Source organism: Mus musculus, chromosome 8, assembly GCF_000001635.26.
Source record: "Mus musculus strain C57BL/6J chromosome 8, GRCm38.p6 C57BL/6J".
Lineage (NCBI taxonomy): Eukaryota > Metazoa > Chordata > Mammalia > Rodentia > Muridae > Mus > Mus musculus.
Window position 1 is genome coordinate 119,692,629 of NC_000074.6, and position 113,724 is coordinate 119,806,352.

The following is a 113,724-nucleotide window of genomic DNA, read 5'->3' on the forward strand; positions in this document are numbered from 1 at the left end:
CCAGCCACAGACCATAAGCACCTACTGTGTGCCAGACACTCTTCCAGAGGCTGGGATTAAGACCAGCCACAGACCATAAGCACCTACTGTGTGCCAGACACTCTTCCAGAGGCTGCGGATTAAGACCAGCCACAGACCATAAGCACCTACTGTGTGCCAGACACTCTTCCAGAGGCTGGGATTAAGACCAGCCACAGACCATAAGCACCTACTGTGTGCCAGACACTCTTCCAGAGGCTGGGATTAAGACCAGCCACAGACCATAAGCACCTACTGTGTGCCAGACACTCTTCCAGAGGCTGCGGATGCCTTTGGGAAGAGGCAGGTTCCGCCTGACTCTCGTGAGGATGACAGGCCATAGGGGACAGACAGTTGGCACTGCTCTAGGTCAGGTATGTGGGCAGAAGCATTCTGGAGGAGCCACAGAGGAACTTGAGAGGGAGGGATGGGGACCCGTGATATTTCTCCCATGTGTTTATTTTGGAATAAGTGTAGGCTTACCAGGGGGTGCCAAGATGGCCCCCAGGTCTCCAGAGAGAATGCCCAGGCGTGGCGAATAATGGCAGGAACTGCTTCCTCGACATTTACGTCTGACATGGCTGAACTGTGACATCAGAACCGGGGACATGGGCTGGCTACAGGGCAAGCGTGTGGTTTCCGTGCCACTGGGTAACTCACAAGGCTGTATGTGACTATTACCTCCCTCAGAATAGAATGGCCCCTTACCATGTAGATATTCTCACCATGCTGTCTCTAGCCTGGGTTCCCGGTGACTGTGCTGAAACTTCACATCACTCTCTGGACAATATGTAAGAGGAATTCCACAGCACTGACCTTCCGGGCCACAAGTACCCTCTATTGGCTCCCCCTACTCTGCTCTCTCTCCCCTTTTCCCCTCTCTCCCTTCCTCTTGCTTCTTCCCTCCTTTCTCTCTTCTTTACCTCCTACAAGCTTCAGTGTGCATGCCCAAATTCTCTCTCACACAAATAACTGGAGTACAATAAAAGCTGGGAGACCAGATTGTTGCAAGTCCATTGTCACCTACCTGTCCCCATGATGCACCCTGTGACAGAGGGTGAACCATTTTCTGAGTCCAGAGCCATGCGCTGTTATTTGGTTGAGATGCATCTTCCGTCACCTTCCTTCTGGAATGTTCTGCAATCTCTTCCTGATGCCTGCTAGCTATAGCTTTTGACGAAATGAGCCAGTGACTTCCTGGAACACTTTCCCTTGTGACTGGAGTCCCCTGCTGTATAACACTGTGAGGGAGGTGGCCACTGCTATGTCAGACTCGGAGCAGCTGTGGTCACCCAGGCTCCTGAGAGCCTCAGCAGGTCAGGTAGAATGGTGGGGGAGGGCATCAGATCCTCAGCTGAGGTCACAGCCCCAGCTGTAACCCTCTTGGAGATGCTAGAGAAGCCAGGAGAAGAGTGCTGACTGGGGACGGACACTCCATCTGTGTATCACCCACGCTGGGGTGGGATTGTTGGTGACATAGCTGCCTTTGAGCCCCCATGTTTCTGGAAAGGATTCCAATATACTTGCTGGCTCACCACACTGGACACTGCTTTTGCTTCTTTCCCTCCTCCTCCTCCTCTTTCCCCCTCCTCCCCTTCTTCCTCCTCCTTCATCTTTGTGTGTGTGAGTGGGATGCATATGTGCCAGTGTGTGTGTAGGTCAAAGATAATACTGGGTATCACTCCTCCTCTTTGACTCTGTTTGAGACAGGATCTTTTGTTTACCACTGTGCAGAGCAAGCAAGCTAACCCAGAAGCTTCCAGGGGCTCCCCTTTCCCCTATTTCTGCATCCTATCTTTCTGTAGGGGTGCTGGGACCACAGATGCATGCTATTGTGGCATGCTTGGCCTCAGCTGTGGGGATCCACATCTGAGTCCTCAGTGTTCCACAGAAAGGCACAATCCTCTGAGCCATCTCTCCAGCCTGGGGGAGCCATTTATCCGGAACCACAAATTCCTACTGCACCATGACGTTAATTTGGGAAGCAAAGGCCTGTGACTTGGAGATCTCCGTCTGTATATCTACCTTCTAGAAGGTTTCTGGATGTCCTCCTAGCCAAGCTTGGGCTTCTCTCCCTGTGAAAACCCTTCGGTCCATAGGGAACAGTCGTATGTCAGGTGTGGACAATTATAGTGGCTTCTATGAATGGTAAGAGAAGGATTCCCAGGCCTGCCACGGCCCAGGGAAAATGACCCGTTGCTGTGACCTGGTGACCAAATAGAGATGCCTGTGGTTGGGGGAGGAGGGGGAGGCACAAGGCATTTGAGGTATGTGTTTACCCCTTGGGCTGCAGTGAATCCTGGGGCACCTTCGCCGGGTCGCTGCTGTTCCCAGGCACAGGTTGGAGCTTGTCCTGTCTGGTGGAATGAAAACCCTGCAAGACCATTGATGTCACCAGGAGGTGACAGCAGGACAGTTGTGGAGAAGACTCTGAGAGCCCAGTGGCCATGACTTGAGAGCGAGCATTGGAAGTGTCTGACATTGGCTGTACGCTTTGCTCCTTGGAGCCTACTGTCCCCCAGAGTCCCTTTCCTACTCTCAGTTCCATGCCTTCACGTCACCTCCTGGCCACTTTCACCAAAGGACCCCTCCCAAGGCATCCTGCTTATTTAGTTTTTGTTTAAAAAAAAAAACTTATTTACTTAATCTTATACCATGTGCATAAGAGCTTTGCCTGCATGTGTGCGTGTGTATCGTGTACAAGCCTAAGGCTGTGGAGGTCAGAAAAGGGTGTCCCAGGAGATGGAGTTACATGCAGTCGTGAGCTCCCTGATATGGGAGCCAGGAACTGATCGGAGTCCTCTGGAAGAACAAGTGCCCTTAACTGCTGAGCCACCTCTCCAGCCCTGGCCCCATTGGAGTCCCAGTCTCTCTCTCTCTCTCTCTCTCTCTCTCTCTCTCTCTCTCTCTCTCTCTGTGTGTGTGTGTGTGTGTGTGGTCTGTCTCTCTGTCTCTGTCTCTATCTCTGTGTGTCTCTGTCTCTTTCTGCCCCCCCCCCATGAGTATACAGATTTTATTATGGGGTTTCCTACACACACTTGGTTTAGGTTGATTCCCCCACCTCCCCGCCCCCCCTGCCCCCCCATACCTTACTCTCTCTTCCACTTTGACACAACAAGCACTCTCCTGCTCTCCACACCACACCCCTGCTCCCCCTCCTCATGAACCCCTGGCCTCGGCTCTCACCCACAGACGTGTGTATGTGTGTGTGTGTGTGTGTGTGTGCGTGTGTGCATGAACATGCACTGTTTGTTTTTCTGTGCCGGGTCACCTCTTTTAATATAATACTGTCTTCAAGGCATTACTGCTTGTCCCCAGCTCTGGGCCGTGACAGTGAACAGCACCTATCCTCAGGGCCCCAAACCTCGAGTATTTGTTCTCTTAGATCCAAAAGTCTGAAGTCTAGGACTGGCATGGCAGGACTGCACTCCCTCTGCAGGATCTGGGGCAGGAGCCTTCTCACTCCTTCCAGGGTTGGGTGGTCCCGGGCCCTCTTTGGTGACACTTCAGCTTCTGAGTGACGCTCACCCATCTATCACCAGTCCTGTCACTCTGATGACATCCCCAGTGCGGGAGTCAGAACTGTTACAGGGGCTGAGATCTTAGCACAGCTGATGCCATGGTGGAACTCCATTCAGAACCTAGAGAGCACCGTGTGCCGACCCTAAAACAAAGGCCCAATCCATCAATGTCCATAGTTCTGGGAAAGTCTCTAAATGTGCTAACTTTGTTTTGGGGCTTCCGTGGTTCCATTTCTGGCTAACTGTTCTTGCTAACTGTATGTCAACCCAGAACATGGTTTTTGTGCTTAAAATCTCACCCCGAGGGGCTGGAGAGATGGCTCAGCAGTTAAGAGCACTGACTGCTTTTCCGGAGGTCCTGAGTTCAAATTCCAGCAACCACATGGTGGCTCACAACCATCTGTAATGGGATCTGATACCCTCTTCTGGTGTGTCTGAAGACAGCTACAGTGTACTTACATATAATAATAAATAAATCTTTCTTTTTTTTTAAAGAAAAAAAAATCTCGCCCCGAGAAAGGCTCAATGTTACATTGGGTAGCCATCAGCCAGCTAATAGACTTTCTATTGGCTTAAGCCCTTCTCTAGTGAACACATCACAGCAAGGACCCCGTCACCCGGGCTGAATTTACTCCTGGAGGCTTACAGACAGTGCAGCTATGAAGATCTTCACTGCAGATAAGGACCCACCCTCTGATGTGATGTTTAATATGCTAGGGTTTACAGTCACCATGGAAACAAAGTTTTGGGCCTCTCTATGAGGGATTATCTAGGTTAACTGAAGTAGGGAAGAATCAGGGTCTCACACTGTAGCTCAAGACTGGCCTCTAACTCTCCAGTGCTACCACACCTACTCCCGTGGTTGTACTATTTTGTGTGTGTTGCTAACACGCAACTGTTTGTACAAGAATGTGTCACTTCCTGCTTGTTTCTACCACTTAAAAATGTGTCTCCAGAATTCCTCTTCAAAGAGGGTACCTGTGTGCAATGCGCCTTCTTTGAGAAGGACACCTCCTGGGAGTGCAGTTTATGACCAAATAAATTGCAGGTGCCTTGAGACTGTGTGAAGCCTGCTTTTTAAGATGCATTCTTTGGGGGCGAATTCACAGAGAATGAAAGGACTCCACTTTCAAGGAGAGAGTGAAGGGAGTTGACCAGGGTGACCTCACTGGTTGCTCAAGGTGTCCAGAGCAGACATTTCAAGAAAGGCTACATGCTTCTGACTAGGCCCCGCCCTTGGCTCAGCTGTCAGGGCCAGCTCCAAACTGCACACCCCAGGGGCTCCCAGGTGGGGTGGCTGTTTTGTCTGAGGACATTCCTTAAAGTGAGTTCTAGAGTCTTCCAAGATGAAGAAAGACATGAAATAGAACCTGTCAAAGGAAGAATCAACACCCTTGGAGTCTGTAGGGGTGACTGTGGTATGTCAGATGACAAGACAAGAAGAGATGCTGAGGACATCTGCACAGGAGCCCAGCTTACTCCAGATCAAGGTAAAGATGAAAGGCAGAGAGTATTCGCCTCAAAAAGCCAGCATCAAGCAGGAGAGAGGTGGGGAGAGGCCAGCAGGGCACACTAATGTGGGGAGAGTGGACTCAGAGGGGCAGAAAGGAAGGAATGTCAAAGCCCCTCTCTCCATGTCCAATCAAATGGCTGCCAATAGAAAGCCCGGGACCAGAAAGTCCAAACTTAGAGTTAGCTTACAAACAGCACACTTCGCACGCAGCTCACAGTGCTATGCATGGAGAAGGCCTGGGAACGTGGCCTGCAGGGCAGCGATCAGGGTTCAGAAATAAAAATCTAGCAGAAGCGTGTCCGCCAGCTACGTTTTCTCATCACAATGCAAACCTTAGTCTCCCAAGCCTGAGTGTGCCCACCCAGTCACCTCCAGTCGCCGTGCTGATCTTTCCATGATCTGCTTCATTTGGGGGAGTGTCCCGTGACATCTACCACACAGTGTCCCCTCTCACATTCTGCTCATTCTCATGCCTGCCCACAAATTCCAACTTCCACACATCCAGCAGGAGCACGGCTGTGGTGATGGAATCCAGGAGCCTGAGCTGCGCAGGGGAGGTGTTAGCTAACCAGCCCGTTGCTGCTGCAGCCGGAATCTGGTGCCATCAACAATGCCCCGGGAAGGTGAGAGGCTCCTCCTCACCAGAGCATCCTTTCTTAGAATCACAGGAGGCAAACTGCAGAAGACCCAGGAGAAAACGGAGCCAAGTTCCCACGTGTTCTCCACAAGAACCACAGACTCTCCTGAGAGCTCAGGTGCCCGTGCCAGGCAGTGGCAGAGACTTCTCTCTGCACAAGCACGCACCAGCAAAAACAGCAAGCAGGTCCTGGCATTTGTTCTGGAAGTTTCTCTTCTGCGCCCACAGAATATGTTTTTACCCTTCTCTCAGAGACTCAGCCCATGAGGGGACACCAGTGGGCTTATACTCAGCCCACAAGGGGACACCTGGCTTATACTCAGAGCTATTTCTGCTCCTGAAGCTCCCCCCACTTGCACACAGTGGGTCTCTACTCTCTCAGTGTCTACCCTGCAGGCCCTCCACGCACAGTAGGCAGTTCATCCTATTGCTCTCTCAGGTCCTGTCTTCCTGCCATGTCCACATCTTTGGAGGCAGTCTCTCAAACCAGCTCTCTGGTGCTGTTTTCCTCTGGGATGCCAACTCACCTCACGGAGGAGTAAACTGAGGTGGAGAGAGGAGGGTAAAGTCACCCAAGGTCACACATGTCTGGAAGGACGTGGCCTGGACTGCAAAGCTGAGGAAGTCCAGTTTCCCTCCTTTTTTTTAGGATTGGGTGGGGGGCGGGGTGAAGTCTCCTGCTGGGGGAGGGGCCTCACAGCGGGAGCAGGCATCGTGGTGGGGGATGGGCGGCAGGATGATGGAAGTGCTTTGGCTTTGTTAAGAGAGAAAGATGCAGGGGGGACATGAAGCCCACTAAAGCGTCCAGTCAGGTTGACTAGGACGGCAGTGGCCACCGCCTGGGGGAGCCAGTGAGGCACGTGGTAACTATTTGCGCAAAGGGGACAGGTTAGTCGAACAAACAAATATGCAGTCAGTTGATCAACTGCCAGAGGTCAAAAGTAAACCCAGGATGGGGCATGACCCAGCCTTCTCCAGGGCCACCTCTGCTCCGTGGAGCTAGGGACCCTGGTCCACCTAAAAAGCCATAAAAAATCCCGCTCAAGTTTAAGAGTGAAATTGAAAATTGAAGCGGCTTAGTAGGGCTCCCGTAGAGGGTTTTCCTTGTAGCTTTCCAGAGCACGCACTGGGCAGCCCGAAGTGTAGGACACCCCTCTCCGCGTTACAGGGTACCAGTGTGCTGCCGATGCAAACACGCTCTGTGCTGAGCCCTTCCGGATCACACTGTTTTCCTGGATCCCCAGTTTTCCTGGGACAGGGGGTGCTGTTCTGATCATTAGAAAGAGAGGAGTGTGCTCTACAGGTAAACATATCTTCCACAAGTGGCTGTGGCACCCCCAGTTTCCGTACTCCCAAAGGCGCATCTACATAGGTGTAGGTAAGGCTGTCTCAGCTTTCTGCTCTTATTTCAGTTACAGATGCGACCAGGTGGCTCAGAGAGGCCAGATGATTTGACTGGCCCCGAGCTGCTCTATCCCAGGTAAGGCTTTTAACTCAGGACTTTCTCCCTTTCAGGCGATTCTTATGCTCTGGCAGGTTTGGACAAGAATCAGAGCTCTGAGACCACACAGAGGCTTCCTGATCCTTCCTGAGCCGCTGCGGCTGACCCTTGGAGTTTGGGGTCCTGGCGCCAGCGGGGCGGGCCAGGCGTGCAGAGGGCGGAGCTGCTGGGCCCTGCCCAGGGGCGGAGCTCACCTGGGGACCAGGTAGACAGCTCCCCGGCAACCTGGCCGCCCGGGAAGCCTGGGCGCGCAGCAGCCGCGGCCTCGCTAGGGCCCCAGGGACGCGGGCAGGGACTGCGACCAGCCCCACGGCCGGCTGTGGAGCAGCCTGGACACCAGTTCACCATGGGGAGACGCCTCAAGTTTCTGCAGAAACTGGCCTTCTTGGGCCAGAACCACCGGTACAAGGCGCTGGAGAGGGACGAGGTGGAGACCCTGGTGAGTCTGGGCGATTTGGTATGAAGCGTGGAATTAGATCCCACATTTGTCCCCTGGGACTCTGTATCTGACCCCTGGGAACCCGTGGATCACTGGACTCTGAGATTCTTCTCAGCACCTCAGTTGACTCTGAAAAGAACCTAGCTTCGAAGTAAGCAGCTCCACCAGGCTCAAGGCGCAGAACTCAGCAATTAACTTGGTTAGGCCAGCCCATTTTGGGACCGAGAAACTAAGGCCGGTGCTCTTTAAGGGCATGGAGTTAGCAGGCCACCTAGCCAGAAGTTAACTTCGTTTTCTCCGATTCAGGGGAGTTTAAACTCCTCTACCCAGAGAGACAGCTGCGTGAACTTTTACAGAAAGGCTGCCGGGATTGAAAGGGATGTGGACCCAAAACAAAAACAAACAAACAAAAAAGCCACACAAAATCCCGCTCAAGTTTAAGAGTGAAAATTGAAATTTGAAGCTGTTTAGTAGGGCTCCTGTAGAGGGCTTTCCTCCACATCAATGTGGTTTTTAAAAAGCTGCTCTGAGCCAACGCATGGTAGCACATGCCTCTTATCCCAGCACTTGGGAGGCAGGGACAGATAGATCTTTGAGATAGAGACCAGTCTAATCTGTATAGTGAGTTTCAGTCCAGCCAGAGCTACACAGAGAAACCCTTTCTTAAAAAGCAAACCAGAACCCCACTCTGAATGGTATAATGTCTTTGAACCTTAAGGTAGCTTCTGGGCTAACCTTACAGAGCTTCAGTGCAAGAAGTTTCTCTACAGGACCAACAGCCATAACGTTGTTTCTGTGACTCTGATGGTGCCGTTGGGGTCCAGCCAGCACAGCTCCCCACCCCTGCCAGCTTTGTAAAGGCTGAGAGTGGAAACTCACAGCACACCCAGAACTCCATGCTTGTCCATGGGGAGCTGAGACCTGTGCTCTTTAAGGGCATGGAGTTCTCAGGCCACCTAGCCAGGGAGTCTTGTCTTGCCGAGGGGGAAGAGGGTCTAGGTTAAATTTGTAACAACAGAAGATGTTTTGTAATATTTCAATTTTATTTTCTCCCAAGGAATGCCATGGTCAAAACACTTGATGGTGTGGTTTTTAGATAACTATACATTTGTTTACAAAGGTTATTGTATGTGTCCGCGTTGGTGTTGATGTAAGAATTCTGGTCTTAGGGCTGTGAACCGCAGGACCCAAAACTATCCGTGTTTCTCTGCCACCTCATGTGTTAGTGGTGTACCATAATCCTTTGCTAATGCCAAGTGTGTCCTTACACGGTTTGTACTGTGTGGTTAGAAGGAGTTGGAATTGTATTTGTTGACACTGACAGCTTCCTTCCACCTTTTTCTGTCCTTCCCCCCCCCACCTTTTTTTTTTGCCTCTGTCTTTTGATGTTTTGGGCAAGGCTAGGGGCTCCTGATGTGTAGCCAGTTGTCATTAGAGAGAGAGATTCTAAAAGTGTGCAGGTGTGGGCTTGGTGAAGTCCACCTGGAGATGCTCTGAGCCAGGTGGACTTCATTCCCCTGAGCTGTTCAAAGGTCCCCCAAGCTGTTCAAAGGCAACCTGTCTGCAGGTGTATTTCCCACCTGGCCATACACTCTGTAGCACACTGAAAGTGAGGGAGCCTTGGGCTGTGATGACCAGTAGAGCAGACTTATGGGGAGGTCAGAGATATGGGCAGTCTTCAGAAAAAGGCCAGCTGCGTGGTGTACTGTCTCCAAAGCTGGCCTTACAAACACGAGGCATGCAATAAGGGTGCACAGTCAGGGTCTGGGGAGAGTGGAACTCAACGGTGGATCAATGCATACATCCCTGGCTTCCATCCTCAGTACCACAAGAAACCAAGCAACCACACTAAAAGCCAGTCTCCAGGAATGAGATGAAGAAAGAAGGCTGGGGAGACACTGCATCCTGCTGGGGCTGGATCGCTGTGGCCCCCACGAGGCTTTGGGGGAGGAACCCAATTCACTCTGGGATCGCTTCTGCAACCGTCGTGACTTGGCTTTACGATCATTTGGTCTGTGCTGTGTCCTAGGTGCTGGTTGGTTTCACAGCACGCGCAGCTGTCCTGAGACTGGCTGGGTCCCCTCCGAGGCCTTTGGCCTCCAGATGAACTTTACGACAGCTTTGGCACGGAGACGAGTGCCAAGGTTCCAACAGGCATCATTTGGTTCTTGCCGAGTATTGATTGGACAATCTTGGGCAGCGAAGAGGATAATACAACACGCAGTATTCACAAATTAGTTCGTGGGGAGGGGAGGAGAGTGACAGGTGAAAGAGGAAGAGATGCCTCATCAATGATCTTATTGATTCAGATGTGCAGAGGAAGAAAGCCAAGGAGCCTAGAAGGGGCTGAGAGAGAGAGATGGGGAAATCCCCAAGTTACAGGGGTCAAACAGATTTGAGGTTCAGCACCCAGCTGGTGAGGTAGCTCCCTTTTCCTGTGTTTCCAGAGTGACGAATGGACAGGTGTCTGCAAGACTCTTTGGTTTTGATGCTGGACAAAGCTCTCTCTGATGTCCTGCACAGTGGGAGAACACAAGACTAGAAATTCCTGCTCCTGAGAAGGCTGGGTGCCAGCTCCAGGGATCTTGGCTCTGCCCTCGAGGTTGCTCCCGAGGTGGGTGCGACTCCCACCTGTCCTGCTATCCTGACTATTGACCTTGTCACCCTTCTGGGCTCTCCAGATCTGAGATGGCATGTGTAGTGGGCACCGTGTCATTCGACCCAGGCACCAGCAACTGTCCTGTGATGGCTTGGGCTGAGGACAATGCTCACACTCTCTGCTCTTAGGCATCCATCCGGGTGGGTGGAAGCAGGTCACAGTTGACCTTGACTGTGGAGTGTAGAGTTTGGAGAGAGAGCAGAATCTGAGATTAACAGGAGTAGAAAGATGGGTGAGCCTGGCAGAGTGCCAGACAGGAGGAGGGACATACAGGGGCTGGTCTAAGAAGGTCAGGCTACACGGGGGACCCCACGAGCCTCGGCAGAAAGAATCTGTCCTTTCTATTTACAGTCATGGGGACCTTTGACTGGTTTTAAATCAGGACTTGGCAGTAGTTCACACATTCATAAACGTGCCAGACTTCAGAGACTTAGTAAAGAAAACAATCACAGATTTGTATGTTCAAGACCGGACGCTCAGGCTGGAGAAATGGCTTCTCTGTTAAAGTACTGGTTGCTCTTCCAGAGGACCCAGGTTCGATTCCCAGACCCACATGGCAGCTCTTAGCCATCTGTAATTCCAGTTCTAGGGGATCTATGTGCTCTTCCAACGTATAGGAACACTGCATACATGAGGTCACAGACACACACCCATATACATTAAAAAAATAAATACTAGTTAAAAATAAAAACAGGCAGTGGTGGCACACGCCTTTAATCCCAGCACTTGGGAGGTAGAGGCAGGTGGATTTCTGAGTTCGAGGCCAGCCTGGTCTACAGTGTGAGTTCCAGGACAGCTAAGACTACACAGAGAAACCCTGTCTCGAAAAACAAAATAAATAAATAAATAACAATGACCTAACCCTTGTCTAGCATGTGCAAGACCCTGGGTTCTATAACACACACACACATATATGTAGTATGTGTGTGTGTATATATATACACACATATCTATGTATATAACATATATGTATATATGTTAGTATATACTGAGCAGCTGTATGTGTGTGCACATGCATGTGCATGCATGTGTATGTATGTATGTGTGCTCATATGTGCATATGTGTGTAGCCTTTTTGATATGAATCATGTCATTTAAAGAAATCAGCAGTGAGAGCGGGCATTGTCCTCAGCCAAACCCAGCATACAACAGTTGCTGGAGCTGGAGCCAAATGAGAAGATGTCCATGGTACATAAAGAAATGAAATGTATAGACCACATATATGTATGTATATATGCTATATATCACAGAATTTATACATATTCTTAGCCTGAGGCTGACTCACACCCATCAGAATAGAACTCACCGATACACAGGGATCTTAGAGAAAAGGTTTGTACCCTCTTCCCCTTGTCATCTTAACAACTTACACTGGGGTGTGACTTCAGTTCACATTAACATTCAACTTGCCAATCAAAGGAGCCACAGGCTCCTGTGACGAGACCGAGACCCAATCCATGACGTGCGATGGCTGGTTCGTTCTCCACCCCTGGCTGAAGAACACCTTGCCCCCGAGCCTGGAGAAGATACTTGTGCTTGTACAACTGAGTGTTCCTGGCTCAGGGTCGCTCTCAAGGTGGCGGTCACACTGTGTGCAGAGCTGTGGTCTCACCTGGAGCCATGCAACTCTAAGCACTATGGCTGTGGCAGGCCTGTTTGCTGACCATGTGATCCTCTCTGCGGGACTCACTGTGGCCCAGCAGACAGACGGCTCAGTGGGGATTAGTAAAGGTAGCCTTAGAATACTCACGACGAACGCCACGTATGAGAACTTAAAACTTCTGCTGTACCTCTTCAGTTCCAGGAAGGAGCGCCAGGCTTAGTCTCCTCCATAGGGAAGGGATAAGGGGTGGCACACTGCTTGAGGGGACACTAGAGAGCAGGGCGGCAATTAGGGGCTCCCTTAGGCTGCCCTCCCACAGTAGTGGAAAGACTTCCAGCCAGATGTGCACATCTGTCATCCCAGCATTCTAGAAGTGGAGACAGGAGGATCTACCTTCAGTCACCCCCTGACTCCGTAGATAAATAGTTCAGGGAAAGCCTGGGCTACATGAGATCCTGCCAAAAATGAGCAGACCTGACATGATTCATATAAAAAATGCTACACATGCATGCACATGCATACACACAGATACACATGGACACACACATATACTTATACACACAGAGATACACATATACACAGAGATACACATACATACAGAGATACACATATGCACACACACATACACACATGCACACACAGATACACATGGACGCACATGTACACACATACAAACATGTTCATGTACACACAGAAATATACACATATGCACACATGCACACACATGGATACATACATGCAAACACATATACACATGCACACATGCATATGCACACATGCATATATACACATGCACACACACATACACACATGGACACACACAGCCTGCTCGGGAGTCCCTAGTTTTGTAATGTTTCCTTTGATGCTATTTTTTCCCCCTGGGCTCAGAGTTTGGAGTTGTGAGCTTGCTCACACCAAGAATGGCCATGTTCACACGTGTGTGTCGAATGGGATGTCACTATCTAGGAGCTTGCTAGTTTAAAGTGATCAGTCTCAGGCCTGTGACACCTGGCGGCAAGCTGACTGTGACCAATCGCTACAGAACTGGCTTGGCCACTTGCAGATAAGGAACATCTGGATTACAGGATGATGTTGCTTCACTTAGTTCTGTTGTATATAATAACTCGCTCCGGGGCTCCCTGGTGGTGGCAGGCAAGGAGCTGTGAACAAAGACAGGATTCATGTCAGGCACCTGCCTGTGGCTGGCTGCCTCTTTCTGCCCCTCTAACCTCTGTAGCTTACACAGCTGAGATCTGTGGTGTCTACATTCTCTTGTGTGTTGAGAATCTTGTCACTAGTGCTACCAGGTCTGTGCTAAGAGACTTAATTTAGTAAATTCTCAGGCAGCCTGAAGGTCCTGGAGAATGTATGACCATGACACCATGGTGTCTGTTTAGTCCTAACGCCACAAACCTTGTCCTGAAAGGTAAAGAAACCTAGAGTAATCGCTGAAGCCAGGATCGACACAGCTGAAGTGTTTGGTGTGTGTCTATGCATGGCCGGGGATGGGACTAGAGCTGGGATTTGGGTTTCCCAAGTATGAGTGAGCACAAGGCTATCTACCAAATGGATAGGTAGATCCTTAATAACTCCTTAATAAGTCAGCTACTCCCATCAGGCTAGGAACTTACCTGTCTCATGCTCAAAGCAGTCTGGCTTATAAAGGAAGAACCTCAATGTTGGAACTCCCCTCCTGCCCTGCTGATGACCAGTTGAAATGAGAGCTGGCAGAAAGTGCATCTGGAAACCTCCTAACTGGGACACACTGGGCCTTAGCCAGGGACCCTGGCTGAGTGAAGAGCTAGCTAGGGCTTTGCAGGAGCTGGGAGAGGTGGCTGTGAGTCTGAGCAGCTCTATCAGGACAGACCCCAGCCTGTCACATGAGGAGCCAGTGGGAAGCGGGAGGGGGGGACAACACAGGCTGTCATTCTTGGGCATCCCCACTCCCACTAGTTCCTGGCAGAGTTGCTTTGGTTCAGTACCATAGAGTGAGGGGCTCAGGAAAGGGGCTCGGCTCAAAGTGGTTAGGGCTGGTATGAGGGCAGAGCTGGCTGTCTTGTTCCTGGGATTGGGTGTGAAAGGAAAATAGATCCTTGTGCAAAAAAAGGAAGAGAGTGTTTCTGTCTCCCATTGTCATGGCTTTTACAAAATTTATTTTATTGGTTACTGCGTATATGTGTATCAGGTGCACGTTGGGCACAGCACACATGTGGGGGTCCTAGGACAACTTTGTGATGTTGGTTCCATTTTTTATATGGGTTCCGAGCTTGCAAAGCAGATGTCTTTGCCCACTGGTGAGCCATCTCACCAGCCTTGGGGGTCTTAAAAAGCCATGGTTAGTGGACAGGGGACGAGGGTGCCACAGCACATATAGGAAGGTCAGAGCACAACTCTGGGAGTTGGTTCTCTTGTTTCACCATGCAGGTTAGTGACAAGGCTCCTTTACCCACTGAGCTATCTCAATAGCCTTGTCTTGGGTTTGACTCTTCCTTAGGATTGCACTTTATGGATAATTACTAGACATGTGCAGAGACTCCAGAGAGAGGAAGGTCAAAGCTACTGGAATAGTGGGTGATGGGAAGTGGAACCCTGGATGAGCTGAGCCATCCAGCCCCACACTGAGCATCTATTTTTGTTCCCTTGAACTTCTTCCTTAGGTGGGATGGGATGGCTTACACCCAGGAAGCCTCAAAGTGGACATGTCTTGGGTTCTCATTGAAAAGGAAGGGGAAGATTAACACTGAAGCACAGTCATTGTCTGTCCAGAGGGGAAGGGGAAGATTAACAGTGAAGCACAGTCCTGGTCTGTCCGGAGGGGAAGGGGAAGTTTAACACTGAAGCACAGTCACTGTGCAGAGAGGAAGGGGAAGATTAACACTGACGAACGATTGTGTCTGTGCTGCCTCAGGCTATTCTGAGCAGTTTCTGTAGTGGTTTAAACTACGCGTTAAAAAATTATTTCGTGCATGCGGAGGTCAGAGGACAACTTACGAGAATCAGGTCTCTCCTCCGACCATATGGGTCACAGGACCTTGGTTTGACACCAAGGATCTTTCTTTCCTCGCTGAGCCATCCCACCCATCTCCTTAGAGGGCTTTGGACCTGTGGAACTTTGAGAATGACAGCAGGCAGGGAGCTCAGTACCATTCAGTGGGGCCTGCGGTCACTATGGCTTCCAGGGCTAGAGGGCTGGGGTCTTTCTCAGCTTCCTGCCGATGTCCTGTCTACAGGACCTAGCTGGGGGTGGAGGTTCAACAGTGTCGCTGATGGGTACAGAGGCCCCAGATGAGCCAGCCCATCCTTGGAGGAAGTTCTGTGTGTCTTACTGGGAGCCTGGGATGGAGGAACCAGCTCCTGGCTCCTCCTGAGCTGGAGAACACCATCTCTCTTGTCCCATCCTGGTCATTCTCTGAGGGCATCTTGTGTCCTGAGCTACTAAGAACTCCAACTGACGGACCACCCTCAGTGACCTTGCTTCACCCCAGTGCCTTCTCTTAAAGTCCTGACTGCAGAGAAGCCATATCCTGAGGCTGGAGTGGTGGTGGTCATGGGAGGAGAGGCCGTAAGTTCCTTACGGAAACATCTCCTGAGGAGTCCTTGTCCCCCCAGGAGCTGCAGCCACCGAGGGAAACCCATGGAGGATGTACAGTACTTGAAGTTAGGCCACGCCCCCAACTGTCCCCACATCTAGGCAGAAACTGCTCTACTGCAAGGCATCTTCCAGAACTTTCTGTTGACCTACTGGAGGGAAGAGAAAAGCAAAGCATGATCAAGTGTAGACAGGGGAGACATGCCCACGACTTGTGACTCTGGAAACTTCCAGAACCAAGGTCATCATTGCATCCATGATCTCTCTGAACAGCCACGTGTATGAGGCCTGGTTAGTTTGTGTGTCACCCACAAGACCACTCATGTATTCCCAGGGCTGATAAGTCTTTGCTTCTAGGCAGGTCAAATGTGTGTGTGTTGGGGAGTCTTGTGGGTATTGGGGGGTGGGGGTCTGACCTGAGACCACCCCCTGGCCCAGAGTTCCAGTTGCAGTGCCTGGCAGACCCATCCCTTCCTGGTGTATGAGGGAGGCTGAGGTGACTCATTTGGTATCTCCCTGGGTTCTGCTGTGTAAGGAGACACTTGGTCATAAGAATCAGTAAGAGTCGGATTCATTGCCAGGCTTCTGGGTTCTTCCTTTGCCCTGTCCACAGGCTCCTCATAGCTTTTAGGCCGCGTTAGCGGAGTCTTCATGGTCCTTGCACGTCCGCAGGCCACCCCTCAGCACCTGTGGAGAGCGATTTTGGAATGACCAGGAAGTTGTACTGACTAGCAGCCCCAGGGAGCGTGTGAGAAGTGCAGAGGCTTGGGCCTGCTTCACACCTCAGACACTGACACGGGAGGGTGACTCTGACACTCCAGGCCTCAGCTGGCCTCGGTTGCTCTGGTGCGCCCCGAGACCCAGCTCAGGTGCTCCCTGGACCGTGAGACCCACTTGACAGATTAGCAGCTTCTCATTGGTTAGACATCCTCTTCCTACCGCTCCCTCTCTGGAGTAAGTGAGCAGAGCGCCTGCCCTACTATAGAGTATCTGGAGGTAGGCCCGATGAGGGAGGGTGGAGCAGGACAGACAGACAAAGCCTGTGCTTCTGCTGTGCTATGGATGCTTTCTGGAGGAGGGGGTGGGGCTCGAGGAACCGGAGACTTGCACTTGGCCAGCCGCTCCTGAGTCACACACCCCACACACAGGCCATGGAGCCAAATGCATGGTCATGGTGGCGGATCCCAGGGGAAATGAAGTCTCTCTCTTCCTCCTCTGTGATCTGGGAGGTGGCTGTGCTCCAGGAAGCCCTGAGGGCAGGTGTCTCTGACTCACACACACACACACACACACACACACACATTCTCTCTCTCTCTCTCTCTCTCTCTCTCTCTCTCTCTCTCTCTCTCTCTCTGGTTTCTGCAGACTTCCCTCACAGCTGCTCCTTCCCAACCCCTCCCCCAAGCATGGAGGCAGTGAAATGTCCCGTGCACCCTGCCTTCTCTTCTCATTACATTCTGCCTGAGCCTCTTGTTCTTAAGTGTGGTCTCTGGAGTACCTGGGACTGGACGTGACCCTTCCTGCTTTGTCTTCCCATTTCCCCCCCTTTCTATACCTGTCCTATTTTTTCTCCTCATGAACCCACAGAAAATCTCAATGGCCACAATTCCACAGCTTCATTCCCACCACACACTTTGGCCCCATTTTCCTCCTGGGGCACTGTTAGCGTCCGTGTCGCTGTGTGACAGCCGGGCTATGGTGTGCAAGGGCGTTCTGGTTCTTCGCTATGAAGACTGTGGGATATGTTGCAAGAGTCTCTGGCCCAGGCTGCTTTCCTGTAGACTGCATTGCTCCACCCAGCCCTGTGAGAGCTTGTGTAATGCCTTCACATCCCCACACCTGAACCTACCCTCTGTGCAGTGGGGTAAATGGTGCACATCTGAGGCGCCTCCTGGGGAAGCGTGATTAAATAGAAGATTAAATATTTAGATCATTAAGTCGCGATTAAGTATTAAGTAGGGGGTGGAGCATTGAGGGCGCCACCTGAGGGCTGTTCATGTGTATGTCCCCACACACACCTGCATGGAGGTCAGGCCAGAACCTGAGTTGTGTTTGTCCCTCAGGACATCATATTTTGTCTCCCACTGGCCTGAAAATTGCCAAGGCTTCTAGGCTGGCTGGCCAGAGAGGGATTCATCTGTCTCTGCCTCGAACCTGCCTCCTTCCCAGGACTGCTTGGTGTTTTGTTTTGTTTAATTTAGCGAGGTTTATGGAAATTTAACTCGGATCCTTATGCTTATAAGACTCAGTCCCCGTTGTTAGTCTTTAATTATAGGTAGGTGTTATTACATGTCTCTGTCTACCTTCAGTGAGACATCTCAATTCCCCTGCCCCTCAGCTCCCCCAATGTTCTCCTCCCCCAAATCCTGCACCATTGCTAGGCAGGCATATTCACCTTGGATGGTGTCTATACCTAGCTAGGTTCCTTTCCCATTTTGATCTCTTAGAGGGGGTCCCAGAGGTCCCGAAATTTCAAGAGCTTGTCTATAGTTAGACAACTTGCCTGGGGATTTGAAGGCTGATCCTCTAACATGTAAGTTTTACTTCTCTGTGCTGGATATTTTTCTCTTAGGCTCCTCAGCCTCTTTTCGAACTGTTTTATGCAACTGGCCCCGTGGACACGGACTGTGTGTGAGTGAGTGAGTGAGTAAGCCAGTCACTCTTCCTGTCTCTTCCTGGCCAGATGAATCCCAGCCCTCAACACTGCTCCAGCCAGGGACCTGGGACCAAAGGCTCCCAAGACCAGGGATCAGAGATGGAACCTCACTGAAGTTAGGGGTCTGATGCTGCCCACAGGGAGGCCCTAGGCATTGAATGGAAGAGGCAGGCAAGTTTTTCCCAGGGCTGGAGGAAAGCCACCTTTATCTATTGGTCTCCAGAAGAGGTGGCCTCACGACCAGCCGGTAGAGCCTGAAGCTGAAACCAGGGTGGGACTCTGCTTCCAGGAACACAGGCTTGGTGCTTCCTGGAGTTGCCTTCCCTGTCATCCTGGACCCAGCTCAGGCCTTGTTACTTCCTGCTGTGCAGGTCACAGCAGGTCTTAAGGAAACCCACCTTGTATAGCTGATCCCAGAAGGAGTGGATGACCTGGAGCTTCCGGCTCTGTCTGTGAGGCAGGGCGGTGGACAGGTGGCACCACTGCCCAACAGGAGGTAGGCTCAGTGCTCAGGCCTCCTGATCCTGGGACACCACTTGCCCCCTTCAACAAAGTGGTCACTGCGAATCACCAACCTTTCGGACAGACTTGGAAGCCGGTACTCGCCGGCTTGGCAGCTGTGCTGGACCAGATGTGCTCAGTAAATATGCAAACTGGGTCTGCAGCCGTAAGGGGGACATGTTTGGAGACCAATAGACAGACACTGAATGTTCTTCATCCAGATACTTATAGTTAGTACATGTCTATGCTGACCACCTCACCTTCACCCTTGCCACCCCTATTTGGGCACAAATTACATGATGATCCATTACCCTAAACACTTGAAGATGTTTATTCTTAATTGCAATAAAGATTGTATGGTCCTCTCTGTATCTCCACTCAGCCTCGGGCACATTCATGTGGCCTCACTGGGGTCTGGAACTTCCTTGTCACCTGCTATATGCAATGGTTCCTTGGTTTTCCTGATCTTTCAGGTCCCTGGCTGTCTTCCAAGCTCAGTAGAACTTTTTAGTTTTTCAAGTCAAGGTTTCTCTGTGTAGCCCTGGCTGTCCTGGACTTTCTTTGTAGACCAGGCTGGCCTCCAATTCACAGACATCCACCTGCCTCTGCCTCCCAAGTGCTGGTATTAACAGTGTGTGCTACCATGCTCATCTGAGGTCCCTGAAGATCTTAAAGATTCCAAGCTTATAACTTTGTGGAATATTCCCCCCATTTGGGCTGGTCTGGTGTTTCCTCAGATACACATTAGGTCTACTCTCTAAAGGGCCTTGTGGAGGGTGTGTGTGTGCTCACTGTGTGCTGAGGTCAGCCTTGAGTTGGGCGTTTCCTCTATTCCACTTTCTGAAACTGAGTTTCTCACTGAACTTGGAGCTCGCTGTTTCTGCTGCATCGTCTGCCTCTGCGCCCCCAGCACTGGGACTACAGACATGTACCGCTGTGTGTGGCTTTTACATGCATGCTGGTGGGCACTGAACTCTGATCCTCATGGCTGTGCTCCAAGTCCTTTACCAGGTCCCCAGTGTCCTTGTGATGCTGAGTGTCCCATTGCTGGTGGTGGCAGCTCCTAGCCTGAACCAGGACTGATGTGTCCCTCTCTGGCCTGCATGGGTGATGCTTGCCCGAGGAAAAGCGTGATGAGTGATGTCCCAATCCCACTGTTCAGCCACTTCCTGTGCCGCCTCTTCTCCCCGCCCCTTGAGTCATCCCCACATGTGTGAGCACATGCATTCTGGTTTGACTCTGTTCGTGTCTGCTGCTGTCAGTATTCACTGCGGCTTGCTCTAGGTGCCCAGTTTTGGCTTGTGAGAGACCCTTCATAAGGTCCCCTTGTCCTTCTAGCCTTCCCCAGAAGCAGGTGAGCCCGTTGAAATGGGAAGAAATACTAAGCTGGACTCACGAGAAGCAGCCTTGTCTCTTAGATCCTGGTGTGCATTTTGCTTAGGCCTCTGGGTTGAGAAACAAACAAAAAAATCTCTCTGTCTTTGCTAATGGGATGAAGGGGGTGTGTGTATGCACACACTGTTTGTCTATACTCAGCCTTGTGTCTGTGCATATATACACCCGTACATTTCAATCCCATAAATCCCAAACAGCCCGTGTCCACTCCCTGAGCACTTCTTGGTTACAGGGCTATTTCTGAATCACATGGTTTACCTGTGTGTGAGCGGTCTCCTTCCCTTGACAGCTATGTGTTGGTTTCCAATTACTTTGGCTGCCACTCAGCCCAGCTGTGTCCCCTGGTCCCTGGCAATGCTGTCCCTCTTGAACAGCACACATGGTGGGTCATGATGTGTCTTACTGAGAGCTGAATTCTCCTTTAGGCCTTGCCTCATACACACACACACACACACACACACACACACATGCACACACGCACACGCACCCCTCCACATGCTTACAGGTGCATACACATCCACATACATACACTCACACACACACACGCATAAGTGCACACATACCTGCATGCATGCAAATACATGCATGCACATGCATACTCTAGACACCACTGCAGCCCAGGCAGGAGCTCGTTGTCCGCCTTGACCTTAGGCTGCAGCTGGGGCTGTCTCTCGGCAGTCTCGGCTGTATGCTCTTACTGAGTTCATACCACAGGGTGGCTCACCAGGATTTAAGAAAGCCATGGGCTTTGCTGAAGGAGGCCCAGTGGGCAGGTGGGGAACCAGAATTTGAATCCTGAGCAAGCAGCCTCCAGTCTAGCCACAGCTCCCTGGGTTGTTGCCTTGAGGAATTTTTCCCACTTGATACTAAAAAGCACCGGGCCCTACTGGACTCGCTTGCAAAATCTGTCCCTTTCCTTTCTCTACCACACGTACACTATGTCAGGAGACCTGCCTGCTAGGAGACCTGCCTCTCAGGAGACCTGCCTCTCAGGAGACCTGCCTCTCAGGAGACCTGCCTCTCAGGGTGCGTAGGACCTGAGGCTCTTCAAGAACTGCTCTCTGCCCTGCAGCATACCCTCGGGGCTGGCTGGGGAAGAATGGGAGCTTTTTCTCATAAGCCCCTTTCCCTAGAGAGCTGGGTCTTATGGTCTCTCAGCCTTTCTTTCTGGGGAAGCAGCTGCCCCTCTGTCTATTCCCGCCCCCAGGCAAGGCAAGACTGCCTCCCACTTTGAATCAGTAACTCTTACACGTAGTTCAGGACTCACAAAAGCACAAAACCACTCCACATTGTCCCTGCCTTTAGCTACCAGGTTCCCAAATTCAAAGGCCACTAGAGTCCCCACTGACTGGTGGATTCTGGCAGAAGCATTTTCCTTCCACCTTCTTTTCCTCCGTGTTTTGTATGGGTCACCTTCTTGACAGCAGCCCACACGTCTTTTTCCCTTCTTTATCTCTCATTAACGGCACCACTGTTTGGGGAAGACTCTGTGGAAATGTCCATTATAGCTAAACACCTGCTGTGGGAACTCATAGTTTTGTGTGCCTATGACATAACAGCCCAAACTGGGCGCAGCCTACATGCCCACCCCTCCAGTCAACTAATAAATCGCCAAACCAGACTGCTATATACTATATACTGATGGAATGAAACACCCGTGGTCCCACAAAGCGACAGAGAGTAACCTGCAGTCGCTGGTAGATAAACAGCCACTCTCACAAAGACAACAGGAGGGCTGGGGTCCCTGGGTGTGACAGTTCTCTGGGTTTCTGGAGCAGGCAGAGCAGATTCATGTATAAAGCAGAATTTAATATTTCTGGAAGGCAGTGTGTGAGAGATGCCCAGTGCCAGGGGGATTCTGGGACCTGTACGTTCCATCCTGGTTCTGGGCAGTGCTCACTCAGGCGCATACACATGTGAGGGTCCAGACAGCTGCTTGTGATTTGCACGCCTGGCTGTGGCAGGTATTCTTCAATGTACAGTTAACTTTTTCAATCGGGGAACTCGGAGAGGTCTTCTTTCAGGGTCAGCATTGGGCCATGCGTCCTGGTGGTCTCCTGGTTGGCCAGTCAGCCCATCAGTGGGTGTGTGGGTTGGTGCTAACCCGGAACTGTTATAAACAGCGAGGCTCTGCAAAAACCCTTCTGAGAGAAGGTCTGTCTGAACAAGACATGAGCAGAGCATTTCCAACATAAATGGCATCCCATACCCTGCAATGGGGACTGTCCTGGTTCATGCCCCACAGCTGTGTGTGAGAGTTAAGCTCTCCCTGGCACCAGAGCTAGTGTGTGGATATCCTCGGCTTTATCATGGGATTGGCAGCCTTAGTCCACATCCTTTTTCCAGTTTTCGTTTAAAAAAGAGCCGAATGGACGGTTGCTTTCCGCTTTCACAGGCCAGAGACTCACATTTCTCCTGCAGCAGTTTTATCTCCAGATGCTGCATAGCATACAGTGCTCACCCTGTGTGTTAGGAAGCCCATTCTCCTTTATATCCAGGATTTGAATGCGTTTCTTAATCTGAGTTTTATCTTGTACATAGAAAGTCCTTTCTCACTCGGAGATGCTAAGAAAAAGGCGGGCCCCGCTTCCTCTTGCTCTTGGATGACTTATCTTTGTCCTTGTGTTTTTCCTTGTTGATTTAAGCGGAGGTGCTTGCGTAATTTCTTGGCATAGCACAGGAACTGTGGTCTCCCAGGCAGCGGGCAGGGTTCTCTGCATTCAGGAGGAAGCCGGGAAGCCGGGAAATAAGGGAAGAAGCCAACGAAACATGGTTAGGGTAGAATCACGTTGGCTGCAGAGGCCGCTGCACAGGCACTGGCCTCTGTAGGGAGGAGGGTGGTGCCACCGTAAGGGACATCCTGTGCTGTGACTGCCACTCCCTGCCTGCTCCTGTGCCTATACCTTCTGACTGCCTCCTTGTGCACAGCTGTGCAAGCAGCTACCATGGTCACTGGCGTTCATGTTATAGCACCTTCCATTTTGCGTGTACGATGCTGACATTCCTGCATTAAGTGAGACTGTGGCCGCCCCCTCTCCCAGGAGGCCAGTGGAGCGGTGTGGGAGACCTGTGTATTGGTCAGCAGGACTGAGTGTCTGAGTACAGGGAGGTGCTGGAGCATGGAGCTCAGCAATACCATTGTTGCTTTGACCTAACACAAACTTCCACCACTCCAAGCTACACCCATGTGTTCCTTAGTGCCTGGAGGACAGAGGCCAACCTGGGTCTCACATGCAAAAGTCAGTCTGACCAGGGTGGCTTCTTGTGCTGGTTTGGGGGGTTGGGGGGACTATTTCCCTGCCTCTCCCAGTTCCGGGAGGCCACCTGCTGTTCTTAGCTTGTGACCCCTCCATTTTATCATAGAGTTCAATGGCTCCATCAAGACAGTACCACACATCTTTCAGTGTCTCTCAAATTCTTCACACCTAGTGTCATTGCAAGATATACACACACACACACACACACACACACACACACACAAGACTTATGGCTTTAAAAAAAATCACTGTATTTTTTTTTTAAAATAGGACTTTGCTATGTAACTCACACTGGCCTTGAATTCTTAGCAATCCTCCTGCCTCAGCTTCCCAAGTGCTGAGAATGCACATATAAGCTCAGTTTGAGTAAATTTTTTTTGCAGTAGATGTGTATCTCAGTTTTAATATGCACAAAGGAATTCCTGACTGTTTATCTAGATGTCAGAGGTGACAGGGCCCCTGTACTCTTTGTTTATTAAGCCTGGTGCTTTCTCTAGGACCTTAGTTTCTGAAAGGAATCCTGCTGTCCCCTCATCACCTAGATTTGGGACTTCTTGGGTCTTCCCTTTCCTTTTGTCCAATAGCCCACTGCAGTTCTGTGATGCCTCTGCTGTGATGGGCCTTATTACTCAGAGAAAGAAACTGAGGCAGGGGTCAGTTTCTCACAAATATGTTGGAGGAACCCACGTGATATCAGTCCCAGAACAGGACAGAGATTCCTGGGGTCTAAGTGAAATGAATGGGGCCTCTGTGCTGGACAGACGGGGAGGCAGAGAGAACGGGACAGAGCTGTTGAGCCTGTGTCTTCCATGGGAGACCATATTTGTCCTTTGTAGGTTCCAGCCTGAGCCTGCTGCTGGAGGAAGCTTCTCTGAGAAGTCTCTGTGTCTTGGGCTGTTGCCTCAGGGTTCCACATGGGAACAGCAGGCTGTTTGCTGCAGGCAAACATCACTCTGGGGTCACAGAGGAGGCATGGGGCAGGGAAGGTCAGGTAGTATGGGATTCTATTGTACCAAACCCACAGAGGTCAAACCTCAGAGAAAATAAGGCTATGTTTGAGAAGACTGGGGAGGAGGGGTCAAGGGGAGCAGACAGGGGTGGGGTGGGGGTGGGGTGGAACAGGACACAGAATGGGGACAGACATCTGAGGGAGTGTCAGTTACCATAGCCAGGTCATGAGACATGGGTGTGTCTGATAGCAGCCAGGATCTAAGTGTCACCAAGCCTGTGTGTGAGGTATGTGTATGTATTTGTGTGTGCACATGTATATATGTCTGTGTATGCCTTTGATTGTATGGGAGTATTTGTATATATGTGTATTTGTGTGTGTATGTATGTATATATGTATGTCTGTCTATATGTATGTATATGTGTGTGTGTGTATGTATGTGTGTGAACACACATGATGTTTCAAGGTCACAGGATACTGCATTTGGAAAGTGAGTGTGGCTTAGCCAGAGGGAGAGGCACGGGTGTGCTCACACCAGGGCTGTCTTCCCATGCGACAGGAGCAAGTGTAAGGAGCTTGGATGGGCACTGCAGGACTAGAGCCAACAGTCCAGTGGCACATATTTCTCTGTAGAGGGAATCTGCACCAAGCTCATTATTGGCATGGAGGCATTCCGGGGACCACAGAGCCTGGCGAGGAGCTGTGTCCTTACCGCCAGGCTCTGGTTTCTGATACCAGACGCAGAATCCCAGAGGTGAATGTGGTTGCTGGTCCCTATAACAAATGGGCTGTCAGGTGCTAACTCTTGCTTGGGGTGCTGCCTTGGAGAGAAAGGACGAGGAACTTGGATTCCACCTCAGCTGAAGGAAGATGCCACCACCTCTTCCCTTCCTCCTTCCCAGTTCCCAGTGACGGCCTGAGAAGGAAGAGATGATATCATGTCCCCGTGTCAGCATTCTGGGAAGAGCGCTGTAAACATCTTGATGTGCCCTGGCGCTGAGGTCTGTCTGTTGTCGCAGTGTCCCGGGCCTCTGGGCATTTGATGTGCCTTGGGGTCTGGGCACAGATCTCAGCCCTGGAGAACCTAACAGGTGGCCTCTACCCGTTTCCTGGAATTATTTAGAAAAGCTTGTAGAACTAGGGTGTGATACCACATATTGCCACAGGGGGCACTCTCTACAGTTTATGCTTAACCTGGATTCCCACCGTGAGGTCATGTCAAATGTCACCCTAACCCTGCTAAAGAGGTTGTTTCATGCAGCTGGTCAGATCATTGAGACGGCAAAGTGCTCTGATGCACAGACATGAGGATCTGAGCATGGTCCCCAGGCCCACACAGACATGAGTATGGTAGTACACATGTGGAATACATCTGTAACCTAACCCGGGCACCAGTGTGCAGAGCCAGGTGGAGTCTCAGGGTTCAGGGGCCAGCTAGTTTTGCCAACAGGTGAATCCTTGGTTCAGTGAGAGACCCTGTCTCTTAAAAAAAACCTGAACACAATGATGAAAATCCCACATGTTAACTACATATATGCACATACTATACACATACATGTTGACCATATGTATGTGCACAGAACACATACATAACACCACCCACATACCATACACACCCTAAAATATAACAACCCGCCATACATATACCATACACACATACAACAACATACATAGTCATACAATGCTACCACATACATACCATACACACACTAGAATATAATAATGAAAACATACCATACACACACCATACACACAAACAACAACACGCGTACTCATACACCACCACCACACACATACCATACACACACTAGAATATAATAACATACCATCCGCATACTGCGCATACATACAACACCACACGTACTCATACAACACTATCACACACATACCATACACACAGAAACATGATAATAACAACAGACAAAGGTTATTTCCAGACAGACGTGCCAGTAATAGCCAATGACTATAAAGAAACCCCGCCTGCCCCTAGCAGAATGGCTGGGAGCTGAATCTATCCGTGCTGAGGAGATCTGAGCACCTGTAGAAAGAGCAGTCATCCTGCACACTGTCACCAATGTGGAGAGAAAGCACGGGCAGAAGATGCTGGGCACACGGCTGTCTCTGTAGAGCTCACGTTGGAAAAACTACTTTGGGTGGTTGGAGAGGGAGATTGGGGACTGAAGCTGCCTGTCTCCTGATGTAGAAGCAGACGTGGGTTGGCGGCTGTATTGGATGAATACTCACTTTGCATATGTGTGCCCTGCTTTACCAGAGCCCTCCTAGCAAGATGTCCTGTGCTCACCCGCCACGCTGTTCTCTCCACAGATTGATGAACAGTGCGAGCTGAAAGCTATCGAGAGAGAAAAGACCGTCGCTGCTCTGCCGCCCGGGGAAGCTTGCAAATGCAGCAGAGAGGAGCTGGCCAGAGCCTTCCATGTAAGAATTTCGTAACTGTATCTATTCCTTTTATCATTGTCCTTACCAAAACACCTTCCAAGAGCAGCTTACAGGAGGGGCTATGCTGACTCACAGTTCCAGATAAAGTATAGACACAGAGACAGAGCGTGAGGCATCTGGTCACACTGCATCTGCAGCCAGGAGTCCTTCCACCCACTGCTCCTTTGGCAATGACACAGAGACCAACGCTGTTAGGAAACTGCTCAGCCTTGCTTCCTCCAGCCTCTTGTCATCGGGGCTCAAGCTCTCCGCCACACCTGCCTCTCACTCTTTATCTTTTTTGGCTCGGAGATGCCAACTACAGACATCAAATTCTCACGAGTGTCTGAGGGATGCAGAATTTGTGAGCAGTGTAGGAGAGGTACCAACTCTGGCCTAGGAGTCCAACCTCTGGGACATCCGGATGGAGCCAACATCATATCTTTAGCTTATGTTACTTGGAACACCAGGCAGACTGGTGACACTCGTGTGTGCACACATGTGCACGCATGTTTGTGTGTATACGTGTGTGTGTGTTGGTATGTTGTGTGCATGCACATATGTATGAACTGCATGTGTGTACAGAAGTGTATGTGCATGCATATATGTATTACATGGGCAGATATGATCCTATGCATGGGTATTGGGATGTATGTAAGTGTACATGTATGGGGATTTGTACATACATGCATAGGTGCCCAGTGTCTGCTTCCCTTTTGGGGTAGACAGGCCATGGCACACCAAGCTGGACTGGAGGGAGGGAAGCCTAGCCAGGTGTGGGTGAGCGCAGGGCAGGATTACAGTAAGCAGTGTGTGGGGGGAGGGGTAATGAACAACACCTGGGAACAGCTTCGGAGAACTGGCTCCACTTATTGAGGGATATGGTATTATTTATGCCCGTGAAGAGGTGGTCGGGGTCTCTGGGGCCAGGTCTGTGTGGCTGTGTACCGCTGGCAGGGGTGTTTGAAGATGCTTCATCTACATTCTCAGGGGCTTGTAGGTGGTGGGGAGGGGAACCTTTTAAGGTTAAACAAGGTAGTGAAGCCAGGTAACTGGCAGGGTAATAAATTCTTACAAGAGTTGATGGTCAGGGAGCCGGGTTTATGGTGTCAGGTTGGGAGGAGGCAGATGGCCAACTCCTGGCAGCCTCATGTTTGAGATATCCATTGTTGAAGTTCTCTCGACCCTTCCTCTGTAACCCTAGGCCATTAGGGTCTCACAGCCCCTCCTGTTTGTTTTATAAAGGAGCAGTATCGTCATAGTCAACGCCTGTGTTAGGAATGGTTTGATACTGAACCAGAGCCTGACTGGCAGTGACATTTCATACTGGCCTGTAGCCTGTATGAAATGAAAGTTTGTGTCAACAGTGATGAAGATGTATTTTTTGGCAGCCCAATTGGGGAACGTGGGTGACATCCATTTGCCAGAGGGCATCGGATTTGGTGGGTCTGTAACGCAGGGGGAGTGATATGATATGCAGAAGAGGGATATGCTTTTAGCATCCTTTGAAGCTGAGCAAGAGGAAGGTGGGGGAAATGGGTGTGAAGCCCTTGTGTGTGTGTGTGTGTGTGTGTGTGTGTGTGTGTGTGTGTGTGAATAGAATCAGCCTGATTGTTTAGGAGAGACCTGGTCAATGAGGACATTTCCCTTAGAGTTGAGACCTGGCAGAGAGCCATGAGATCTTATGTGCTGGATGTGCAGGGGAGATGCCCTTCCTTCAAGTGTCTTCTCCTGCAGGGACAAGCCCATTTTCCTACTCCCCCTCCCAGCCCCCCAGAAGATGCCGGCTCTCACCAGGCACCTGTGACTTCGCTCTTTGGTCCTCTCTGGGTCTGACTGTGTGTTCACCCTACATTCCTATCTCCTTTTAGGTGGACCTGGACAGCGGCCTGTCAGAATTTGCAGTGGCCCAGCGCAGGCTGGTCCATGGGTGGAACGAGTTTGTCACAGATAACGCTGAGCCCGTGTGGAAGAAATACCTGGATCAGGTAGGGGCAGGACATCCTTCTCTGTGGTCACTAGGGGCCCTGGCCAGGAAGGGCGGGTCAAGTATTCATTCTTTAAATATTGATCCTGGGTGTCCTTGGACAGGTTGCATCTGGGGTGAGGGGTGAATACATTTTAAGATAAACAGTTCTGTGCTCCTGGATGCTCTGAGACTCCAGAAGGAACTCTACATAGGTGACTAAAGATCTAGGTGTCCATAACCCTTACTAGCAATCATGGGCACTAGGGACAATTGCCACACACCAGGCATCATACCGATGTAAGTAAATAAGTACTGTCGATTTATTTTATTATCCCCCCTAAAGCCATTTGCGGTGGGGGAGTGTGACAGAGGAACAGGAAACCTTTTCCCATGGCACACAGATTTGCCAGAGGAAGCAAAGAGAGACATGGGGTATCCTGGCAAACCAGCATATCAGAAGGCCAAGAAAGAATTAAGAAAGAGTGTGCCTCAAGAGGCTATAGAAGTGAAGGTTATTGTCAGGCTGGAGAGACGGCTCAGCCAGGAAAGTGGTTTTGCTATATGAGTACAAGGACAACCTGAGTTTGGCTTCTAGAATCTACTCAGTTTAAAGCTGAGTTTGGTGCTGTGCGGTTGAAATCCTAGTACCAGGGAGGTGGGGACAGGTGGATCCAGCCAGCCTAGCTTATTTAGCCAGTTCCAGCCTAGTAAAAGATAACACACACGCGCACACGAATACGCATGCACACAGGGCAGGAGGGAGGGCAGGGGCGGGGGGGGGGGCAGGCAAAGACAGAGAGTGACACAGACACACCCCTGTGGTTCTGAACTTCAAGTTTACCCGCTCATCTTGGGTACAGGAGCCCAAACTCACCCAGCAGAAGGCTGTGATGCTGAGGTCATTCATACCCCTGCAGCCTGTCCCTGGGTACCAGCCCATCTTAGCTGATGAGCTCCGTGCTGGCCTGGTGCTGACCAATCTACATGCCAAATTCGTAGCTACCATTAGGGAAAGGGGAATGACTACAGAGGCCCGTTCTGGTCTAGAAGTTTGTATTTTTACCCCAACCCAGTGCTAATCCCAGTGACCAAGCTGAGATCTCCAACATCTCAGGCTTCCAGGTAGTTGCTCTCCCTTCCTCCTCCCCCCATTTCTCATTCCAGCCCAGGCCTTCCCTCTTCGCGTTTGTAGACTCCAGGGCTGGCCTAGGCTGCAGCCACCCTCTGATTGGTTCTATGTTTAAAGCTTTCTTGATTGGTTGGTCCAAGGACCAATCATAGTTCAGGAAGCGTCCTCTTCTAGTGGGTTTCACCCAGATCACCACCACTGCGTTGACTTGACGCTTTTGGAACCAAAACTGGGTTATAGGCACTGGGGTGGATCTGGCCAAACCCAGAAGAGTCAATGTCCAGGCAGTGGACGCTACTGGAAATTAGAGCCTAAGGATGGAGGCTCAGAGCAGCCAGGGCTTAGGCAGCTCTGCCCCGTTGGCTTTTGCCTAGATGCTCAGCCTGTCTTTTCCTCTGGAGCCCTCTGCTTGCACACTGAAAGCTCCCTGCAACACTTCTCAGGAAACCCCATAACAAAGCCTCTCTCTCTCTCTCTCTCTCTCTCTCTCTCTCTCTCTTTTCGTGGGCTAAAGGCCGGCTCACCTATCTCTTTCCTCTTACGTTCAAGGACACACCTACCGAAAGTGGCTGGAGTCTATGGCCCTATGGGCATACAGATTCTTTCTGTACACCCTGCATCCCTTTCTTACATCCACTAAACTTTGATGAGGCAGCCATGGGGGAACCCTCCTTTATGTCTTCTTCTGTGGCCAGTGGATTGGCTGCTGAGTATCAGGAAGGGTATGAACGAGACCCACTCACAGCTTTGGGTGTCTGGTCCCCTTAAATGGCTTGCGACGATCTCTGGAACATGGTGGGGTCTGGAGAGAAGTCGTCTGTATCCTATGACATTGCTCTTATGGAGCACACTGCACCCTTCTGGATGAATCGATTTGTGTATTTTGGAGGGAGGTCTTGGGCTTTGTGGGGATCAGTCCCTTCTCCTTGTCGGTAGACCCCACCCCATGTGTCTCAGACCCAATTCCAGAGCTTGAAAGCATCCCACTGTGTGGTGGGATTCTCTCTGAAGGACCGGTTTATCCCCATCCCTTCCCATTCGTCCTCATCCCTCCTCCATGCAGCCAGGAGGGGAAGGAGAAACTTCTGCTGGGCTGGGAGCCATCCCTGAAACCGCACAGCCAGTGTTTCTCCAGCCCACCAATACCAAATACTATCGCATCAGCCTGGTTCCACTGGCAGGGGCCACTTATTGGGCACTGGGCTGGCTACTCTCATGCCATGATTCCAAAGATCCAGAGGCAACTGGACATGGAGACTCTTAATTCCAACACTCAGAAGGACTGCTGTGAGTTCTGCATCAGCCTGTGCAAGAGAGTGAGATGCTGACCCAGAGATCTTAAAATAGCCAGGCACGGCATGGATGCCTGTGGCCCCAGGCACTTGAACATGAAAAGGACCAAGAATCCAAACTCATTCTTGACTGTGTGGCAAGTCGAGGGGAGAGTGAGCTAAGGAGACTCTATCTCAAAAATGAAAGTGAAAGAGAAAATGGGGAGGGGGAGGGAAGGGGAGAGGAGAAAGAGACAGACAGACAACATTCCTGTGCACTAGGAACTAGAGGCTGGGAGAAGTCGGAGGTGTTTCCAGATTGTGAGTCGGTGGTGGAGACAGGCAGGGGAAAAAACCAAGATTCCTGAGTTCTTGTCCACACCACTGGAGCCTGTGCTGGGTCATGAAGACACTCACTGTGTGTGACATCCAGGGTAGGTGAGGCCTGTGATCGCAGGACTGTCACCTCCCAGCTGTCAAGTACAGATGAGCTGGTAGGATCAAAGTGTCTTTGTGCCTCTGGTGTGGAAGAGGTGTTTGCTAGGGCCAACTCGGGGCTGCTGCTTGAGCTGCCTCAACCCAGCAGGTCCTCCCACAGAGGCTAAACATGACAGCTCCAGGGGTGATGGCGGGGCTCAGCCCCTTCACGTGTCACACCAAAACACACTGCCATGCTTCTCACAGGCTGTGGGACCCATGCACTGGGCTATATCTCCTTTTGTGCTTTGGCCACTAGGAAGCTCAGAGGCAGCTATATATTTAAGCTCTCCCTGGTCTCCTTGGCTCTGCCCTCTGATCGGTGGTGTTTGTATCTCCTTTCCATCCTCTGCAACACAAGCCGTCATGGCGTGAAGGTTCAGCAGACAAAGCACTAATGGAAAGTTCTTTGGAGAGATCTTTGGGACTTCAATGCCTAAGTGACATGGGGTGACACATGTGGGGGCTAAGAGGAACATCTCTAGAGTCCCCAGATGTTATCACAGGACCAAGGTAGTTGCGGTACACAGCGTTGGGGGTCTATTGTAGCAGGAGAAGAGTGCTTGCAGATGGTAGCCAGGATGGGTATTCACCATGGATCCCACAGAAGTCCTTGATGGATGACGTGTGGCCAGGCGAGATAAAGAACTCAAAGTCAGGGCCAGGTCTGGGTGAGGATAATGTCAGGATTAGCCCACAAGTCTGTCAATGGTGGACTTAGCTACAGAGGGGGAATAATGGATTGAGCAGTCCCCTGTGTCCGGAGGACTGGAAGCCTGGTCTCACGTGAAGGTCTGAGCTGCCCAGGAGCTGCAGAGTGGAACCTCTCCTAGCTTTTGTGACACTGAGATTCTGTTGTTCACCTTTCAGTTCAGGAACCCCCTAATTCTGCTGCTGCTGGGCTCATCCGTGGTGAGCGTCCTCACCAAAGAATATGAGGATGCTGTCAGCATCGCCCTGGTGAGTGACTGGCGGCCTCCACTCCTGGACTGGGATGCTCAGGACTGGCCATGTCTGTTGCAGCTGTCTTTCAAAACACTTGATCATGATCATGGTTTGCATATGTATGTATGCATGCATGTGGGAGCACACGTGTGCACCTGTACAGAGGCTACAGGACAACCTCATTTTCAGGCACCATTTTGGGTAGGCTGTTTGCTGTCTTCTCCCCTCCCCGTGAGGTCTGAGTGTTTGTGTTATATCATGCAGTTGGTACCTCTTAGCTAATTTTCTCTCTGCTGCAACCAAATACTGAAAAGAAGCATCTCAGAAGAGGTCATTTTGGCTTCAGCTTTAAGAGGGGACAGTCCAGGTGTGTGTGTGTATGTGTATTTATATGTGTGTGTGTGTGTGTGTGTGTATGGTTGATATATATTCTATAATAGATATAGTCAGTCTTAGGGTTTCTATTCCTGCACAATCATCATGACCAAGGAGCAAGTTGGGGAGGAAAGGGTTTATTCAGCTTACACTTCCACATTGCTGTTCATCACCAAAGGAAGTCAGGACAGGAACTCACACAGGGCAGGTACTTGGAGGCAGGAGCTGATGCAGAGGCCATAGAGGGATGCTGCTTACTGGCTTGCTTCCCCTGCCTTGCTCAGCCTGCTTTCTTATAGAACTCAGGATTACCAGCCCAGGGATGGCATTACCCACCATGGGCTGGGCCCTCCCCTACTGATCACTAATTGAGAAAATGCCTTACAGCTGAATCTCATCGAGGCATCGATCTCAAGGGAGGCTCCTTTCTCTGTGATAACCCAGCTTGTGTCAAGTTGATACACAAAACCAACATATATACCCACATACATACACACACATATGTATATATACATATATGGTTTATATAAATTATATATATATATATATATATATATATATATATTCTATATACAGTATATATAGGCCTTGGATGACAGGTCTGCACCACCAGGCTTAGAGTGCAGGGTGTGCTCAGAGCCCCTGAGCCCCAGCAGTGAAGCCAGAACCCCACTGTAAGTAGGGCTCACATCCCCCCTCCTGGCACCCTGTCTTCCAGGCAGTTCTCATCGTGGTGACCGTTGGCTTCATCCAGGTGCGTACATCCTGAGTCCCATCGGGGTGGAGTAACTGGGACGTGGTGGGAATTTGTCGGGGTTCCCACCCTTGAACAGCACATTTGATGTGCTTCCTGCCAGGAATACAGGTCGGAGAAGTCTCTGGAAGAGCTCACCAAGCTGGTACCCCCAGAGTGCAACTGGTAAGTCAGGACCTCCACAAGCCTGTGGTCCACAGAAGGAGCTGATGGGTCTGACAAGGAGTCAGGACAGGAATTCACACAGGACGGGAACTTGGAGGCAGAAGCCAGTGCTTGGCCTGTGCTGTCACCTTCATGGTGTGACATGGGGAGAGCAGTCTTGGTCTCACTGCAGGTGGGGAGACCTGGTATCTGCCCTGGCAATGGCTTGCTGTGTGACCATAGACAGGAGGCTCCACCTTTCTGGGCATCTGCTCTGGCATCGAGGACTAACTTGTCTTGGCAGGGGGTGAGGGGAAGAGCCTGAAAAATAAAGCAGAAACCTGAGTTTTGCCTGAAGAGAAAGCCCAGAGTGCCAAGATAAAGTTAACCTGGGGCAGTAACAGGCCCGGCTGCAGAGCAGAGCGCTGTGTGGCTCTGGCATGGGTATATGTGAAGGGCGGTCCCAGGCACTGTTGTATTGTTGTCAAGAGACACCATGGCCAAGGCAGCTTATAAAGGAGGAGATTGTTGGGGCTCACCGTTTCATAAGCGGGGTTCATAATCGTCGTGGCAGGCAGGTAGGCGTGGCACCAGAGTAGTACCTGAGAGCTTACATTTGAGACACTGAGAAGACAACCACGAGGGGGTGGAGAGGGAGAAGGGGAGAGGAAGAAAGGAAGAGGGGGAGGGGGAGAGGGAGAATGCATGCGTGTGCGTACAAGAGTTGGATGGTGTGGGCTTTTTGGAAACACCCCAGCCACACACCTCCTCCAACAGACCACACCTCCTCCAAAAAGACCACACCTCCTAATCTTTCCCAAACACATCCAGAAACTGGGACCAAGCATTCAATCATATGAAGCTATGGGGTCCGTTCTCATTCGAACTCCCACAGGGTGTTCTCTTTCTGATTAGATAAGCAGCTCTGGGCAGGTGGCGGCCTCTTGCCAACCCACAATGGTGTTAGAAAGGAAAATAACAAAGGCAACAAGAACACTATCTGTCCTTCACGGCCCTTCAACCTCACGCAGCACACATCCGTAGAAACTTCTGGAAGTACTGTCTAACCTGCTCTGTACAGCGTGGTGTCGCTAGCCATGTTTTCTAAGAACTCCAAATGTGGCTGACTAAGGAGGTGGGGTCCTCATTTTCTGTCCTTTGATTTGATTTGATTGAAGTGAGCATGTCAGCGAGATGAGATGCTTAGAGAGGAGTCTGGATGCATTAGGGGCCAACTACATTTTTTTAAAACATGTACTTATTTGTGTGTATTTGTATCAATGTAGCATGCTGTGGTATGTGTAAGGTCAGAAGACAACTTGGGGGGAGCCAATTCTTTCCTGCCATGGGCTTCTAGGGGTCAAACTCAGGTAGTCAGGGTTGAGCCTGCTGAGCCGTCTTCCAGCTCTGGGGCCAGCTTTTAAGGGCACCATGTAGAACTAACTTACAAGCTACCTCCCAGAACTGAAGGGGCTCAGGAAAGACCTATCCTTCGCCCACCCACGAACCTGGCTGAGGGCCTTGGGGACATGTGGCTGGGTCCCTTGGTACCTGTGCTGATCATAATGAGGACCAGAGATTCCATGTGGCCTGAGATGTTAGGAGACTCAGACACTCAGCTCGGCTCGGAGCCTGCCTAGAGGTTCTCAGGAACACTCACAGCATGATTTGGGGCTTTAGGTGGGAAGAAAGCCCCATAGATCATGGGTCTGGCTGGTCTCCCAAAGTGCCAGCAGTTATGGGATGTGTGTAACAGACAGACACAGAGAGACAGATGCAAGACAGAGGAAGAGGGGCATAGTCAGGATGGAGAGGGAGATATAGACCCATAAGCAGGATGAACATTCCAGAAGCTGCAAGGGACAATGGAGTCTGGGTTCACTGGCTGGAGAAGGAGGCTGTTGGAAACCCAGACAAATGACATTATCAGCTAAACACCCAGAAATGAGTGATCTGCGATGATGACTGGACTTTAAGCTTAAATACCAAGTCTCGACCTTTCCATAGTTGGGTACATTACCGACAGCCCCGGGGGCCAATTCAGAGACAGTTTCCCTTTCAAAGCAGGGCCAAGGACCTGATGAGGTGCTCAGCAATGACATCATCCTGCTGGGAGGAATGGGGGGGGGGCCTGTGGGCCTCCAAGGGCTCGGGGTCTTCTCATGATAGAGACAGGGAGGTGAGCCAAGAGACAGGATAACTGGGAAGCAGCAGAGGCTCACCCCTTCCCAAAGCCCAAACCAAGAAAACCCACAGGGGTGTGGCAGGGGGAGATGGGAAGCAAGGACAGCTCTGAGTATCACCAGGTGGCCCTGACAGGACACTGAAGGCAGGGAGGACACTGAAGGACGAGCCTGTGGGGCAGCAGGAGTGAGCCTGGTGTCCTTGGCCACAAAGAATGGAAAACTGATTTGCGCAGGGCACAAGGAAATGATATGTCATAGCAAGGGATCAGAGTGAGGGTGGATTGACATGGTGCTATGGGCTTGGGCTTGCCGCCTTGCTCTGACTGCCTTCCCTAGAGACGCCAAGATGGCTGCCAGAGCTCTGGCCATCACAGTCACAAACACTGAAGAGACTGTGTACAGGGGAAGGAAACCTTTCCCACAGGTTCCAGCCAACACCTCATGTCCCATAAGCCTGTCAAAGGCAAAGATGGAATCACTCTGATGATTATACCCAGGTACGGCCCACTAGCTAAATAAACAGGCAGCTGTAGAGAAGGAAGGGGGCCTAAGCTAAATCAAGTCTCCTGCCAGGAGGAAGGGGGTTCCTAGGCCATCTGTCAAGGTCTACAAAGACCCAAGACCATGAAAGGGGGTGTGTTTAAGGCCTGAGTGGAACCAGGAATGGTAGGAGGTAGACCAGATGGCAGATTTTTGTGGGGGTTGCCTCCAAGGCCATGAGAAGCCACTGGAGGGTTCGGGACAGGAAGGAGCTTGTCCTAGTTCTCCCTAGCTGCTGAGCTAGGGAACTAGAGGAGAGGACATCTGCAGTAGAAGCTTGTGTCCAGACAGTTATAGGTGACCAGGCACTGAGGAGGGACAGGCTTCCTAGGCACTGAAGCTGTCCCCTTGATGGCATCCTTCCCTCCCGGCCTCCAAGGCAGGGCAGTATGTTCTCTCAGTGTCAAAGTGGGTTTTCCCAGGTGCCATTTGGAGGCCACTGACTAGATGGCTTCCTTCCGCCTACTGAACCTTCCAGAGGCAGTAGCCTCGTTTCTCAGGAGACCCAGGGTCTTTCAGTAGCTGTCTTAGTCAGGGTTTCTATTCCTACACAAACATGACCAAGAAGCAAGTTGGGGAGGAAAGGGTTTATTCAGCTTACACTTCCACATTGCAGTTCATCACCAAAGGAAGTCAGGACCAGAACTCAAGCAGGTCAGGAAGCAGGAGCTGATGCAGAGGCCATGGAGGGATGTTTCTTACTGGCTTGCTTCCCCTGGTTTGCTCAGCTTGCTTTCTTATAGAACCCAAGACTGCCAGCCCAGGGATGGCACCACCCACAATGGGCCCTCCCTGCTTGATCACTAATTGAGAAAATGCCTTACAGCTAGATCTCATGGAGGCATTTCTTCAAGGGAGGCTCCTTTCTTTGTGATAACTCTAGCTCATGTCAAGTTGACACAGAGAACCAGCCAGTACAGTAGCCATGCCTTCTCAAAGCATTTTGAGATCAAGACTTTACAAAGTAGGGCTGTAAAGTCTGGAGAGTCTGCCTGCAATAAAAATGCCAAGTGATCTTTTCATCTAGTTGTCAGAGGGTGAAATGGGGGTCACCATGCTGTCCCCTTTTCCATGCAGCCTGAGAGACGGCAAACTCCGGCACATGCTCGCACGAGACCTGGTTCCAGGAGACATTGTGTCCTTGTCCATGGGAGATCGGATCCCTGCTGACATCCGACTCACCGAGGTGAGCTTGCTTGACACTGTAGCCTGCATACAGTAGTTTGTCCTGACGAGCAGGCAGTGCGGGCATAAGACCCCACATCTACCATTACCAAGCAGCTTACTCTTCTAAGAACAGAGCTTCTCCCGGCTGTGTGGCTCCCATTCCAGATTGTTACCCATGGTCAACAATGGTCCAAAATATTAGTAATCGTCTTCTCTCTTGAGAGAGAGTGACACAGAAAGACAGAAGAGACAGACAGAGACAAAGAGACCATTTATTATAATCTTTTAGTTGAGTATCCTCTAGGGAGCTGGGAACATGGCCCCATGGCTGAGGGGGGATGGGAGCAGCCAGCACAAGCCTAACATGGAATTTTGGAATTTTGTGTATTTTATGTGCAAGCTCATGTGTGTGTGTATGTGTGTGCGCGTACACATGTGTATGTGCATGTGAGCATGGAAGCTGCTGAACCACCTTGGCTGTTATTTCTCAGACACTGTGTTCCTTTTGCCCAGAGCTTGCCAAGTAGCCTCAACTGCCTGAACAGTTAGTCCCACAGACCTGCCTGTCTGTCTCCCTAGCTCTGGGATTTCCATTGCACACTGCTGCCATGGCAGCAACTGCCTGCCGCCACCACTCCCTCCTCCTCCTCCTCCTCCCCCCTTCTTCTTCCTCCCTCCTCTTCTTCCTCCTCTCTTTTTCCTCCTCCCCTTTTCCTCCTCCTCCCTTCTTCCTTCTTCCTCTGCCTCTTCTCCTTCCTTCCTCCCCCTCCTCCCCTCCCGCCTCCTCTCCTCCTCTTCCCCCTCCCCCTCCTTCTCTTCTTCCTTCCTTCCCCCTCCCTCCTCCTCTTCTCCTTCCTTCCCCCTCCCTCCTCCTCTTCATCATTGTCTTCTCTCTTTTCTTCCCACATGGGTCTGGGACTCAGATCAGGTCTTTGTGCTAGCAAGGCAAGCATTTTACCAACTAAATTATCTCCTCACTCAGGGTATGTGATTTACAGAGCAGATTGCAATGGCAAAATCATCCAGGGCAGGACTGGGGCAGGCTATGGGCTGCTTCATAGTAGAGAGGGAAACTGAGGCAGAGAACCATCAAGTGCAGCAGAGGTCTGGCTTGGTGACCCTGGTGGAGCTGTGTTCCCTCACACCTTGAAGGTTCAGAGTTACCATCTAGTAGAAGCATACTGTGTGAGATGATGCTGTATTGTGGAGAAAGAACTGGGTGGCAGTCACTTGAGTGACAGCTTCTCCCAAGTACAGTGAGTACTGCTTGGGCTTTTAGTGAGATGAATGGCAAGTGACTGAGAGTTCCAGGGTTGCAGAGCTCTTTCTGCTGCAAGTGTTCTGGGGAGGTAAAGGAGGCGGAGCCACAAGAGAGGCTACACTTGAGCCTGATTTCTAACTCAACACCTAAAATGCCAAGTATGTAAGTAACCTGGAGCTCTCTGCTTACCCGCTTCGTGCCTCAGTTTCTTTAAATGCAACACAGCAGGTGATGACAGCCTGGGTCAGCAGGATTAAGTAGCTTCTAGGATCCAGAACCAAGGAAACACTGGCTGGCTTGGTCTGTGCGAGGAGCGGGAGAGCCTTGCGCTTTAAGTTCTGGCCCAGTGTCTCACTGCATAGCAGACGTTTGTCCAGACTGCGCAGAGAACTGAGAACCAGATAATCCACCACCTGTAATAGCCCCGACATTGGCTGGTGATGGAAGCTTATGTAGCCCTGAGTGGACCTCAGGCTTCTAGGTCAGTTTAAGCATCACCCTGACTGCTGCGACTGGCTCACGCAGCCTCGTATTCATTTCCGTAACACCTGTACATATCGGTAATGCAAAGATGTCACCACTGTGCCCTGAACATCTCCCCATTGGCATTTTGCAGCTCCCTGGGACAATCAATAGCTTTGTTTATTCGTAGCAGAAAACCTTTATCAGCAATTAAGCTCCAAGATTTGGGAGTGGCCGACCCTGACCAATGAGTTCCGGGAACAGAAGGTTCAGAAACCTCAGGACAGGGCCCACAATAGCCCGCGCACAGCTGCATGGTGCCACGAAGCCTTACCGTCTGTACCCGGGTGGGGACAAAGGCAGGAGTTCTTGACTATTCTTTCCTTGCCGTGGAGTCTAAAGTGAGGACAATCGAACCGAGTTGTCAGAACTCCAAGTAAGCTTTAGAAAGAGGTCCCAGTGAGCACCAGGGGCAGGACTGTAGCCGAGTGAGCAGAAGTACCCAGGTGGCATGGGAAAGGAGGGAACATTTGTGGGCCCCTCCCTCCAGCACAGTCACCTTGGTCACGCTGGGGCTGTATGGGCTATGTCCCCAGCTCTCTCTTGGACTCTCCCATGTCTCTCCCCACCCAACCCCTGCCTCATCCCCTGAGATTGAGTCCTCCTCACTGCAACTCCTTACTCCTCCTCATTTGGACGCTCTGTGGGAGGCCCCTGGGAAGAGACCAGTGTTTGTCTATGATCGTAGACTGCAAACTGCACTCTAGGCCACCAGAGCCATGTGTGCGGTGGTGTAGCCCTCCGAGCTTGGCCCTCAAGTGATGTGACTGCCATCTTGGCTTTGTCTGCGCACTCTGTGATGTCCGCTCAAATTGAAACTGCACAGAGACACTTGTTAGAGCGTATACCCAGCGTTAACACGTACAGCTATGTTTCTACTTAAGGAGCCTATCTCTATAAGGCTATAGGGCTGTGCAGCCTCCTGAGAGATGGCTTGCAGGGTAGCTTTGAACCTGAGCTGTCCTTCTTGCCCCACTCTTGTCCAGCTGTCTTTCTGTGTCCCTTCTGTCTGCCAGGCACCAGCAGCTACTGTAACAGCCCCAGGGTCCAAGTATAGGCAAGGCATGCTCCTCCCTCCTCCTTCCTCCCTCCCCCCCCCCTGCTCCCCTCCCTCCCAGCTCTTGAGACCAGGAGCTTCCCAGTGACGGGAGGTGCCAGTCCCCTGCATTTCTTGTGGCTCCTTCTAACCCTTAACCCCTCTCTCATCACCTTTCCTCCCTAAGGGTCTTAGGGGACCCAGGGCCTCGTGCATGCCCACACCAAGCGCTGAGCAGTACAACTGTGGAGTGACATCTCTAGCCCTCGATTCGCATTTTAGTTTGAGACAGGTTTCACTAAGTCATCCAGGCTAGCTTTGAACTTTTGGTCCTCTTGCCTCAGCCACCTAAGTTCTGGATGGCATACAGGCACTACCAAGGCCCAGCTGACCTAGGCTTCTATGTGCAGGGCTCTGTGCTGGGTGTGAAGAATATAGCAGAGAACAGACATGGCCTGGTCTCCTGGGTTTACAGCCCAGAGGAACAGGCTTAAGCCTGTCCTTGGGGGTAGTTGTTCAGTGGCTGTTGGGAGAGTCCGGTTGAAAGGCTTGGGACCCAAGAACCCAGCCCCTGCCTGCTGAGGAAGGTTAAATGGGCAGTAAGTAACTGTTATGAACAGGAAAGGCCCAAGCTAGAAGCCAGGCCTGGCTCCACCCAGAGACACTGCTGTCTCCTCCCAGGGGCCCTAGGTGCTGCTGGGACTGTTTTCCATCGGCCCTTCCCATCCTGAAGTTTCGGCTCAGGTCTGTCTTTCTGCCCTGCCTCTTCCTCCTCCTGGGAGCATTTCTCCCTGCCCTGTGTCCTCACTGGGCCTGTTCCACGTTATTAACAGCTCAGTGGCAACATGCACACCCCTGGTGAAGCTCACTCCGCATCCAGAGCGGAGCCTTCGGTTACCGCAAGACTCCCATAGTGGTGAAAGATGCCAGGTAGGAGGCAGGCCCAGGAGCTTAGACAAAGAAGTGTTCCAGGGAGCGGTTGAGCCATGTTTTCTGCTGATTCTGACACTGCAAAGAGCATTAAACAGGGCGTGAGACTTGCCTGTCTTCCTGGAGAAGCCCAGAGTTCCAAGCTTTTCTGAGTCTGGTTTTCCAAGGCTCCTTCCCTGCCTGACATCTGTCAAAGCTTTTGGTACTGTTCCAATCCCCATGGCCTCTGTAGGGCAAGAGGGGATCTGAGAGCCTCACCTTTGCCCCCTACCCACCCAGGTCACAGATCTCCTGGTGGATGAATCCAGCTTCACAGGCGAAGTGGAGCCATGCGGCAAAACAGACAGCCCACTGGCTGACGGTGGGGATCTCAGCACCCTGAGCAACGTGGTCTTCATGGGGACGCTGGTGCAGTGCGGGAAGGGTCAGGTAAACAGAGCCCCAGGGTCCTGCCAGTTATAGCCCCAGGCCCTGCCTTACCGCCCTTTCTCCTCCACACAGGGAGTTGTGATCGGAACCGGGGAACAGTCTCAGTTTGGAGAAGTTTTCAAGATGATGCGGGCAGAAGAGGTGAAGGCTGCGGGCCTGTGGGAGGGTCGGGGGGGCTTCAGAGCTGCAGGGGCTGTGAGGCTTCGGGGCTGCAGGGGGGTCTTCGGGGAGGCAGAAGAGGAGGGCAGCAGGGCAGAGGGTGGCCAGCCACAGCTTCCACCAGACTTGTTCTAAGTCGGAGTCAGCCCTGCTCCCCTACAGAAAGTTGGAGGACACGGGATTTGGGATCATACTTTTTGGGGTTTTTTTTTTTTTTTTGGTTTTTTCTTTTTTTTTTTTTCTTTTTCTTGCGAGACAGGGTTTCTCTGTATAACCCTGGCTGTCCTGGAACTCACTTTGTAGACCAGGCTGTCCTCGAACTCAGAAATCCGCCTGCCTCTGCCTCCCGAGTGCTGGGATTAAAGGTGTGTGCCACCACGCCCGGCCTATACTTTTTGTTTTTTAATTTTAAAACTTAGCATGTGTGCTGACGAGACGCCAATCTTGGTGACTCTCATGCGGGAGACTCCCGAAGGTTATCCTCAGAATTCCATGTGTGCCTTGACACCCCCACCCCCTGCAAAAAAATAAAATAAAAATAAAAACTTACCATGTTTATCAAATATATGGGCATGGTACCCAAGGTCACTGATGGTCCCTCCACCCCTCCCTCTCCCCCTCAACCTGCAGACACCTAAAACGCCGCTGCAGAAGAGCATGGACAAGCTGGGCAAGCAGCTAACAATCTTTTCCTTTGGCATCATCGGTAAGTGAAGTCGGTTCTTGATGGGTTCTGCAGACCCATCAGGGCCACGTGGGTGAAACTTCAGGGACTCCGTGTTGGGTACCATACATTACTGGGTGTCTGGGGGTTTCCACTGCTGTGAAGAGACACTGTGACGAAAGGCAACTCTTACAATGGATAACATTTAATTGGTGTTGGCTTATGGTTGAGATGTTCAGTCAATTATCATCAAGGCAGAAAGCATGGCAGTGGCCAAGCAGACATAGTGCAGGAGGAGCTGAGAGTGCTACATCTTGATTGGAAGGCAGCCAGGGGAATACTGGCTCCCATGTGACTTGGAGGAGGGTCTCTAAGCCCACCCCCACAGTGACACACTTCCTCCCCAACACCACCTAATAGTATGCCACTCCCTGGATCAACCATATTCAAACCACCATACACTTGAAATTGGGGTCTCCTCTTTGGGTTCTTAGTCTCACTAATAAAAGAATTTATTTATTTATTTATTTATTAAAGATTTATTTATTATTATGCATAAGTACACTGTAGCTGACTTCAGACACACCAAAAGAGGGCATCAGATCTCATTATTGGTGGTTGTGAGCCACCATGTGGTTGCTGGGATTTGAACTCAGGACCTTTGGAAGAGCAGTCAGTGCTCTTACCCGCTGAGCCATCTCGCCAGCCCTTATTTATGTTTTGTTCGATTGTTTTTTTTTTTTTTTTTCAAGACAGGGTTTCTCTATGTAGCCCTGGCTAGCCTGGAACTCATTCTGTAGACCAGGCTGGCCTTGAACTCAGAAATTCGCCTGCCTCTGCCTCCCAAATACTGGGATTAAATGCGTGTGCCACTACCACCCACCAATAAAATAATGTCTAAATGAGCTTGGGGACATTTTTATTAGAGTTTGAGAGAAACTAATGGAACATCTTTCAGGGAGGAGAATTGTGGGAGGGAGGAGGAAGCTGAACGATGTCCATGGCTCTCTAGAGTTAGACCAGAATGTTCTGCCATGGAGGTCAGCAGTGTCGTATGGTGAAGGAGACGGCGTGAGGGGTTGCTTCACAAGAAAACCTTGAGAAAACATGTCCCGTCTTTGGTCAGTACCCAAAAGAAAGAGATAGAAGAGAATAGAAAGGAAAAGCTACTTCTCTGAGTTAGGGCTTGTAACTGTGAGCTTTTCCACCTGCGCCCTAGTTCCTGGGTAAAAACTGGGAGGATTATTATAGTGGGGGAAAAAATGCCCGGGCCATAACGCTGGCTTGTTCCCTGCTAGCTTGCAACGTACATTAACCCACTTATACTTCTCTATGTCTGCCACATGGCCAGTTACCTCTCTTCAGTTCATATGTCCACTTCCTCAGGGGCTGGGTAGAGAATCTTCTCATGCTCCTCTATTTCCCAGAATTCCTCAGTCTTCACGCCCCACCCCTGCGGGATGCCCCACCTACTAACCCTGCCTCAGCTTCTTGGCCATTCAGCTCTTTACTGACAGATGATGCTTGCACACACGAGATTATCCGTACAAGGAGTCAGAAATGGGGCCAACTCATCAGAGTTGCCTGGTGAGGCTCTGTGAAGGATTGATGTCAGGGCATTTCCTAGGGAGGAACCGTGCATTATGTCTTTAAGAGGATAATTATTCCTCCCGCCTCCTTAGAAGGACTTCCGGTGAATCAGACAGCCTAGGGGTGGTCTCTAGCTGGTAATTGACAGACCCGGCTGGGTTGACCCGTAAGGGAAGAGACAATGACTTGTGATGCTCTCAACTTTGGAGTAGATCAGAATGCCCTGTCTTTAGCAAGAGCCAACCGTAGAGCCATTAGGAAGGGGCCCATCTTCAATGACCTTTAGGGATCCCATAACGACACTGTTAGAGGAAAGACTCCAGTTAGGGAAGGTACCTGCTGAGACCTCCAGGTTCTTGCATCCTTGAACAAAACATTGGACCAGAGCTTGTGAATGGGGAGAGATGTAGAGATATTCTATTCAGGAAGAGAAAGGCATGGTGGACAAAGGAGCGCTTAAGAGAGCATCAGACAGGGCTGGTGAGATGGCTCAGTGGGTAAGAGCACCCGACTGCTCTCCCGAAGGTCTGGAGTTCAAATCCCAGCAACCACATGGTGGCTCACAACCATCTGTAACAAGATCTGATGCCCTCTTCTGGAGTGTCTGGAGACAGCTACAGTGTACTTACATATAATAAATAAATAAATCTTTAAAAAAAAAAAAAAAAAAGAGAGAGCATCAGACAACAGCGCCCAGACTCCAGGTCTTTCAGTCCTTTTCTCTATTGCTAGAACATCTTGTGAATGTGTTGACTCAGGCCAATTTCTTCCCCACACTTCCAGGGGCCGACACAATACCTAGTGCTTAGCAAACATTTGATAACTGGTCGGCAAGGGAGGAAGAGGAAATTTAATCAGGACCTAAGACATATTTAAAAAACAGTGACCTTGAGGGGAGGGGGGGTTGGGGCGTGCCTCTGCGGTAGAGAGCTTGCTGGTGTGTGCGAGGCTCTGGGATCCATCCCCAACATTGAAAGACAAAACAAAAGCAAGAGGAAGCCACAGAGGCTTTCCCCAGCCCTCAGAGGAGTGACAGTGTAAATGAGATCTGCCCAGTGTGAACTGGTGACTCATGTCCTCATCCTAAGCTTGGTGGGAATCTTTCAGGCGAGAGGACGGGGGATAAAAGAGGGCTTATTCCCCAGTAAAATGTGTTTTCGCTAAATAGAATGGGTGGAAATGGGTTCTTTCTATTTCCTTGTATTTTGTTCATTTGAAACAAGGTCCATGCTGACCTCAAACCCATGGCTATCCTCCTGCCTCAGCCTCCAGAATGCTGGGATGAGAAGTATGAGCCACTGTGCCTACGCATCCAGCTTACTTCCTTTGGAACTACTCCCCCTACTCCCAGTTCTGGAGACTGGACCCGGGCTTCATGCGTACGAGGCCGTCCTCCTTTCCCAGCCCTGAAACCTCAAGCTCCTGAGGTCACTACTTCTTCCCAGGATTTGAGTTCCCAGAGGGCTCCTCAGGAAGCCACTGTAAGCACAATGAGGCCCTGGGGACACAGGAGCCCACGCTGATGCTGTCCCGTCTCTTGCAGGTCTCCTGATGCTGGTTGGCTGGGTGCAAGGGAAGCCCTTTCTCAGCATGTTCACTGTCGGGGTCAGGTATGTGGTCAGGGCTCCCAGGTCCCTTCCAGCAGAGCGGGTGTCGTGCTGCAGGGCGGGCAGGGATGGGGCAGATACTTCTTGGTCCCACCAAACCGGGTCTCCAGTGACATGTGGGGGAGAAGATGCATTGTATAGTCCATGGAGACCCCGTCTCATTCCTCTTTGCTGAGGGCTTGGGTCTATCCAGCTGAGAGCCTGGGCCACACGGTAGCCTGACTAGATAAGAGTGTGCCCCCAGCACAGACAGGGCGAGACCTTGTTTATCAGTTTCTAGTCACGTGACAAAACACATGAGGAAAGGAAGTAAGGGAGCAACAACTTCTTTTGGCTGGAGGTTTCAAAGCCCGCCCCCTCCCTGCCCCCACCCACCCCCACTGTCACCTTGCTCCTATGGTGAGCCAGATGCCGTGGCGGAAGGTGTAGCAGGCCTAGGATTCTCCTGGCAGCAGAAATCAGTGAGACATGCAGGTGCTCCTGGCTCTCCTCCTTCATTCCATCAAGACCCGATGGGCTGGCACTGCCCTCCCACGCTCCCAGTCAATCCTCTTACACCCAGATGTGTGCTTTACCAATCTCCTGTTGATTCCTCTGTCCAGTCAAGCTGACAGTCCAGAGGCTCTAAGATGGGCCAGGGCGGAGCTCAGTGATTGATAGAGCATCACTGGCAGGTACAAAGCCCTGGGGTTCCAACCCTGCACCACAAAAGACCAGCACAGCAGTCACCTTGCCTTGATTACAGCTACCAAGACCCTGTTCCCAGAGAAGGTCAGCCATACATCCAGGGTTAGGGCCTGGATGAATCCATCAGTCTCTCTATCTCAGTCTGTCTGTCTGACAGGATCTCATGTAGCCCAGGCTGGGTTTAAACTTCTTATCTCACCAAGGCTGGCCTTGAACTTGTGATAGCCTGCATGTACCTGGTATATGCCGTGCCAGGAATTTAGCCCAGGGTTTGGGGTACCCAGGAGTGGGAGCCTGGATCTCCTGATCCTACACTGAACATATGTAGGTTGAGCACCCTTGCTCAACTCCAGGAGGTCACACAGGATCCATTTTACAAGTGGGGAAACTGAGACTCAAGCTCCACAACTGCCTATGGCTACAGAATCTGGGATTGGAGGACAGACTCTGAACCATCCCTCGTGGTGCAGGATAGGACCCTTTCCTTCTAAGGTTCTGTTCCCACCCTTGGCAGCTGGCAGCCGTCGCCCAGCCTACAAATATTGACTGAGTGTTGATGAGCTGGCTGTTATGTCATCAAAGCACTGACTGAGCCTCGGGCCTGGGCCCTCCAGCCTGGGGTTTTCAGGCTGAGAAGAAAGTAAATGTGAATGACTTAAGTGTGGGTGTACAGTGCAGTTCTGGGGCTGGAGAGATGGCCCAGTGGTTTAAGTGCACTGGCTGCTCTTCTAGAGGACCTGGGTTCAATTCCCAGCAACCACATGGCAGCTCACAACTCTATGTAGCTACAATTCTAGGATGCCTGGCACCTTCACAGGCATACATGTAGGCAAACCACCAATGCACATAAAATAATGAATAAGTAAATCTTAACAAACAGTACAGCTACAGCTTAGCATCCGTGCTGCATTGATGCTGGCCCCATGGGAAATGGTGTCCCTGAGAGAGACTGAGAGGAATCTAGGAAGGGACCTGGGCCTGGGAAAGTGTCCAGGTATGTGTTCTCTGGGATAGTGAAAGTAGGGAGTTGAGAAGAGTCAGTTAAGAGAATAGGAGGAGGGGAGCACCAGGCAGGAAGAGAATAGGAGGAGGGGAGCACCAGGCAGGAAGAGAATAGGAGGAGGGGAGCACCAGGCAGGAAGAGAATAGGAGGAGGGGAGCACCAGGCAGGAAGAGAATAGGAGGAGGGGAGCACCAGGCAGGAAGAGACTAGGAGGAGGGGAGCACCAGGCAGGAAGAGAATAGGAGGAGGGGAGCACCAGGCAGGAAGAGAATAGGAGGAGGGGAGCACCAGGCAGGAAGAGAATAGGAGGAGGGGAGCACCAGGCAGGAAGAGAATAGGAGGAGGGGAGCACCAGGCAGGAAGAGAATAGGAGGAGGGGAGCACCAGGCAGGAAGAGATAGCAGGAGGGGAGCATCACTGACTCGGAAGAAAAGCATAAGATACACCGAGGAGACATTGCAAAAGAAAGAAAAGCAGAGAATCATTCTTCTAGAATTTATCTCAGGCCCCAATGGCCAGAGTGTTATTAAAGATGATTCAAGGAACTTGCTCTTCCTGGTCTCTCCTGGTCTTTATTGGTTTGTGGATTATTTTTTTATGCTATGAACATACCCAGGTGTGCACACTACACCCATCTCTTGACATATGGGGGCGTCCCCCTCGTAATCTAAAGTAAATGTTTGCTTAGCTGGTCTATCCAGCCCAGGCTATAAAAACCAAGGAAACTGGCTTTACCGTCACCATGGAAACTGACCCACTCCTCAGCCAAATTCAGTAATCCTGGTTTATATAACTTGTCTCTGAATGGTTCATTGTCTCCGGGTGAAAGGTCACTATTCATATTCTCTCTCTTTTTGTTTTGCTTTGTGCTTTTTTTAAGACCAGGGTCTGATGATATAGCTCAGGCCGGCCTCACACTCATGGTGATTCTCCTGTCTCTGCCTCCTGAATGCTGGGATTGCAGGTGTGAGCCATCTCATCCCCACACTGTCAAGGTGGAGGAAGTAAGATCAAGGTTATCTTTAGCTGCACAGTGAGTTCAAGGCTAGCCTGAGCTACATGAGACACTGTCTTATAAAAAAACAAATATAGTCATTGTATTAAAGCAACACCTGGCCTTCAGTTTCATAGGAAGGACAGTGGATCTGGCAAAACACTTGTCCCAGATCTCTGAGTGACAGTTTGCTTTGGTCAGGCCTGGCCTGGGGCCCCAATACTCAGCATGACTTGGCTGACCCCTCCTCTTATCTTGTGTGTGGTTTCTCAGGTAACAGAGATTTCCCTCTCATGTCCACAACCCAGGTAGACCCTTTCTAGAAATTACTGTGAGCAGCCCCCTCTAATGAAAATACTTGAGAGTTCACTGTGGTTACAAATTGAATATCTCCACCCCTACACTAGAGCTAAAGGAGTGGGGGGTTGGATAGTGGGTGTGGCAGCCTCTCTCAGGATCTCAGCTTGGGAGTCACAGTGCTGGGGGCAGTGGGACAGTAATAATGAGGTGAGCAGACATAAGATCTACTCTGTGTAAGTGTGTACGAGCTGAGATGGGGGCCCCCCTCTGCTTTGGTTTCTTTGGTAGCCACAGGAAAAATGGTAAACTACTAAATTAGCCAGTGGCCACTGGAATTCAAGGGACACAGAGAAAAGTCTGTGCACCAAAAGCCACCGCCTTCACTGAACTACTGAGCGCCTCCCCAGAAACTCTACCTCATAAGGGAGAATGGTTGAAATGCTAAAAGATGCAGCAGGCATCAATTCACACTAACATGACTGGAGAGTCACAGTTTACCAAGGATGTGGTCAGGGCAGAAATAGTGAAGGAGACCAGTGCATCGTGGGATTAGAAATTGAATAGAGGGCTGGCGAGATGGCTCAGTGGTTAAGAGCACTGACTTCTCTTCCAGAGGTCCTGAGTTCAAAATCCCTGCAACCACATGGTGGCTCACAACCATCTGTAATGAATCTGACACCCTCTTCTGGTGCGTCTGAAGACAGCTACAGTGTACTTATGTATAATAATAAATACATCTTTTTACAAAGAAAAGAAAAAAAGAAATTGAATAGAATAAAATGTTCACCAGGGACAAAGACTAGCTTCGCTAGATGAAATCCCCACCAGCGCCACTGATATTCATATCACCCTTTGGTGTGTTAAGTCTGGTTCGACTTTTCTACCCAGCCTGGCGGTGGCAGCCATTCCAGAGGGGCTGCCCATCGTTGTCATGGTGACACTGGTCCTGGGGGTGCTGCGGATGGCGAAGAAGCGGGTCATCGTGAAGAAGCTGCCCATTGTAGAGACTCTTGGTGAGGGCTCTCCCTCCCATGCAGACTGAGTCAGGGAGGCGGTGTGGGGTTGGACTGTATGAACCCGGGGCTTAAAGCATGTATGTCACCCAGACCTGGTGACAGCTCATCTCTCTAAACCTGTCTCTTTGGTGCCAGGTTGCTGTAATGTCATCTGCTCTGACAAGACAGGCACTCTGACAGCCAACGAAATGACAGCCACTCAGCTTGTCACATCTGATGGGTTCCATGCCGAGGTAAGTCTCATGTTCTCTCGCAAGGCAGGAGACCAAGGTGTGCCCTGCCAGCCCTCTCCTGCCCAGGGAAATGACAAGAGTCCTCTGGAACAACAAGGAAGAAATAAACACCTTGGGGGTTGGTCTAAGAAAGTATTGTGACCAATTTAAGATGGCCTCTTTGATTTGATTTATTTATTTATTTATTCATTTATTTTCAACTCTGAGACCCACCTGCCTCAGTCTCCTGAGTGCTGGGATTAAAGGCACAGACCACCACCGCTCTGCTCCTCTCTGATTTTTTTTTAATTGTCAAATTTTACTTTTTATATTTTTGCAGGATGGAACCCAGGGTCTCCCTCCATGCTAGACAGGCACAGTACTATTGAACCACACTCCCAGCCCCTCATTAACATCCCAGCCCGATTTTGCAGTACTGAGAATCACCGGGCATGCTGGGAAAACACTCTGCTACTGAGCTGTACTCCCTGGCTCCTGGTTCAATTTTATTTGGAGACAAGGTCTTACTTTGTAGCCAAGCTGACTTTGAACTTGAGATCACCTGTCTCGGCCTCTCTAGTAGCTAGGACGACAGGCTTGATCCTCTAGGCCTGTCTGCCTTGGAGCTTTTTTTGAAACAAAGTTTCACTCTGTAGCCTGGGCTGGGGTGTGCTGAAGTCACTGTGTAGCCCAGGATTTACTGCGTAGTAAATCTCTTGTCTCAGCTTACCATATGATGGAGTTCCAGGCATGAGGCACCACACCCAGCTCTTTACAAAATTTAAAGGCTACAGAAGGACCTGTCACCACCCATGACAAACTGACCCTGAGTCACTGTTCTCTGTCTCTCCCAGGGCACAGCTGTACGCTCCCTTAACCAGCAGTTTGGGGTATGGATATTTTTCTGTGGAGCTTTCCAGAGCAAAGGGTCACCAAGTGGGGGCTCTCAGGCCATGGCCTGCTCTTGTCAATAAAATATTCTTCTCCCCCCGCCCATACGCCACCCCCCACGTTTTAAAGATTATATGTGTGCGTGTCTATACGCCTGTGTGCCAGTGTATACACATAAATGCAGTGACCTTAGAGGCCACAAGAAGGCAATGGAGTCCCCCATCCCACCCCCAAGCTGGTGTTACAAGCAGTTTGAAGCCATCTAGTGGTGGTGCTGGGAACTGAATGTGGGTCCCTTATAAGACCACTCTTAGCCACTGGCCACCCCTCGGGCCACCTCTCAATAACACTGTCTTGGCACGCTGCCCACGCCGATCTGTAAACGTTACATGGCTGGCTGCTTTTCAGCCCCATCTTGCACCGTCTTCACTGATAGAGGTTTATGAGCTGCAGAAGGCTCAGTGTTTCCTCTTGGCTTAGGGTACAGTTTCTTCTAAGCCCTCTCTATATGCACCTCAGCTTGTGTGACCCTTGTGTAGCCACAGCCTCCACCAGGAGCACTTGTAGCCGATTGCCGTAGTACACGCAACCTCCACCATAAGGGAAGGAGTCTGGGCAGCCGACAGTCTGCAGGGTTACCCTCATGTGTAGGCTTATGACTTTGGGGTAGACCCTAGGAGAGGGAACTTATGCCATCCAGGGTTTCGGGGGTAGGGAGGTAGGCTCTTGATGACACCCTCCTGCCATGTCCTTCCAGGTCAGTGGTGTCGGATACAGCGGAGAAGGGACTGTGTGCCTTCTGCCATCTAAGGAAGTAATCAAAGGATTTGACAACGTGTCAGTGGGGAAGCTGGTGGAGGTGAGAATTGGGTGGTGGCTGTAGTGGAACAGTGTGTGGCTTGCCTGAAATGAAGCGGGATGACTGGCTGACCTCAGGGGGTCCCTTCTGACGGACATCACTCCTAAGTGGATAGGAAGGCAAAGGGGAAAGGAAGGCTGGAACCTGGCTGGGCTCCTGAGTGGAGATCTCGGTCCTCCTCCACTTAAGTCATCTGCCCTCTCTGTGTGACAGGCAGCCTCCAGGAAGTCAGAGTCTCCCTCCTCCCCAGCAGTCCTCCCTCTCACATGGGTCCTGCTGCCTTCTCTCCCTTCCCCTCAGCCCCCTCAGCTCCAGCCTTACAGATTCAGGAACAAAGTCAGAGTCACCCCTGGAGGGCTGAGCTCAGCCCCAGTGCAGCAGAGAAGTGGCCATTGTTCATGCTTAGTCAGTTTCTTATCTAGATCTCGCCCTCCCTAAGCTTGTTGCTGCAGAACACTTCCATAAAAGCCTGTGGCTTAGTGATGTCTGCTCAACCTCCTGTGTGTAGTCACCGCCACTCTCCAGCGCCAGAGCATGGTGTCACTCCAAGTAGAGACCCTACTAGCGGTCACTGCCACCCCACCACCCCACCTCAGACCCCAGGCCACCTGTGCCAGGTGCTCCGCTATGACAGCTTCAGGGAGCAGCACTCCTCCTAAGCCATTTCCTATCCTGGTGGTACAGGCCTGGCATCCCGAGAGATGCACTGCAATCGCCGCAATCATTGCAATGCAGAGTTTTCTCTGGCATTGCGAGAGAACTGCAAGTTCAAGGCCAGCCTGGGCAACTTAGCCAGCCCTACCTCAAAATGTAAAATCAAAAAACTAAAACTAAGTCTGGGGTACGGTTCGGTGGGAGAAGCCTTGCCCAGCATGTGAGAGGCGCTGAGTTCCAGTCCTGAGTGTGGGGGAGGGGAGGGGAGCACACACCTGTGTGTGTCTGGGTCACTGGCTGATTTAAAGGACACTCTCATAGCCTGGCCCAGCGGTAAGGCCATGCCTGCAGGGCCCAGCCTTTTCATGGTGCGAGTGAGCCCAGGGTGGGTGCTGCTTCCCAATACTGACTGCAGATATTGCTACCCTCCCCACCTTCAGGCAGGCTGCGTGGCCAACAACGCTGTCATCAGGAAGAACGCCGTAATGGGGCAGCCCACAGAAGGGGCCTTGGTGGTGCTGGCCATGAAGGTAAGAGGTCAGAAGAGGGTGTTAGTGTCTTCTGTGACTCTCCACTTGTTCCCTTGAGACAGGGTCTGCCAGGCTGGCAGCGAGCAGGCTCCAGAAATCTTCCTGTTACCCTCCCTATCCCCAACAGCACAGGGGTGACAACACATGCAACCACTCACTGGCCTAGAAGTTTTGGTTCTAGAGAGGGAAGAACTCTCCCACCCCCACCCCCAGGAGCCATGACAAACATTCCACTGAAGTGGAAGCTCAGCCTTCTGCTTGGCCATTGTGAGTTTCTGGTACCCAGAAGGCAACAGCCTAAGAAAGGAGTAACAGTGTTAGGAGGGCTGACTGATCCCCATAACCAAGGGGAAACGTTTGCCTCCCCACAATGGAAGTGAGGAAGATTACGTCTGGAGTGGAGCAGATCTTTTAGGGGGTCTCTCGGTGCTACCGTGTCCTGTGATTAAAGTCAATGGAAAACTACAACAGCCTTATCCAGACAGGAGGACAAAGGACACCGATGCTTCGGGAATGAAGGTGCGGGTCACTCTGCCAGGAAAAGAGCCAAGACCTGCTGAGGTGCTTGCTGAGGGTGGAGGAAATACAGAATGGGTCACAGCAGGAGGTAGTTCTAAATACCAGCTAAGGTCACATAACCAGATATAGAAACAAGGGTCATATGTTCTGCCGTGCTCTGTTAAGAATGTGTGTGTGCATATACACACATATATTAAGCAGATATTTGTGTTTTCTTTTCTTCCTTTTTCATGTCATTATACTGATTCTAACAGTTCTGTTCCTATAGAGAACACTGACTAGCACACACGGGTGCTGGGGATTTGAACTCACGTCCTCATGTTGGCACAGCAAGGCCTCTCACCTGCAAAGCCACCTCCCCAGGCCTAGACATCTGTCCACCCCTCTCTTACATCACCTTCACAATTTCATTACTTAGTGTTAGGTGTTGAGAACAGAACCCAGGGCGTTGCGGCTGACTGAGCCACACTCCAACACTAATTGAGTTCATTGGGTTTGTTCTAAGTAGCATGGTGACCCCCCAAACAGCCACGCCCCTGCAAAGCCCACTCCAACATGAGTGTGACATCCTCTGAGCTTCAGAGGTAGAGCCCACCCCTGATCTGGTATGGCCCCTGCAGGGAACCTTCTGCCCCTTACATAGTCTAGCATGTCCCCTCTGCATCTGGGGTGGGGTTGAGGAGGTAGCTAGAATTCCAGATGAGTAGGTAAGGGTCAGAGGCCTGCCCTACCCCTCTTCCTGAGGCAATGTCAACAGGTCCCATCTTGAGGGTCTCTTGGGATGAGTGACACTTCTTTGATGAAGATGCTGATGGCTGCCCTTCTCAGAGGACAGCATCGCTCACTGCTATGGGGGCTGCAGGCATATCTGTGCTTTGAGGGGGTGGGGAACTCGTTCCAGGTATGGTGGCATATGCCTTTAATCCCAACACTGAGGAAAAGAGCTGGGCAGATCTCTGTGAGTAAAAGGCCAGCCTGGTCTATAGAGCAAGTCCCAGGCTAGCCAGGACTACAATGTGAGGCCCAGTGTCAGTAGGGGACCAGGGTCTTCGTGGCTGCCTCTTTCCCCAAATCACCCCCATGTCTACCACTGTTACTGGAATTTTGGAAATTCTTCCCCTTCCAAACACTATCTCTAGTGTATGAGATATGCAGCTAACACCAATTTACTTTGGAAAACTGAGTTTGACCTGGTGAACAACAGGCCCCAAAGACCACACAGTGATGGCCCTGCAGGCCCCAGGCCACACCTTCCCAAATGTCTTTGTTCCCCAGAAGTTTCTAAAGGAGCTGAAGCAAAGGCTTAGTTCTGGGACCAGAGAAAAAGAAATTGTTTTCCCCGGGTGAGACCTCTGAAAGCAGGCAGGCAGCCTTCCTTCCCATAGCTACTGCCTGGGATTCTGTCGTTGGAACGCTGGTTCACACAGACAAAGCTTAGCATGCAGCCTGGCTCTGGATGACTCCCTGATAGCATCCCCTCTTGCACCCCAGATGAACTTAGGCAGCATCAAAGATTCCTATGTACGGAAAAAGGAAATTCCCTTCAGCTCAGAGCAGAAGTGGATGGCAGTCAGGTGCGGCCCGAAGAGCGAGGTAAGCTTAGCTTTTGTTGAGACAAGTCTCACGAAGGGGCCCAGACGAGCCTGGAACTCGGGGACCTCCTGCCACAGTGTCTGACAGGAGCACACTGTGCCTGTGATGCCATTCTCCCCTCAAACCAAAATAAGGCACAAGGGGAAGGGGCGTTTTGGGGGTGGGGGGTGATGCCCTACACCTTCCAGGAACTTCTAAACAGAAAGATGACAGTCATGAACTGGGCATTCTGACCCATGGTGGTCACAATGGGGACCCTGATCCAGCCACAATGTATTGGTCTCAGGCTCCTCCTAGCCTGCATTGTAAAGTCCAGGTGTAGACCCGGGGCCCTATGTGTTTTGGGGGTTCTGGTAAAGGCTCTAGTATGAGGCAGCTGTCTATGCAGCAGGAAGCACCCAGTGACAGTGGGTGGATTCTTTTCCCTTTTCTTTTCAAGGATGGGGAAGACATTTACTTCATGAAGGGGGCCTTTGAGGAAGTGATCCATCACTGCAGCATGTATAACAATGGGGGCATCCCCCTGCCTCTGACACCCCAGCAGAAGTCCTACTGCCAGCAGGAAGAGAAGAAGATGGGCTCGCTTGGCCTGCGGGGTTGGTGTCATGTCTCCCTCTCGTGCTCACTGGGGCTTGGAGTTTGCCTGTAGTGCAGGGGCGGGCTGACAGCAAGGCCCAGTGTGAACCTTCACAGTCAGGATGGACCGTCTAGTCACCCAGGACCCCAGCTGATCCAGGCGTGGCTTGTGTCCTGGGAGCATCGCTTGCATGTTCTCTAGGGCATAGGAAGTTTGTACGGTGAACTAATTTCTGGCACTCTCTCACTTCCTGCCTTCTGCCACAAGAACCTAGAACTCTGACGAAGGAAGACCGGTCATTTCCATGGCCACTTTGAGGTTTCCTTGGCTACATGGTCAATGTCTTCCCCATCAGGCTGGTGTTAAAACCCCCGTGCCATTTGCTGCCCTGTCCCTTGATGGAGAAAAAAATCTGAAAACACTCTGTAATACTTGTATTTCATGAGGGCAGGAGAGGCAGTGAACTAACCCTACCCAATACCTCCACCTCCCTACTCGGGGACAGATGGGTGAGCGCCGAACCCGTGGCAGGCAAGGTTTTGTCCCGGATGCCTGTTCCACAGCTCCCAGGGGCTGCAGCTGGACAATCTGCCTTGTGTGACCTAGGTTGTTGTCCACACCCATCCTTCCCTGTCTAGAGCGCCTGTGTTGCCCCAAGAGACACAGTAGGGCTTGCTAGGGACAAAAGATGCTCCCCAGCTCCCACCAAGCTGTCCTTCTTTCTCTCTCAGTGCTGGCCCTGGCGTCTGGACCTGAGCTGGGGAGACTGACATTCCTGGGTCTCGTGGGCATCATCGACCCACCAAGGGCTGGTGTGAAGGAAGCGGTCCAGGTCCTCTCTGAGTCTGGTGTGTCGGTTAAGATGGTGACAGGGGATGCTCTGGAGACCGCCTTGGCCATAGGTAACCAGGGTGAGGGGCAGGGAGGGAAGGGGCCTCGTGCCCAGTGTTCCCTGCTCCGCCTTGTGTCCGAAAGGGGAAAAGTCTACATGTAAACGGTGGACCTACTATGTATTTAGAGGCTTTGCAGCTGTGATGTCAATGCACAAGTGACATCCCACACCGTGTAGTTCCAGTCTGGCTTCCTCCATTGGCTGGGCATCTTTGACAAGCCATAGGACCATCTGATGCTTGAGTCTCTTCATCAGCAGTGGGCCAGCAGGCCTCCTCTGCCTCCTCCCATCATTATGGTTTGGGGCAGTCATGTTGATTCTGTCCCACTAAGGTCTGGTGCTGTGAAGTCACAGGCCAAAGTATCGGGGTTGGTCATGTCAGGTGCCAGTAATAACCACTTCCCAGAAGTGTGGCCTCAGGGAAGCCAATTCTTGCATAGCTTCCTTGTCGTGGGTATAAACGTAGGTTCACCGTGGTTATGTCAGACATAGTGAAGACGGGCTAAAGTCAGTTTGTGTCAAATGCCGGGAGGGTCAGGGCCACCGTTCAGGCCCGGGAGCCACTCCTCAGCCCTGACTCTCTCAAAGGAAGAACCATCGGCCTGTGCAACGAGAAACTGAAAGCTATGTCCGGGGAGGAGGTGGAAGGCACGGAGCAGGGTGCACTAGCAGCCCGAGTGAGGCAGGTGGGTTCCCCCCGGGGGGAGACAGGGCAGGGATGGAGGGGGTCCTCCATCGCCCATGTCCACTGATGGCTCTTTGACTCCCTATGCCAGGTGTCTGTGTTCTTCAGGACCAGCCCAAAGCACAAGGTTAAAATCATAAAGGTAACTGGGCCAAATGACAGGGGCGGGCCGTCCAGGGTGGGACCATCCGGGGTGGCAGGCTCTCAGCTGGCCAAGCAACAGGATTGATCCAAGGGGCAGGCTACTCAGCTGGCCTTGGCTGTAGCTTTCTTCTCTCGGTTCTAGGCAGCTGCATGTATCCCATGGACCCATCCCCACTTATAGGGCAGGATTTGCCATCACGTGTTTAGCTACCAAGGATGCTGGGAAGCACCATCTCTCCTGGGATAGGTACTTCACAGCTAAAGCAGGAGTGGGCCCTATAAAGGTGGTTGTGGGAAAGCCAGGGTCCACTGACCACAGACACTGGAAAAGGCAGGGGGAGCTACATGCTGTAAAAAGAAAATATTCAGGTGGCCCACACGGAGCTGGCCTGGTTTTTCTTTGTCAGCCAGAAGCCTGTGAGTCTCAGGCCTTGCCCCACATCTGTTCCTGGAAGTTTGCTCAGCTCTCTGGTAGCTGCATTGTGTCCTTTGGGGGATGTTTGGGGGGGGGGGTCTGGGTTGTTTAGGTTTTAGTGCTAAAGAATTTATAGTGGCTCATGGCTGTCATCCCAGTATCCAGAAGGCAGAGGCAGGAGGATCATGAGAGCCAAGATAGCCTGAGCTACATAGAAAGATGCTATTCAGAGAGAGAGAGAAAGAGAGAGGTTTATATATATGAATGTGGGTACACATGCGCCCCAGTGCACGTGTGTGTAAATCACATGACAACCCGTTGAAGTCCATTCTCTCCTACTGACCATGTGGGTCCTGGGAATCACACTTGGGGCATCAAGACTGGTGACAAAGCTGCTTTGCTTGATGAGGCATCTTGCTAGCCCCAACAATATTGGCTTAGTTTACTGCTAACAGTGCCTTTGACGAGCCACCTGTGTTGTCCTAGTTGGGGTCTCACGGCAGCCCGTGAGGCCAGGATGGTGACTGTCATTTGCTTTGTAGATAAAGTAACTGAGCTGAGTAGTTCAGGGCCATGCTCCTGCAGTAGAGCCACTGTGACTAGGCCAGTTAGCCCCGGCTTCTGGAGGATAGGTGGTCTGCTGCCCCATGGTACAACAGGGAGGACGCCAGAAAAGGTCTAAGAGTGCCCTTGGGCCACGTGTGAGCCTCCACCGCCTGCTCTTCACACAGGCGTTGCAGGAGTCGGGGGCAATTGTAGCCATGACGGGGGATGGTGTGAATGACTCCGTTGCCCTGAAGTCTGCGGACATCGGGATCGCCATGGGACAGACAGGGACAGATGTCAGCAAAGAGGCAGCCAACATGATCCTGGTGGATGACGACTTCTCGGCCATCATGTGAGTTGCCATACCTGCATCCCAGAATGCACTGTGGTGGATATGAGGGGGTTCTTGTAGGGTTCAGGGAAGTCTCTGGGGAGAGAGCTACATCCCAGACATATCACTGTGGCAGGGGTCCCCCACCCCAGATGTATGGAGCCTCTCAGGGAAGGCTCAGGGCTGTCCTGTCCTCACTGAGGAACATAAAGGACGCCTAGCCCGGTGGGTCTCAACCTTCCTAATGCTGAGCACCTTTAACAGAGCTCCTCGTATTGTGGTGACCCCCCCCATCATAAAGTTATTGTGTTGCTACTTCATAACTATAATTGTGCTGGTTCTGAATTGTGATGTAAATATTTATGGAGATATTTTGGAGTTTGCCAAATGCAAGGGGGTCGTGGCCGACAGATTGGGACCCACAGTCCTAGAGCCACTTAACTAACCAGGAACCAGAGGCAGCTGTTAGAAACCATGGTTGGCTTGAGGGAGGGGCTCGGTCACCAAAGTGCTCGGCCTGCAAGCATGGGGACATGAATGTGGTACCCTGAGTCGGCATGAAAACTTGGCCAGGCAGGATGGTAGAGGCTGTCAGGGAGACCCTGGGCTCATGAGCCAGCCGACCTCGACCAGTTGGCGAGCTCCAGGCCAGTCAGAGATCTTGTCTCACAGGGAGGGCAGTCTTCCTGGGGATGACATCTGGGGTTGTTCTCTGGCCTCCACACTAATCAACACTTGCATAAATAAAAGCCATGGTTGGAAGTTCAACAAAGAAGCACATACGTGTGACTCCTGAATTCAGGAGGCAGAGGCAGGGGGATTGAAGTTGCCCTTCTCTGGATTTAATGTAACCAGCTGAAAGACTTTAAGACTTTGCTCTTAAGTAAATCACAATACTTAAAGCACAGCACACTTAGAAGGTTGTTTTTAACAACAAAGGCACCATTGTAGCAAAGTTTCTCTGCCATTAAAAATACTCTTCCAAGCATGATTGGGTATGGGTGTCTGTCTGTCAGTCTGTGTAGCCCTCGGACATAGGAGTACCTATAACCCTGGTACTGTGAGGAGCAGAGACAGTTGGATCCCTGGGACTTGCTGGCTGTTAGCTTTGCTTCAGGCTCCATGAAGCACTGATTCACAGGAGTAACACAGAGAAACAGCAGGACATCCAACATGCTTAAGTACATATACACAAGACAGACAGACAGACGGTGATGTGTCTTCTGAACCTCTTTCTCTGCCTCCAGTGGAGCTTGGGTTCTTTCTGCTGCCAAGCTGCAGGTGTATTGAACCCTCAACACCCTAAGCACAGGTGGAGCCCTGGCTCCAGTTGACAGGGGTCACACACATGATTTGCACAGGAGTGACACACCTACCAGTGTGTCCCGGGTGTACCTGCCCCATTGCACCTGGGCTGACCACTCTATGTGGCTGAGGCACCCCCAGACCTCTTACCCACAAATGCTCTTGCCTCCCTTTCAGGAGCGCAGTGGAGGAAGGCAAGGGCATCTTCTACAACATCAAGAACTTTGTCCGTTTCCAGCTGAGCACGTAAGCAGAGACAGACCTTCCTCCATACTGGCTGGGTGTTGCATCTAGTGCACGATTGACAAGCTGTCTGTCACCTGTGCCCGACAGGAGCATCGCAGCCCTGAGCCTCATCACCCTGTCCACCGTGTGTAACCTGCCCAGCCCCCTCAACGCCATGCAGATCCTGTGGGTCAACATCATCATGGACGGGCCGCCAGCGCAGAGGTGAGACGGTGGGCTGCGGGCAGGACCCCGTGGGCTCCCTCTCAGAAAGGAATCTCCGGGCTGCTGGAGTGTGAACAGTGTCTAGAGGGGGCAGACTGGAGCTCCCTGGGTTACATTGCACTCCTGGGGCCCATGGCTCGGTCCCACTGTAAAGTCAGGCCACCGCATCCAGGCAGTCCTCTCTGATTACTCTATAATGGTGGCCTCATCCTTGAGCCTCTGCCCCGCCTTTCACTGATGGGAAAATGTCATTGTTGTGATTGATTGGGTCCATCCCCATTCTAGCTGGTTATCATGGACTAGCTGGTTACCAAGGACTAGCTTAGCTGGTTACCATGGACTTGATGCCCCCTTGACCCTTAGGATGCTGCTCGCGTGACATGGATGCTCACTGGTGTTGCAGGAATCCATGGGAAGTGAAGTGTGGGCTAGCTGGAGGGTACAGAAGGCCCGTGTGCCCAGCAGCCTTGGTAGCTCACACAGGGAGGTGTCATTACAAACACACTGATGCTTCTGTTAGTGTCTCTATCATCATCTGTGGTCCACAGAGGGGGAGCCCAGCCTGTTTCCCCAGAGCCCAGCGGGGGCTGAGGTTTCCATAAGGCTCCTGTGAGACGGCAGGTCGGCTAGCTCCCAGGTCTCTACCCCACATGCATCTGGGCTCTCCTGATGTTTCTGGGTGACAGAGCTGGGCCCTGTTTCTCCAGGCCCCACTTAGGGCCCCTTATGGTAATAGGAACGCATGGGGGTTAGAAGGCTGTGATGTGGGAAAGGCTGAAGCCCAGTGCTGGCCCTTGCTCGGTTCTTTGGCCTCTCCACATCTGGATATTTGGAGACTGATGAGTAGAGAGAGCTATGGCTACCTGTGGGATAGTTGCTCAGGGACAAGAGCAGCCCGGCTTACAGGCAACACTTTGGAGAACAAGTCTGAGTCCATGCCAGGTATCCTTTTTTAAATATTTCATTTTTTTTTTTTTGAAAGCTCTCAGTGTGTAGTCTAGGCTGGCCTGGGGGATTTACTATGTAACCCAGACTGGCCTTGAACCCAGAGATCCTCCTGCCTCCACCTCCTGAAAGCTGGGGTTACAGGCTGTGTACCACCTGGGCCAGCTTCCAAGTGACTGTTGTCTTTTCTGCACAGCCTTGGGGTGGAGCCTGTGGACAGAGACGCCCTGCGGAGGCCTCCACGGAGTGTCGGGGACACGATCCTGAACAGAGCCCTGATCCTGAGGGTCCTCATGTCGGCCGCTGTCATCATAGGGGGGACCCTCTTTATCTTCTGGAGAGAGGTGAGCAAGGCAGGGCATTGGCTCGCACAGAGACAAGAAGGGGAACCTTGAGCCCGACTGGGCACTGGAGACTGAGTGCTCTCTACATACACACACGGGGGGGTGGGGGTGGGGAGCTTGGTGCTGTTAGAGGCCAGAGAGTGGGTACAGGGTGGGGAGAAATAGGAAGGTCAAGTGCTGGGGCAGAGTACTGCAGACCCTGGGTTTTGGGGGAGGGGGTCACCATCTTTATTGTCACAGGAAGCTACAGGACCCCCTTCCAGTCTGAGTCCATCTTAGCACGGGTAAACTTCTGGCCCATTGGGCCCGGGAAGCCTCTGGCAAGGTTGGCTATGGCCAAGATGAGGAATTAGGTGGTCATAGGAGCCACCTGGTAGGCTGAGGAATCCCTGCTGTGTGTGTAGGCATGCCCTCCAGGGCATCCAGATGGCGACTTAGTTCTGAAAGCCGGCCTGGCAGCTGGGCTGGAGGGATATACACGGGACTGGGCTGTGTTCCAGACTGGAGAGGATTCCATAGGGTTGGGGGAGGGGAAACTGAGGCAAAAATGCCTGAAAACTTGCACCCCCAAATCATCTCACGGGGACTCCAGCCGGTCCTTGTGCTGAGCCAGCCTGGACAGACATGGTTAGGTGGACAGATGCACTTACCATGCCGAGTTATCTCTGAGGTCAGCTGTCCCGCCCTCCTCATAGGACACAGGTCCTGGTCTGTGGGCTTGTGTAGTGGGATGACCTGTCAGGCAGTTACCTGCAAGGCATGGTGGTTCTCAACCTTCCTAATACTGAGCCCCTTTAATACAGTTCCTTGTGTTCTGGTGACCCCCCCCCCAACCATAGAATTTTTTTTGTTGGTATGTCATGAATGTAATTTTGCTACTGTTGTGAATTGGAAATATCTGATGGTCTTAAGTGGTCCCTGTGAAAGGGTCATTTGTCCCCAAAGGGGTCACAACCCACAGTAGAAGGTACCTTTTTCTTCTCTGCTACCTTCCAGCTGTGCTGGCAACTGACACTCCTCCCAGGGTGGCCTCCCTGGGGCCAGCACAGCACATGGCTCAAAGCCAGCTTCTAGTGTGTACCTGTAGGGCTGGGCTGACCAGCCATCCTCGGGCAGCACCTGCGGGCCACCCTGGCACACTGCGCCCCTTCCTCCCCTGCCATGCGTGTGCCTAATACTGCATTCCAGATCCCAGCGAACGGCACCAGCACCCCACGTACAACCACCATGGCCTTCACCTGCTTCGTGTTTTTCGACCTCTTCAATGCCCTGAGCTGTCGCTCTCAGGTGAGCTGAGCAGGCCGGGCCTGAAGCCCCGCCCCGGACTGAGGTCCCGCCCCAGCCTGAAGCCCCGCCTCTGCGGACCCACGACAGGGACGCACTGTGGACAGGGACCCTGCAGCATTGTGTCTCTACACTCCAGGCAGAGGTTTGGGGAGAGGGGTACAGCTTTCATTCCATCAGGGGCTCCAACCCACCTCAGCACCTGCCATTCTGCCCAGCTGCCAACTTGGAGGGCGGGGAAGGGGCGGAGCACAGACTGCATGGTGTCCCTGGGGCCCAGCTCCTGAACCCACCACACTGTGTGCTCACACCAGCCCACTCCTGCCTCTCATCCCCCACAGACCAAGCTGATATTTGAGATTGGCTTTTTCCGGAACCGCATGTTCCTGTACTCAGTCCTTGGGTCCCTCCTGGGGCAGCTGGCCGTGATCTATGCCCCGCCCCTACAAAAGGTCTTCCAGACTGAAAACCTGAGCGCGCTCGGTGAGTGATGGGAGCCGAGACTGGCCACCAACTGGGGTGAAGCTGTGAAGACCACAGGAGGAGCTTGGAGTCTGGGCCACCCTTGAGCGGCAGGCTAGTCCACAGGCTTCTGTTCTGTGGCACTTAGGGTAGGAAGGTGACATGCAGACACAGGGAACACAGAGGAAGTGCAAAAGGAAGTCACTGTGCAGAGAGTCCTGGGGCTAGGACTGGGTAGCAGCATCCTGAACCTCAGGACACACACAGTCTGGGGGCTTGACTGGGGCTGGTGTGCAGTTCTTGCTGAAAGGGACATAATGTAGCGGTCAGGGATGGGGACAGGAAGTAAAGAGCCCCTAGGCCTGCAGCGAAACTAGTCCAAGAACAGCGGTTGCAGGTCCCCGACCTTTTCTTCTGTCCCATGTTGGTCACTCACTGGCCACCTCTATCCAGGAGCAGGGGACAGAGGGTCAGCTCTCAGATCTAGTGCAGAGCAGGCCATTGCACCAGCGCAGATCACTACAGGCCCAAGATGGTTACATGGGTGTGCAGATATGCAAATAGAGCAAGCACTTGAGACCTCAGAACAGGCCAGGAAGGGGCAGCCCTCCCTGTGACCTGAAATCCGGGTCCCGTGGGGCCCCAGTGAGCGCTCTATGGGAGCGAGCAGTGAAAGGGAGGCCTGGCCTAGGGCCAGGAGCTGGGGACACAGGTCAGCATGAGGACCCAGGCTACTGCTGGGGACTTGATGGAGCTCAGTGGCCAGCCTGCCTAGCTGAAAATGGTGACCTCCAGGTTCAGTGAGAAGTGCTGTCTCACAAAAGGAAGGTGGAAAGCAGAGGCGGCCAGAGTCCATCTCTGGCCTTTGCCTGAACATTCACGTGCAAAGAAAATCCTTGGGATGGGGCTCCATTGGCAAAGCATTCGTTTGGCTCCACCCCCAGTTCCACGTGACCTAGGCAGGCCTGTAATCCCAGCACTGGCACTGGTAAGGTGCAGGTAGGGGGACTAGGGGTACGAGGTCCTCCGCTGCACGACCTGTGACGCACCTCAGAAAGACAGGGAACCCACAGGCAACTTTCTAAGCAGCCTTTTCCACGGAGGGGAAAAGTCAGCTTGCCAAAGCCACGGTGACTTGTTTGAGCATCTGATGTCACAGGAGGACCCTGGCCCTTTCAAGGGTGGCAAAGCCCCTTAGGGTGAAGAGGAAAGCAGAGAATGTGGCGGGTGACCTATGGGTGGGCACTACTGTCTGGGACTCTCTTCCCACAGACCTGCTGCTGCTGACGGGCCTGGCCTCGTCTGTCTTCATTCTGTCGGAGCTGCTCAAGCTCTGGGAAAAGTTCTTGTCCAGAGCCAGGCCCACTCAGATGCTCCCGGAAGCTGTGTAACGGAACCAGTGTGTCAAGGCCCTGACTGACCTGTGTGCTTGGGTGCCTCTGGCCTGTCCCCATCCATCTGTACTAACCACTCCAAGGGGCAATTCTCAGGACCGTGCAGCATCGGACGCTGGCTCCACCTGTCCTCCTGGCCTGCTGGGCCATGTCCCGCACAGGACAGGGTGGAGCTTATTATACTGAAACGTGGCGCTATTTATTAAACCACCGTGGTTTTTTTATTTAACTCATCTCTCTCTCTGCTTGAGCAATACAACCCCATGTGGCGGCATAGGACTTCATGGCCACCGGGACCGTGGCCACTCTGCAGCCTTGCATCCCCACCTAAGATGCGGTTCTACAAAGAGCTTTGCCTCGTGATTGGAGTTCAATCCCCTGTGCTCTAGAGGGGGAGGGAAAACTCCAAAAGTACGATATATGTAAAACCTGATTCAAGACGAAAACACCACGCACGCCATCTCTGAGCGTGGATGGGGCATTTAGTGAGAGGTGAAAATGTAAAAAGCTGAAATTCCACAGACCTGGACGCTCACTCTCACTCTGGTGGCAGCACAATGGTGCTTAGCGTTTGCAAAGCTCTCACTCTGTAGATGCCAAGATGAAGCCCACTCCTGACAGGGAGGCCTCGGAAACAAACAGAAGCTTCCTCCCCTCCCCCTCCCCAAACATCTCGAAGCACGCGACAACACCCATCACACCCGACAGACAGACTCTCCATGGGAGTCAGGGAGGAGGCTGTGGAGGTGTCACCGAGCTGGGCACTCACCTGACATGTCAGCTACTCGGAGAGCTAGGGCAAGAACATTATATATAGCTCGAGGCCAACCTGGGCAACTCGGCAAGACTCGTGATCCCCCTGCCTTTGCCCCTTAAAGTAAAAGGGCTAGGCTTAGAACTTGAGTATCCACCTAGCACAGATGAGCCCCTGGGCTCAGTCCCACACTGAAAACATGAAGAATCATGGGGAAATGTGTCATGTCTCTGGAGGAACCATGCCTGCACACTCAAAAGACAACCTATAGATGAACAAAAACCATGATGGTGGCTGTCAGAGGGAGTGGGGACCAGCTGCTTAGTATCACTGGCTGGCATCTTGGGCTCTCAGGTCCCTTCACGCTTCCTTCTCAAGTAAGGAGAAGCCCATGCTCTTGTATCCCAAGAGGATGGACAGGTGGTTCTGTGATACCCATGAATGGGGGGGGGGTCATAATACGAAAGGATTCAGCAAGCATCAGAGACAAGTCTCACGCACGTGTGCTCCCGTGTGCCCAAGTGTACTCTCTCACACAGGCATAAACACAAACACACACAGGAACATCTGCCCAGAATGTATAACTATACACAGACATAGGTCCCCCCACATGCACATACACACATGCACCTGCACAAAGGCATGCACCACACTCATATGCATGTGCACCTGTAGATGGAGACATACGTGCAGACAAAAATGCCCGTTTATATATGGCATATAAATAAAAATTTTTAAAGTAACAAGTGGAGGAAAGGCATACCATTCAACACAAAGGATATCAGGGGCTGAGGAGACGACAGCCCAATGGATAAAGTGGGGCCGTGAAAGTCTGACAACGTGAGTTCAAGACCCGGGATTGGCCTAAAAACCCAGCTACAGGAGTACGGGAGGGCTCACCTGTAACCCAGTGCTCTTATCTCCCGAGCCATCTCTCCCACCCTCAAAAAAAAAGTCCTTATAGATCAAGGTGGAGAGGTGCACCCTAGAGAGCCAGAGGGGCACTTTGAAAACTGAAGGTGTGCACCACCACTGCTTGGTGAGCAGGCAGGTACTTGGTATTACAGAGATGTACCTCAGCCCAGGGGGTGGGGGGGGGTGAAAACTATAGCCACTGCATTCCTTAGCACTGCCAGAAAGAAAGAAAAATGAGCATCTTTTAAACCAGCTAATCTTCAGTTCATCCCAGACACAGCAAGGGTCACTATGGCAACAGCCAGCCTCCCAGCAGGTGCTGACCTGCCTCTCAGGATGCTGCATCTGCACAGCTCACACAAACATCATGGGGAAAGATGGAGAGGAACCCTGAGCAACTCCCACTGAGGGACAGACCCTGTGCAGACACGGCTGTGCCCTCCAGAGAAGCCAGGGAAGGAGGGGATAAACCTTCCCAGAGCTGTCCGTCTGTCCTCTCCATCCTTCCGGCCCCTCACTCAGGCACTCATAACAACCACATGTGCAGTACGGTCTTTTCCTCTTCCTTTCTGGGCTCGGCTCAGCCTCCGCCTGTCGGAAGCTCTGTGGTGCTCACAGCTTCATTCTTCCGCCCGTTTCACAGAAGACCTCAGTCCTCCGTTTCAGGGAACAAGGAGTTCCTCAGGGCTCGCCTGACATCCCACAAGCATTTGTGCCCTGAGAAATTTGTTAGAGGTATGGGGAGCAAAGCCTGTCGTCACCCGTACCATGCCGCAAGAGGGCTACGTCCTCTAAGCAAACGCTTGTGAGGCCCTCCTGTCTTGAGCAGAATCCCAGCCCTGCACTGAGGTCAGAAAGAATAGGAGCCATGGTGTCATGACCTCCCAAGGGGCCACACCAAGCCTGCTACCAATGAAAGGCATGACCAACCTCATTTTTATTTAAAACAAACAAACAAAAGACACTTGCCAGGCAGTGGTGGCGCACACCTTTAATCCCAGCACTTGGGAGGCAGAGGCAGGTGCATCTCTGAGTTCGATTGAGTCCAACCTGGTCTACAAAGTGAGTTCCAGGACAGCCAGGGCTACACAGAGAAACCCTGTCTCAAAACAAAACAAAGCAAAACAAAAGACACACTTCATAGCACAGTGACCCAGTTCTGTGAAGTTACATAGGGGTCGTCTGGAGATTCTAGTGTTTTCTATCTCTATCCCACAGACCACTGACAACTGGCTTCTTGCCAAGAGAACCAAAATGGCCCAGCCCCTGTCAGCACCACATGCCAATCCCTCCGTGCACAGAAATGGCACTTTTGTTTGGAAGGTCTCCCCTCAGACCTTCTGTCAGGCTCAAGGTTGTTGTGTGGCATGTTCCAGGAGCTTCTTGGGCAAAGATGCAGAACTGGGGAAATGCACATACCAGACTTTACCATGGGCAAACTGTATATGCAAGAGTAAAACTTGTAGCAGATCCGTAAAGGTTGAAGTTTACAGCAAAAGACATAGAGGTTTACAAACAAGACGTAGAGGTCTCAAGGGCCCACAGCTCCTCTGAGTGGATGGAGCTGGGTGGCCATCACTAACAGTGTGATGGGCAGCCTGGCCACCTGAGTCATAGTCAGTCTTTGGGGACCACTAGAGTCTGTCTGAAGTAAGTCATGCTGTCCCATGACCTATCCCCCTCCTGAGAAGCCCTGAGCTGTGACCTCAGAGAAGGCACCTGGAGGCTGACACTCCCAGCCACGGCCGGACATCACCCACCACTGGCATCTGGGATGGGTGGGTGTTATGCACACATTGGGCAAGCATGCAGACTTCAAGTCTCCTCAAAGGTCCCAGGTCCCATATTTGGATTAGCAGCACAGGAAAGGCTTGGTCTCTGGGTAAATGGGTCTGGCTTTCCACCCTTGTTCATCAGGCGTAAAAAGAGTTGAGAAAGCTAGATAGGACCCCCACAGCAAGCCCATTCTGAGAACCTGCCCCCAGAGACATTTCCTTCAGATCTTCAGCTACAAACCCACAAATTGCATGGTGGGTGTGTGTGTGGGGGGGAGTAGTATTCTCACAGAGTACCAAGATATTCATCTAAGCACCCCTGTCTTTCCACTCATGCTGGGCCATCGGGGCACATACAGGGACCTCAGAGCATGGTGCCCCCTCACAAGGCAAGAATGCATGCCCTCAACCACCAGCCCCAGCAGGTTTCAAGCCTCTTTGTCTTTGGATGCCATGGACAAAAGACAGAAGACAAAGTTTAAGGCCAAGGTTCTAACCCACGCTCAGGGCCCCTGGGAGGCAACACCCATCGATTATGGCTTCAGAGGAATTTTCTCAGCATGGCTGTGTTCTGATTTAAGTGTGTCCGTGATGGTCTGCGTGCAACCATGTGGCTCTGTGTTAAGGCTAAGCAGGAGTTAGGACAGAGGGTAAGAAGAGCTCTCTCTGTTCACACAGCAGTGAGGAATCTAGACGCTCTCTGCTCTGCATCCCTGGGGGAGTCCCGCCCCTGCTCCAGGATGCTCTCCATCCAGGAGAGCTCTAAGAGGTTGCCTTATCTCAGTCCTCATCCCTGGGGACTTCCCGCAGTCCCTCGCTGTGCCGAGCCCGTCCGCTGATCTCCAACAGGCTACGGGCTTCGGGATTTGAGTCCAGGACGCTCTTCTTGTTCTTGCCCTTGGGAAGAGAGGGAGTGGGTGGGTTCAGGACATACACAGGGAGATAGCAGCAGCTACCAGCTTAGACCACACAGTGACTTCCTCATAGTGGCTGGCGTATCAGAGTAGAGGAGCCACAAAGTAGCCAGGTGGCACAGTACCCTGAAGCCTCTCTGGCTGGGATGCAATTGCCAGGGTCATGCAGAAATCATGCAGGTTCATGCAGACAGGTAGGGCGGGCAACGGGCCATCTAGCTGGGCAAGGTGTGCATCTTAGGTAGGCCCCACTCCCAAGGCAGACCCCTCCACTTTGCTGCATGGATCCTGACACAGCCCATAGCTGGTAAAGCCAAAGTATCCCCAGAAGGACAGGAGACACGCACACACACACACACACACACACACACACACACACATGCCCGCACTCACGCAGCAGAAAGGCTGTGTCTTTGTATGAGGTCACTGCCGTGTAGGACTCACCTCATATTCCTCTAAGAGGTTGCCAAGTCCCCACACCTCCATCTTATCGAACAGGAAGTCCTCCTGGGCAGAGAGCTGTGGGCTGTTGTAGGTGGTGCACGCTGGCTTCGCCTTGCTGTGTCCTTTCCCAAAGTCGGCAGCCACCCAAAGCCCAAAGTAATGGTGCTGCCCACCCATGCCCTGTAGAGCAAGCGGGGACGGGTGACAGTGTCAGCAACCACTGGGGAGGAGGGGCTTCAGAAACAACAGGCTTGACTACAACAGAGAACCAGGAGGATCCTAAGGTCTTGAGTAGCCTGAGCTACACAGAGTTCCAGGCCAGCCTGTCTAAAAGACCTTGTCTCAAAAAGAGGGGTGTTAGCGGAACCAGCCAGAGACATGGGGAAAATAGGAATTCGGGACTGGCTTTCTTTTCCTGGGCTGTGGTTATAATCATGTTCCGGGTTGCTAAACGGTTATGGTTATCAGCAGACCACAGTCCACAGCTCTCTCCTGAGAGGGCACATACATAGGGCACAGCAGCCTAGAAAATCTGCAGACTCCCTGCATGTCCCAGGTAGTACTCAGGGACGGGGTGAGCAGAGAGACCCCTGGGAACCCATCTGTGCCCTGTCCCTACAGGAAACCAACCTGTGCCCAGTGACTCCCTCAGAAAAGGTGGCAGGCTAGGAGTGGCAACTCAACTGCCCTTCTTCCCACTGCAAAGTCCCACCACCGGCTCGAGCCAGCTGTTACCCTGCCTCCCTGACAGCTTTGTGCTGATGTCACCTCCGTCACACCCTCTTGTCCCTGGTGCGCCTGAGGAACATGATATGATGAGCTTCTATCTTGGACATATAGGGATCTTAGCCTATGTCTAGATGCTGCTTTTGGTCCCCGGGCCAGAGACGAATGGTTCCTGTGGGCGCTGAGACTATTCCTGAGACTGACAGACAAGCCCATCCCGGGAGGGGTCCTGTGCCTGAACTCTGATGCCCTGGTCACCTGGCCATGCCCCTCCTGCTTGCGGTGGTGGAAACCTGCTAGGGAATCCCTGACCCGCTCTAGTGGGCAGCCTTGGCTCTCAGCTCACCAAATACGGATGAGATGACTTGTCAGGACGTAGAGAAAAGAAAAAAAAAGCCAGCAGGTTGGATGGTTCTTACCCGTGCCAAACATCCTTGTAGGTATCTGCCCTGCTACATCCAGCTGCCCTTGCTGACCTGGCCTCCCCTCCCCTCCCCTCCTCTCCCCTTCCCTCCTTTCCCCTCTCCCCCTCCTCTCCTTTCTGTGGCTAGCAACAGGCAAGACAATGGCTACCACAAATAAGAGTCCGTTTTCTGTCTCACAAGTTACCACTAACTCGACCCAGTGCCTAGAACCCTCAGCTCAGGGACCCCCCCCCCCCAAACAAGCTCAGCACACGGGCTCGCTGTGCAGGTGGTCGTATTGACCTTGAGGCAGGATGGCAAGTGACTTGTGAAGTGTTTACCACCAACACGCTCTCAGGACACAGACCAATCATTGGGGTCCAGGGAAAGGGCCAGGCTGTTTGCACACAAACCATGGGAAAACCCACTGAGGAAGATGTGCCCTGCTACTGGCTCTCAGCACATTCCACACAGAGAACCCTGGCTGGTGGGACATCCCCCTCCCCACCCTTACCAGTCCATTAGGCATGGTTTGCTGTCCGTAATTCAAGTACATGAAGTGGTTATTGTAGCCCGTGTGCAGGTGCGTGGCCATTCTGGGGGCAATGGAGAACAGGAAACATCTGTTGTCCCCTGGAAGTGACAGAGAATCAAGGACATAGTCACTGCCTCAGAAACAGGCACAAAGAACAGCAGATACCAGCAGGCTGTGTCTCAGAACACAGCAACAAAGATCCTATGCATCATCGGGGGCCAGGCCCCAGACCACACACAAGACAAGACTTACGGATGTCTGGGAACTCAGATGAAGAAGGTGAGGGCACAAGGACACAATGGCAGTGACTGGACAATGTGGCCATCTTTAGACCTGGCCACAGGAGCTGAGACCATTTCCCAATGTTAGCATGGACCATCCAGGAATATTAGCATAGGAGCGAGTGGGTCTCCTGTTAAGCCACAGGCAGGTGGTCACCATGGAGATGTGGGCAGCTGTTGCACAGCCTGCACAGGCCAGTGTTCGATGTGGTATGGGGCTGCGCACACACACACACACACAGAATGCACCATGCAGGAGGCAGCACACCTCCAGGGCTGCCAGGATGGAAACAGACAGAGCATGCCACTGTCTACCGTCATCCCAGGATGTAGGGTGGGTACACAGGATGTAAAAAGGATGCCCACTCAGCCAGGTGTGGATGTGCAGTCCTAGAATCCTAATACGGGAGCAGCTGAGACAGAGGGATTGCCTTGAGTCTGAGGCCAGCCTGGGCTACCGAGTTACAAATCAACCTGAGATATAGCATGACCCTCTTAAGAGGGAGAAAAAGGGAGGGAAAGGGAAAGGAGGGAGAGGGGGGAGGGTGAGAGAGAAGGGAGAAGAGGGAAAGGGGGAGGGGGGAAGGGAGAGGGATAGGGAGAGAGAACACTCAAGTGGGATGTGTACATGACACGTGCCTTTTGTTCCAGCACTCAGAATCTCACTTTGAGCTCAAGGCAGCCTGGTCTACATATGGAATTCCAAAACAGCCATGGCTACATACTACCTCAAAAAAAAAACAAAAAACAAAAAACAAAAAACAAAAAAACAACATACAAACAGACAAAAAGAAATCCAAGGGGGAGGGAGGGAAGGAAGGAGTCACTGGGGTGGGGGAGTCAATTAAAGCCCTGGCATGGACAAGATCCTCCATTCCCCTGACCTCTGCATTTGGACGAAAAAAAACAAGTGGCATTTCTTGAGGTCCAGTGCTGTTCAATGACTACTGGGCCCCAATACACCAGGCAAAAGGACAGGACCACAGCCTGGGCTGAGGAGGCCACATTGTGAAGATCACTCCCTGGCCCACCAGCAAGGACCTAAGAACCCTGCCGTGCCCTTCTGAGCCTGCCGGAGCATCGCCATAGCATGGTGTGCTGTGCTTTCTACCTGCAGCAAACACAAGCGAGCATCACGGCTGGTCACCAAGCAGGGAAAGGACGCGGGAGAACCAGCACCAGCCCAGAGCTGAGACACAAAGTCCCAGCTGCTCAGGCCAAAGCCTCGGGACTCCAACACATCAGGGAAACACAGCCTGAGCTGGGGCAGCACATGGCCTAACCTGCTAGCAGGTGCGAACCTGGCATGGGATCCCCAGCACCAAGGAAAAGAAAACCCAACTAAAACCATGTGCCATTCCCTCACACCTCTGAGCTGACGACACTCCTCAGGCAGGCGTGGCTGCCCTTTGCTGGACTGCCAGGCTCAGAGCAAGAGAGGTCTGGAAGCACCCTCCTTACCAGTCAAGCCTGCCTGTTTCGAAGCCACTGAGACCCGCAGCACTGAGGAAGTGGGGTTCTCCTAGATCTCACTCAACCCTCGAGTGGAGCCTGCGGGGGGTCGCAGTGAGGTGCGGCCTTCCCTGGACTGTCTAGTGGGGTGCAGGGAAAGCCCTTCCTAGGACAACACGGCAAACAGTACATACATGCAAAAACCCTGGACAAACCGGAAGCTCTGGGGGGAGGGGAATGGCAGCCACGCCCACACACCCCACCCCACCCCGGGCTCCAGAGCCACTTTTGCAGCGGGAAGATAGGGAAGCACTGAGGTCCGCTGTAACACGGGGGGCACCAGTGCTGGCACCTTGGGTGAGAGCGGGTCGTCTGTGGGCACAGGAAGCACCACGCCTGGCACCCGTGGAGGAGCCTGGGGACAGCTCCTATGAGGGCCGTGAGGAAAAGGTACAACTGACTGGGTCATACATGGAGCCTCTGCAGCCAACAAAGCCACAAAAGCAGAGAGGCGGGAGATGGGGGAGAGGCAGAGCAATGAGCACGTGTCCTTAAGAGGCGGCGGCTCACAACCCCTCCCGTGCATCCATCTAGTTCCCCCACCTACACCCTACCCCAGCCAGGGCCAAAGAAGAAGTCTGTGATGCCGAACAGGAGCATGGTCCTTCCACTGCAGTTAAAAAAAACCACTGGAGGGGGCTGGAGAGGTGGCTCAGTGGTTAAGAGCACTGACTGCTCTTCCAAAGGTCCTGAGTTCAATTCCCAGCAACCACATGGTGGCTCACAACCATCTGTAATGGGATCGGATGGCCCTTTTCTGGTGTGTCTGAAGACAGCTACAGTGTGCTCAGGGTTGAGGCCCCTGCTAGGATTTGAGTGAGGAATACACACACACACACACACACACACACACACACACACACGGGCTCGCTGTCTGAACACGTGGAGTATGGGACCTCGAGGCGGCAGAGGAAGAGCTTCTCTGGTCTTAGAGGTGACAGCCCAGAGCCACTTCCGCCCTGCCCCCACAGAAATGTGTGTGCATGAATGTTTTGCCTACATCTATGTGTGTGTATCACATGTGTACCTAGGGCCCTCAAGGCCAGAAGAGGGAGATGCCCTGGAACTGGAGTTGCAGACAGCTGCCCATCATCCCCAGCCCTGCTACCACGTCTCTCCAGCCCTGGTACATGCTTCCAAAGCCACCAAGATGTAGGCAAGCAGATGACTGCTCCCACCATGGCTTGACCCCCATGATGACCTGTACCCCTGAAAACTGTGAGCCACGACACAGCCTCTTGGTCAGGTAGTTGGTCACAGCAACAAAAACCAGTGCCCTGGTTCCATGTCCGTTACTCTGATAAGACCCGGACATGCGGCAGCCCAGGGCTAGGGGTGGTCTGACTCATGATGCCAGCTCACGGCTAATCATTTTAGAGAAGTCAAGGCAAGAACTCAAGCAGCTAGGCACACCTTATCCACAGTTGTGGCAGACAGAGACTGCCCCCACGATGCTCACTTGCTCTCAGCTAGTTTTCTTCACAAAATGGCGCCACTGACAAAGGACGGGGTCTTCCCACATCAATTAACAGCCTACTCTGGACAACCCCTAAGACTGTTACAGAATCTTTATTCTCCTGATACAAGCGTTGTCTCTGAAGCTCACTGCCTCGGTCTGCTAACCTAGGCCTAGTCCCGGAAGCTTCTATCCTGTGTCCAGTCTCATCTAGGCCTAGAATGTTGTAAGCCTCTGAGATTTACTGCTGAATAAAGTCACCCTTTCTAGTTCTTTCTGATCTCTGGCTAGGTGGTTTGACTCAGCTGCTCTGGCTCCAACCTCCTCTCCACGCTGACTGATTCAATCTGGCTTCTCTCTTTCTGCCTCCCCTGAATATTTGCTCTGTGTCACCTCCAACTCTACCAATCTGTTCTAATCGCCCGGCTCCTTCTCACTTTCTGGCTTGTTCTGTCTTCAACCAGTCTGTGTCATCTGGCTAAACTACCACCTCCTCCTCTCCCCATCTCTAAGTAGCTTCCCTTTCCTCTCTCTCCTCCCCAGAGTTGAGAATATCCTAGTCTGTCAAACCTCTCTCTGATTCGGCACTTTGTCTGCCACTCAAGTAGACATCGCTTTTAAACACGGGTGCCTCCTTCTACAAACTAACTCTACCTTCACTGTTTGGGATTAGAGGTGTGTATGAAGGACTGAGCCACACTGCAAGCAGAAACATGTATTCTCAGTAAATAACAAAGTCTTGGGGGAGGGGAGGGTCACAGTATGACCTGCAACCTAAGACACCCTCCTCAGGGGTTCTGAGGTTCGAGGCTGTGCCAGGCTGGCAGTTAACCCTGCCCTGCACAGTACCCACTGCTTACCTTGGAACTGAGGCTTAACTTCCCAAGAGCAGGAGGCGAAGCCACCAAAGACGTAGCCATCCCTGTCCTCAAGGACAAGCAGGCTGGGCCCCTGGCTGGTGATGTGGCTGCAGAGCTGGGAGAAGCTCTGCCCGTGGAGCTGCGTGGAGAACAGCAGGCGCCAGCGTTGCCGATGCTCCGGGGCCAGGTGGGAGCTGAGGTAGATGACGGACAGCACATCCAGGATGCTCTCGAACCGGCCACCTTGGTCCGCGAGGCACTCGGGGACCAGCGTGGACGGATCAAAGGATGAACCCAGGAGGCACAGGCCCCTGTGGACGACCACGCTCAGGAACATGCCCACGTGAGGGACGTGGAACACCCACTCCTCGATCATGGCTTGGTCGCAGACCTGGTCCAGGCACTGAGGGCCCTGGAACTTGTAGCCATCTAAGGGAAGAGAAAATCAAGATGGCTGAGCACACCCTGCCACCTTATGGTCACTGTCCAAGCCTTTGAAAACCAATCTAAAAGTCACAGGGCACTGGGAGGTGGCTCATCTGAGCTGGGATATGTCACAGGTCTAATGAGCACTCCCAGTTTTAAACACCGGCTATGACAATTTACTGTAACACACCACAATATTCGCATTATACAGATTAGAAGCATATTTTGAATACATTAGTGAAACTCTCTTCTCCATTTCTTTAATTTTGTTCTTGTTGGAGGGAGGATCTCATGTAGCTCAGGCTAGCCTCAAACTCACTATGTAGCTGAGGATGACCTTGACCTCTCACCCCCTGGTTCTGTCTCCCAAGAGCTGAGGTCACGGATCTGTGTGTGCCACACTGGATTTATGTGGTGCTGGGCCTTGAAGCCAAGGCCTTATGGATACCAGACACTGCCAACCGAGCCACACCTCAAGCCCACCTTTGCTCTTTGTTAATGTGACCACGAGGAAAACTGAAACTTCGTGGGCCGGCCTATTTCGTTGTCGGGTATTGATTTGAACAGTTTGACCGTGGTACCCCTCAGCTTTTCCCTCTCCTCAAACTGCACTTCGGAAGCCTGGGACAGTGGGGGTCTGTACAAGGAAGCCCAGCCTGGGAATCCCTCAGCCCCAGTGTCAGCAGAGGTCACACTCGGCTGAGGGCAACAGAAGGCTGGAATGTGTATTGTACCCTGGCGGGGTGTAGATCCTGGAGCACCCGCTGGTCTCCCTGGGAAGGGCAGATTTCACCAACTACTGACCAAGCCTCTTCCCCCAAATATTCACAGTGTGAATAACCACAACCCCAAAGAGTTAGGGTGACAGGACAGCCTGTGGAACACTCTTGGGCTTTCAATTTGGGGTCCCCAGATGTAAAACTAACTAGATGAGTTAAAACACTAAGAGCGGGCTGGAGAGATGGCTCAGCGGTTAAGAGCACTGACTGCTCTTCCGAAGGTCCTGAGTTCAAATCCCAGCAACCACATGGTGGCTCACAACCATCCGTAATGAGATCTGGCGCCCTCCTCTGGTGTGTCTGAAGACAGCTACAGTGTACTTACATATAATAAATAAATAAATTATTTTTAAAAAAAAACAAAACACTAAGAGCGATGAAAACTGAAGCCGCACGTGGGAGCCTCTGAGATGCAGCCAAAGGACTGCAAACTTACAGGGAAACTTTACAGCTACAAACATCTACCCTGAAGAAGGCCGACCTCAACTTCATCATCTAAACCGTACGAATCTAGGAAGACAGGGCCGGGTCGGGGCAGGGGGTGGCTGTGTTGGTAAAGTCCCTGCCAAGCAAACCTGAAGACACGAGTTCAGACCCACAGCTGTGCTCTGTGCCCTCAGCATTGCGGAGGGGAGGCACAGAGGTTCAGTGAGAGACCCTGACTCAAGATAGAAGACAGTGAAAGATTAAAGAAGATGCCTAACATGTACAAACACACACACACACGCACACAATACATAGAGATACATACATACACACAAATACTACACACAGAAATACATACATACACACACACATATACACACACATACATACCACAAACATACATATACACAACACATACCACACATACATACACATATACACAGACACACATACACACCACATACACCATACATATACATACACACATACATACACTATACAGAGATAAATACATACATACACATATACACACAAGCATAAATATATACATGTACACACATACATACACCAGACATGCATACACACACACAGAGATACATACATACACACACATACACACAAATATATATATACACACACCACACACATACAAATATACATACAGACATACAAACATACACACACAAAAACCTACACATATAAACACATACAAACACACATACACACAAACATACACACATACACACACACAGAGAAACTAAAAAGACAGAAGGCTAATGCAGATATAATGAGAATAACAGAGATAATGGACTGGGAAAGCAGGAGAGAAGCGGCTCCTAGACTGCTTTTAAAACTAGTTTAGTTTTTAATTAAATGGTCTGGAGAGTCAGCTCTGGGCGTTAGACCGAACGCTGTTCTAGAAGAGAACCTGAGTTTAGTTCCCAGCACCCATGTTGGGTGGCTCACAACCACCTGTAACTCCAGCTCTTGTGGATCTGACAAGGTCTTCTGGCCTTCACTGGCATCTGCATGCACACACACACGCGCACACACACATGCACACACACACACACAACTCACACATGTAAAAATAAGCCTTTTTAAAAAAGGGCTGGTGAGATGGTTCAGCGGTTAAGAGCGCCGACTGCTCTTCCAAAGGTCCTGAGTTCAAATCCCAGCAACCACATGGTGGCTCACAACCATCCATAATGAAATCTGATGCCCTCTTCTGGAGTGTCTGAAGACAGCTACAGTGTACTTACATATAGTAAATAAATAAATAAATATTTTTTAAAAATCAACAAAAATGCTGAGATTGTTTCTGTAAGACTGACCAAGGAAAAGGATTTCAGTCACTGAAACCAGAGGAGGACGCGTGCTTCTCCACAGCTAAGGTAGACAAGGATACCCCACAGCAATCGCAGGGCGAGGGAGGCAGGCATACGCCACAGTCTAGCCTCCCTGGGAGACTCTAGTCATGGCAACTGTAGCCCCCTGGCCCCATCACGCCAAGGTCTGAATCAAGAGGACAGTCCCACGCTTGCCTTGAAACTTCATCTCAGAGAGCAGCTGGGCGACCATGGCCTGCATACTGTCAGGGGGCACCTCGGATTTCCTGCAGGTCCAGCCTCGAAGCTCATGCCGGTGGGTCAGCACGTGCGCCACAGAGGCCACCAGGTCCTCTGTGAACTGGGAGATACATCACTGTTAAAGCCAAACCCTCCTGGGCCACCCCCAGGACATCACAGTGAGAAGACGGTGATGTTTATCTTTCAGTAACGACCACAGTGGACCACAGCTGCTCAGGGATTCTTTCTCCTTTCTTCCCTTTTTTTTTTTTTTCTCAGCCCTTCGCATAGCTCCAACTGGCCTCCAACTTGCTATGGAGCTGAGGACAACCCTGACTCCCCCTGCCTCGACCTGCTGAGGGCTGGGATTACAGATGTGGGCCACTATATCAGCTTCAAAAGCTGCTGGGGAGGGAAGCAGGGCTTTGTGGGTGTCAGGTGAGCATTCCACCATGTGAGAATGCACCCCTAAGCCCTCCCCCACTTTTGTAAAATTTGAACACAGATTTTTACCAAGGTGCCTAAGCTGGCCTTTGACCCTCTTGAGTAGCTGGGATGTCAGGCCAGCGCCACCAGGCCTGGCCTTCATTTTTCTAATTACATATTTAGCTCCCCTGAGGGCTTGCCAAAACCCTAGTTCAAGAGTTCCGAATTCGGCTGGCAAGATGGCTCATCGGGGAAGAGCACTGACTACTCTTCCAGAAGTCCTGAGTTCAAATCTCAGCAACCACATGGTGTCTCACGTCCACCCGTAATGAGATCTGATGACCTCTTCTGGTGCCTCTGAAGACAGCTACAGTGAACTTATTTATAATAATAAATAAATCTCTGAGCCAGAGAGATGGCAGGGACTGAGCAAGTGGAGTTGACCAGAGCAAGGGGGGCTGACCAGAATAAGCAGAGGTCTTAAATTCAATTCCCAACAACCACATGAAGGCTCACAACCATCTGTACAGCTACAGCGTACTCATATACATAAAATAAATAAATTTAAAAAAAAAAAAAGAGTTCCAACCAAACTGTTATGTGGCTCAGCTCCCTGAGGCTGGCCAGCAACACTACCTAAGCCGCTGTCCCGGGTCCCCCACCCATGGACACCAAGTGTGTACCTTCTGGACATCTCTGGTCTTTGTAGGACCCTCTGCATCTGAGATCATGTTCATAACCATTAGGCCTTTTTCCTCACAGCTCCCTCTCAACAGCTGGGACAGGAATGCAGTGAATTGCTCTCTGGAAACACTCCTGCAGCTCCCGAGTGTCCTGTCGGTTGGCTTCACCCTCTGCATGCCGTTATACAGTCTGGTGACCATCGCTGGGGGGAGGGCCTCCTTGACATGGCTCTGTTGGGGACAAACAGAAGAGCAAGCTAAGCAGGGTTTACTGAGAAACGAGCTGAGGGCAAGACCAACCTGAGTGTGTGGACCACGGGCACACGAGGCCATGCCGGGCACCAGGTCCTCGCTTTAGTACACGTAAGACTCTGTACATTTCCACCTATGGTCCCAGCAACTCAGAGGGCTAAGGGGGGTGGGGGGGAGAACCACTTATCAAGGCCAGCCTAGGGGCCTTGAGAGATGGCTCAATGGGGCACTGACTGCTCTTCCAAAAGTCCTGAGTTCAATTCCCAGCAACCACATGGTGGCTCACAGCCATCCATAACAGGCTCTGATGCCTTCTTCTGGTATGTCTAAGAACAGCTACAGTGTACTCACATAAATATAATAAATAAATCTTAAAAAAAAGAAAAGGTCAGCCTGGGCTATACAGTGAGTTCCAGGCTAGACCAGTGTTGGCTATACACCAAGACTCTGTCTCAAAAAGCAGGGTGAGAGTGTTGTTCACCCATGGCCCATGGATACTTTCCACACTACGAGGACAGATCGGTGTAGCTGTGACAGTCACGGAGTCAACCATGCCAAAAGCAGGGGCCTTTCAATCTAAAATCACCTTTCTAGTGCTTGGCACGACTGCAGATCCTAAATCCCCACCCCATGTGGTCGCTCTTGCCTTCATCGCCTCCAGAGAGAATGTCCCCGTTGCCACACCGCCTTCACTAGATGACAGGACATCAAACAGCTTGTCTACCTCAGCCTGCTCCTCGGGCAAGAACCTTGAGGCCATCTTCTGGCCCGACAGGCTCTTGGCATTCCCCATCTTGCCTGCTCTCTGGAACTCTCTGCAGACCGGAAAGAAAGAGAAAAACCACAACATGAGAGTCACAGGAGTATTGAAGACCGCTCACTGCAAAATGCAGCTAAAATACTTCCGATGGAAATGTTAATCTGATGGGGTGGAAACTAACATCAGGCACACGTGAAGTACGAAGGCCCCCTGAGTCAACTGAAGCAGCCTGGATTCCTTCTGAAAACACACTTCTTGGCCATGCTGTGGTGGTATGGCCCATAATCCTACCATTCAGGAGACTGAAGCAGGGGTGGTGGAGGCTATAAGCTTGAGCCCAGCCTGAGCTACATAGCTATGTTTTAGCACTCCTTTTCGTGGCTGTATAATATGCCCATTTGTATGGACATACCACATATTGTTCACCTGTGGCTAACTGGCAGGCATCTGAACTGCTTCCACTGTGGGGGCTGTTACAGATAGCACTGTTGCAATCCCTTGTCCTTGAGCCCCTCTTATTAGGTTTCTATATTCCACCCACGGGCTTCAAGCCTCAGACACCAGGACAGTGGAACTTTGATGTCTTACGGAGTTGCTATCTTGTTCTCCAATTCACATTCCTCCCAGCCCAGCACAAGGTCCCACTCTCTCCCCATCCTTGCCAACCTTTGTGCTTTGCTGTCTTTTGGGGGGGAGGGGCTGGGGGCCCTGCTCTTGTCAGGCTTCCATACTACCAAGTTTCCCCTGAAGACATGTCCCTCCAGAGGGCTCACTGATCACAAAGGCTGACTGGAAATGGGGCTCATTCCGCACTCCCCCCACTCCAACATTCAATCTAACTGCTTTAAAGATTCTTAGGGACAGCTCCAGTCTGCACTCTACAGCCAGGAGCTCGGGCTGGCCTCACCTTGAAAGCCGACAGACAGCAGCAGGGCTGAACCCCATCCCTCCAGGGACACAGCCTGTGTGGTCACACTGAGCAGACCCCCGAGACTGCAACCCTAAGCAGCAGCTCAGCCATCCGGGACTCGGGTTATCGGGTTATCATTGGTTGCAGCTGAGTTTTAAACAGCCACTGACTTCCAGGTGCTGTGATCACCAGTTACAATGTTGCAGGTGTTTCGGGCAGGTGATGGGGGAGGGCTGCTTAGGAGGGGGACCACCATGAAGAATAATATGCTTCAAAGCAGCTGGAAGGGCAGACTTCCAGCGTCCAGGGTGGCAGCTAGGCAGGTCACCCAGGCTTGGAAGCACAGCCTGGTGGGGGGGGGGGTGAGGGGGGGGTGGAGCTGTTGCTTCTGCAGTTCACTGAAACCATCTGACCACCAGGAACATTGTCGTGACCACCTCGAAGTGTCCTGAGGCAGGGTTGGGATAATTACAATGGAACATGCCAATGTAGTTCCAGGCCTGGGGTCAGAACTGCAGACAGGGGTGTGGGGAGGAAACAGTGAAGTGACTCGGTATCTTAATTTCTACCCAAGAAGCAAGAGGATACAGAAGAGCTAGAATATAATTAGGAAGAGTGGTTCGCAGCCATGGAGATGGGGAGAGGCAGATGCTGGGTCGTGTGGGTACATACATGGTGCCTGCCCTCATCTGTGCAGCCTGGCCTTGCCTAGCACTGGTGGCGAGGGCGGGGCAGGGGTGGTCTTTAATGATGCCACTACTGTAGACTGACTGTATGCCTCAGGAGAGCCTGCCCTGTCACAGAACAGGGTGGCTATCGGCTGACACTGATTAAACTCACCAAGGGTCGAAGGCAGAGGACACCCGGGCAGCCCTGAGCCTTTCCTGGGCATCACCTGTGGCTACAGGAGGTCTCAGGTTTTACCCAAAGGCGTGTGGATTTACCAAGTCATCAAAACCTTCGCCACTGTTTCTCCCTGCGCCCTCCTGCAGATGACAGACCCATGGCAATACATCCAGACATATGATATTCCACCAGCAGGCTGGGCTTTAAGCCTCAGAGCATCCTGCATCCCATTCTAGAAAATCTGAAGGAAGCCTGGCCTGGTGGTGACACCCGTAGCTGGGCACTTGGGAGGCTGTGGCAGGGTAGTGAGTTCAAGGCCCATCCTGGGCTACCTAGTAAGGTCTTCTCTCTCTCAATCGATCGATCTAGAAGCAAGCAGGCATCCGAAGGCCTGAGGGCTTCTGACGGTTGTGCCTCAAGAAATCTACCAAGGGAATGGTTTGCAGGCGCTAGCCTCCTGTCAGGGATGGAAGCTCGAGGGCTGCTGGTGGCTGCTCCTACCCCAGCAAGCTCCTGAAGCCTGTAAGATGGGAGACATACCTTCTCAGGGAGGTGTCCTTCCTCCTTGTCAGCCCTCGGTATCCTTCTCTACCTCCTGTTTCCAACTGTTTGGCATTCACAACTTTTCCTGAAAACACCTCCCCTCTCCCACCTCACCTCCGAGATTCTGCAGAGACCCTGTGCCACCCTGCCCTCCCGACCACGAGCTTGGTGCTACTGAGGTCCCGACGCCAGCAAGACTCTGCCAAGTGCCACAAGCTGGTTCCTCTGAGGACCTCCCTGGTAGTCTCCCACCCGGGAGTGAACCCTTCCCTCTCCTTGTCCTTCCCTGTTCTCCATGGGGACCCCAACGCCCTTCCCTCAGACCATGCCTGACTCCAGACTCTGATCTGAAGGCCACCAAAAGGGGACTCTGCTCCAAGACCACTCTCCTGTGCCTTAGCCCGAGGTAACAGGACAGGTGTACTGATGTGTGGTGTCCCCTGCAGCCTCTCAGGAGATGGTTTGCGCTCTGTCACAGCTAATCTTGCCGGTCAACTTTATGAATTTGGAACCACCTAGGAGACCCCGGTTCTGGGTGGGTCTGTGGAGGATTTTTGAGATTAGGTGGATTGGCGTAGGAAGACCCACCCTAACTGTGGGCGGCACCATTCCCTAGGCTGGGGGCCTGGACTGAATAACAAGGAGAAGCAGCCAAGCACCAGCGGTCCTCCCTCCCTCTCGCTCGCTCACATGTGCGTTCTCTCTCTCTCTCTCTCTCTCTCTCTCTCTCTCTCTCTCTCTCTCTCTCTCTGCTTCCTGACTGTGGGTGCAGTGTGACCAGCTGCCTCACGCTCCTACTTCCATCCTTTCCCCTCTGGGATAAGCTGTACCCTCAAACTGTGAGCCAAAAATCAATCTTTTCCCTCTGAAATAGCTTCTGTTAGGTGTTTGGTCACAGTGACAGAAAAGGTAGATGCCATCCTCTCCTTCCATTTTGTGGGTTTCCTAGTGCTAATTCACGACCAGGTCCTAAGTAGCCCCCAAGGGCTTAAATCCACCCTGACCCCACGAGATCCCCATGGTCAGCACTACCTGCCCCACTATGCACGAACCACCCCTGCACAGTGATGCCAGCTGCATACCCCACGGCCTGCTAGTACTAAGCCACAGCAGTGGAGGGGGCAGAGATTGATTGAGAAAGTAAATGCTAAACACCAAGCCTTGAATGGTAAACAAGCCAGGGGCAGTACAGGACAGGACCAGATGCCAGGACAGAGCCAGAGCTTGGCTGCTCTGTGAGGAAGGCAGGGGGAGGGGAAGGGCAGGTTTGGAGCCCACAGCTCAGGGAGGACTGGGGAGAGACCTTGAGAATATGGCTCTTCACCCTGTACCAGCCCAGCCGCTACAGCTGGAAGGCCGCCTGTCTCCACACAGCTGCAGCAAGAATGATTCTCGGGGGGGCCCATGCTCTCCCTTTAGGCTGCAAGCTCTGTCATGGGGCCAGCAATCTGTCAGCTTCCCGGAGAAAGGTCTTGCATGTGTCAGGGGCAGGTTCTGTCCTCCATGGGGACACCTTGGTCCATGGGGTAGCTTTCCCCTGGCAACTATGTCCACCTTTCTTAGGTGAAGACATCTTTCAGTGACTGTAAGGTCACTTGTAGCAGTGAGTATCAGCCTTGTGACCCAAAAGAGACACTTGCCAAGGATCAAAGCCATTTTTCTTATCAGAAAGCGGGGGTGGGGGGGTGGGGGGGATGTGGAGAGACCCTTTAAAGGTCACCCACAGCCCTGACCATTCTCCACACAGGGCCTATGAGCTCTACAGTCTCAATCCATACACAGGTGGCCATTCCAGACAGTTTTTGTATAACAATGGGCTTTCCCACCTGGGCACAATCAAGGGGAAGCCTTTGCCCGACCAGATCCAAGTCTCCTGAACCCACCAGTGAGCTTCCTTGAACATTCCAGTCTCCGCAACAGTCTATCCTCAACACTCTACTGCCCCTAATAGCTAAACACGTCCTTCCTCCTCCCCCCAACCAGGTGATCCATTTCGGGAGGGGGCCCTCTCCCCAACAGTGAAGTCCCATCACCAAGTCACTAACCCATGGTCTTAAAAGGAGTTTAGCTTGCCGTGCTTTAATAAGCTTGGGTGAATCGTTTAACATCGCCACCTGGTTCTGCTTTCCAGAAACCAAAGACAAACACAGATGGACCCTGGAGAATAAAAAGGGCTCCTTGTGTCACGAAGAATGTGGCGAGCCAGCTCTTTGCAGCCCCAAGCTCCTGGTGGCAGGCTGGAGTGTGCCTCGGACAATTTCCCATGGGGCCTCCAAGAGATCGTGACACACTGTCTGGTTCCTGGGGTCAACACCCCATCAGAACAGCCACACCAAGCCCATGTCCAAGTCCTGGAGCCTACTGGGTCTGCAGCTGGCAGCCCTCCATCTGTCCCAGCCCCCCTCAGGAGTGCAGGCCAGGGCACCTTCCTCGCCTCCCCCTAAATTGGTTTTGAGCTTGCCTCTGAAGGAACTCTATTGGGTTCGTCTCGGAAAACAAGGCAGGCCCACGGATCCCTTCAGAGCCCAGCTTCACCCCATCCCAGGCACTCTCTGCTTCTCTGACAGTAGCCTGAGACAGTAGCTTCCTTGGGGGCTGCTCAGGCCACCCCGAAGGTCTTCCTTCCTTCCTTGAGCTATGCCCAGCCTCGCCCGGGCTCCCTCCCTCCGGCTCACCAGCCTTGGTCTACAGGGACCGAGCTCCTTCCGGTACGTCCTGGGCAGCAAGGTTGCCCGGGTCGCCCAGCCCTTTCCCTAGCAACGGCGCTGACGGACGGTCATGAGCACCAATTGGAAAAGGGCTACTGAGAGGTGGAGCCCGAGTCAGATCTTAACCAATGGGATTGTAGTTCACGGGGAGTGGGCGGAGCCTGGGATCGAAGAACTGAGCCTGTAACAGCGGAACACTTGGGGATGGTTGACAGTTGCTCAGGTTCTGCAAAGGCTGAAGGAGAACTTGGGCTTTAGGAGGTGCTAGGAAGCTGCTGAAGGGCTGGAAGCGGATCAGGGGGTTTAAATGCAGGGAGCGGATAGAAGGGAGCAATGTGGGAGGCTGGGAACAGGGGCACTGTGAACAGAAGGCCTGAGCTGGGACTCGCCCCCCAGAACTAGGGTGGAAAATCTGACCTCCTTACCTCCTGAAGTCCATTGCGTTAGCCAATAGAGCACTTGACACACAGAAGCAGATGCCGGCCGGTCTTGTCCCCAGGAGTGGGATAGCTTGCTATCAGCCCTACCGGGCCTTTTCTGGTGTCGGAGACAGACACAACAGAGGTAGGTCCCAGAATTCTCAGCAGAGACGAACCCACTGTCGCTGCCTGCAAACCCCACCGTCCGAGTGGCACAGAGGAACTCCTCCCAACCCCCCAAAGTAACAGAAGCTGCTGTCTGAAATTGTAGCTGGAAAAATGACACCAGAGGCCGGAGAGGTGGCAGAGTCCTTAAGAACACTTGCTGCTCTAACAGAGGACACAGGTGAACCCACACTTCAGCTCAGGCCTGCTTGTAACTCCAGTTCCAGGGGATCCGACGCCCTCTTCTGGCCTCCAGAGACATTGCACACACGGTGCACATAAAGCAAAACACCACACATTATTATTAGTATTATTAGTATTATTATTTAATTATTGTGACACCAGCCCGGCTGAGTGTAGTGGCATACACCTGTAATCTCAGCACTTCAAGAGGCTTAGACAGGGGCATTGCTGCAAGTTTGTGGCCAGCCTGGTCTACACAGTGAGTTCCAGGCCAGCCTGGGATACAGAGAGTGGAAGTTTTGAAAAGGCGAGTAGAAGAGAGACAGCAAAAGAAAACGGGCAGCTAGCTCCCCCTAGTGGATTGAAGTCACATGTCCACCAGAAGCCATCTGCCTTTCGCTCAGCCAAGCTCCACCTAGCGTTTGTTCCCAACATTCCACGGCCATCTTAACACCAAGACACCTTGAATTGACTTGATCCCCCACCACCACCCTCCTATGAGCCCCTAGGAAAACGACCAGTCAGTGGGCAGAGCCTCGAGCTGAAGTTGGGCTACAAGGGCCATCATGGAGGAGTGAGGCTGAGGCAGCCAGGACAGCCTTTGAGTCCTCCAGGGCATCATGGGTCACCAGTCTGTGACATATGAAAATGTGTCAGGCTCCTTTCCTCCCCTTAGTGCCTACTCCTTCATTCAGTTCCCACCTGGCATGTATAAACTAAGGGGAGAGGGTAGGACGGAGGTGTGGCTGTGGATATATGCTGCAGGTTGGGCGAGTGACATGGAGAGGAGCTGAGGTTCAGGGGCTTCTAGCAAGAAACCAGTTAGGTTATAAAGATCCAATTGGATGTCTAGGGTTGAGAGTTCATCCAAGCATGCTACTTTCCCTGTCACGGCTCAACCACCTTTCCAGGCCTTTCATAATGGGAAGCCAGGGCCCTATGCTGAGTTAGGGTTCAGAGCGGTTAAGTGATTTTCCCAGGAACACACAGCTGGGACAGAGGCAGTCCTGGTGCCAAACTGAGGGCTCTTTCCATTGTAACATGACATGGTGGGTTGGCAGTCATTTCCAGAGAAGGGAATGCTCTGTGGGTTTGGATTTTTGGAGCTCGTAGCTACTGTCACATCATATGCCACAGCATGTATGTCAGAGGACAGCTCGTGGGAGTTGAATCTCTCCTTCCACCTTGTGGGTGCCTGGGATTGAACTCATGTCATCAGACTTGGTGGCAAGCTATTTTACCCACTGAGCCTGACCCTGTGGTTTTTCAGTGTTTGCTGTTGTTCTGAGATGAGGTGTCTCCAAACTTTAAGTCCTGCCACCACCTCCCGGGTGCTGGGATGACAGGCGTTGTTCAGCCTTGCTTCTAGAGGTCCTGTGAGATCTCCCCGCGGTGAGTAGGGGACTCACTCGAAGTGTCAGGAACCTCTGAGAAAGGCATCTGAGAATGGCTCAGTCCTGGGATTCTCCCACTCTGAAGCAGGTAACCCAGCACGGACATCTTTCTGCTGGGCAGAGCCCTGGCAGGAGAATTCTGCTACGTAGGACAAGGATCACAACTCAAGGTATCAGAGCCAGGTGTGAAAACTGTAGGGAGAGGTCTCTTTCCCTGCACCCTCATTCCTGGCCGCTGCCTGCATATGTCTTACTGCTCTGCCCACTGGACCACCCTGCCTGGCCGGCTGCCATCCTAACTCTGTGTCTAGTGGCCAGAGCCACCCTAACAAAACTGTCACCATGACAACCCTCCCTGAAAGACTCTCAAGGCTTCCTTCTGAGGTTCATAAGATGCCCCTCCCCCTTTTTTTCAAACTCACCTGCTATCAAATTTCTAATGTCAGCCAGGGCTGCCCTCCTCCCTTCATGACAGTCAGCCTCAGCTACTGCCTGGAACTCCTCAGCCTTTCCTTGCCCAGCTCCCCCCTTGAGCCAAACAGTCTCACACTGCCTCAGTCAGACCTTCCCATTCCGTGACCCCTGAGCTGTCTTCTGCGTCTCCATTACCTCTGTGACTGTTTGGTCTGGCTGTACTTTCTTATCTATTTCCCATAAAGGCACCTGTCAGCCCTGCCTCTGTCCCCTCAGCAGGTGCCAGCACCTAGCCATCAGGATGTGACCAACTGCTCAAAGTGAGACAGGCACGCCTGCTGCCTAGAGTTAGTCCATGAAGGGACCTTTGCAGTAGGAGCCAAATAGTGAGAGCCCATTGGCTTCAATGGGAAGCCACCAGCCATGTGGAATCTGGGAGCATAAGGCCAGCAGGAGGGGACCAAAGCAGACCATGAGGTCAGAGGCAGAGGGAGACCTGGGCCAGGCTCAGACAGAGCAAAGTTGCATGCTCTCAAAGATGGCTCTGCCTTAATCCCTAGCTCCTATATGCATGTCACCTCCCATAGCCAACGACCTCTGTGGATGGGACTGAGTCCAGGAGTGTGAGTGTTTGCATATGCTCAGCCCTAGGAGTGGCACTATTGGGAGGTGTGGCCTTGTTTGGAGTGGGTGTGGCCTTGCTGGAGGGGGTGTGGCCTTGCTGGAGGAGGAGTGGCCTTGGAGTGGGTGTGGCCTTGTTGGAGTGGATGTGGCCTTGCTGGAGTGTGTGTGTCACTGTGGGCATGGGCTTTAAGACCCTCATCCTAGCTGCCTGGAAGCCAGTCTTCTGCTAGCAGCCCTCAGATGAAGATGTAGAACTCTCAGCTCCTCCTGCACCATGCCTGCCTGGATGCTGCCATGCTCCCACCTTGATGATAATGGACTGAAATCTGAACGTGTGAGCCAGCTATAATTAAATGTTGTCCTTATAGGAGTCGCCTTGATTGTGGTGTCTGTTCACAGCAGTAACACCCTAAGACAAGGACCTAGAGATGAGAGCATCTCAGGAGAACCCAGCTCCTGATACTGTGAGCATAGAGGAGGGATGGTCAGAGTCATCCTTGTCTATGTGAAAAGTTCGAAGGCAGTGTGGAATGTAACAGATCTCTTAGAAACAAACAAAACAAAACAAACAGTCGGGCGTGGTTGCCCATGCCTTTAGTCCCAGCACTTGGGAGGCTAAGGCAGGTAAATCTCTGAGTTCAAGGCCAGCCTGCTCTATAGAGTGAGTTCTAGGACAGCCAGGGCTACACAGGGAAACCCTGTCACAAAACACACACACACACACACACACACACACACACACACACACACACACCCCAACACCATCAAATAGTAAACAGTACTATGAAACAAAACATCAATAAAAACAAAAACATGTTCTGGGGGTTCAGGGGAAGAAAGGGGAGACCCTGCACCTGGCCTGCTGTAGATCTTAATGGATTGGAATTGCTATCAATGTAGTGACTCTGGAACTGGCTACTTACAGGTTGACAGAAAAAAATATATAGGAAAAGTCTTGTGGTGGGAATGGAGGTGGGGGTGATGATGGGGGACTCTTTAAGGGAGAGGCAGTCGGTCCTAGTCATCCCCAAACAAGACTGGGGGACATGGCAAGAAATGAAGCTATTCCCCAAATGCTATCTAAGGTCAGTTACAACAGGATGCATCAGCTCTGTGTCTAACTCAAGGTACAGACGGAGGCTGCTGCTCAGGAGTCCTGACCTTGCTCCAGAAGGTTTCCTCCCCTGTATAAGGAGTCACCAGAGGGCAGGTGACAGACCCCTCCACTTTCTGCCCCTCAAACATTTGGGAGAGCTCTTCCTGGGTACAACAATGCCATATAGCCTTGTGTCCACAAGGTGGCGCGCATGCTTGCTGCAGAATAAATTACTACAGCACTGTCTTTTAAAAAGCAAAAAACTTGGCTTTGCAGGGCCTGATGTCATATGCCTGTAATTCCAGCACTCAGAAGATGACACGGGTAGATCAGGGTTCGATGCCAGCCTCAGGTCTCAAATCATGGCTGTGATAGTTTGTTTTAAAAAGAGTACAGAAGGTGGGGTTGGAGCAATGGCTCTTCCACAGGATCCGGGTTTGATTCCCAGCACCCACATGGCAGTGTGGTGGTTAATTTGGAGTTTTGGTTTCTTTGAAAAACATAGAAATATGAAAATATGTTTTCATTTTAATCCCAGGTGTGAGATATGGGGCTGCTTCAGACTGTCCACAGCAGCTGACTGCGATTTGCCAGCTGCAGATAGTTTCTGTATTATTGCTATTTGAAATTCTGGGGGCCTTTTAGAGGGTATATAAATGCTAGGCCCCCATGAGACACGGTGGGTTGTTGATTGGTTGTTGGTGGTGGTGGTGGTTGCTGTTGGTATCAGTTTGTTAAGCAGTTGTGTGCAAAAGAAGCAACAACGAAAAGAAATTAGATATCCTGACAGCGAAGATCAAACTCCCCCGAGGAGCTCCTATGTCCCTAATCTGCAGGAGGTAGTCTAACTAACGTCACCCCCCTTTCTGAACCCTGACTTTATTCAGGGGTCTCTTTCCTTTCCTCTCTACCCTTTTTTCCTCTCTCATCTTGTGTTAGGGGGCTGAAAGAGTGGAATTAAAAAGGTGGAGAAAGGCGGAGGAAAGAGGAACCCACAAAGCAGCCTAGGACAGCTGCAGGGCAGCTCACAGCCATCTGCATCTGCTCTCAGGGGACCCAACACCTTTTTCTTGCCTCCAAAGACATTGCATATACGAGCGTTGCCAGCCTCCTTATCAGAGCCCCAACCTACCGGATCCCCCACATCTGTCCACACCCACTCCCCCCAGCACCTTCCTTTATGCCTAGAAGAAGTCCCTCATCCCCACCTCCGCTCTGGCCCCCTTGTAACTTTCACACACACACACACACACACACACACACACACACACACACCCCCGCCAAAGCTTGAGAGTCACAGTCCTCACCCAGCTCTGAGTGGAGAAACAGGACAGCACATGTCTGTGCCCACCACCCAGGGCATGGGTAGACCCCTCAGGGAGCAGGGGAGAACCCTGGAGAGCTCTCTGCCTTCCATCCCATTGCTGTCCCCGCAGGGTCTCCAGCCCTCCTAATCTGTCTCTCCATGTGACCCGGCAAAGGCTGGCTCTGTGTTGTCACTCTGAGTACAGCCCACACATCTCACAGGGTGAGACTCTGCTTCTGTTTTGTGAAACCCGGGCCTCTTGTCTTCCTCCAAAGCCATAAAAGGTGACAAAGTCGCTCAGTCACTGAAGTCCCCTTGTGCGCGGCTCAGCTGGGAGAGCTTGTGGCTTTGCTAAGAGAGGCCTGTGGCTGCCTATTCATTCACCTGTGGCACAGAAAGGAGACATGGCCTTATACGGCCAAGAGCGGCCAGCCACCCACCAGCCACCAAGCGAAGACCTGGGAGAGCAGAGGAAGTGCTCAGTTTCACAAGAGGCTCGTGAGACCTCTGTGCTGTGTCCTCTTCCCTTCTGCCTAACTCTCTACAGTAGGGCCAGGGTGGCTAGGGCCACCAAGAGTCAGGTAGGCATTCAAGTTAAATGAGATGATCCAACCTCTGGCCCAGTGGTCAAAATGAACCACACCCAGGCTAGAGATGGGGAAAGAAAGGTCTCATTTATCCCTCAGACAACTCTGTAGGGGGCTGGGTAGCCTCATCGTTCCTATTCAGGGGCCATGGCTGGAAGAGCAGCAGTAGCTAATCCACCAAGCAGGCAGCAAATGGGGGAGGCAGCATAGCCACTCTGTCCCAGGGTAGCCATGCCAGAGAGCCACCGTGAGGGCTACAGCTGTGCCGACATCAAGGCCACCGCGAGCTGAACTTGGCTATGGGAAGAACTGAGCTGGGGCTGTGACGGGGAAATACACACTAGCGTTGGTCTTAAAATGTGGGCCAGTGAGAGGGCTTGGTGAGTCAAGGGGCTTGCTACCAAACCTGATGACCTCAGTTCAAGCCCCTGAACCTACAGAGTAGGAGAGTACTGACTCCTGACCTACACACACACACACACACACACACACACACACACAGAGCAAGAGACAGACAGAGAGACAGAGAGAGAGAGAGAGAGAGTGCGCACTTAAAATTTTCAAAGACTTTAAAATGTCTTGGATTTTAAGACCATGTTGAAATAAAAACAACTTCCAACTTCCTGGGGAGTTTTGAATATAATTTTGCAGGGTCTTACACACCCTTCACACCGTTTCCCCCATGAGGAACTTTACATCAGACACACAATATTCAAATCAGGACAGACAAAGGGTATGACACACAGGGCTAGTCCAGTCATTGCCCCGGGAGTGTAGATGGGGCAGCCTTGGATAAAATGGACAAAAACCTATCCTATTGCCAGAGAGACCTGCTTGCTCTGCCCCACCCCCACCCCAATGCCTTTCCTGCTTGCTCTGCCCCCCCAGTGCTTTTATCTATGTGGAGTCCATGCTGGAACTGCACCCAGATGCCCGAACTCCTAGAAGAGACACCACACAAATTAACTACACAGCGTAGGAAACTTGGGGGAATTCATGCCCCCCCATGAGATGTGTGAGCTGTTTCTCTCTAGAGTTCAGATGTTGGCAGGGCTCCTGGGTGGGAGCTGGGGAGAGCGCTGTTGGTAGGGGTCTTACCATGCAAACAGGAGAACTTGGTTCTGATCCCCAGACCTGTGTTTAAAAAAAAAAAAAAGCCAGACTTGGTAGTGTGTGCTCAGAGTTCCAACTCCAGAGGGCGGAGCAGAAACAAGCCAGCACACATCTCAACAAAACAAGGTCAGCAGTGTCTGAGGAACGACACCGTGGATGTTCTCTGGTCTCCGCATGCGCGTGGACACACGTGTACTCTCATTGGCCCACAAGCAGAAGTTCAGACCCCAGATGCTACTAGGTTCCCTAGGGGAAACCTGGGGACCACCAGGTCTATAAAGTCGCATGACTGGCCCTCCATCTGCACAGCTATTGAGTACCCACTGTGCGCAGGGAGGAGAGCTGAAGCAGCCCCCCCCCCCCCCCGCATGGCAATTAGGTAAAAGTGAGCAGAGGGGTCAGCCGCACAAAACGGTTGAGCCAGGGGTGTTGTTCAGAACGCTGAATTGTTCCCACTGCCTCACAGACAGTGTCTGGGCATGTTGGCAGGTCAGATGGAGCAGGCGACTGTGGCAGACACATAAAGACGCCATCTGTCAGCCCTGGAGAGAAGTGTAGGGGGAACCAGCCCTGCCCACACATTGATCAGACTTCAGAACAGGGACAGGAGGGGGGATATACTGTATCGTCTCAGGCTGCCCGTCTGTGGTTCTGCTCTACAGCAGCCCTGCGGCTCAAACACCCAGATGCAGCTTCAAAGCTCAGCTGTGCTATTCGGGCAAGCTCACCTGGCTGAGCCCACCTTGAGTGTCTGGTGTGATGGAACAGGGTAGCGCTCAGCCTGCCTGGGTACTTCAGACAAATTGCTATTCCAGGCTGTGACCAGGGAGCCTCACCACCTTCTCTGCTAATGGAGTATGTTGAGGGAATTGGTAGGTAAGTCCCCCAGCTGAGCAGAGAGTTAGCAAGGGAGGGGAGCGCGCCAGCAGAACAGCAAGTTTTTCTTTTCTTTTCTTTTCTTTTCTTTTCTTTTCTTTTCTTTTCTCTTTCTCTCTCTCTCTCTCTCTCTCCCTCCCTCCCTCCCTCCCTCTCCCCCTTTCTTTCTTTCTTTCTTTCTTTCTTTCTTTCCTTTTTTCTTTCTTTTTCTTTCCTTCTTTTTCCTGAGACAGGGTTTCTCTGTATAGTCTTGGCTGTCCTGGTACTCACTCTGTAGACCAAGCTGGCCTCGAACTCAGAAATCCACCTGCCTCTGCCTCCCGAGTATTGGGATTAAAGCTGTGCGCCACCACTGCCCAGCAACAGCAAGCCTTTCTAGTGCAGACCTCAGCACAGCTTCCTGATGCTTAAGACAAGAGTGCCCCCACTTCTCACCTCCTCTCTGAGAAAGGTTCTGCCTGGCATCAGATCTCTCCAGACCCTCCAGTGACAGGCTGAAGTGTGAAGTGTGAAGATAAGCCCAGATCCGCACTTACACCTCAGTACACACACATCCTAGACACCACACATGGTGTGCACATACCACACACACACATACACACTCACTCACCCTCTCACACACACAACACACTTTCACTTTCTCTCTCTCTCTCTCTCTCTCTCTCTCTCTCATACACACACACACACACACACACACACACACACTAACAAGGCACTTTCTTTCTAACACACAAGCACAGTAAACTGTCAAACGTTTGAGGGGAGACTAGAAAAAAGAACATTTCAGCCAGGTCTTGGGGCTATCATCAAACGTTTGAGGGGAGACTAGAAAAAAGAAAATTTCAGCCAGGTCTTGGGGCTATCATCACCCGAGCAGTTCAGGAATCTGAGGCAGGAGGATTGAAAGTTCAAAGCCAACTTGGGCAACTTAATGACACTGTCTCAAAATAAACAGCAAGCGAGTGGGGGGGGGGGGGAGGAGAACACTTGGGGCATAGGTCAGTGGAAAAAAGCTTGAAGGAGGTTTGGTTTGCAAAATACCCAGTGCATGAAAGAAAGAGAAAGAAGTGGTGGAGAGAGGGAGGGAGGGAGGGAGGAGGAAGAAAAAAGGAAGAAAAAATATATAATCTCATCTCTACCCAGGACGCCCACAGCAGCTGCCTCTGGGGCCTCATGGGGTTCCCACACATTCACATCCACCTGCTCCCCCCTCACTGGAGACCACCACAGTGTCTCACCTGCCCTTTCCCTCCCTGTAAGAGCACACAAACCTACACTTTCCCAGCATGTGAAGGGAGTCGAGGGAGTGGTCCTGTATCAGCCGATCCCTCCTGTGGGGGCAGCAGTTGCTCTGCCCAGTTTTACACACAGGCTTGTACCTACAACCCTTGCCCAGGCATCTTTATACAGTCTAATATTTATACAGAGGGTCTAAGATCTTTATTTATACAGAGAGGCTCGACCTGTAGGCTTCATGGGCAAATGCTCAAAGCACAGGGCTGGCGTGCAGCTGCTTTCTTGTTTTTGAAACCGAGGACATTTAAAAATACAAATAAAAAGATTAGAAAAAAGGTACTTCCTAACACAGAAGCACAGTAAACTGTCAAAAAGTCTGAGAGGAGATGAAAAAGAAAATCTCAGGCTTCAGAGCTGTCATCCCAACAGCTCAGGAGTCTGAGGCAGGAGTATCGAAAGTTCAAGGCCAATCTTGTCATTTGTCATTACCCAACTCTTACGCTGGATGTGATGGGACACACCTTTAATCCCAGCACACAGAAGCAGGCAGGCTTTTGTGAGTCTTCATAGCCTGGACTGCATAGTGAGATCCTGTCTCAAAATACAAAATTTTAAAAATTTCATCTTAATACCTGAACCTTAGAAAGGACTAGAATTTTAAAAAGCAACCAAGTCTTAAACTGGCAGGATGGCTCAGTGGGTAACGGCATGTGCCATGCAAATCTTGTGACCTGAGTTGATCCCTGGGACCAATGTAAAGGCGAAAGAAGAGAACCCAGGCCACAGAATTGTTCCCGGACCTCCACGCACACATAATAATGATAAATTCACAAAACACGCACCAGGACACCTTGAATGTGGACTTCGGCTTCCTGAACAGAGAGACAAAGTTTCTGTCGCATCAAGGCACCCAGCCTCCATATTGGAGTGCCCAGTCCCAACCAATTCAGTATTGTCCCTTTGCGGATGAATCACAGACACAGATGGCCTCTCTGCTGACAGGTTTCCAGAAGCCATTTCTGGGAGGGAGGGGGAGGAATGGGAGGGGAGAGGGAGGGAAGAGGGAGTGGGGAGGGAGACAGAGCACATGTTCACCTTGTGGCTCCAGCTCAGGTGTCCCTGGGAATCTTGGTCCTGGAGTCATGTCCCGTCCCCCCCCCCCAGGCTCCCTCCTGCCTGTTTCTGCTCACCATGCTCTGATTTTCAGGCTCTCCTAATTTAGAGTGAGCTACCCTGACATCAGGTGGGTCTGCCGAAGAGGTGGTCCCAACCAGCTGTCTAATGAGACAGACAGGCAGGCAGGCAGGGCGGTCAGGCAGCTGCTTCACTTTCACAGAAACCCAGTAGCAGGTGCTCACTGCACCAAGGCTGGACCAGCCCCTGTGGTCCAGCAAAGGCTTGCCTTTCTGTAGCTGGCTGGCACACATTCTCTCCTGTCCAAGCTAAAATAGCTGGAAGCAGGACAAGGATGTTCATGCTGTGGACTCCTCCCTGCATCCCTGGGGGAGGGAGGGTTAGTGCTCCAACTCTCATGCATATGTAGAGGTGGGTTCTTGTCCCCAAACCTCGGTTCACCAATGCCAGGTCCAAAGACAGCAGCCTGCCACCACTGGGCAGGCAGGGTTTGTATTTTAACCAGGGCACACATATGCACAGGCAGAGCAAAGCCCACAGGCAGGGCCAGGGGCTCTTTGACACAGTGAGTTCATGCTCTCTCCCTCTTGGCGGGGCCCATGGGTACCAGGAGATCCCACCCAGACCACCTCCCTGCCTCTTCTCTGAGGACCCACCTCGTCCTCTGGTGTTGGACATTGTTTTTTCTGAAACTGGGCTCTCTGGTGCAGAGACTGGGCTCCCTGATGGAACAAAAACTTCATCTCTCCCAATACAGGAAGCTAGAAGTCAACACTCAAAGTGCCCAAAGTGAGGGCTAGGAGTAAGACGCCACCCTCTCTCACCACAGACACTTCATGCCAGCCTCCGCTCTGTCTTCAGTGTCTCTTCTAAGTTCTCAGAAGCAAGAGAAGCGGGGTTGGGTCGGATGTGGAGGCAGCAGACCGTTGGATCCTTTGTCCCATCCAGTACATCACAGCGTGTGCATCCCCTGTATGCCTTGGCTCTCATGACCTCTAAGGCCAGAGGACTGAGGCTGCAGACACTCATATGTGATAGACCTCATTCATTTTACTCCCATACCTGTGGTTCTCAATCGGTTCATTATCAGATATTTGCATTGGAATTTATAACAGTGGTGAATTTTCAGTTGCTATTTCAGTAGCAACAAAATAACTTTATGGTTGAGAGTCGCCATAACATGAGGAAGGTTGAAGAACCAATGCCCTAGACCCACCAGGGTCAGTGAGAGACTTTTTGTTCTATTTGAGACAGGGTTTCCCAATGTAGCCTTGACTGTCCTGGAACTTGCTCTGCAGACCAAGTTGACCTTGAACTCATAGAGATTAAAACTGCCTCTGCCTCCGAAGTGCTGGGACCAAAGGCCTGCACCACCACCACCTGGCCTGTAGGAGATTTTTCAAAGGGCTCAGACTCTGAGTAGCCTCCAAACTGGGGCCCCTGACTTTGGAGCCATGGGATAGCACTAAAAAAAAAAAAAAAAAAAAAAAAAAAACAGTGGCAAGGACTGCAGCTCAGGCAGAGGCAACGTGAGACATTGTGGCTCCAAAGGGACAGGCAGGACAAGGGACTGGGCAGTGGCCACCAGCTTGAATTGCAGGGGACCCTGCCTCCTCTGGAGCCCCTGCAGCCTCCCAGGCCCCTCTTTACCTCTGACCCTTGATCCTGTAACAGGCTTTTATCCCCTTTCACGGCTCAGCCTTGAGGCTGCTATGTGCACACTTCATTAGTGGTAGCCATAGATGCTCAGATCTCCTCTAGAGGGAGGGAATACCCATGCTGTCAGCCCAAGAGGTGACTGAAACTCTGAGGGAGACTATGAGGCGCTCTGCTCCTGGGGCTTCCAGACTGTGGCAGGTGGCCCAGCTGGGAGAATTGTTACTTTCCTGAGGTTTCTTTTGCTCAGGAGAATCTAGGTCAGTCGGCTACAAAGACTCTGCTCTGGTTACTTGTATTTGAACCAGGATTCTCCCCCCACCCCCACCCCCACCCCCCCCCCCAGCCACCTGGAATGACACTTCATTTCATGGATAAATCAGCCTCACTAGGATCCAGTAACTTGATCACAGCACATGGCTGCTGTTTGAATCCCTAAGCACAGGTATGGGAAGACGGTAGGGTCAAGGTTGCAGCTAGAGCCTCCTGACCCCGATTAGAGCTATTCAGCAGGCTATCCCATGACATGGTTAAAGAATTTTCCAAGAAAACGCTGTCCTTCTGGAACCGTGGACCTGTTATATTTAAAATATTGCGATACCAGCTGGGGGTGGGGCTCAGCTGATAAGCCCACTTGCTGTGCACCCTGGATTCACTCCACATCACCACTGGGCTAGAGGGGCAGGGCATACCTGCAATCCCAGAATACAACAGTGCAGTCAACCTCCTATTACAGCTCCTCATGCTGTCATGACCTCCAATGATAAAATTCATAACTGTAATGTTGCTATCATTATTAACTGTAACATGTCTGTGTTTTTAACGGTCTTTGACAACCCCTATTAAATGGTCGTTTGACCCCCAGTGGGATCTTTGAGACCCATGGGTTGAGAACCACCGTAATATGCAGATAAAGACCAGAAGTTCAAGATGAACGAACTTGGACATCTTGGAGAGACTTTGTCTCAAAATGAAAAAGGTAAGTGCAGGTGAGTAACTTCAGTGGACAAGGGACTTGCCTCTCTCTCATATCCCCTCCCTCCTGGCCCTCTTCCTCTCTCCCCACTGAGCCCTCTCCTCATCCTCCTCGGATTCCTAGCTTCACTTCTGTCTCTCCTACCCCCACCCCTTGAGTTTTCATGTCTATACCCGTCTCTCCCTCTCTTAATGGGCCCCAAAGACTTCCTCTGTATCCCTGATATTCCAAACCTCAGCCCCACTGCAATATCACCTGACAGAGAATCTGACTGGTCCAGCTTGGGTCTGTATTCAGCCTGGCCAGTTGGGTCTGGCCCAATTATCCTCTGCACAAGCCTGGCCCTTGTGTGGCAAGCAGGAAGCAGTCAGCTGTCAACTGGGAAGCCTGTTCACAGACCCAGGCAAGTGCCGCCCCACCCCCGACTCCAGTCTCTCTCCACCCCATCCTACCCCGCCCCCCAACTGCCTTCTCATTCTGAGCTGAGTGGGTTTGATTGACAGTTGACCTTTGGCCTCTCGCCATGGCCGGCAGGGCTACTCTGTGCTTCAGGCTAATGGAAGCCCTGTTCTCTCTGGTCACTTCCTCTCTCTCTCTCTTCCTGTTAGAAAACAAACTGGAACAACTAAGCCCAACTCCTGCACAAGGATGCCAGGACAGGGAGAACTGTCTGGTCTGCACACTGCTGGGCTGTGAGCTTTGCTCACAGAGGCCACCCTGCTGGGTGTTTCTCAAATGCCGCAGGCAAGCTGCGTGTTTCGCCTGACCCTTGGTAGCTTGTCCGAAAGGCACTCTCTGAGGCTTGGGGAGTTCTAATCTGAGTTCTAATCTCCTTTGCGTCCTTATGCCCGAGGTGATAGCAAGGGAAACAAAAATCTTGCCTTCCTTGTGTGGAACAAAGGCCCTGTGTCCACAGGGCCCCGCTGACCTTCTCATGCGTTATGAATGGTGGCCTCGTGATTCATTCACAAGCTGCAGCCCTGAACTGCCTGTGTCTCTGCGGCACTTGGAGACAAGCCTACTCCACTGCCCCCATCCTCCTCTGTCCTCTGCCCCTGCCAGGTTACTCCAGCCCTCACATCAGACCAAGGGGACTGACTACCAGGCTTTCCGTCAGGAACACACCAGCTAGGCACGCCTCCTGTTGATGTCACTGAGGGCAAGTGTGGAGGACCAGGTTCTGTGTTCTATTGTGCTAAATGGCCAGGAGTGGAATTTAAGAAGCAATCTTGGGCTGGAGACAATCCCCGAGACTGGGGAATAGAGGATATGTCTGTGAACCAGGCACTTGAGAGATAGGCTCAGAGGATCAGAAGTTCAGGTCTTCCACGATTATATAACAAGCTGAGGTTGACCTGGCCTCCATGAAACCCTGTCTCAAAGAAAGAGAGAGGAGGGGGGGGGGAGGGAGAAGGAAGGAAGGAAGGAAGGAAGGAAGGAAGGAAGGAAGGAAGAAAGGAAGGAAGAGCAGAGCAGATGGGTGGGTAAGAAGGAGGAAGGGAAGGAAGCAAGCAAGCAAGCAGAGCCCCAAATCCTGAAGAGAGCTCTTCCAAGCATAGGACCCAGTGCTCATCCTACAGAGTGCCCAGTGCCCAGTGCTGACCAAAGTAGGGGGATCAGTGATCCCCGCTGATTCTTCAGCTAAGGAGCCAATCAGCAAGTCGAGCCTTTCCTAAGGCTGGCATCAACACCCCAGCCTCCGAACAGAGATGCGAACATGTATAAGGACTCGGTCTAGAGCATCCTTAGCAGCTCTAGAAAAATCGCTACCCTCTGGGAACCATTTATACCCATCCGAAGTAGAATGATCCAAAGCTGTGGTTGATAGACACCGTACAGGAGAAAAACAGCCTACAGCTGCACACTGTAGCATAACCAAACTCCCGTGAAGACAGGGAGGAGGAGCCAGATGTGTGTAAGGATGCAGCATGTGGGTCCCCAAGCAGACATTTAAAGGATGCAAGGTGACAGCGGAACACTAATGCTTTGCCATTGCGTTGGTAGTCAGCTGGGAGTGCAAGGATTCACCAAGTCCACATCAGGCCAGTCCATCTCTCTTGTCAATTTAAAGTTTATTATATTTTACTTATTTTGTGCATGGGAAGCATATGAGTTTGTGCAGGGAGGTCAGAGGACAACATCTGGAAGTCAGTTCTCTCATGTGGTCTTAGGGTTCAAACTCAGGCTAACAGTCTTGGTGGCAATCTCCTTTATGCTCTGAGACCTCTTGCCAGCCTCCTTCTCTGACATATTGGATCTCATAAAAATCACAGAGCCAAGGAGATGGCTCAGGATACAAAGGACCTCGCTGCCAAGCCTGATTACCTGAGTTTGGGCACCAAAACCTGGGACCCACATGGGGGAAGGAGAAAACAGATACTTGTGTACGCACGCAGCATAGGTAGGTAGGTAGGTAGGTAGGTAGGTAGGTAGATAGATAGACAGACAGACAGATAGATATAAAAACAAGAAGGCTTGAGAAATGGCTCAGTGTTTTAAAGTATTGTTGCTCTGACAGAGGACCAGGGTTTGGGTCCTAGCACCCAAGAGGTTGCTTACAACCATCCATTACTCTACTTCCTAGAGACTCAATGCCTTCTTCTGACTTCTGTGGGCACCAGATACACACATGGTACATGCACACAGGAAAAACACTCATACACATTAAACAAACAAACAAACAAATAAAATATAACAACAACAACAAAAACCCTCATGTCTTTTCTGAGAACTTATTGTGGGAAACAGAAGGGAGGCTGAAGCGCCACCCACACCCTTCCCTAAAGTCCTAGATCTCCTGTATCTATGGCTACGGCCCCACCCCCCAGCCCCCCAGCAGGCTAATCCTGCAATGCCCCTGTGGCCACATGCCCCAGCCCTCGTGTCCAGGGATTAGATTAAGGAGACATTGTTCAGTTTATCACTGTTCTTTCTAGAAAGCCCTGACTGTGGGTATCTCCACCTTAGATTTAGATTTCCCTTAATGTCATCAAACTATCAGGCGTTTTAAGGTCCTTCTAGCAGAGCTGGGAGCCCTGCCTCTCCCAGACTCCCGTGCCTTCTCAAGTGCGGCTGCGCTGCGACTGACCCGCTGTTGTCAGAGTCACATCTGTCCAGGTCTAGTTTGCTTTAAGACTCATTCTTTGCCTGTAACCCTGTAACTCACTATGTAGCCCAAGCTGACCTCAAACTCCCTCGTGGCCAAAACCAAAAATGAGTTCCCCACCCTCCTTCCAGGAGACCCCGCGTGCTGGGATTACAGGCAATGCACTGCCACGCCCACTCTCCACGCCCATTTTCAAGAGCTGTCCTATTGGTTGGTGATGTGGCCTCGAGCTGCAAGCTGTGACCCTGAGAGAAAAATAATCCAAAGGTCCCTCGGTGACCAACATGGGGTCAGGCCAACAACACCTGGCACCCAGAATGCCAAGGGGCCATGAAGTCAGCCCTAGGGTGAAAACCAGAAACTCTAGCCCAGGCCCAGATGCTTCAGCTCAGAGTGAAATCTGAGGCACTCGGGCCACTGGCCTCACTTTGAAAACTAAGAATCGTGAATAATGAAGTCACCATCTTGTCCTTCCTTATGGTCACCCCCACAGCATCATGGGATGTCTAGGCACGGGTCTCTCTTGCAACTATCTTTAAGAGCTGGATCCTCAGCTGGGTGGTGCTAGCACACGCTTTTGATCGAAGCACTCTGGCTACAAAGGCCAACCTTTGTGTCTGAGGCCAGCCTGGTCTACAGAGTGAGTTGGAGGACAGCTGGGGCTGTCAAAGAACAGCCTGTCTCAAGAACAGCCTGTCTAGCCTGTCTCTAGAACAGAGAAACCCTGTCTTGAAAAACTGAAAATTGGAGCTGGAGAGATGGCTCAGTGGTTAAGAGCACTGGCTGCTCTTCCAGAGGTCCTGAGTTCAATTCCCAGCAACTACATGGTGGCTCACAACCATCTGTAATGGGATCCTAATGCTCTCTTCTGGTGTGTCTGAAGACAGCTACAGTGTACTCACATAAAATAAATATAAGCCTTTAAAAAAAAAAGGAAAAACTCAAAAACTTAAAAAATAATAAAAATATAAGTTAAAAAAAGGGTCTTCAAAAAGAAAAAAATCCGAACCCCATTGCTGGTTTTCCTCTGATGTGAATACTTCTTACAAAGACATAGTGATCCTAGGAGTTTGTTTCCCCATTGCCAGGGTCCCCACTGCAGGTGCTTCAGGACACCACCCAGTACACACAAGGGCGTGGTTTAAGTCAAGTACCATCTACTGTTTCCTACTGAGTTCACAGGCTGGCCCTGCCACCACCTTCCCTTTCAGGTTTCGGTTTTGTGTTGTATAAATAATGAGTGACATCAGGTGAGCCTTTGCAGAAACCAACACAACCTATCCCTAGTTCCCTGACTTTTATGTAAAAAAGTCTCATTGCAAAGGACAATCTCATTGGATTGTCCCTTGTCCCAAAAACCAAACAACAACAAACTCGGGTCTGGGAATAAAGGTATTGTGTCTGGCATATCTATCTGAGGACTCCATTCCCAGCACAGAAAGAAAACAAGAAAGGAAGAAAATAAGTGACAAAGAAAGAAAGTAACAAAGAAACAAAGAAAAGAAAGAAGAAAGAAAGGAGGGAAGAAAGAAACAAAGTAAGAAAGAAAGGAGAGAGAGAGAGAAAGAGAGAGAGAGAGAGAGAGAGAGAGAGAGAACGAACCTGATTTCGCTCTAAGCCATCTGCTTTCCAGGTGGGAGGAATCGGAATCACCTCCCAGGTCCCTTGAGGACAATTGTCCTTCTGGCACCTAATCCTCCAGGTTCCACCCCACCCCCCCCCCTGCCTGTCTCCTGTGACAGAGCAGTGATCCAGATGGGGGAGGCAGTTAAAGCACACAGAGTAAGAGGAAGGCCCAGGTTTCCCTCCACGGCACTGCCGGTGGCTCCAGCTTTCCGCACTATAAACCAGTGAAAGGCTCCGGAAAGCAAGACTGGACAGTAGCCCAAGCCTAGGGGTGCCCTACAGGCCTCAGGGCTGGGCAGGCAGTGTTCACTCATCCAGGCCACAGTACAGGGCAGGTGCTCATTTACTCTGCTAGGAGTCTCTCTCTGAGCAGAGGTGATATTGTCAATTTTATTACACTGACAGAGATGTGGAGATGGGTGAACACCGGGCAGCAAAGGAACTGGTCAGGCCCTGAGCTATCAGGCGGCAGACAGAGAAGGCTGGAACACACACAGACCTCTGGGCTGGGTTATTTGGGAGGGGTTTATGTGTCTGTTCTTAGTACAAGGCCCCAAGTTCCCTGGGTGGCTCTCCTAACACTACTGACCATTCCAGCCTTGGCTCAGCACATGTGGGAGAAACCTGTACTTGTCTAGTCTCTGGTATGACCCATTTGGGGTGATCTGACAGGATCCTTGCTCTCTCTGTGTGTCAGAAGGGCCACCCTGCCCGAGTGCACCAAGGCATAGCTGTCTACAGAGTTGCTCCTCAGACCACAGTGTGCTAGGATGAGAACATTCATCGGTAGGTAATATAAGCAGGTGACACACTTACTCCATGAGCTGCCACCATAGAGAACATTGACAGCTGGCACAGTTGACAGGGGTCGCTCTGTGCACTATAGATGCCCATCAGATGCCAGGAGTGCCAGACACTCACAAATGCATCCAGACCTCTGGTTCACTTTGTTATTATTGCATGCATATGTGATGCTTGGGTACAGTGTGGATCTCCCAGGATGTGCACCGAGGTCGGAGGATAACTTTGTGGATTCAGTTCTCTCCTTCCACCTTTACGTGGCTTCCAGGGGTCAAACTTGGGCCGCCAGGCTCACCAGGCACCTTTACCTAATGAACCATCTCACCAGCAGGTTATCACTATGTAGCCCAAGCTAAAATGTAAACTGCTATCTTCCTGCCTCAGTTTCCCAAGTGTTGGGGTCATGGGCATGTGCCACCACATTAGCTGCAGGTCACTTTCTATGACAAGCAAAGAGAGATAGAGACAAGGGGGAATGGCACACACAGAGCTATGACCTTACACTCCACAAGTTTTAATGGAGTTCTCGCCCCATGCCTGAGTTATCCTCAATACCAGCGACAGGGTCCTTGACATGAGACCCAGGCTCAAAATAATAAACAACTGGGTGCCGAGTCTGCAGTAGGGCACAGGTGATGTTCTAGAAGAGGGTCTGGAAAACTCTTAGTGATGAGGTATCTGACATGGCAGAGACCTGTGTGGACGAAAGCATCAACTCGATCCAGGCAGCGAGGGAGATGTGAAGGAGCCCAGAGCAGGCTGATGCTCCTGTCTCTACTTCCCAGGCTTCTCTGTGCAAGTCGGAGCCTGTTGAGGAAGCTCGTGTCTGTAACAAGGTGACTGGGGTGCGACAGGGATGCCCTGTCTGTGAGAGCAGAGATCACCACTCTGGCCCTGAGCAGTGGCAACTTTTTTCTATATTGTAGACCTGGGCAGAGAAAGCAGGGAATCTGACATGGAGAGCAAGCGCCTCGCTCTGGAGACCACGGCGACCTGAGCATCTCCACCTGTCGAACTGAAACAGTTGGGGAATGTTCTGGAATGTTCCTTAACGGACAGTTGCAGAGATCACAGAAGGAGGAGGAGGCAGGGGTGGGGAGGAGAAATGGACCAGAACACTTGCTGATCCAGCAGATCCATGTTCAAACCCCACTCCCAGCTCTCCGTGCCTCAGGCTCCTCCTCTTCTGTAGAATGCTTCCCCTCTGCCACTAAACCCACGTGACACCCCAAAAATCAAGCGGAAGTCCCGCCTCTTCACGTTGCTAGGCAGCCATGACAGGGGAGGCTATTGCTGCCCTCATCCAATGGAGATCTGACTCCTCAGCTGCAGCTCAGAGGCACAGAGGACCCTCAGGCAGCCGGGGGCAGGCACCTGCAGACTGTCAGTGAAGGTGGGGGCTGGAGTTCACATGGCTGCCAATTTTTGGGCTTTGATGGCATTGTCAAGTTGACTCTGGGCATAGCATCCACAGGCCAGGTCTGAAACCCCCAGAATTAGGGAAGTTAGGGAGTTAGGGTGAGCTCTTCCCTCCACCTGAGGCCCCTGGCACTGTGGCTGCCCTGACATCTTGCTCACCGACCTGCTCTCGGCAGGCATTTCATTTCCCTCTGTTCTTGGCTCAGCGGCACTCAGCCCCCCACACTCTCAGCCCAGCTCCCAGGCAGAAGCGGTCAGGACCCTCCTGTAAGCATCTGCTCAGGACCTAATAAAAGCACGAAAGCAATCCCAGGCTCTCCAAGTCAGACAGGATGGGGGCGGGGCTAAGGGGGCGGGGCTCCAGACACCCCAAGGAAAACAACATCCAGGCTCGCTCAGCTTTCATGCAGTGCCATGGAAACGGGCCCAGGGAATCAGGCAGCTGAAGAGAATGTTCTAGAATCTGTGAAAGGCCTGGCAGGAGTATGTGGGACCCAGAGACAAAGCTGGGTATATCTGTCTCGAGCTTTATAGGACTCCCACAACCTGGAGCCCCACTGTCCCCTCACCCCTTGTTCTGGCTAAATGGGACAGTGTGGGAACACTGGCTGCCTGATCCCCACACCCTCCCCACTGGCCTAAACAATTCAGGGGTGTTTGGGAGAAATGCCAATCACTTAAATATCCCAGGTTGGGGTTATCTTGAAAGTTAGGAGAGACCAGGTGGTGGTGGTGCACGCCTTTAATTCCAGTACTGAGGAAGCAGAGGCAGGTGGATCTCTGGGTTGGAGACCAGCCTGTGAGGCCAGGCTACAGAGTGAATGCTGGAACAGCCAGAGTTGTACAGAGAAATCCTCTGTGTGTGTGTGTGTGTGTGTGTGTGTGTGTGTGTGTGTGTGTGAGAGAGAGAGAGAGAGAGAGAGAGAGAGAGAGAGAGAGAGAGAGAGAAACAGGGAGGGTAGGGAGGAAAGAAGGAAAAGAGAAAGAGAGAGGGAAAAACATGGGAGGGAGAGCAGGAGGGAGGGAGGAAAGGCAGACAGGAGACCTAGGTACACACAGCCACAGGAACGTGCAATGGGGAGGAGGGATAGCCACCTGTCTTAGGGTTTTGCTTTTGTGAACAGACACCATGACCAAGGCAACTCTTATAAGGACAACATTTAATTGGGGCTGACTTACAGTTTTCGTGGCTCAGTTCGTTATCATCAAGGTGGGAGCGTGGCAGCTTCCAGGCAAGCATGGTGCAGGAGGAGCTGAGAGTTCTACATCTTCATGTGAAGGCTGCTAGCAGAATACTTAAGCTTCCAGGCAGCTAGGATTAGGGTCTTAAAGCCACACCCACAGTGACACACCTACTCCAACAGGCCACACCTCCTAATAGTACCACTCCCTGGGCCAAGTGTATACAAGCCATCACACCATCCCAACGAAACACAAAGTCATTTCTCTCATCTGCGTCTTCTCAGACCAACTGCTCTTCATTAGTGTAAACACTTGTTCCCACACTAAGCCCCTCCCCCATGGCGCTCAGGTGCTGGCCAAGGACCCTTGGAGGGGAAGAGAAAGAAGAAAATACCTCATCTCCCATGCCAGTATCTCAAGCATAGAACAGTTTGATTCTGGTATTGGTAGGTGGAAGAAATGAAGGACTGCTTGGGGAGCCCGCTCCGGGCTCAGCTGTGAAATGGTCCCTCACCCTGGACCCCAGGGAGCATAGAACAGAGGAATGGAAATTGATGGAGCAGCCTCAGGCACTGACTGGGGTCCAGGGGTTGACGCCACACCCTGATACCGCACCTTGCTACAACACCTAGACCCGAGCAAAGCTGAGACACCACACAGCATCCTGACAGACAGTGGTGAGGGCTTCTGCCTCCCTCTTGGCTTCCGGGCTCACGAGAAGGCAGGGACCTGGACCAACCAAATCTGCACCCAGATCCAAGAGCAGTTGTGCGATTCCATTTTGACGGTGGTGGTGGTTCTGCTTAGGTTTTGTGGTTGTTGGAGGTGAACCCAGAGCTTTGCAGACACCAAGCAAGCGTTCTCCCACTGAGCTACATCCCAGCCCTGGACGATCCTCAGCACCCAAGGAGCCACAAGGAGTAAAGAGCAGAAGGCGGAAAACAAAGTTAGGAACTGCAAAGACCTCTGGGAGACGTGGACAGCTGGGGGATGGGCAAGAGCCACCGGATCCCAGGACACCTTCTTAGTCCCCGTAACAAGGAGGGCCTTGGCACCCCACATCCGGGTTCCTTAGGTAACCTCTGCTGTTCCTTACACAGCCCATGGTGAGGGGAAGCTTTTCTATTTTGACCTCATCATAGTTAGATAACGGCAGGTACTTCGTACCACAGGCTGGTCTTGAACCCCCTGATCCTTCTACCTCAGCCTCCCAAGGGAGAATGCAGATGTCAGCCATTGAACCCAGTTTGCAAATCACAACCTTAATAGCTGTCCTGCAGTGAGTGACCACAATTTGCCGGGCACTGAGCTGAATCCCCCATTTGTGACCCACCAACCACATGCTGTGTGTTCCTTAGCAATCTTTACGATGAAGACTGTCATTATATTCTTATTTTTTAAAGTCATAAGGACCAAACTGAGGCCCAAAGAGGTTTATGATTGAAGGTGGCTGCACAATGTGGGGTTCACAAAGAGGAAATTAAGACAGCCTAAGAGGATGGTGGCCCCAGTGCCAGCTGAATCTCGGCTGTGCCAGGGGTGGGGGTGGGGTGCTGCTCCCTGGAGGATGCTCTGCCTTCATCCCTGAAGCTGTCTAAGAGATAGTCCCAGAGTTGCCATGGCAACCCCCATCTGGGCTGTTTACAACAAGTGTGACTAACCGGTTCTGACTCTATAAACTATTGTGGCTTGAGAAAGTAAATTCCTTCAGTTATTCAACAATGCCAGGGCCAGCCAGGGCAGAAACCTGGCCATCCAGAGGCGAAGGCAAAAGGAGCTGAAGAAAGGATGCCAGGGAGATGGGGTGGGGGAGGGGAGCACGCCCTTCCCCTCACAGGCAACCTACCCATCCCCTCACAGGCAGCCTACCCATCCCCTCACAGGCAGCCTACCCTTCCCCTCACAGGCAGCCTACCCTTCCCCTCACAGGCAGCCTACCCATCCCCTCACAGGCAGCCTACCCATCCCCTCACAGGCAGCCTACCCTTCCCCTCACAGGCAGCTTACCCTTCCCCTCACAGGCAGCCTGTCTTTTTTTTTTTTTAAGATTTATTTTATTTATTATATGTAAGCACACTGTAGCTGTCTTCAGACACCCCGGTAGAGGGCATCAGATCTCATTACGGATGGTTGTGAGCCACCATATGGTTGCTGGGATTTGAACTCAGGACCTTCAGAAGAGCAGTCAGTGCTCTTAACCGCTGAGCCATCTCTCCAGCCCAGGCAGCCTGTCTTAGTTCCGGTTCTTATTTCTATGATAAATACCATGACCAAAAGCAATTCGGGGGTGGGGGTGGGGACTGCAGATTACAGCCCGTAGCCCATCATCTACAGAACCTATTGGAACCCGGAGGCAGGAGCTGATGCAGAGGCCCTGGAGGAGTGCTGCTTCCTGGCTTGCTCCTCATAGATGGCTCAGCCTGCTGTTTTGTATTGCTCAGAACCACCCGGCTAGACATGGCACTGTCTACAGTGAGCTGGGCCCTCCCACATCAAGCATCAGGGAAAATGCCCCCTCAGACTTACCTACAGATCAACCCTACGGAGACAACTTCTCAACGATTCCTTCTTTTAGCTGTGTGTGGTGGAGCACGCCTTTGATCTCAGCACTTGAAAGGCAAAGGCAGGTAGATCTCTGTAAGTTCAAGGCCAGCCTGGTCTACAGAGTAAGTCCAGGACAGCCAGGCACAGCTGTTACCTAGAGAAACCCTCTCTTGAAAAAAAAAAATGCATCTTCCCAGATGGTCCTAGCTGTGTCAAGGTAACATAAAAGCTAGGCAGCACACAGCCTTGACTGGGTTTTAGCCCTAGACACACTGCAATGATGTAAGCCCAGGGTGATTGTATCTTCAGGTGTGCTAAAAGAAGCTGAGAACTAATCGGAGAAGTCTCTCTGATTCAAATTTTGAAGAGGGGGTTTCTGGGTACTGTTATACAAGCTGTACACTACACAATCTGGGGATTTGGTTGTGTTAAGAGCACTGGTTGCTCTTGCAGAGGACCCAGGTTCAATTCCCAGTGCCCACATGGTATCTCACAGCTGTCTATAGCTCCAGAGGGATCTGACACCCTCTACTGGCCTCTGTGAGTATTACATGCACAAGTGCATGCATGGGGGGAGGGTTGGGGTCTGCATGACTAGTGGTCAAAAGACAACCTACAGGAGTGGGTTTGGTGCCTTCCTTCTACCCTGTGGATCCCAGGGATCGAACTCTGGGCCCAGGCTAGAGAGCAAGTGCCTTTACCTGGGGTCATCTCCCCAGCCCTCCAAACAACTACAAGTAAGATAAAATATGGGTGGGAGCTATCAAGGAAACACATCTCAATATTGATTTCTAGAGTCTATACACACACATACGCACGCACACATACACATAATCACAAGCATGTACACACACAGGCGCACACACACAAGCACACGGGTACATGTACACACACATGACCAAACATGGTCACAATTTGAAGACATGAGAGTTCACAGTGTATTAAAGAGTCTAGAGGGCTATACCCCTATATGTGATGATAATGGTGACCCTTGGGAGGCAGCATATGAATGTTTTGTCTTCTTTGTTTGTTTTTGGTTTGGGTTTTTTTTTTTTTTTTTTGGTTTTTTTTTTTTTTTTTTGGTTTTTCAAGACAGGGTTTCTCTGTGTAGTCCTGGCTGTCCTGGAACTCACTTTGTAGACCAGGCTGGCCTTGAACTCAGAAATCCGCCTGCCTCTGCCTCCCAAGTGCTGGGATTAAAGGCATGCACCACCATGCCCGGCTGTCTTCTTTGTTTTTGTGGGACTTTTATTGTACTTATAGTTTTTCATTCATTTGTTGCTTTGTTTTGCTTTGCTTTGCTGAGACAAGGTCTCACTATTCAGTCCTGGCTGTCCTGGAACCCATTATGTAGACCAGGCTGACCCCAAACTCCAAAGAAATCCACCTGCCTCTGCCACCTCAATACTGGGATTAAAGGTGTGTGCCAGCCAAGCCCGGCCACCTCCGTGCTTTTAGCGTGCCAAGCTAAAAACTTTTTAAAGAAAAATTAAGTCCATTAAAAAAAAATCTCTAAAATGGACCCCACGTTTCTTTTCCAGCCTGAAGTGGGATAGGCTGGCTATGAGCCAAGGATGGACCTCACACTGGGTCAGTGGGGCCTTGGGGCTGCATTGGGAATTGTAGACTACCCTCGTCCCATGCCCCCTCTCCCACCCGCAGTGGGCAGATTCGGTAGTAGGATGGAGAGTGGAGTCTGCCTTACAATTCTGTCTTCAGGTGTGGCTCTTTCTGCTCTCACTAAGCAAATGGCCATTAAAGGACCTAAGACTCACCTTGCAGGGGTGGGGTGGGGCTACAGGGCTGGCATCTGTCCCCACAGGTCCAAGACCCTTCTCAAGAGAGCCACTCTGAAAGGAGAACGGAATTGCAAGCCACCCGCCTCTGTGTGCTCCCCCACCTAGTTAGCACCCACTCTGAGCTGTGAACAAAAGTCTCAGAAAGACTTTGCACGTTCAATGGAACCTTCCACAAAGCCGGATAACTGGTGTGCCCTTCAGCGGCTGCAGAGAGGTTGAAAGGTTGGCAGTCCAGAGCCTAATTTCAATTTATCTTGGACTCTCTTTAGCCTCCTAAACAGCTATTCCCTCCCTCTCTGTCAGAGGTACCATTCTGTGACTAACAGATAAAATCTTTCGGAATCTGTTAATAAAGCCATGTTCCCACTAACTAAATGGCTAAGCGTCTCAGCCAACACCGAGACCGCCCTTTGCTGTAACCGGCTTGCCATGTTAATTTCCTTTGCCCTCTGCCTGTGGAATCTTCGTGAAACTGATTCCAGGTTCCAATATGGACTTTGGAGTAACCAAAACCTGTGCTTCCTCCGCCATGGTCACTCCAGACTAAACGTCTCTTATCCCCTTGGAGGTGAGAGCTGGATTTTGTCATTGACAGGACTGAGTGGTCATCGGTGGCCCCCGATGGTCACCAGGCTCTGACTTGCTGGAGGCTGGAGGAAGCAGAGGCATCGAGAAGCGCTCAACTTGGCAGCCAGCGCCCAGGCCAAAGCAGGCTGCTGGGGACTGCAGGACTTGCAGGGCTCTGGAGGAGCCACCAGGCCTGGAGGCCATCAGGACAGTCCAGGAAGCTCCTGTGTGCAGACTTACCATCTCCATCAGTGGTTCTTAATCTTCCTGATGCTGCAGCCCGTTAATGCAGTTCCTCACACTGTGGTGACCCTCCAACCATAAAATTATTTTGTTGCTACTTTGTAACTGTAATCCCCCCCACCCCCACCCCCCCACTCCCCCGCCCTGAGACAGGGTTTCTCTGTGTAGCCCTGGCTGTCCTGGAACTCACTCTGTAGACTAAGCTGGCCTCAAACTCAGAACTCCCGCCTGCTTCTGCCTCCCAAGTGCTGGGATTAAAAGCATGCGCCACCACTGCCCAGCCCAAACTGTCATTTTTTGCTACTGTCATGAATTGTAAGGTAGAGATCTGATGCGCAACCTCGAGGAGTCGCGACTCACAACTAAAAGCTGAGCACAACCTTTTAGATCTTGTAGACCAACAAAGCCAGCCTCATGGGGATGGCAGGAGGCTTCAGACTCAATTTGGAACAATTTCTTTCAGTCTGTTTTTGAACAGTCCTGGGTTTCAAACTCTCTGTGCACACCAGGCAACAGCTCTGTCACCGAACCCCACCTTCAGCTCAAGCCAGTCCCCCTGTTGTCCCCACTGTTGCCTGTACCCATGCAAGTCACCCCGTTCTCCAGCTCCCTGCTGGCTTTTCCTCCAGATGGACTTTGAACCAAGTCACCTGTTGAAGGCACCGTGGATCCCGCAGGCTGCTGGGTGTCCCGGGGGAACATTTGTTTGAAAAAGCACAATTAGAGACTGGAGAGATGGCTCAGCTCATTAAGCGCTGGTTGTACTGGCTGCCTGGGCCTGAGCGCAGATCCCCAGCACCCATCGTGTAAAAACTCCAGCAGGGTTCATGTCTAAATCCTAGTGTTCAGGAGGCACAGATGGGGGACTTGCAGGCCGCTCCAGACAGCACAAGGTTCGGTGAGAGAGCCTGTCACAGAGAGTCGGGAGGGGAGCCAGGGAGATAGCTCAGAGGCAAAGGTGCTGGTTGTACGAGCCTGGTGATTTGAGGGGTAACCACAGAAGAGAACACACTCCGCGGCGTTGTCCTCTGACCTCCATGTAAGTGCCTCGGCATCTGTGTCTGCATGCCCATCACCCCCTCGATCCACGCAGACACAATAAACTAGATTTCATTTCATGTCATTTAAAATAATGTGGCGATTAGCTAAGGAAGATACTCAGCATTGTCCTTTGATCTGTACACACACGTGTATATGCTACACACTCATCCCCTTAGGCACACACACAGATATACACACACATGCACAGATACACACACACAGATACACACAGGCACACACACACACACATGTATACACTACACACTCACCCCCTTTAGACACACACACAGATATATACACACACACATGCACAGATACACACACACAGATACACACAGGCACACACACACATGTATACACTACACACTCACCCCCTTAGACACACACACAGATATACACACACACATGCACAGATACACACACACAGATACACACAGGCACACACACACGTGT

General features: G+C 51.7%; 2 protein-coding genes across 4 annotated transcripts; one reads left to right on the top strand and one right to left on the bottom strand.

Annotated features, from left to right (window-relative positions):
* The first annotated feature begins 7,380 nt into the window (after positions 1 to 7,380).
* Atp2c2 (ATPase, Ca++ transporting, type 2C, member 2) lies at positions 7,381 to 65,090 on the top strand. 2 transcript variants are annotated; one of them, NM_026922.1, is made up of 27 exons: positions 7,381 to 7,629; positions 26,564 to 26,674; positions 28,546 to 28,662; positions 32,391 to 32,480; positions 33,559 to 33,594; positions 33,698 to 33,759; positions 37,542 to 37,650; positions 41,660 to 41,809; positions 41,882 to 41,950; positions 42,599 to 42,674; positions 45,766 to 45,832; positions 49,702 to 49,826; positions 49,965 to 50,062; positions 51,690 to 51,791; positions 52,886 to 52,975; positions 54,986 to 55,087; positions 55,527 to 55,683; positions 56,396 to 56,566; positions 57,145 to 57,242; positions 57,333 to 57,383; positions 58,532 to 58,698; positions 60,160 to 60,228; positions 60,316 to 60,432; positions 61,574 to 61,721; positions 62,910 to 63,008; positions 63,347 to 63,488; positions 64,740 to 65,090. In NM_026922.1, the coding sequence occupies exons 1-27, from the start codon at positions 7,537 to 7,539 to the stop codon at positions 64,856 to 64,858; spliced, it is 2,835 nt and encodes a 944-aa protein (NP_081198.1). In that variant the 5' UTR covers positions 7,381 to 7,536; the 3' UTR covers positions 64,859 to 65,090. The 2 variants fall into 2 exon arrangements, with proteins under 2 accessions (NP_081198.1, XP_006531407.1); XM_006531344.2 differs by lacking the exons at positions 7,381 to 7,629; positions 26,564 to 26,674; positions 28,546 to 28,662; positions 33,698 to 33,759 and having other exon boundaries at positions 32,438 to 32,480.
* A 2,344-nt stretch (positions 65,091 to 67,434) lies between these two features.
* Meak7 (MTOR associated protein, eak-7 homolog) lies at positions 67,435 to 85,811 on the bottom strand. 2 transcript variants are annotated; one of them, XM_030243817.1, is made up of 8 exons: positions 85,518 to 85,811; positions 80,644 to 80,812; positions 79,746 to 79,976; positions 78,613 to 78,757; positions 75,438 to 75,866; positions 71,308 to 71,426; positions 69,664 to 69,843; positions 67,435 to 69,202 (listed from the first exon to the last, which is right to left on the bottom strand). In XM_030243817.1, the coding sequence occupies exons 2-8, from the start codon at positions 80,788 to 80,790 to the stop codon at positions 69,086 to 69,088; spliced, it is 1,368 nt and encodes a 455-aa protein (XP_030099677.1). In that variant the 5' UTR covers positions 80,791 to 80,812; positions 85,518 to 85,811; the 3' UTR covers positions 67,435 to 69,085. The 2 variants fall into 2 exon arrangements, with proteins under 2 accessions (XP_030099677.1, NP_083159.1); NM_028883.2 differs by having other exon boundaries at positions 67,959 to 69,202; positions 85,732 to 85,788.
* Between the last annotated feature and the right edge of the window lie 27,913 nt (positions 85,812 to 113,724).

What these genes read in the sequence shown, in the direction of transcription:
- Atp2c2 (NM_026922.1), top strand. Translation starts at nt 7,537, where the DNA reads ATGGGGAGACGCCTCAAGTTTCTGCAGAAACTGGCCTTCTTGGGCCAG. An exon ending in GGGACGAGGTGGAGACCCTG is followed by an intron (nt 7,630 to 26,563) that starts GTGAGTCTGGGC and finishes TTCTCTCCACAG; the next exon opens with ATTGATGAACAGTGCGAGCT. An exon ending in CTGACATCCGACTCACCGAG is followed by an intron (nt 37,651 to 41,659) that starts GTGAGCTTGCTT and finishes CTACCCACCCAG; the next exon opens with GTCACAGATCTCCTGGTGGA.
- Meak7 (XM_030243817.1), bottom strand. Translation starts at nt 80,790, where the DNA reads ATGGGGAATGCCAAGAGCCTGTCGGGCCAGAAGATGGCCTCAAGGTTC. An exon ending in CTCTGAGATGAAGTTTCAAG is followed by an intron (nt 75,867 to 78,612) that starts GCAAGCGTGGGA and finishes CTCTTCCCTTAG; the next exon opens with ATGGCTACAAGTTCCAGGGC. An exon ending in AAACCATGCCTAATGGACTG is followed by an intron (nt 69,844 to 71,307) that starts GTAAGGGTGGGG and finishes CTTGCTCTACAG; the next exon opens with GGCATGGGTGGGCAGCACCA.